This window comes from Vulpes vulpes, chromosome 9 (genome assembly GCF_048418805.1).
Source record: "Vulpes vulpes isolate BD-2025 chromosome 9, VulVul3, whole genome shotgun sequence".
In the NCBI taxonomy this organism is placed as follows: domain Eukaryota; kingdom Metazoa; phylum Chordata; class Mammalia; order Carnivora; family Canidae; genus Vulpes; species Vulpes vulpes.
This window is the reverse complement of record NC_132788.1, coordinates 105,075,116-105,192,670: the sequence shown is the minus strand read 5'-3', so window position 1 is coordinate 105,192,670 and position 117,555 is coordinate 105,075,116. Positions and strand designations below refer to the sequence as shown.

Here is a 117,555-nt window from a genome sequence, read left to right as displayed (position 1 = left end):
TCTCCGGGCCTGGCTGAGCCACCGTCAAAACAGGAAAAGGGAGAGGCCCTGGGGACAGCCAAGAACTGGGACAGGAACGGAGGAAGCTCACCCTGCAGGGACGCCTGTCTCTAGAAGGCCGAGCTGAGGTCCCTGGGACCTCAGCCCCAACCCCACGTTAGGGCGGGAGGGGAGGTTAAGCCCACCAGGTCTGAGAGGCAGCAGCATTTTCCAGTGATTTTCATACCCGGCCCCATGAGCCCTGGGAAACGAGGCCACCCCTCACCTGTGAGAGGGGGCTAATCAGAGTCCTTCCCACGCGAGGTTCTGAGGACAGATGGTGCATTTAGGGTTTAACACGCTGCCTGACGGTGAGCTTTCGAGAATAAGCCCTCCTTTGAGGGAAAGGAAGCTCGAATGACTTGGGTACATTTAAAGAGGTGCTGGGTCCCATGTAGGTCAGGGGGGCGGAAACATAGGTGGGACCCTGCAGCTCCGGTGGCAAAACCCAGCAAGTGCGCTCACCCCCCGCTGGGGGGGGTGTGTGTGGTGCGGGCGCGTGTGCCATGCACCCCTACTCCACGCTGTGGGCAGGGGTGCAAACCGGCAGCCGTTGAGCATTCGCTCCGGAAGCCGCCAATCACGCCCCGCTGCCCCTGGACAAATCTGGCGCCAGGATTTCATGCCACGCGGGTGAGCAGCGGCACAAGCTCAGGACCGCTGCCCGCTGTACATCAGCAGAGACCGGGAGTGACGGGAACTCCACTGTGACCGAGGCTTCGGTCATTCTGGTGTGGTGGCTACTGCGGTGCTTGCGGAGACCAGCCTCAGACAGAAAGTGACCGGACCAGAGTCACCGGGATTGAACAGTAGCCAGGATTGGAAGCCACATCGTGCTGAACCCCAGGGCCTTGCTCCTAACCACCGGGGCACGTGGCTCCGGCCTGCGTGGGGAGGCCAGGGGCAACACTGCCTTCCTGCAGCCCCAAGAGGCCTGGCAGAACGCTGGGGAGGGAGCTGGACAGACCTGGGACATTCCTAGGAATTAGCCTGACGTCTCCGGCATCCCTGCTCGGCGGCCCAGGGCCCGCGGAACGGGGTGGGGAGGTTGTTGGCCTCGTGTGCAGCCTCGGGCAGGACGGAAGCGCCGCAGCCTGCCCCCCAGCCGGATCCCTCAGTACAGGGATTCAAAAGTAGCGCCAGCTGCCAAATTCCATTTCCAGCAATGAAACTGTCCGTGAACTCAAAGAGCCTTCCCACGGCAGCGCGCCAGCAACGCGAGATAAAAATAAATGCCTAACAAAGTCGCTGGAAATAAGGGAAGCCCTAGAAACATCGCTGGAAAGCTGAAAAATAGGGCCCAGGTGCTGACACTGGCAACAAAAGGGTTCAGGATTCTGTGGCCACTAGGACAGAGCCCACCCGCTGAGAACCACCTAATCTGGGCCTGGTGAGGGGCTCCTGGGGTGGGGAGGGGGGGGGTGGAGCTGAGGCCAAATGCACCTGCAAGATTTGCCTGTAAAGCCGACTGCCCCCGGGGGGGCCCCCAGAACCCCTGCGCCAGCCTCAGGTCCCCAACCCAAGTCGTAAAACACAAGAATCAATCATGGAGAGGAGTCAGGAGGCCCGCAAGCGTCAGGAACCAGGTGCCTGGCACAGACCGTGGTAAGACCAGACGCTTAAAATGTGAAAGAAGGGGTCAAACCACAAGCAGATCCGCTGATCTGAAGAGGAAGCAGAGAGGAGCCGAATGGAGAGCCCGGGCCTGGGAGCCGAGCACTTCATGGGCTGGGGGGGGGGGGGGGGGGGGCAGAGCTGAAGGCAGAACCCGAAGCGAGCTGGAGGGACGGCCGCCCACGCAGACACGCAGAGAGCACCATGGGCTGAGGACTAAGGAGCCAGCTCCAAGGGGCAGGGGAAGGTTCCTGGAGGGAGGGACCTGGGAGACCAGAGGACGGCCCGGGGTGATCCCGCACTGACGAGGGGGGCTCTGGGACTCAGGGAGCAGGTGACAGACAATGCGAGCACCCAGGAGGTTCTGGCGATGGAGCCTGTTTATTGGGCAGGTGGGCGGGCGCCGCCCGTCACTCCTTGAGGGAGAAGTGCATCTTGTCGCTGATCATCTTGCGCTCGGGGTTGAGCCGCTTGAGGATCTGTGCGAGCACGTTCACGGTCTGCTCGCTGCTCAGCCCCGTCTTCTTGGTCTGGAACTTCTTCAGCAGGTCCTTGGTGGTCATGGGCTTCCGCGTCAGGTAGCGGCGCACCGCGTCCTCGGTCACCTGCACGTCTCTGTGGGGCCGAGCAGAGGGCGGCGTGGGCGGGCGTCCGCAGGCGGCCTCCCCACACCCCCGCCCCGCCCCTGCCATTCCCCCCACAACGTACCCGCTGCTGGGGGTCGACTTCCCCGACTGGGGCTGAGGGGTTGACTTCCCCGACAGGCTCTGGGGCCCCGGGTCCAGCCGCAGACGCTTGGCCACCGGCGTCTCATTGGTCCGCTTGCCTGGGGGAGCAGGAACAGGGCTGAGTCCTGTGCTCAAGGTCGGGGAGCCCAGGCGGAGGGGTGCCAGGATCCCAGTGCAGGGGGCCCAGGGGGCACATAGGCCTCGGCTCCCGAAGCAGAATGCGGGCCAAGGGTGGGAGAAGAGGAGGCGTGAGGCCGGGTCCCGCTCACCTTGCTCCAGCTTGCTGGCAGCGGCCCGCAGGGTGGAGGATGTGCTGCCACTCTCCGCGCTCGGGCTGCCCGGCCGGCTGTTGCCCCGAGAGCTGCCTCCCGACGGCCTCCGCTCCCGCTTGGGGGGTGTCTTCTTCTTCTGTGGAAATGGGGTCCCGGACGTGAGTCTACAGACAGCCCGCCGCCTGCCCCCTCCCGCCCCCGGGCCGGGCCTTACCGCCATGAAGAGGGCCGAGGACGCCTCGCTGTCAATGTCGCTCTCCTCCGAGCTGTCCGACTCGTCGCTGCTGTCTGCTGGGGGCCAGAGGAGAGGTGTGGCTGCCGGGGTGCCCGCCCGTGCCAGCCCCACCTCGGGTAAGGGGCTAGGGGGTGGGGGGTGGGGGGTGGGCTGGGATGCAGGGAGGGGACCCACCTTTCCTACGCTTCTTTTCCTGGGGCGTGGGCGCCTTCTTCTCCTCCTCCTCCTCCTTGTCCTCCTCGGGCGGCTTCTCCTCCTCGCTCTCCTCGCTGCTCTCGCTCTGCTCATCTACGCCCTTGGGGCCCTCCTCCTGCTGGACGACCTTGGGCTTGCCCTCCAGCTCCTCCTGGGAGCTGCTAGAAGACAGAACCAGAGGGTGAGGGCCGGCCTGGGCCATCCTGGCCCCGACCCCTCGGCCGCCTCCCGCCCGCCTTACCTCGAGCCGTCCGACATGTAGTCCACCTCCTGGCCCTCGAAATCCCCATCGTCGCTGTCCTCGAAGGCCTCATCGTCGGAGCCCTTCTTCTTTTTCTTCTTCTTGGTCCCCTTGGTGGGTGGGGCCTTCTTCTTGGCCTTGGGGGCTCTGCCCCCTGCAGAAGCAGAGGGGGACTCAGGCTGGTGCTCATCCTATTTGGTGTATCCGAGGAGGTCCGCCTACCTCGGGGGCCGAGGCCCCCAAGGACCCACCTCTCCCGAGCAAACCCGACCAATGCAAGTCTACACCCCTGACTCTCCCTCTCCGGTTCTCACACTCAGGAACGCCACCTCCTTCCCTGCATCCCCCAGGACCGGGTACCAACAATCAGAAACCAGCCGGTGGCCAGAATTATTTGAATTGGCCAACCTGAAGCTGTTGCACCCTCTGTCCCCCTGCATTGCACATCCCGTGGGAGCCCCAATAAAGGCCACAGCTGAGACCTTCCTGTAGCTTTCTGCCTCCTACCAACTCAGGTGCTTGCCCAGTGGCCTGTGTAGCCTGCTGAGCCCTGCTCTCATTCCCAGGGGGCTGTGACTAAGCTTCAGTGGCACTAACCTCCCTGGGCCATCACTCAGAAACCTTGACAAAGTACGACGCAAGCACAGATCACCAGGCTATGCGGATCACCCAGTCACCCCGGGGGCTCCACCGGCCTCACCTTCCTCACCACTGGCCTCGCTGTCGTCAGACGACATCTCCAGGTCATCCTCCAGGTCGTGGATGCGCAGCTCACTGGCTTTCTTTCGGCTGCGCTTCTCCTTTTCCTCGTCTTCCTCCTCCTGATCCTGATCCTTGAGCCGTCGCTGCTGCATGATGCTGAAGTGGTTCAGGACTTTGTTTCTCCTGTGGGCAGGGGAATGGGATGCAGTGGGAGGTGACAAGGGGCTAATTCCAGAAACTGGGCCTCCTAACTGCATCTACACCAGGTGCTCCCCAAAGGGGAACCATAGACACAACTTCGGTTGATATGAGGGATCACAACCCTGGCAAGTAACACCCTGAAATTACATGCAGAGAGCTGGATTTCTTTGACTCCTTTCAGTCCTATGTCCCTCAAGGAGAAGCTCTCAGTGGTTTGGTATCCCAGCATCTCTCAAGCTCAAGGCCTTTCCCAGGCAACAACAGAATCTGGCCACAATGTATTTACATCCATGTGTTTTTATGGTAGTTTATGGGTGCCTTTGTTTTTTGACAAATAATACTGCTGTTTCCATTTACCGTGATGGTAAAAGTTTTTAAAAATATGACTATCTAAAGAGAGTCTTAGGATTGTATCTAATAGCACAAGCAAAGTTCATCAGTGGCATGGGAAGGAGTAAAGGTCTTTGGTACGAGAATGTGAGTGGACTTAACACTACTGATTAGTACACTTAAAGTTGGCAAATTTTATTATGTGTTTTTTAGTTATTTTTAATTATTTTTAATTAAAACATGGAATGAAATACTGATAATATACTACAACACAGATGAACCTTGAAAACATGCTGAATGACATGCCAGTCACAAAAGGACCAATACTGCATGATCCCACTCGTATGAGGTCCCTTGAAGGGTCAACTCAGAGAAGGAAAGTGGAATGGTGGAAGCCAGGGTTGGAGAAAGGGGGCAAAGAATAACTTTCATGAGGACAGAGTTTCAGTTTGGGAAGATATGAAAGTTCTGGAGATGAATGGTGGTGAAGGTCGTACAACAATGTGAATGTACTTAATGCCACTGAACTGGATACTTAGGACGAAATGGCAACCTTTACATTACATACATTTTGCCTGTAGTTGATCCAGCCATAGCCCTCCTGCCTGGGGGATGCCAAGTGGGCCAGGGAGAGGCCCCTGCTCTGCTGATTCCGGCTCCATGACTCAGCTCACCTACCCCTCCCCAGCTCTCTCAGGGCCCTGTAGTCCCTGATGCTTCTGTGTCTGTCTCCCCCACTGAACTGGGAGCTCCCCCACGGCCTGGTGGAGTCTGGTTTGGTCACCACTGAGTACCCAGCTCCCTGCCAGGCAGAAAGCTATGATGATACACCCCACTTCCAAGTGTTTCAGCCCCCTTCTGGGAAGCTGGGAGAGGGCAATGTCTCCCTCCAGAGGGTCCTGCCTCCCTCCAGGCCTGCCTGGGCTCACTCACCTCTCCCACTCCTCCTCGGCCTCTTCAGCAGTGAGTGTGCGATGTCGGGCCAGCGGCGTGAAGTTATACCAGTTGTGCACTGGGAAGGCCTCAAAGGCCCCGTCAGGGCACTGAGTGAAGATATAGTAGGACGTGTTCTCTGTCACGCCTCCCTTCTTTATGCCCTTGAACCTGCAAAGAATCATGGTCACAGCCTGGCCCTCAGGACCAGCCCTCTGCCTGCCTGTGCCCCCTGGCCTGCCCCCTCTCCACAACTATCTGGGTTCTCTGAGCAAAATCCAGGGGCACCTGGGTGGCTCAGTTGGCTAAGTGTCTGACTTTAGCTCAGGTCATGATGTCGCAGTCCTGGGTTCCAACCCTGAGTCATTGGGCTCTGCCCTCAGCAGGGAGTCTGCTTGTCCTTATCCCTCTGCCCCTCCCCCACACATGCTCTCTCTCAAATAAATAAAATCCTTAAAAAAAAAAAAAAATCAAAAGTCAGGAGACCCTGGGCTGGCCCTTCAACTGTGTGAGCCTCAATTTCCATATCCGGAAAGCAGGGCCAGCGCTCCCCACCCCTCTGATCACTCTGAGAGCCCACTCAGGGCTCCCTTCATTATAAGTATCATGGTCCTTTCCGAAAGGACCACGGTACATCAGCTGTGAAGCAAGGGCCCTGCAGTCAGACCCCCGCGGATTTCCAGGTTCCTCCTGCTAGCCTCCTCCTGACCTCTCCCCTCACCCTTCTCTGCCCTAAAAGTCTGGATAATCTTACAGAATGCTCTTTCCTGCCTATTACCTTCAAGGCTCCCCTGGGCCCTGGCTCCCCACGGTCCAGCTGCATCATGGCATCCACTGTCTGGCACTACCCACCTGCCTTCTGTCACTGTCATGCCTGTGACAATCCCTAGCAGTCTGCGGGCCATCTCATGCTTCTGTGCATGTGGTTCTGCCTGCCTGGAGTGCCCTCCATCCACCTGACTTCCCAATTCTCACAACCCCCAGTCTCTAGGTGGCCCCTTGCTGTGTGTGATCAGGGCAGGCTCTCAGGCTTCCCAAACCCTGGCCCCTAGAGCTCCCGTATGAGCAGCAGCTTGGATCTTCAGAAATAAAACCCCATGAGAGACATGGGGGTTGCAACTGGACACCCAGTGGAGTTGGGACAGGAGGAGGATGCGGGAGGCACTCACCGCTGCCACTACTTACTTTCTGCCCGATTTGCCATTGACGCGGAGCAGCCAGGGCTGGTCCTCTGGCCGGAACTCCTTGAGGACGATGCCATATTTCTTCCTCCGAGCCTCCTCACGAAGCTTGCGGTTGAACTCGCTGCCCGCACCAGACTCAGGCATCTCCTCCTCTTGGTAAATCTTCTTGTTGCTCAGGTCTCGCTCCAGCCGGGCCTGGGGCAACAGGGCAGGGTGGGCAGGAAACAGACACTTTCAGCAGGGTGCCCGCCTTTGCTCAAGCTATGCCTGCCCCCCCAAGAACACCCTTGACTCCCGACCCAGGCTGAGCTGCAGACCTTCAGAGCCAACCTCCTGAACAAAAAAGGGACAGGACACTGGCTTTCTGTGCATCTGGGGGAAGGGATGTGGGTAAGCTTTGTACTAGCTCTATTTTGCAGCCTTTCAAAGTTTGAAATTACTTCTAAATCAATAGTTAAAGAAATAGATCATTTTGGTGACAGGACAAAAGCAAAAACCATGAAAACAACCTGCTTGGAACTGGTCACTCCTCCTCTGTCTCTGCATTTAGACACCATTAAAGGCTGTTTTCCAATCCGGATCTCCAGGCAATTCAGCAGCAGTTAAGATATTTTAAGATGCACACAGTTCTTACCCTAGAGCTTCCTCCTCCAGACAGTGGAGGTGAAGTGCCATACACACACGTGCCACACACACACACACACACACACACACACACACACACATACACACGGCTGTTTACTGCGCCACTGTCTGTTGCAGCAAAAGACTGGAAGTGAACCTAATACACAGCAGCAGGGGACTGGCTTAATACAGGGGGCCGCCTCCACATAATGGAAGACCAAACACAGGCAAAAGTATGTAACAACTGCCAAGACATATTAATCGAAAAAGGCCAGATGACTGAGGTCACTCCCCATTATCAAGAGATTTCTGATGGCTGGGAACAAAAGGATCCTCCAAACATCCGGAAGTGGGGGGGAAAGCAAAATTTTATTGGCATGCACATGCCCAACCATTTACAGATTGCAATGCCTTTACTGTGTAGGGGCGGGGTCGGAGGGCTGCTCCGGACACTGGCCAACAGAGCAAAGCATAATAATTAGCTGGTCTTTGAAGAAATAGTCTGCTGACCCCTGGTACAAAAGACAAGAATGAGAATGGTGGAAACCAGAAGCTAGAGGCCAACAGAACAAACCTTCGAAATAGGAGAAAGTGGCTACCAAGCTACCTGGGCTCCCTGGTCATGCTCCCCAGCCTGAGGCTAGAAGAAAGGCACCCCCGGGATGGGAGAAATCAGTGTACTTCCCACAGCTCCTCTTCAGGGAGCCAGCCCAGGGGGTACCTCATTACAAAAAGGGAGTAAACAGGCCTGATTCCCTGAAGGTGGGCACCCCAAAGGGCAGGGCCCCTGCCTGGCTTGTTCACCATTAGCCCAGGGGGTGCTCTCCAGGGACAGCTGCTGGAAAGAACGCATTTGGAAGGGGTTTCTGCCCACATGTTGTTCATGGGTGAGGAGCAGCTACTGGGGGAAGCGATGTCCCTTATGGTTTTAAGTACTTAGGTACTAGACCTGCCCCCTCCTTCGGGTAATGGTGACAACCCAGCAGGTTCATCTCTTCCCCAGAGAATGCAATCCCCTCCTAAGTGTGCCACTTAGGCAAGGAGAATTCTGGGGGCTGTATCTCTCTGTGACTAGGTTATAGAGAGCATGACCTCTGGGTGGTAAAAACAAGGAGTGATGAGTGATGTCCCCCCCCGTGATGATCAGGGAATGGGGTGTCACCCTCAAGTTACTAGTGGCTGGGAGGTCACACATCTCAAAAGGTGATAACCACTCAGGTGCTGCATGTCAAGGTGATGGGTGACGAGGGACAGGCTCCTCTGGTTTCTTGTGGATGAGGGAAAAGGGGCTCTCCCACTCAATGAGGGATGGTGGTAGTATGTTCCCAAGGTATTTACCAAGTTATTCCTCTTAGTGAGGAGTGTTTAAAGCTGGGACCCCCTGATGGGTGGGTATCTCCCTCTTGGATGATCAGTGATAAAGAATGCCCCACCCCTCCACCCCCAGAGTGATCAGGGATTTGGAAACACTGCACCCTCTCTGGGTAATTTAGGTGAGACCAGAGGTTGGGGGAGCATGTTAGTTTGTATATGAATGTGCATACGGCTGGAGATGCTGGGGGGCAGGCAGCCTACAAGGGAAGAGGGTGCCCTGAGCAAGCATCCACCTGCCCAATATCCAGAGGGACTAACGTCTCTCTCAAATAGCCTCACTTGCTCAACTAGATGAAGGGATGTTTAAAAACAGTCAAAAGACAGACCAGTGCTGAAAACAGGATGAGCAGCAGGAGCTGCTCAACTGAAGGAAGGCCTGAAGCTGCCAACTTTAGACCTGGGCCAACTCCTGTGCTGGGCTGGTCCAGTCTCTGTGGCTTCAAATGCTGCTCCCAATGTCCAGATGCTCCCTCCCAGTCTCCCAACTCATATGCTCCACTGTTTATCTACGGTCTCCTCCTGGATGTCTCATATAAGATGTTGAGAACTGAACTCCCAATACTCTGTCCATCCGGCCCTGTCACCCCTCAACATCCAATCATTAACAAATCATGTTGGCTCCACTTTAAAACACACTAAAATCCAATGACTTCTCATAACCGCTGTTTGCTCCATGCCCAGTCGTCACTCACCTGGACCACCGCCGACGCCTCCACCCCCACCCTGCAACACCCTTTGTCTGCCCCTGATCCTATAGCACCCGGACCAGTTTATAACTTCCCTGTTTAGAACCCTTTAAAGGTTTCTGCTATAGACTGAATGTTTGTGTTTTATCCCAAAATGCATACGATGAAACCTAACCCCCAGTGTGATGGTATGGGGAGGTGGGGCCTTGAGAAGGGGATCAGGTCTGAAGGGTGGGGTCCTTGTGAATGAGATGAGTGCCCTCTTAAGAGCTCTCTCACCCCCTCTGCCATGTGAGGACACAGTAAAAAGCCATCTACGAACCAGGAGGCAGGCCTTCACCAGACCAAACATCTGCTGGCGCCTTGCTCTCAGACCTCCCAGCCTTCAGAACCGTGAGAAATAAATGTGTGTTGTTTATAAGCCACCCGGTCTGGGGTATTCTGCTGTAGCAGCACCCATGGACAGAGACAGCTTCCAAAAACCATCTGCAGGCTGCAGCCCCCTCGGCCTTGCCCAGATGACTCTAGGCTGGAAATGCCCGTCAGGGGGCACAACTTCTAAATGCCGTCCTTTCATGAGGCCTCCTGTGGGGCCTGCCCAATCTTCCTCACAGGGATCCCTAGCAGCTCAGCCTGGGCCTCAGTACATCGTCTTATCCCCACTCGGGGAGCGGGGTCGAAGCCAAGCCTTAGTTTTACCACCGTAACTAAGCGCCTATTGCAGGATCAGGTTCTTACGCTCACTTCCAACGGGGACTTACCTGATTCCAGGTAGCAAAGTTGACTTTGTCAGCAGCATTGAAGGCCATGATGTTGTATTTTTTCGTTGTGTTTCTGGGGTGGGCAAGAAGAGACTGTTCTCAGTTCACCGTTCATTTAACAAACCCTCCCTTGGCTCAGCAACGCTGGGGACCCACAGAAGCCCTCAGGGGTTCCCGGTCTCCCGGTCTCTCCCGACCCCTCTGCTGAAGAAGAGCAGGAGGGGAGGCACAAAGGTCGGGGGATAATGGAGACCTCTGTCTTGGGGGCGGGGGTGGGGGCGGGGGAGGGCAGGCAGGGCATGTTTCCCAGAGGAGGAAGATCGTGGGGCGGGGTTTTATAGGACCGACAGGAGTCACAACGCCGGGGCAGAGGCCTTCCTGCCGAGAGAAGGCTAGGCCAGGAGGCTGCATCCGACGTACCGCCCACTAATGGGCTCATTCATTCATTCCCGTTGCAAACACGGGATGCACCTCGGCTCAACCCCAGCCCTGGGCCCAGGTCCCCGCTCCTCGGGAGGCGGCATCACAGGCGGCGCCAGGCTGGCTGGGAGCTCAGGAAGCGGGGAGAGGGCTGCGAGACTTACTTGGGAACTCGGACGACATACTCGGTGACGTTCTGGCTGCTGGGGCCCTGCGGGCAGAGAAGAAGGGGCGGTGGGTGAGGGGGGGGGGGCTGCAGAGGCGGCGCCGCCGCGACCCCCGAGCTCCCCGGTGTACTCACGAGGGCCGCCATGGGTGACGGTCGGGGGTTCGGGTCCGCTGCGGCCCGCGCCCCTCAGTCCCGGGGAAGCCGCCCGCGCGCCGTCGGGTCTCTGGCCCGGATCGAGGGGGCCGGTCTTCTCGGGGAACCGCTCCGGCCGCGTCTGCGCCTGCGCCTAACCTGGACGCGACACTCGGGCCGCGGCGCGACGGCAACCTCCTCCGCGTCACCTCGCTCCCCGAGTCCCACGGAGGGGACGGCCCAGACCGACCCCGACGCGGAAAACACCCGATCTGCCGCGGGAGCCGCGTCGCGCCTCTCTATATAGCGCGATTGATTTAATCAGCCCCGTGGCCACGCCTCCTCGTGACATCACATCCGGGGGCCGCGGGGCGTCCTGGGAGAGGAGGGAGGAACCCAGCCTCCCTCGCGAGCTCTCGGGCGCCTCGCGCATGCGCCACTGCACTCCGGAAGTGAGTCGGCGGAGGCCGCGTCACCATAGCGACCGGGGCCTCTGAGTCCGCGTCGAGCTGTTGGGGCGCCGCCAGCTGCGCCCCTTTGGGTTCATTTCCTCCTTCTGCCCCGGGGAGACCTCATCGTCTCGCCAAGTGATCGGGCCCTTGTGACGTAGAGCCGAGCCAGGAGGAGGAGTCAGGGCGCCCGGGTGGGGATGGGGCGCGACCACCCCAGGGCCGCTGGTGGGATGGGTCTGTGCAAGTCCAAGCTGCCCGAGGTGGGCAGGCCCCTGCGACCCCAGGAGAAGGGTAACGTCGCAGGGGCGGCTGGCTCACGGGGGGAGGAAGGAGGCCGTGAAGGGCACGAGGGAGGTGCAGGTACCCCACACCCAAGGCCGGTGTGCACACGCCCCGCCCCCGCCCACCCGCGGCAGTCACACAGCTGCACGTGCTCGAGGATCAGCCGCGCTTTGATCCGCTTGGGCACCTGCTGCGCGGGGTTCTGGGCACGCCGCGGCGAATATGTCACACTAGCTGCCGGGCCTCCAGGAGATGACAGTGTAGACAGGGAAGGAGACAGTCTCAGAAAAATGGTATCGGCGAGCAGGAGGGAGCAGGGCTGCCACGGGGAGAGAGGAGGTTTAAAGTTTACGTTGGGCCCTGTGGGGTGCCTGGGAATTCACTAAGCCAAGCGGGAGGGAAGTGAGACACGGAAATTGCATTATCGACAACTGCACCGCCTTAGAGACGCCTGGTAGCCACGCACCTTCGTTTGCTCATCACCCGCTACCGCAGGTCAGGGACCGTGGCAACTGGTAGAAACCCGGGGACCAGCAAGACAGAACTGGTCCTTGCCCTCCCGGAGCACAGAGTGTGGCTGGGGAGACGGACAAGAACAAGGAAACAGGCAAAATCCTAGCTGATGGTGGCTGCTGCAGTGGAGGAAATGTGGCCCTGGGACCGAATGATGGGGGGGAGGTCCGGAGGGGAAGCCTGATGGGCGGGCGGGCTGTGTCCTGAAGGCAGCGGAGCAGGGACCTGGCGTGCAGGGGGAGCAGCGGGAGAGGATGAGTTTGGCAAGTTCAAGGGACAGAAGAGGCCAGGGGGGCTGGACCAGAGGGAAGGAGGAGGAGGGCGTTGTGGGATGGCCCAGAGGGGGCACAAGTCTGAGCCTGTTTCCTCAGCTGTCAAACGGGACAGTCGAGTCATTGAGGTTCTTCAAGGAGATGCTGTGTGCAGAGGGCGTGGCCTGCTAGGGGTCAGCATCCTCTTTGCAGCCCCCCAAACCCGCCCCCCTAGCAGCACTAACCCGTGCCCTGTGTGGATATACCACTGGGCATGGATGCGCACCCCCCAGATGCCACCCTAGGGCAAAAATGGGTAATGCCAGGAGACCCGTGTCCTGCATCACTCACCTGAGGACACACACTAGGCTGTGGACACAGACACATCGGTGCGTGCTGGCCCCTGCCAGCACCAAACCCTCTCCCCACCTCTTCCCTGGGCTCCCACAGACATCCTCAAGTCTCCCCTGATCATCTTCGTGATGGGCGGCCCAGGTTGTGGCAAAGGGACACAATGCAAGAACATGGCGACCAAATACGGCTTCCGCCACGTGGGGCTGGGCCAGCTGCTGCGGCAGGAGGCCCGACGCAGCACCCAGCGGGGCCGGAAGATCTATGACATCATGCTGCAGGGGCTCCTGGTGCCCACGGTGAGAGCTCACAGGCACCGGGGCAGAGGGAAGAAGGGGGTACGTCAGGATGGGCTTCCCTGGAAGCAGAGAGGCCCAGAAGGCCGCCACTCCCACTGCTTTGCTGCCCTGAGCCTCTGTGTCCCCACCTGTCAAAGTGGAAGAGCAGCTGGACTCCCAGCAGGAGTCCGTAGTGAGGGTTGGCTGACCTCATTGCCATAAAGCACGTGGCAAAGTGCCTGCAACTTAACGAGCGCTCCGTAAAGTCAGTAGTTATTACTCTCATGACCTTGGGCATATGTCACTGGCCCCTTCTGTACCTGTTTCCTCCCCTGTACAAGGAAGGTCCCCCCCCCCCATACCTACCTGTAGGACTGTAGCGATGAGTAAATGAGACCTCGCAAGCCTGGCACACGGTAGCCGCTCTGCCCGGTAGACCGGCTCCACACAGCAGAGCAGCCTCGGCATCCTGGGCGCTGGGCAGGGCAGGTGCTCCCCTGGACTCACCTGAAGTCCAGACCCAGGAAGCGCACTTGACAAGGTGGCCATGTAGGTGAGGGACCCCCGGGGCACCAAACCCGCCACCCCTTTCCTTCCCAGGGCATCATCCTAGACCTGATCAGCAGCACCATGCTGTCTCACCCAGAGAGCCGAGGCTTCCTCATTGACGGCTTCCCGCGGGGGCTGAAGCAGGCCAAGGAGTTTGAGCGCCTTGTGAGTGACCCCAGGGTGTGCAAGTGTGCGGTGAGGCGTGAAGCCACTCCCCGCCTCCCTGCCTTGAATGGAGATCAGAAGGAGTGAGACTTGGGGGAGAGGAGATGGCAAAGGGGGAAATGGGGTTTTATATTTTCAAGGGACAGTCGGGAGGGAGATGGTTGGAAGCTTCTAGAACCTGGGTAGGTAGCTGGTGAGCTGCCGGGACAAAGTCCTATTAATATCTTCCTGCACATCAATTATTTGCCCACTGAAGAGCACGTGGGGTTAGTATCATCTCCGGGCCATTGACATGGAGTCTAGTTATCCGTTCATTTATTTATTCAACCACCTGTCCCCAGATCTTTCGAGAACAGGCTCTGTCCTTAGGATTCATGAGACCGACTCAGTCCCTGCTCTTAGGATGCCAGGCGCTGACCTATACGTGACTCGCTGGACAAAAGAGAGACATTTCAGGTCGCGGTGAATGCAGTAAGGAGGAGACAGAACGACATCCTGGAGGGACACAAGTGGGCTGTTCGGGGTGCGGGCCCAGGTGGCCTCCCCGAAGCCAGGACACTGGACAGCTGAGCTGTGCCAGGGAGGAGCCAGCTGCGTTTCTTCAGGTTCCTTCTGCATGCCAGCAGCGCTGACTTCGTGAAAAGGCCCATCCGCCCCCTTGAGCAGCCAGAAGACTGGAACGTCTGGAAATGGCCAAGCGGGAGAAGAGGCAACCTGTGGCAGGTTGTCAGCCTCCAGACTGTTCTGGAACTTGCTGGAATCAGTTGAAATGCCTTCGGAGAAGTCCAGGTGGGGATCCAACAGAGGTGGCCCAGGGCTGGGGCAGGGCAGCTGGATGGCGCAGCTTCCCTTGAAAATCGCCTGGCTTGGCAGCGCAGGGCCTGCATGTCCCCATGGCAACAGCAGCATGAATGCATCTTGAGCTTTTTACTGAGCCCAGCGCTGTTCTCGACCCTACTCGGATGAGCTCTGATCTTTCGGAACATTCCAGAGAAACGTTTCTTGCACCGTCACCATCCTGCTTTTTTTACAGAGGGATCGGGCAACTTGCCCCGGGTCACACAAGTTAGGTGGCGGGCACAGGCCTTCCTTAGGCCCCAGCAGTCAGTTCCGAGGCCTAGATTCTGACACGTCAGTGGGGGGCCCCTCTCCGCCTCACGGTGGTCCCCCCTTCACCTGCGGAGGGTTGCCTGCCGTCATGGAGGCCGAGCACCATCTGCCAGCTAGGGTCGTGCCGGCGTTGTGGATTTATGCTAAGGGGAGCAGAACCGGTGCTTTTCTCTTGTGCCCGTGCGGCTGCTAGAGGTGGAAAAAAGGAAATAAATGGGGCTCTGTGTGATGATGGTGGATTTTCTTTGTGGAGAATTTTCTAGATCTCTGCGAGCTGCCAGGCCCCTGTCAGCCTTTGAGGACCCTGGAGGCCCCTGCTCAGGTCCCCCCACCCCGACCCTGCTGGCCTTGAGCGTCTGTTTTGAGGGTCGCGTCGGTGCAGCGGGTCTGGCTTGAAGCGGGCGCCCCAGAAGTCTCTGCCTGCAAGGACACACTGCCTGGGGACCCTGCCCTTTGCTGCTGCTCTTCTCTCTGTGTACCTTCAAGACACCCCCAGGGGGCCTTTTAAGGGCCAAGGTGCTGAAATTCAGAGGAAGCCGCCCTGGGATGCTGTCTCGGACTCCTAGGGAGATCAGCGCCCCCATTTTACAGACAGGGAAATCGGGAGCCACAGAGGGAAGGTTACCCTTGGAGGTGGGCCAGCCTAGTGCAGACACTGGCTTTGGAGCCAGCGACACTGGTGTGCAGGTCACACTCGGTCACTTTCTCCCCGTCTGTGACTTGCACAAGGCTTGGCCTCCCAAGCCTCAGTGTCCTCCTCTGTGAATGTGGACAGAAATGCTACAGGCATCTCCTCGACGTGGGGACATGGGGAAGGAAGGCTGACTCCCGAGGCAGCGGCCCGTGTGTTTCCAAGACGGCACTAGTCACCCCTGCACCTGTCTGAAAACACAGCTCGGGAGCCGAGGCCCGGGGATGGGTGGCCTATGTCAAACGAGCCCACGGGGACTCCCTACCGGGGACGCCGAGGACAACCAGACAGCCACGTGCAGCTCCGATTATTAGAATCAGGTCGGACTTTGTTGCAGCGTCCCTGACCAGTGGCCCTGAAACTCCCATTTCTCTGCATCGATGTTTCTCCCAGAAGTGTCACCTGCGGGGAAACTCCCCTGTTCACGGAAGAAGACTTTAAAATAATGATGTATTTTTAAAAACTTGTTGTTAATTATAGCCTCACAGGAAATTGCCTTGTACCCTTCACCCAGGTCCCCAACCCCCCTACTGGTGACATCTTACTCCGCGGGTCGTCCAGGATCACAAGCGGGCTGTTGGCATCACGGCGTATTTTGATTTTACAGTTACCTCCAGAGCAAGCGGCGCTCTTTCCCTTTACCAAAGTGCTCCCATTGCCCCCCTCCCGGCCCCGCAGGAAGCAGAAAAAGGCACTTGGTGGAATGCGGTGTCTTAAGTGACAGCACGGGCAGTGGCGTACAGGCCCAGGATGTGCAAAGTCTGTGCAAGCTGACCCCACAAAGCCTTGTGCTCGGAAGCACAAGGGGACGAAGGCCCCCACGCGCGTCCCGTTCACTGTCCCTGCCGGGAAGGAGAGGTGTGTACGTGCTTGTGCACACAATCAGCACAATCTAAGGGATCCCCGTGTGCCCAGATCAAACTGTCATCAAGGTCTGGCCACACGTGCTCTATCTGCGCCCGAACGTCTTGCCGCAGTGGCCGGTCGATGGTGTCCTTTGAAGCAGGTTCCGGGGCCCATTCTGGGCGCTCCCTCACCCGGCCGCTCCCGACATGGCCAACGTTCCTGCCTCGAGACCATCTGATGCCCAGGCCACCTCTGAGTTTCCCCAGTGTCTGAAGAACGTCCCTTTGATTTCCGTGTGGTTAGATTTGCCAGCTGAAACGAGGCCCACACCTCGCTCGGTGTCTCCTAATCCAGGGCGGCGCGTCCACACTGCCTGCTTCCCTCCTACCTTGGACTCGCCGAAGAGTCTGGGTCCCTACCTCGCCTCTCTACCCCTCATTCGCTCTGCGCACGCAGAGTTAACTACCAACGTGCTCAGATTCGGGTTCTGTACGTTGTGTGTGTGTGTGTGTGTGTATTTCACCCAAAATATTTCAGTATATGTTTTCCAAAAGATGAAGATTTTTGTAAAGTCAAAACACTGCCACGATCACACGTTAATATCTTCCGCGTCCTCAAACGACTCGCCAATAGTCAGGTGTCCGTGAGCGTCTTCAACATCCTTTTCTTCTTAAGAGGAAGTGGTTGTAATGAGGATTTAGGGAAGGGTGACAGTGTGTAGTTGGCCCTACGTCTCACCTGCCGTGTCGTCAGCCAGGTGCTCCTTCCGTCTCGGCTGCTTCTGTTTCCCTTGCCACTGTGTTTCTTGAACAAGAAGCCGCGTCTTCGGGTCTCCTGAGTGGGCACAGCCTGGCTCTCGCTGGCTGCAAAGCGTTCGTCACCACGTTCCTCTCTCCAGTAGACATCGTCGCCACCGCTAGTGTGTCTGGAGCTTGCTTGGGACTCCGATGCCGCTTTGTCCGGCGTCCTCCATAGGCGTTGACGTGAACTTCTGTTGGGTGGCACGGGATGCCTTGCTGTCTCTTCGCCATGGGTGGATTATCTTTTTTTTTTTTTAAGATTTTATTTATTTATTCATGAGAGACACACAGAGAGAGACAGAGGCAGAGACACAGGCAGAGGGAGAAGCAGGCTCCACGCAGGGAGCCCGACGCGGGACTCGATCCCGGGACTCCGTGATCATGCCCTGAGCTGAAGGCAGGCGCTAAACCGCTGAGCCACCCAGGGATCCCCTGGATTATCTTTTACAAGTATCCGAGTGTGCTATTCAGGAGGAGTCAGGCCCCCGAACGTCCGTCCACCGGGACACGGGTGGTGGACTTGAGAAAGTGGGAAAACGGAGTATGTGTTGTGCATGCAGGGTCCTTTCTTCCGTCCAGTTGTGAGGATGCTGGGGCTGTGACATTTCTGCGCTCCTGTGACATTCAGGCTTTGGCTCCTCCCCCGCGTGGTGGTAGATGAATCAGGGCGGATTGGGCGTAGAGCACTGTGATTCAATACTTTATGTCTTGCATAATTTCCCAGGAGGCTCCCACATGCCCGACTGGCACCCTCTCGGCGAGGGGTCTGTAATGGGCGGAACTGTGTCCCCCAAGATGTGTACGTGGAAGCCCTCACCTCCAGGGCCTCCGAATGTGCCTGTATGTGGAGACAGGGTCTTTAAAGAGGTGAGCAAGTTAAAAGAGGTCCTTGGGGGAGAGGGGGCCCCTGACCCAATCTGACCGGTGTCCTTCCGAGAAGAGATTAGGACACGCACACACAGAGGGGACACGGGGCAGAGCCGGCATCGACCAGCCGAGGAGAGAAGCCTCAGAAGGAACTAGCCGTGTAGACGCCCTGATCTTGGTGTCCGGCCTCCAGGATGGTGAGAAAGTGGAGTTTGTAGGGGCCCCTGGGAGGCTCAGTCGGTGGAGCATCAGCCTTCAGCTCGGGTCGTGACCCCGGGGTCCTGGGATCGAGCCCCGCATCGGGCTCCCTGCTCGGCGGGGGGCCTGCTTCTCGCTCATTCTCTCTCTCTCCCTATCTCTGCTGCTAGCTCTGTCTCCCTCTCAAATAAATAAAATCTTTTTTAAAAAATGAAAGTAGAGGGATCCCTGGGTGGTGCAGCGGTTTGGCACCTGCCTTTGGCCCAGGGCGCGATCCTGGAGACCCGGGATCGAATCCCACGTCGGGCTCCCGGTGCATGGAGCCTGCTTCTCCCTCTGCCTATGTCTCTGCCTCTCTCTCTCTCCCTGTGTGACTATCATAAATAAAAATAAAAATAGAAAAAAAAAAGAAAGTAGAGTTTCTGTTGTTTGAGGCACGTGCACGTGGCGTTTTGTGGCAGGAGCCTCAACTGAGTACACCCGGTCAGACAGCGGGGGCCGCAAAGTGCCCCCTCCACCTCCCATCTCCTGGTTTTATTCGTGCTGATATTCAGGCTGATAGATATTGCCAGTTTGCGATTTTTCTCTTCTGGGCATTTTTTTCCCACACCGATTAGTGGGAATTCTTCCCTAAAGAAGAAATGTCTTTCCTCGTCAAGGGCTGTTGGGTTGTCCTGAAATACACTTCCTACCAGACAGGTGGGCTAGGCAGCTTCCCTTCCTCGAGGGCCATTTTTCAGACTAAGGCGTTGGTGTCCTAGGTCCTTCCAATGGTGACCATGAGGTTGGTCATTTTTGCCTTCATTCGTCTGGTTCTCTCTCATCAGAACTCCGTGGTCTTTGTTGTGGTCCTGCCAGCTGTCCCATCAGTGGCCAGGGTGGCACCTTTCTCACTGACACGTGTGTCCTCTGACACGGCCACACACCCCCCATGACCCCTATGCTCTCAGTTTCTGGCCCGACTTCCCACTTCCCACCCCTACCTTCCACATTTCCTGCTGAGCCCTCGAATTGGCGCTCCCTCGTAGGAGCCCTTTACAGTGGCGTCCGGCCTGGGGGCCAGGGGAATTCATTGTCACTGGGTTGTCACCATTTCCAAACCTTTCCAGTGGTCAGAGCTGTAAAACACGCACTTGTGCAGGGGGCGGAATCCCAAGATTGGGGCATCTGGGGGGCTCAGTGGCTGAGCATCTGCCTCCGGCTCAGGGTGTGACCCCGGGATCCTGGGATCGAGTCCCACGTCGGGCTCCCCTGCTGTGTCTCTGCCTCTCTCTGCGTCTCTCATGAATAAATAAATAAGATCTTTAAAGAAAAAAAAAAATCCCAAGTTCATCCTGATGTTTCCAGTTCACACTTAGCAGGACAATGCCACCTCCTCTTTCCCTAAAACATCAGACTCCTAAAACCATTAATGTAGTCATTTGCGTTATTCCATTAGATGCAAAATTGTTTCCAGGGAATATACCACTACTAACTAGTAAAAATAAAACGACTTGAAGGAAGTTTAAGATTTCTCTGTGGCTCTGACTTTCCTTACATTATTCCTCACTGTGGACGTACTTGGGGGAAAAAAAAAAAAACACCGAGTTGCCTGAAATAATTATTTTCTCTATGTAGTTATGCGTGACAATAACTCAGGTACATTTGTTTCGGTTTGGTTTTGGATATTTAGGGATTGCCTTGTTACGTTTAACTTTTGAATTTGCATGTTATTTGATGATCCCAAAGTCAGAGCCACATAAAAAGGTGTGCCGGAGTAAGAGCTTGTTTCCAACCACTCCTGTCCGCCCCTAATCCCCAATCGTGTCCTCCTTTCCCCGTAGGCAACTATTTTCATTAGTTTTTGGTTTGTCCTTCTGGTGTTTCTTTTTGCAGATATAAGGTGTGTGTGTGTATGTGTGTGTACGTGTGTGTGAGAGAGATTTTCCTCACACAAAAGCCGGCATTCTGCGTATACGTGTCTTCACTTTTTTGAGCTTTACAACATATCCCGCAGATCTCCTATGGGCATCGAGGATTTCCTTGTTTCCTTTCACGACTACTGTTCCATTGCGTGGCACTGCCGTCGTCTATCCAGCTGATACCCCGTTGACAATAACTTGCTGGACAACGTGTTGACAGGCAATAAGCTGTGTGCGGTCCTGTGGCGCTACGAGCAATGCCGCACTGAATAACCTCTGCATTCAGTTCAGATTTTTGCCAGTATCTTTACGATAGGTTCCTCCGAGTGGGCTTGCGAGATTAAACAGAAACCTGTCGATCAAAAAAAAAAAAAAGAAAGAAAGAAAGAAAGAAAGAAAGAAAGAAAGAAACCTGTCGATCAAAAAAAAAAAAAAAGAAACCTGTCAATCATTTTGCTGGCCGTCCCCACTCTTTTTTTGCATCGCCACCAGCGATAGATGAGAGTGTTTTCCTCACACCCACACCAGCAGAAGATGTTGCCAAAGTTTTGGATGTTTGCCACCCTGCTCAGGTGTGAAATAGCGTTTTGGGGTAGTTTGAAATGGGCATTTGTCTTGCTATGAGTGAGGTTGAGGGCCATTTTTACGTCTTTTGTGTGCTCTTTATAGTTTTAGGTTTATTTTTCTGACAGATTGTTGGTCTCTTCTTGATTTCTAGGAACTTTTGATATATTAGGGCTATTAGCCCTTTGTGGTATGGGTTGCAAATATTCCCCCCCACCCTTTGTCAGTTTATCTCTTGACTTTGCTTTATGGTATCTTTTTGGTCATGCAAAAGTCGTTTTTAAATTTTTAATCAAATTTATCAATATTTTGTTATTTTTTTCTGGATTTTAAGACCATTTCTAACCCCCCTCCCCCCAATCCTAGGCTTATCAGGGAAACCATTCATGGTTTATTTAGTACTTGTAGGACCTTATTTCTTGCATGTAGATCTCGGATCCATTTGGGACTTATCCTAGTTTTTAGAATGAGGTAAGGGTTCAGTTTGACCTTTTTCCAAATTGTGATCCAGTTATTCCAGGATCATTTAGTTGAAAGTTTGTCCTTTCTCCACTGATTTGGGATGCCACCCTCGCCATGTAACAAGTTTCCACATTCGCTTGGGTCAATTTCTGGACTCTACTCTGTTCCAGGGATATGTTTGTTCCCTTGCGCATTGCTGTTTTTGATATGGCAGCCTTCTTAGGTTTTATTTTTTATTTTTTTAAAAGATTTTGTTTATTCATGAGACACACACACACACAGGCAGAGACACAGGCAGAGGGAGAAGCAGGCTCCATGCAGGGAGCCCGATGTGGGACTCGATCCCAGGTCTCCAGTATCACGCCCTGGGCTGAAGGCAGGCACTCAGCCACTGAGCCACCCCGGCGTCCCATTCTTATTAGGTTTTAGTATGTTAGGGTTCAACACCTCCTCTCCCACCCCCACCATCCACTCTCTTTGCCTAGGTTCTCCTGGACATTCCCACTCGTTTGATTTTGCACACGAATGTTAGAGTCAACCAGTTCCACTAAGTAAGTTATCATGTTGAAATTATAAACTGATTTAAGAACTCTCACCTTTATGATGTGGTCTTCCTATCCAGGCACATTTATATCTTCCTTTTGTTCAAGTCTCCTTTGAATAACTTAGGAGTACTTTTACTCAAGTGTTCCTTAAAGATTGTCCTTAAGACTTTCCACATTTTTGGAAAAAGTTTTTCCTGAGCATATTATGTTTCATTTTATTGCTATAAGTGGGGCCTTCTTTTCTAACTGGTGACTTTTGTCTGGATGTAGGCTACTGACCTGTGTGTTAATGCTATATCCCGTTATTTTACCAAATTCTCTTAAGTCTACACTGGTTTATCTATTGGTTTTCTTGAGTTTTCCAGAAATATAACCACATATCTGCAAACAGACATGGTTTTACCTCCCTTCTTTCAAATTCAGGTTTCTCAAAGTGATTCATCTCATTGCCTTAGCTAATCTTCTTATACCTTACTATGTCACAGGAGCAGGAGTGGGGCAATTTTGTCTTGTCCCCAACTTCAGTGGGAAAGCAAATTTCCATTAAGATGTTGGCTGAAGATAATTATCAATTCTTAGCATCTTTTAAAAATCTAGAATGCATGCTACATTCTAATTGCCCTTTCTGTGTTTGTGAGGATACCGTATGCCTTTTTTCCTCAGATGTTAATACAATAAATTGTATTGAACCATCCTTGCTTTCCTGGAATGAAACTCACTTGGTGGTGGTAGTGGTTGTTTTTAATGCACCATTGGTGTCTATTTCAGGAGGAAATTCTGGAGGAACTAGTAGGAGGTAGAGCTCACAGTGGGCAGCCATGGAGTTCTAGGGATCTCCTGAGACCAGTCAGGGAGGGCAGAGCAATGGTACAGGTGAGCTGGAAACTCTTGTATCTTACCCAGTGCGAGTGAAGTATCTGGGCAACAGGAAGGCAAGTGAAGACTGCTTAAATCCATCTTAGAGGGAATATTTCAATCCAAATATCCATCAATCTAGAACTAAGTTCGGTACATCCATACAGCTGAATACTCAGGAACCTCCTTACGTGCCGATATGGAACCACCTCCAATTATACCAAGTGAATGAAGTCGAAGGCAAATCAGTATCTTCACCACTTGTAAAAAAAAAAAAAAAAAAGCAGGAAAAAGGACATTGGAGTCAATTCACTTCTATAGTATATGCCTAAAATAGCAGACTAACTCCAAGGAGGAGTGGCTTCCAGGGACGGTAAAACTGGGTGGCTGGGGATGGTGAGGGAGTCTTCACTCTTCCCTGTTAGTGGTGTTTACTTACGAGCTCTGCCAAGGTCCTACCTATCCCCGAAAATAAACACGTTAAAACACCAACTCAGAGCTAAAAAATAAGATGAACCCAGGGGGCCGCACAATCCTCCTAGACTCCTGATCTCAGCGTGGGGTTGGGGGGTGGCAGGGAGCCACCCTCTAGCCTCTTCCTCACCCAGCCTCCTTGGCGGATGCCTAGGTGGGCCGGGCCCCAGACATCGTCATCGTGTTTGATTGCTCCATGGATACAATGGTCCGGAGAGTGCTGCACCGGGGCCGGGTGGAGCACAGGGCAGATGACTGTGAGTCGGCCATCCGCCAGCGCCTAGAGACCTACTACATGCTGTGTGAGCCAGTCCTGACCTTCTATCAGCAGAAGAACCTGCTCTGTAATGTAGGTACTTCCTGCTTGCCCCTCATCACCTGCCACCAACTCCCCATGGGAACAAGACAAGGGTGATGGCTTGGCCTACATCCTGGACCTCTCTGGGCCTGTTTCCCTACTGTGTACACTGGGAAATTCCATTTCTTCCACTGGGCAGTATAGGCACAGGCTGTGGCCTTCCCGCTAGGACATTTAAGGTCTAAACAGAAGGACTGTCTCCCAAACTGCAACATTAAAAACATTTGACTACATCTACAAAACCTAAGATTAGGACAACTGGTTAAGCATGGCTCAGCTCAAGTGCAGGGATATACATCCTCCAGGGGGAAAGCAGGGGTATCCTAATTCTTAAAGTGACCCATCTATGAAAACCTCGGGCTTGTCCCCATCTCTGCCTGAAGGCAGGAGTGTGAAATGAAGCTAAAATGAGGGTGTCCTATGGAACAAGCTTTAACCGATCAATGAGTTTGGGATAGGAGGGCAGGAGCCACAGGGGTTGGGAGGCAATCCCCCACACCTCCCGCCCCCCTGTGGCCCGCTCCAAGGGACAGTATCTGCACAGCTGGTGTGGCTGAGTGGCCAGCCCTTAGTGACCTGTAATACTGTGCTGCAGCCTTCCTGACCCACTTCCCTCTTCCCTCACCTTGTGTGACCCTGCCACCGCACTTCCCAAATCTTTGTCCGCACTTAGTAAGAGGCCCGCAAACCTGCTTCCCCCGCGTTGGAGGGCTGGACAGTGTCCGGGCTGTGACTCAGAACTGACCTTCTGCTCCCCCTCCTCTAGATCTTGGCAGAAGAAGCTCCAGAAAACATTTTTGCCAAGTGCTGCTCTGTCGTTGAAAGCCTGCAGTGACGGGAGGGGCTGGGGACTCTGTCTCCCCCCCCATCCCAGAACACACATAGGGCTCAGAAGGGGGACAGGCTTGTGAGGTAAGGTATGTAGGATGGCAGGCCAGGCATTAATCTGAGCTGACTCTCCAGGAGACCCCAAACCGAGCCCCTTTCTGGGCCATGGCACAACAGGGGTGGGCTGAGTGGGGGCCACCACCCACAGGAGCAGGTTCCTACAAGGCTAGAGAAAGCCTGGTGGGGCAGGGGGCTCTGAGCTGTTCTGGGCTCCTGCTTGGTGCTGCTTCAAATCTGAGAGCCCAGGATTCTCAAGTTGAAACCTGATCTGCATTAGTATTCAACTATAAACCCCAAAAGAACACTCCAGCCATACAGTAGGCCTCGAGATGAGCCCCTGGGTTCACTGTCTCCTGTCCTCACCCCTGAGAGGCCGTGGCCTCCCACCAAGCACGGATCTGGTGCCATTTCTTACCAGGCCTGGTTTCCACCTCGGGGCACACGGACAGAACAGGCCCCAGCCAGGTGCGTACCAAGAGCAGTCTGACTCCCGTGAGGCACACGGAGCCAAGTGTTTGCTGTGGTGGCAGGCTGCGTCCATGGAAACACCTGTCCCCAGGGACTCTCCTGGGTGTCTTGCTCCCCATGTTCCCAGAGGAGAAACATGGGATGGGGTTAAGACTACTCCCCCTGGGCTCAACCTGCTATTCCCCTTTCTGCGAGGCAACACCAGAACAGTCTTTGGGGGGCCCATACCCCCCATTCTTATTGGCCAACCCCTGTTCCTCTTCAGCTTGTTTCCTCTACGAACACAACTGCGGCCAGCACGCAGTTTTTAGACAAAAAGCACTTTATTTAACCAAAAAAAAGGGGGGGGGGGGTTAGGAAAGCACAATGCGCCTGCAGAAAACTATTTTTTCTTATAATTCTTTTTCTTAAAAAAAAAAAAAAAAAGGAAGGAAGGAAAGAAAAAACACAACACAAAGCTTGTAATTTCCAATCACCATTATCAGGCTTTTACAACATCTATAAAGAACAAACAAACATCTGCTTCAAAACTCTACAGGGGGCAGGGGAGAGGAGAGAGGAGGGAGGGGGGAAGAGGAGGAGAGACTGAGAGAAAGAGAGAGAAAGAGACGGCACCCAGCAGACACGGGGAGGTTTTGTTATCATTTATTTGTGAAGTTAAAAACGAGCGATAAAAAGTAAAAACTGCCATACAATTTGTTGTTTTGTTCTCAATTTGTCCTCTTGAACAGTTGAAACCCAAGACCAGTCCCGGGAGTGGGGGGCAGGAGGGGCTGCAGGGGAGCCGAGCGAGGCAGGGGGGAGGAGGAGGAGAGAGGAGGAGCAGAGGCCGAGGGGCTCGACTGGGGGGGAGGGGGGCCTGCAATAGCAACACCTGGTCCAAGGAATGTTCCAACTCTAACTAAAAAAAAAAAAAAAAGAAATAGCAAGAGTGACTTTTTTTCCTTTTTAAAAGTTTATTTTAAAAACATGAAGAGGGCCAAGGGTGGTAGGAAGAAAATGAATTGCTTTCCCCAGAAAGAGGCAGTTTCAGGAAGGGATAGAGATTTTTATATATATATATATAATTTTATAGGTTTTGTCTGCTTTTTGTGTTTTTTATATTTTAAATTTTTTTTCTTTTTTGGCAGAGATTTAATTCTATCTTCTATGGCTGGCTCAACATGAAGGATCCCAATTTTGAAAGAAAAAAGCATGAGACACACAGAATGAGCGAGAGAGTGAGAGCCCAGCATCGCCCAGGCCGTGACCTCCAAGCCACTCAGCAAGGGCTTCCCCAGCACCTCCCACAGCAGCTATCGCTCTCTCGCCAAACAAACGAGGAAAAAAAAAAAAAAAACAAAAAAAAAAAACAAAAAAAAAGCCCCCAAACAGAACAAAATGGAAAAAAAAAAAAATAAAAGATTTTCACAGATGAAGAAGTTCACATTCATTCGATTCATTGAGCCTGCGGAGAGGGAAGAGATAGGAATCGGTCACTACGGGGAGGGGAGGAGGGGGCGGGAGACGGGGGACGGCGGCAAGGAGGGGGCCAGGAAGCCCCTCTCCTGAGCCTGTGGCGAGCTCAGGCTGCAACCATGTGTTTGTAACTGTCTAGTCAAATGCTCCGGGGACCTCGGCTGAAGTCAGACTGGCTCCTTGATGGAGGAGGAGGAGAAAGAGTGACGTGAAGACCAGGAGGAGAGAAGCAGGGCCACAGAGGCAGAGCGGAAGAGAGGGAGAGAAGCGCGCTCAGGGTCAGGGAGGGAGGAGGGGTGCCCTCTGTCTTCAGGAAGGCAGGTGCTCCGGCGCATCACAACATGACAATCTCAGAGATCACGGTGTCCCCACAACACCCCTGTGAGGTAGGTTGGAAGGTGGCGGCGATCGTCATGCCCACTTCACAGACAAAACCGGGACACAGAGGCAGGCGCGATAGCGGAGGAGGCGGAGCCCAGGAGGGGAGGGAGGGGCCCTGGGGCGGGTCCCCTTGGCGAGCTCCCCCAAGGCCCACCAGAGCCAGGGCCGACCCACGCTGGGGCCGCCTGCAACACATAGTCACTCGGACACGGGGAAAAGATTGTGGGGTTAAAAATAAAAGAATGCAAAGAACAAAACCCAAAAAAGTAATGCAGAGAGGGGAAAACACATCCGTTTTCTTCCCAAGTGGCCAGATTTTGAGTGAGCGAGTTAGCGGCCAGGATGGCGACCAACCGTCTGTGCTGCCGGCCTGCCCCCCACCCCCAGGACTACCCACCAGTTCAACAGTTCCACCTTGTATTTGTTTCGCGCTTTCCCCCAGCATCGCGACAGCGTGACACAGGAACAAGCGGGCCGGCGCGGGGAGGCCTCTTCGTTTAACCTCTGGACCCAGCGCACACTTCCCCAGCTCGCGGGGACTCCCGGAGACCTCTGGCCACACGGCCCCCGCTGCAGGCATCAAGGACACACCCCGCAGGGGAAGGGATTTCCGGCGCTCCCCACTAAGGCAGGATGGACGGTGGCCGGGGGTTGGAAGGAGAAAGGAGGAGGAGGGGGGTGGCAATTTCCACTTGCCTGCTGCTGTCCCTGCTGTGTGGGAGGAGGCTGCGGGCCGCCGGGACCTGGAGTCTGGCCGTAGTAAGCGGCCTGCTGTCTGTAATACTCGGCCCAGGCGGCACTGTAGTCTGGCTGCGAGCCCGGGGGTGCTCCCGGACCCCCTCCGGTGGCCACTTGAGCTGCAGAGGGGCAGAGGGTGAGCGAGTGCAGCTGGGGGCTCGAGGGCCCAGCCCTGCCCCTACCGCGTGACCCCAGCGGCTCACCCTGCTTCTTGTAGTACTCCTCCCAGGCCTTCGTGTAGTCCTGCTGTGGGGGTGCTCCGGGCTGCTGGGGCTGCTGGCCTGAAGGGGGGAGGCATCAGGAGGTCAGAGGACGGCACAGGGAGGCGGCTGCCTCTCAGCAGCCTCTGGCAGACCAGAGCCCCGGCACTGGCCCGCACCCACTCATTGGATCTTTTTTCTTTTTTAAAAGATTTTATTTGACATATAGAAAAAGAAAGAGAGCTCACACACACACGCAAGTAGGGGGAGCGGCAGGCAGAGGGAGAAGCAGGCTCCCCGATGTGTAGCTTTGATACCAGGACCCTGGGATCACAACCCAAACTTCAGACGCTTAACTGACTGAGCCACCCAGGTGCCCCACACTCACCGATCTTTTTGTAATACTCTTCCCAAGCCTTCGTGTAGTCTGATTGGCCGGCAGGTGGGGGCTGAGGGGGCTCGCCCTGGGCAGGGGGTGCCGCAGGGGCTGGTGCAGGGCCCGGCACGGGGCCTGGGGGCTGCTGGTAGTAGTGTGAGTAGTAGGCGGCCCAGGCAGCGTTGGGGTCTGCAGCGGCTGCAGCTTTATCTGTAGGAGGGCAGGGGGCTGAAGGGCAGAACAGGGAGCCGGCCCTGCCCTCCCCACGGGGGCACCCAAGCCCTGTCCTGACCCTCAGCCAGGCAGCCTTACTTACTTGGGTCATGAGGAGCAGGTGGTTGCCACTGGGGATAGGTATTGCCCCAGCCCTGGGGTGGGTACTGGTGAGGAGGGGGGCCCCCCGCACTGCAGGACAAGAAAGGGAGGACAAGTGAGCCGGGGCTGCCCCTTCACAGGGGCAGGGAAGGCTAGTAGGAAGGGGCCCAGGCCAGCCCCCTGCTTGTACTCAGCCACAGGCCCTTTGCCCAGAAAAAAGTGAGAAGAACACAAACTCCATTGGCTTAAGGATGTGAGAGTCCCCCCAAATTCAACATACATGAGTTTGCTTATCAGGTGGAGAGACTAGAGTCAACACGTGTGACATCTTTTACAAATATGCATGAAACAGGAGGCTGGGCTGGATTGCCTCTTGGACCAGTGCAATCAGCACTTCTTGGTGGTGAATGAAAATGGGACCCGCTGCTCTTCTTGCCAGCACGGCAATCCCCATGTCCCAAATCCCAGGAAGCTGAGAGGAATACTCACTGTGGGGGAGCCCCAGGTGGCCCCTGATTGAAAGGCCCGGGGTTAAATGGCCCCATGGGGCCTGCAGGGCCTGGTCCCCCTGGGCCTGGTCCAACCGGGCAGAGGGGACCCTGGAGGAAGCAGAAGCAGACAAATTTAGTTCAGGAGTGGGAGGAGACAGGAGATGGGTCTAGGCTCCTAAAACCCTTCCCTGAGCCCACCTCAATCTTTTCCTCAATGAGCTGCTTGGCGTGGTCAATCTGCTGGGGTGAGCCCCGGATGATGAATAATTTGAAGTTGGGGTCCCCGTTGGGCGGCAGCTGCCGGGAGATCTCCACGAAGGCGCCTGTCTGCTGGTTTATGGCTTTCACATTCTCACCACCTATAGGAAGCCACAAGCAGTGAAGGGAAGGCAGGAGGAGTGGGCGGGTGAGGAGCAGTACGCACGCAGGGCCTACTCACCTCGGCCGATGACCAGCCCACACTTGTGGGTGGGGATGGAGAAGGTCATCTCTCCCCCAGGAGGGCCCCAGTTGCCCTGGCCCCTTCCTCGTCCCCGACCCCCCGGGGGCATGCCAGGACCCCCTGGAGGGCCTGGAGGACCACTCTGCAAGACAGGGAGGAAATGGAGTGTGAACACAGAAAGCTAGCCTGGCTCCTGGACTTCTCTAATAGGGAAGAGCCAGTCCCCTCTGTCCTCACCGGCAGCTCGCAGCATACCCCGAAGCCACCTACCCTGAGGCTCTGGAGGAGATCATTGATGATCCGAGCAGCATGCTCACACCGATCTGGGGGCCCCATTATGTGAGCTATCTTCTCAGGACCTGTCCCATCATCTGAAGCCAGCAACCAGAGAACAGAAAGAGGAGTTTTAAAGAAAAGCACAACACCAAACCCCCATAACACCGCCTCTGCGAGGTAGACACCATGCCAAGCCAGGTGTCAGAAATATCTCCGGCTCAAAGTGCCGCTCATCATCACACTCCATGTATTGAGTGGTGGTGGTGGGGGGGTGCGGGGGGGGGGGGGTGCGGGGAGGCCCGTGTTTCCAGAGAAGAAAACTCGACCAGCTAGGGCAAGGTGGCACCCCCGGAACAGATGCATTTTATGAAACTAAGGACGACAATAAACCTCAGAAAGGTCCTTCTTCCCCATGGGCCTGCCACTTCCGAGACCCTCACTGAGGCCTGGCAGTAGCCCAGAGTTGGGACAGAGTGATTTGATCCAGTCCAGGGTGCCCCATCAGGATGGGCCATTTGGTGGGGGAAACAGAACAGATTTGATGACAGGAAGAGCTTTCCTTTAAAGTCAGGAAGTCTGCCCTCCACCACCTCTCACATTTGGCTTTCCCCTCGGGGAGGGAAACAAGGCCCATTCTGCTGGCTAGGAGTAACGATGGCACCACAAAGAGGCTCAACGGGCTCACCACGGTGCCAGGCTATCTGCAGTGGACCCTCAGTCATCCTGAGGACAGAAGTGTAGACACAGCCACCCCCCCGCCCCAGCTAGTCTTTTCGGCCAGGCCCCTGACCTTGCTTAAACTGTATCCGCACACCAGCGTCATTCTGGATCTTCTTGATCATCTCTCCGCTCCGGCCAATGACCACCCCGACAGAATGCCTGGGCACTGGCACCTGACGGAGGGACGGATGTGGGGGGTGGTCAGCCGAGTCCTGTCCCTGTGGCTCTGGTGCCCTCTGCCCACCAGAGCGGGAGTCACGCCCAGTCCATGGCACTCCACTACTGCGGGAGGCCCACACTCACATCAATGCCCCCGCCAATCCGGGATCCATACTCGTTCCGGTCCCCAAAGCCACCCTGGTCACGCTCCCGCAGGATGTCCATCACCATCTCACAGGCTTGCTGCAAACACACAGGGCACGCCCTCCAACACCATTCCCCTAGCCTCCCATGACCCAAGGCCTCATGGACCTACGCTGAGCCCACCCAGGGCCTGCTAAAATTTTGACCTGCCGTCCCGAGAGGGAGGGATGGCCAGCATCCCCATTTTCCAGATAAAAAAACGAAAGATCAAAACTTAGGTCTCTTTCCCATGTCCAGTGCTGGGAGAGCTCAGAATGAGAGTGAGAGTCCTGCACAGACTTCAAATCAGTGCTCTTGAAAACCTCTCCCCTTTCCCTCAAATGTCCAGCTCTGTCCGCTGCTCACTTCCCCTAGATACCCCGTCACCCCCAGCGTTCTCACCTGCACTTTGTAAGGATCCCCGATGATGCGGAGAGGCTTGTCCACATTCGTATTCTGGGAGCCATCCTGAATTAAAATCATCTTCACTCCAGCTCGCTCCTTTACAATCAATGCGGACAGTCAGTGTCGGGCTTTCAAAGAACTTTCTGGGGCTAGTGCACGCGGGGGGGGGGGGGGGGGGGGGGGCAGGTGTGATCGCAAAGGGTAAGAGGCTCTGGCACAGCAGTCGGTGGGGTGTGCACACACACAGATGCACGAAGGAGACTTTCTGGGGACCGGAGGAGCTTCTGTCCTCCATCCCACCCCTCACCTGCAGCTGTTTAATTGTCTCCCCGCCTTTGCCGATGACCAGGCCGGCCTTCCCTGCGGGGATCATGATCTCCTGCACAGTGCCATTCTGGCCCCCATTGGCATTGTCGTGGAACTGTCCTGGGGGGCCCCCACGACCCCGAGAGACAATGTCATCCAGCATCATCTTTGCTTTCCTGGGAAGGGGAAGAGCGAGTTCAAACACTTGAAAGAGTACAGGTCTGACAGCCCCATCCAGCTCAGAGGAAAGAAGGTGACTCCAACATGCGCGTGTGACAGATGACGAGGAAGAGGGTCCGTCCCTGGGGATGGGGCTATTCAGGTGGTTTTCCCAGATCTTCGGAGTCAGGGCAATCAAAGCATCAGTACAGCCCCCTGGAGAGGACAAGGGTTGAGGGACACGGGGGAGTTGCCCCCAACTTTCCAAAGGATGGAAAGAGCTTCTGCTGGCTCCCCTCATCACAATGACAGGCTCCACCAGGGACTTACTGGACAGATTCTGGGGCTCCCGTCAAGGACACGCTGCGCTCGGGCAGGCCACCGCTGTCTGTAGAGGAGAGAGAGGGTCGATGCCTCCCCAGGTCCGTTTGTTGACACTGGAGAAAGGCTTTCCATGGAGACGGGGAAACTTGCACAACAACGGCTATATCTGCCACCATTAGCAGCCCGACATATCACGGCTAACACCTGGGAAGCTGCGAGACCAAGGCTGGGAAGCCTAAAGGCCAGTCAAGGAGGTGGAACTTTTGGGCAAAAAGAGGAACTGGAAGGTAAGTTCCCAAACCTAGTCCATTCCTGCCATCACCGACGATCACACACATCCTCTCCATGGTCTACAGACCCCACTGTGTTAGAACAAGTCCCCAGAAACCCCTGGATGACAGACACGTGCAGCTGAGTAGCCAGACTCGGATTCAAACCTGGACCTGGTCTCAAAGCCACTCCTTTGAATGCATCTCCCTGCCTCACACATTCCCACTGGTTTCCCAGTAGGTGTTTACCTCAGATAGGGACTCAACAGTTTAGAGCAAGATCTAGAACAAAATTTTGGATACTCAACCTTCAATCTTCCACCTTGGCCTCCCTGCCAACTGTAAAGTGCTACACTGCAGGGCACCACGCTGTACTAGTTAAGATCCTGTCCTGAGCCTGGCACGTAGAAAGCACTCCATAAACACCAATCTATCTCACTTCTATCCAGTCAGGTGATTGTTTTAAAAAAGTGCAAGGAACCCAGCCCGGCCCTGTGACCATTTTGACACAAATCTGGCTCTCATACCTGGAGAGATCTGGACTTTGCAGCCTGAATCCTGCTGGATTTTGTTAATCTGTTCACCTCCTCTGCCAATGACTAGATGGAGAAAAAGGGAAAAAGCAGAGATTGATGAGGGCACCCCAGCACTAAAAAGACTATGTAGCAGCAGGCAGGGGTTCCTGGCTCTGCTGAGAGCTCCACCAGGCCCCCAGCCCAAAGACGACAGGTGAGAGGAAAGTACAGGAGGCCCTCTCACACCAAAAGCTTCTGGGCCAGCAGGGGCTCCCAAGACACTGTCCCTGAGAGGCAGGAAAATGGGCACCCCACAGTGACCCACACTCACTTAGTCCCACCATGCCGTCTGGGACCCTATACTCTTCTGTCATTGAAGTCCTATAAGAAAAAACAACAAAAGCCAGTCTCAGGTGAGAAGAAAGAGACAGAAGGGTCTCTAGAAAAGACCCCTTGAAGCCACCGCTCCTCACCTGTGGGGTCTTTGGCGCTACTGGCCTCTGCTCCTACTTCCCACCACATCTGGACCAAGACCCCACAGGACTAAGCAGAGTCTGACAAGAGCACACAGCTTCCTGTCCCCAAGGCAAGCCACTCAACCTCTCAAGGCCCATTTCCCCATTTAGGCCACAGGACACTTGGCTGGGGTCACTGTGCCCCCAAACTAGTGCTGCCCCACTGACTCAGGGCAAGAGCAAATGCTTGGACGCTTAGACAGAATTCTGACAGTCGTTTCAGGTCTCTTCAGAAAAAAATAAAATAAAATAAAAGGGTTGGTATCTTTTCCCTATCCTCTCCCTAAAAAATCAATTTCATCATATTTCATATACACAGAAAAAGAAATAACACGGTCCTTCAGGAAACATTCTACATCAGATTCACTGAAGTCACCGGGGGTGAGGTGGGGTGGAGGGGGTGGGGGTGGTGCGCAAATAGGAAAAAACCACAGGCCCCACCAGCTCTTGGGGAACAAGCATTTGCAGAAGGCAGAGGAGAAACCCATAGCTGGTCCTCAGGCCTCCTGCTAAGTGTCCCACCACAGCACAGGCAGCAATAGGGCACAAAGACTGCCCCTATACTTCCTGGGCTTCTCTGGGGCCAAGGAAGCAGCCACAGACACAGCTCTCCTAAGTCAGCAAGAAAGGCCAGCGATAGCTGACAGACAAGGAAATATGCGCTCTCCAAATCACAGCTTACCTGGGGGGAGGATGGATGGGTCCAAGTTGAGAACTGATGGCTGCAGAGAGAAAATTCAAAGCAATGATTGGCTTGGCTCCTGTTTGGGCCCCTGAACACTACTGGCCCCCAAGTACTCCTGTCCGCACGAGGAGTGGCTAGCACTTACTACAGGCTGAGCCTTCCTGAGCACATCTCACATCAGCACACGCACCAACCATCTCTGCCTCAATCTCCAGGGGCTCTGAGACCCCTAGAGCTCACAGACCCCAGATGATAAGCACCTAGAGCCTCCATGGACAGGTGCCACCTCCTCAGAGTTTCTAGCTCCCAAATCCTAAAAACCTTTAAAGACCCTGAAGCTGCCCTCTGCCTGCATCATCCAATGGACTTACAGTCTCCCTGGGAAGCCAGTTTCTTGCTCTCCGGTTGGTCTGTGAAAGAGAGAGGATGTCAGATGCTACACCCACCCACCCACAGCTGCCTCAAATCTGATGCTGGTGCCACATGGCCTGGCAAACAGCCTCCCTCCCCCACCCCCCACACCAAAGCCAAGACAGGAGAGTAGCAGGGACCAACCAGGACGGAGGCCAGACTTCCACCAGTCCTACCATCAGCACTTAGAGTAAAAAAAAAAGTCCTTTATAACAGGAACAATGATGGCAGCACTCAAGTCCACGGGCAGGGAGGGACGGCGGGGGGGAAAGTCCGGTTTTGGCTGATCCCCCACGCTGATCATTTTGGCTACTGTGGGTAGCGCTGCACGCCCTAGGGCCAGCCAAGCTGCACTAATGTGGGGCTTGGATAAAACCATGAGCATTTCCCAAGCCAACCAGAAGGGGAGGAACAATCTTGACAACTTACAACTTGGACCCGGTCACAATCAATCTGCTCCTCTCAGCCACCTGATACCCCAGGATGGCAGCCCGAACAAGAAGAATGAACAAAGCTGGGGCTGCTGAGGTTTTAAAAGACCAAATGGCAGTGGGCTTCCCCCGACTCTGCATCACGTTCAGACAAAGGCACCTCGCTCTACCCCCGGCCTTCCTCCCAGCAGGTAGGTAGTTACCTCCATCTTCTAACTGCCTCTTCTGGCCCCCAAAACCAAAATCAGGAGTGCTGTTGTTCACTGTGGTAGCAGCGTCGCCTCCAATTTTGGCTGCGATCTAGAAACAAAATCGTAAGCACAGAAGGTTACCACCACAATGAACTGGTGCTCAGACGAACTTCTCAGAACCTACCCGAGGGCCTCAGCATACAAGAGTCATCCAGGAATTTCAAAATTCCCTTTCTAGATGGGATTCGTGCCCTCGTCGTGTGCAACTGCTCTGCTCTCGGGAGGACCCTCAGGTTGCCTCCACGAGGGAAGCAGAAGTGTGACTGTGGCCCAGCTCTCCTGGGATGGTGGAGACCACAACTTTCCTTGATCTGTCTCCCCCTCAAAATCTTTGCGTTCGTTGAACAGCTTTTAGAGAAGCGTCTGCTTAAAGGCATTTAAAATCTTCATTCCACCAAATCCAAAGACCCTTTCTGAAAACACACATTACACGCCAGACACGTGAGGAATGACTTCAAATAATCCCAATGCAACAAAATTTAAGACCAGAGTCCACGTGTGAAACTATCACACTGTGGTTTTCCAAAGAAACACAAACCAGAAGTTAAGGATCTTATCTTCCCACCTCTCTTAATTTTTTCTTTTCTTTTTCTTTTTTTTTTTTCTTTAAACACTTTGGGCCAAAGCTCTCAGGATGAGGCTTTTCCCCAGCCCAACAAAGAGCATCAGCTCGCCTAGTGACGACCGCTTCTCCCTCAAGGCAGTTTGGTGGGCAACAAGACCAAGTGCACAGCAGAGGCTGATCCCGCGCCCCAGGTGAGAAAGCCATAGACCACACTGGGCGGGGAATAGGGCGTTCACCTAACGGGACCTCCCACTCTGCCCCGGAGGCACTGGAACCACCCCGGGAAAGCCTCCGACGGGAACGCACTCAGTCGGCTCCCGGCCCGTCCGCTGCCCGGGAGGACAGCAAAGTTCTCCGGTTCTCCAGGCCTCCTCCCCTCCAGGGCGTGCGGAGGCCGCAGATGGAGCTGGGGAGGTCAGTCACAGCAGCATGTGACACCTCCATGTTACCATCACGCCTCAAAACACAGTAGTGGGACCCTCCCCTCCTTCCCAGACAGACAGACCACGCTTCCAAGCCACCGGAAGCATCAGAAAGGAGCCAGACCCGGTGCCCAGCCTCCCCGTTTCGCCCAAGTGCTCGGCCACTCTGGTGGCAAGGGGCCCCCTTCCCAGGCTCGGGAGGAAGGGCTGTTTCATCCCCAAGTCCTTTCTTCCCGGGGAACGGGCGAAGACGCGGCTGGGCCGGAGGCAAACAGCTCTCTGCCCCGCTGGGGAGGCGAGCGCCAAGCAAGACCCTCCCCGCCGAAGCCGGGCACTCCGCGTCCGGGACAGGAAAGCGTGCCCTCGGGCGTCCTAAGTGGGCCCCCCAGAGTGAGTCCCAGCCCTCCGGGGCCCCCTCGCACGCCCCTTCCCCCTGCAGGGGGTCACCCGCCGGGGGCCCACCGGGGACACCCTGGAAGGCCCAAGCCCCCGCCCACCGCCCCCACGTGACCCCGCCGCGGCCTCGGCCCCCCCCCCCGCGACCCCGCGCGCGCGCGTGACCCCGCCCCCTCCCCCGCCCGCGCGCGCCCCTCAGGCCCGCGGCCTCCTCACCTGGCGGGCCCGCTGCACGGCGTCGGCGAAGGCGTCCTTGCGGATCCCCGGGCCTCCCCCGCCGGGCGGCTGGGAGGGACCCCCGGCCGACCCCCCGCCCGGGCCGCCGCCGCCGGGGCCGCCGCCGCCCCGGTCCCCCGCGCCCGGCGGGCCCGGCGGAGGGCCTCCCCCGGCGCCCCCGGCGCCCCCGGCTCCCCCGCCGCCGCCAGCGGGCGGCGGCGGCCCGGGCGGGGGTCCTCCCGTGCTGTAGTCCGACATGGCGCGGCGGGGCCGGGCCTGGCGCGGAGGCTGAAGCTGAGGAGGAGGCGGCGGCGGCGGCGGCTCAACGCGGGAACAAGGCCTCGCTCCACACGGCCGCGGAGCACTCTGGGAACCCAGCGGCTGGGAAGACGACGAGGGGGGAGAGGGACGCCCCCTCCCGCCGCCGGCGTGACGGACGGCGCAGCCAGGCCAATGGGAGGCGGCCGCCTCTCCGGGAACACCAATCGCGGGCTCCGGACGCGGGCAGCCAATCGGAGGGCCGCGAGGGGCAGTGGGCGGGAGGCGCCGCGTGACCGACAGCTCTCGGAGGCAGTGGGCTGCGCGCTGCCGGTGCCGGGCGGGCAAATCGAGGCGACCCGAGAGGGCAGGAGGCCCAATGGAGCGGGGGTCCAGAACTACGGGGCGACTTCAGGACCGGATTGACGGCTCCAGGGAGTCAAGTGGACAGGAAGGAGGGGCCTGGCGAAAGGCTCCTTTGAACAGGCTGGGCGGGCGCCAGGTGAGATAATCGTGCACGCGAGCCAATGAGTCCGCGCGGGGGGCGGTTCTTGTGAAGATTGGCAGTCGGCTTAGCCCAATCCCTGACGAGCCCTGGGTGACGCGCTCAGGTTTGGACGGGATTGCTTCCCCTGTTAACCAGAATCCTTTTCCAGCCTTGATCTCTAGGCCAATGGCCGGGCGGTGGGGGCGGGTGCAAGGTGACGGACAGCGCGCCGGACAAATGGCGGTGGAGGAAGTCTAGGGGCCCTGTTTTGGTGGGAGCCAGTGGAAGCGGAGCTGCATTGGGGCGGAGCCGGCCGCCGGACGACGAGAGGGGATTAGCCGTCGTGGGAGTGAGTGGCAGTCGACGTGGGCAGCGCCGACCGGCTGCCCGGAATTCGGGCCTGACGTCTGGGTTAGCGCCCCAGGAGCCTGGCGGGGTAGGCCGAGCACATGGCCTGCTCGAGGCCTTGGAGGTCGGATGCTCCCGGGGGTGGGGTGGCCCAGGAGCAGGGGGGGACCCACGGATCCCCTGCACCCGCGCTCTTCTCCACCCAGGATTCTAGAGCCGCCACTTCCCTTCCAGGACTCACGGGACCAGTTCCTCTCCAGAATGCAAGGGTCTAGGGCCGTCGGTTCTCGCCTAGGACCCTAATTCCACACCCCACACCCGTTTCACATAAGGCCGGGGATGGGGGTGGGGGGGATCAGAGCCTCAAGCTCCGATCCTAGGCCCTCAGTTTCTCTCCTGAACCCAGGCGTCTTACGGGTTTACAGTTCCTATTCAGGTCCAAGGGGCTCAAGGGTCCCCCTTTCCGGGACCCAGGGATTCCCAGGTACCCCGCTTCCATTTTTGGGACCCAGGTATCTGAGGCGCCCTGCTGGGTCTTAGGCCCTGGGTGTTCCAGGTCCCCAACTCACCTCCTGAAACCAGGGATTCCTGGTGCCTTCCTAGACCCAGAGAGTCCAGATACCGGGCTCCGTGCTTGGATGCAGGTATCCCAGACACATCCAGCAGAAACTGTCTCTTTATTTCAGGTTCTCTCCACATCCACCATTTCACCCTGAAGCTGGATGTGACAAGCCACAGCGAGCCAAACTGGAGTCCACACTAGTCTCTGGCTGCACCCTCAGGAAGGATCCCCAGGGATCTTCTGACCCAGGCCTCCAGACTGCTTCTCCTGACAAAAACTGCCCCCTGGGTCTAAGCCTGGTGGGCTCTTTGGGCCAGGGGACCCTGGATCCTCCTGTCCATTTCTGCCCAGGGTGTGTCGACTAGCCACAGCCTATACGCCCAGGGTTTTCTTCATGGCTTCGTACACCACGTAGCTGATGCCACCTGCTGGTAACACCTTCAGTAAGGTGGGAGTCATGCCTCGGTACAGCCCCGGCCAACCTTGCTGGGCCAGGATCCCCCGGAAGACTCCACACATGGTGGGGTTCGAACCCTCCACAGTGTCTGTGGGAACAGGGGCAAGCTCAGGGCTTCTGCCAGAGGATGATCGGGCCTCCGGGGAGGGGGGCTGGAATATTGGGGGTTGGGTGAAGCCCGGGGCCAGGGTCTGGGGGGTCATTTGGGAAGGTGTTTGGAGACTTGTAGAGGATATTGGTCAGTTTGGGGAGAGTGAGATCATCTCAGGCAGGAGTTTTCAGGATTTGTTTTTGGGAACATCTTAGAAAACAAGCTTATAATGGAGAAGGACCTTCTAAGATCTGCTAGAGATTTGAGGAGTGTGCTAAGGGGGAGGGGGGAGTTGGGGATATTTTCAAGATTAGGGTAGTGGACCAAGAACTTGTTTGGATGTTTGTGGATTGCTGTAGGGGGTGAGAGTCCATTTGGGGAGTACCCAGGGTAGTGGGGGAAGTGGTTATGATGTTAAGACATCTAAGGATCAGATTTAGGAATTTTAGGAATTTTGACTTTTGGAGTCAAATATGGGCTGGGTCTGATTTGGAGAAGCTGGGAGAACATTTGGGGAATCTATATCACCACTGAGGTCAGTGTGGGGCCCTAAGTCCTATTTGGGGATGCTTATGGGGATCAGTTAGGAGATATTCATTTCAGTGGTTTGTAGGGTTAATTTGGGGGCTGGTGTCAGATTTGGGGGTGATTCTTGATGGGTCTAGAGGGTAGCAGAAGCTTCCAGGATCAGATGTGGAACATTTGGGAGTGAGTTTTGGGGGATGAGAAAGTTCAGAGTCAGGGTTGAGGGAGAGGGGCACACACGATGGCCAGTGGGGCTAGCCTGACCTTGGGCCTGCATCCTGGTGCGCACCAGGGTCAGTGGGTAACTGGCCATCTGTCCACAGGTCGTGGACAGCGTCACAGATGACAGACTAACCAGGCCACTGGGATCCTCCATGTCCCTCCCTGATTTCAACCAGAAGCACCTGAGCATCTGCAAGACAAGGGGGTCAGGAGGAAGTTCACTGTGTGCCTGTGTTCACAGCACTCCTGGCACCCCTCCATGGGCCCCACACCTCATAGACGGCCAGGTCAGTGCAGGCATAGGGGATGATGCCAAGCATGTTGGGTAGGTAGCCGCGGTATAGGGCGCGGGTGCCCTCCCGCTCCAGGATCTGCCTGGCACAGTCCAGCAGCCCCTTGTACTGGCCCGTCCGGCGAAGGGTCAGCCGCGTCTTCAGCACCTGTGGAGGATGAGGAGGGAGTGGCTCATCTGATCCAATGCTCTCATCGACCTTCAGCAGCAACCATCGTCTCCATCCTACCACTGAGGAAACTGAAGCTCAAGAGAGTACACAGAGCTGAGTTCCAAACCCAGAGCCGTCTGATCCCTTGGCCTGTCTGTGCTCCCAACCCAGGGTTCAGCAGCAGAGGCCAAGAGGATAAGGGAAATGACATGGACTGACTGGAGTCACAGCTTATACCTAACAGCAGCCAGACACAATGCCGTGGGAGTGCAGACCCCAGGTGGCCAGATTTGCCAATCTTCCAAGAGAAGCCAGACAACGTGATTTGTATGAAATGCTCCAAAATCAAAATATTGGCAACTCTACAGTTGCCCAAAAGACCAAACCCCAAGTGCAGTAGGCAAAATTCTAAGGTGGTCCCTAAGATTACCACCTCTGATATATATGCTCCATATAATGCCTGCCGGACCTTGAGAGTGTGCTGTGAATGAATGAATGAGTGAATGTGATTGGGTGTCACTCCCCTCATTGAGTTACATGACATGATGGTGAAGGGCTTTTGCAGATGTAATGGAGGTCTTGAAGCAGCTGATTTTAAGTGAAGCAAGACCACTCATCCCTGGTGGGCCTGACCAAATCAGGTGAGCCCTTTAAAAGAGTCTCTTGCCAGAGACCAGAGAAATCAGAGCGATTGGGAATGTCCAGGACATTTTTCATTTGCTCTTAAACAAGCAGACCGTTGGGGAGAAGACCACGTGGTAGGGACAGTGGATAGCCTTCTTGGTACTGATGGCTTCTTGGTGCTGAGGACCTCCATCCGTTGTAGGAGGTTTCACAAGAAACTGAATCCTGTGAACAACCAAGGAACAACCCAGGCCTCAGGTGGGCTCACTGTAGCCCAGCCAACACCTTGATTTCGGCCTGATGAAACCCTGACCAGAGGACCCGACCAGCCAGTGCCCAGACGTGACCCACAAATGAGATAATAAATCTATCATTTTAAAAGCTCCTGAGTCTCTGGCAATTTGTTACGCAGCAGTAGAACACAGATATACTTACGAAGAAATTTAACTGGTCAAGGGCAAGCGTTCTATGAGAAAAACTTTAAACAAACATTGAAGTACAAAAGGGGAGACTTGAATAAATGGAAATGTTCTGGGCAGCCCGGGTGGCTCAGCGGCTTAGCGCCGCCTTCAGCCCAGGGCGTGATCCTGGAGACCTGGGATCGAGTCCCGCATCAGGCTCCCTGCATGGAGCCTGCTTCTCCTTCTGCCTCTGTCTCTGCCTCTCTCTCTGTCTCATGAATAAATAAATAAAATCTAAAAAAGAAAATAGACGGCAGGACTCTCTAAGCTTATTTATAAGTTGAATACCATCCCAGTTAAACAAAACCAATAGGTGACCTTGTTTTCTGAGTTAGATAAGTTGCTTTTCAAGTTTATATGGGAAACCACCAGGGGGATAACCTGGAAAGCCAATAAAGAAGATGGGGGGAAGAGGGAGATGAGAAAGCCTAAGATCAAGCCTCAAAAATTAAAGACAGAGCAAAACTACAGTGGCACCCGCTGGCTGAATCCGAAGAGCGTGCGACTCTTGATCTGGAGGTCATGAGTTCGAGCCCCACGTTGGGTATAGAGATCACTATAAATTGATACAATTTTTTAAAAAAGATAAAACTAGGCAGTAAAAGGATCAGGGGTGGCCAGGGATTCAGGGGGGAAGCGAGAAGGGGTGAAGAGGTGGAGCACAGGATTTTTAGGGCAGTGAAACTACCCTGTCTGACACCCAGATGGCGGACACCTGTCCGTGCACATCTGTACAAACCGCAGATTGTACAACCCAAAGAGTGCCCCTGAGGGCAACTCTGGGCTTTAATAATAATGTATTGATATATATATTGGCTCATCCGTTGCAACAAATGGACCACCCCATGCAAGATCTTAATAGCAGAGACTTTGTATATGTGGGAAGAGGTGTATGGGAACTCTGTACCTCCTGCTCCGTATTTCTGTAAATCTAAAACTGCTGTGCACAATAAAATCTGTTACCTCCCTCCCTCCCTCCCCCCCCCCCCCAAAAAAAAAACAAGGAAAAAGAGACATTCGTGCATGGACAGACACATCAGAGCAAAGAGAGAAAGCCCAACTGTACATGGGAGTTTAGTAAATTATAAATTACACAGGTCTTCTGGATCCTTGAGGGGGAAAGGATGGTTGAGCTGACTGGGGAGCCATCTGGAATATACGAGTTTGCCACACACCTCTCACATGAAGGGGAAGACGAGGGGGAGGAGGGAAGAAGACAGGAAGGAGGGGGAAGTAGTAGCAGGTGGTAGCTAACTTTCACCTTGTTTCATCCTTGGGGGGAGAGCAGAGGTTCTCTTACCTCCATGGGGTTGATGAGTGTCTGGGAGGTGGCCACGGCTAGGGAGCCAGCTAGGAGACGTTCCTGGAAGGGTGGGGACCCATGCACTCCGCAGAAGTAATTCTTACACTGCGGCAGGAGAGAGGAGCAGGAGAGAGCCGCTAACCCCCTCCCTCGCTGAAACCCACCCTGAGTCTTGGGTAAGGATCTGGGCTTGCAAGCAGGGGTGTAGGAGAGGGTTTGGGGTTAAAGGGCAGGGCTGGGCAAAGCGGGCCTTCCCCCCCACACACACTTCATTGCGCCCCTCTCTCCCCGACCTGTTCAAAGACGGAGAACTTGATGGCATACTCGGGGGCAATCTTGAGGACGTTGATGCCATTGCCCCGCCACAGGGAGTGGAAGCCCCCCTCCTGGACCATGCTTCGGAGTCCTCCCAGCAGGTTCATGAAGTTCGTCTTGGAGGAGTAGACCTGGGGGTAGGGAGGCCACCGGCCCTGTGAGGAGCCTCCCACCCGATCCCCACCTCCAACCCAGCCCCGAGTCCAACCCCATCCTGTCCCCAGCCACCCAACCCCATTCCTCCCCAGCTAGTGCTGTAACCCAATGCAGACCCACATGCCCGCCTCCTCCCTCATCTTCCTCTCCTTGGCTGTTCTAGTTCGCCTTCAAAGCCACCCAAAGACCCCATCCTCAGTTCCCTTATCCCTGACCCCACCCTGTCCCTGCTACTGTTCTCTCAGCTCCGGCAACTCAAGTTCATGCTCCATCCTCATTGGCTCCAGCGCCAGCCCCAGCTTCAACTCCCACATTTACCTCCATTCAGCCTCCTCCTGACTCCAACCCATGCCCCAGCCCCACCCTCAAACCTGTTTCCAATTGCACCCTCACCCCTATCCTGTCCCCCAATCAGCTCCACCTCCATCCGGCCGGCCCCACCCTAAAGGCTCCAGGGCCTTGGTCCCCACCCCCCCCCACCCCCCCGCTGCGCACCTGCATATACACCTTGGCTCGATCTAGAGGGGCCGTCCCAGTGCGGGACACCGCCCCAGCCATGGCTCCTGAGAGCAGAAACTTCCACAAGGCCCCCTCGTTGTCCACTTCTAGGACGTCCACGGGGACCATCAGCTGCTCTCCTGTGTCCAGCACCTGCAGGGCAGACCCAGCTCCCACCCATACTGAGCCAGGCTGCAGCTCCTTCCCTGCAACCCCAGAAGCCCCTCCTAGTGTGAAAGGCCCACCCTGGTCCCCACTGCTTCCAGATGGAATTCCGGGTCCTCTTGGAGGGGAGTGGGGCAGGCAGAGGCAGGCAGCGTGGCCTTCTACCCCGGCAGTCAGGCTGCAGGTGCCGAAGACCTGCAGTTCTCAAACTCACCTGCTGTGATGGCAGATGCTCCAGGTCGTTTTCACGCACGTGCCCAAACACGTACCCATACACGTGTGTACAGCCCAAGTTCCGGGAGGGGGCTGGAGGTGGGGTCGGAGGTGGGGCTTCGGTGAGTAAGGCCTTGACCCTCTTAAACAGGGTCTGGACACTGGAGCAAGGCTTCTGAGCTTCCTCAGGCTGGGCTCCCATGGCAGCTGGAGGGTTAGGACACCTAGGTTCAAATCCCTGGCGACAGGTTTGCCCATCCAGCAACCATGTGGGAGGGGTCACCTTGTAAATTTGGGAACCAGGCCATGATGAGGTCACAGAGGCCCTTGTGACCTCACTGGATATGGTGCACAGAGTAAGCCTGTCCATATCCAAATTCCTCTAAACTCATGAACTCGCTTATGTCAAGTGGCAAAGGGAAAAGCAAATTTGCCGAAGGAATTAAGGTCACTCACCAGCAGATGGGGAGATGGAGAGATTATTCTGGACTAATTGTGGGCCCGGTCTAACCTCGTAAGTCCTTAAACAGTGAGGAGGGGAGCAGAACGGGGTTAAAAGGATCAACTTGAGAAAGACCCGACTGACCATTGCAGGCTTTGCAGATGAGGAAGGAACCGCCAGCCATGGGGTGCAGGCTGACCCTCAAAGCTGCAAAAGGCCAGGAGGCAGATTCTTCCCTGGAGCCTCCAGAAGGAGCTTGATTTTAACCCAGGGGGATTCGTGTCAGGCTTCTGACCGCTGGAATAATACATTTGTGTTGCTTTAAACCACCACGTTCGTGGTCGTTTGTTACAGCAGCCGGAGGAAACTAATGCGCTGTGTTTCGTTATCATGGCAACAGGAGATAGAAGTGAGGGAGAATGGGAAGGTTCTGGAGCTCTGGGAAGGAGAGACACAGTGGGTCCCCGAAGTGAGAGAGGCCTGGGTTTGGAGGCAGCCTGGGTTTGAATCCCATCTAGGACAACTCTTGCTGTGTGACCTGGGGGTACTCGCTTTACCTCTCTGAGCTTCGGTTTCCCCCACGTGTAAATTGGAAGTGGCGATAAACTCTTACCACGAAGGGTCAATAGGTTGCAGTGAGTATTGAGAGCACTTCCATCCTCCCATGCGGTTTGGTTCCAAAATGTTGATGCCATCCATGATTCTTCTCTTGCTCTCATGCCCACGCTCTGTCATCACATCCTGGCTTAACCTTGAACATATCGCAGAATCTGGCGGCTGCTTACCGTGTCCGGGGCCTCCAGCCTGGTCCAGCCCCATGATGGATTACCCGGACCGGTGCAGTAGCCTCCACTCTGGGCCCTCCCACTCTTGCCCCCGTCTGTGCTCCCCAGAGTGACCACCAGAGGGCCCCCGTGAGCACCTCAGTCAGACCCCGCCCTCCTCTGCCCACAGTCCTCCAGGGCCCTTATTTCCCTGGGGTGGAAGCCCAAGTCCTCCCCATCGCCCCCAAGGCCCTGCACGACCTACCCAGTTCCCTTCCTGCCCTCCCCTCCTGCCTTTCTCCCCCTTGCCCATTCTGCTCCAGCCACACGGGCCTCCTCCCTGTACCTCCAATGCACCAGGCACAGTGCTGCCCCAGCACCCTTGCACTGGCTGTTCCCTCTGCCTAGAATGCTGCTTTCCTAGACATCGCCATGGCTCCCTCCCTCACTGTCTTTACATCGTTATGCAAATATCATCCTCTCCCTGATGCTTCCTCCATCCACTGGATTTAAAACATAAACTCAAAAAATAAATAAATAAATAAACTCTGGGTGGGGGCTGCAGGGGCCTGGGTGGCTCAGATGCTTAAGCATGTGCTTTAGGCTCAGGTCGTGATCTCCAGGTCCTGGGATGGAGCCCCACATCGAGCTCCCGGCTCAGCGGGGAGTCTGCTTCTCCCTCTCCCTCCGCCCCTCCGTCCCACTCATTCTCTCTCTCTCTCTCTCTTGTCTCAAATGAATCCATACAATCTTAAAAATAAAATCAAATAAATAAAATGTAAATTCTGCTCTGCAGTATCTCATAGCCTCCTTCCTCACCACTTTATTTTTATCCATAGCGCCTTTGCTTTCTATCCAGCTACACATTCACTCACGTGTGTTATTTATTGTTTGTCGCTCCCCGCTGGAATGTGGGGTTTATGAGAGCAAAGACGGTGGGGTGTTGCACTCCCTTCTGAATCCCATGTCCAAAACCGGGTCTGGCACAAACTAAGTGTCCGGTAAATAGAAGATGAGTAAGTGAAGGCGATAACACAACAAAAGGCTTAGCCCAGAGCCAGCGTGTGGACTACTTACTCCATAAACGTGAGTCCTTTTCCCTTTAAAGATGTCAGTGATAACATCCCTTATTTTGTGGGTGGAGAGACTCAGAAAGAGAAAAGCAGTCTGTGTGATATCACATGTCAGTTAGCAGGGCCTCCTCAGGCCCCAACGGTGTAAAGGGATCTAAGAACGTGGACAAGAAAATAGTTGTTAACTGGCCCGATTAAATCAAATCAACCTGGTAACACTCGATGCTGGTATGACTGAAGTAAGATTAGTAACGCGGATTCCTTGTTGGTCGCTGCGTATATCGCACACGATTTCCCTGGTGGCATGACCCTGAAATAGTCACATCTTTTGACTCAGCAATCCCACTTCTGGTAATTGATCCTCAGGACATAATTTACAGGAAGTAAAAATACAAAATATTTAGCGTGCCACATGTGAGGGGGTGGAAAATCGTATCTATGTATGCGTGTGTGTACCAGTTAGCTAATGCCGCACAACAAATTACCCCAACGGTAGGATCTTAAGACATAAACAAGATGGTAACTGCAGGGTCTTTTGTGCTCTCATCTTGGGAGTCATACAGTCACTTCTGGCGGATACTCTTGGTCAGTCAGACCCACCCTGGTACAATGAGAGAATGTGAATACTGGGAGGGAGAGACCCTCGGGGAACATCTTGGAGGGTGACTGTCATGGTCCACGCAGGAAAAAGTTTGGTCATCTGAAGACAAGCAGAAATTGGGTCTGATTCAGAAATCATCTGAAGACTGATTGGGTCTACAAGCTGAGGAGTGCCGAGTGCCAGCGACTGCCAAAAGCTGGAAGAGGCAGGAAGGATCCTCCCCTAGAATCTTTGGAGGGACCATGTCTCTGATGACACTTTGACTTCAGACTTCTAGACTTTGGAACTGACAGACAATAAATTCCTGTTGTTTTTGTATTTACCATAGCCAAAGATGGAAGCAACCCACGTGTCCATCGACGGATGAATAAATGAACAAAATTTGGGCCATCGACACACTGGGATATTATTCAGCCTTAGAAAGGAAGGACATCCTGCCACCTGCCCCCATGTGGATGGACCCTGAAGACACGGGCTCAGGGAGGGGACCCAGACCCAGAAGGTCACCTCCTGCATGACCGCCCTCCCAGGAGGTCCCCAGAGGAGGCCCGTGCACAGAGACAAAGAGGAGGTGGTGGGAGCCAGGGGTTGGGCAGGGGGCAGGGGGTCAGTGCTTCTTGGGGACGGGTCTCCATATGGGGAGATGGAAGGTTCTGGAGACGGATGGTGGGTGGGTGCAGGACAGTGTGTGCTTTGTGCTGCTGGACTGTGCATTTAGAAATGGATAAGATGGTGAATTTTATGTGGTGTATAGTTTACCACAATAAAAAAATATATCAATCCAAAAACGGTATCATTTTAAGCCTCCGGGTTGTGGTCATTCATTACACCAGCCCTGGGAAGCAAATACCCTTATGTCAATAGAATACAGGAAAAAATAAAAAGGGCCTATGGATGTGGGCTTTCCCCTGGGCCTGCTTCACTTCCTGGTCTCCTGGGACTCAGTGCAACGGAGGATGGTCCATGTCCCTCCCCTGTGTGGCATTTGAGGTGGTCCCACATCAACCCATCCCCTTTCAGTAAAAACCACAATGAAAGAGCTTAGAAAGTGTATTCCTTTTGTTCTTTTCCTTTGAAATAACACACGCAGGCGGGAGATGGGACACGGTGGAGCAGGGGGGGAGGGCGGTGAGGGGAGGTGGAAGCCATGGGGGGGTCCTCCAGCCCCCCCAAACAACCCAGTTCCTCTTTTGAAGTTCTTTAGTGGGGTTCCCCAAGGACTTGGGAGGAGTAAAGGGAGGGGTCCCCCAATGATGCTAAGCTCAGAATCCAACTATAAAGTGCAGAATGTACAGGGGAGTCGGGGGGGCTGGGGGGCTTGGGTTATCTGCGGGGAGGAATGTCTGATGCTCTCTGGTAGAAAAATAGACCTGGAGTGAGTCCGGGGGATTTGGTTTGTTTGTTTTGCATAATTGGATGCTGGGCTCCAATTGTCTGTGTAGACTTGCTTCTGGCTGGGGTGTATTTGGGGGAGTCCCCTTAATGTGCCCCCGGCTTCAGACTGCCCCCTGCCAGCCCCCCAAAAAGCACGACTGGAGGTTATCATCAGCCTGAAGGTGGGAAGGGAATGGAAGATACCACAGAGCATTGTGGGGGGAGGGGCAGTTTGCCCATAGGGCCAGAGGCGTGTCCATACTGGGCAGGTGGCAGGGGTGTCCAGCTTCTGTCTAGGGCATGGGAGGGGCATCTCCTTCCCCGGCTGTCGGCTTCTAGCTGCGTCAGGACTTTGGACAAGTCCCACGGGTTTTCTGGAAGCAGGAGGCCAGGACCTAGGCTTCCTTCCCACAGGCTCCTTGGGCCCTGGGCTCTAGGGTGCATCTGGGCCAGGGGCACAGGGGACCCAGGATGCTGTGATTGGCCTATTGGGATCTATCTAGACTTGGAGTCTGAGGCATTCAGGATCCAGTGCCTGGGAGGATTCCGGTCAGAATCCAGGGGTTAAGGGGCTGGGATCCAGTGCTTGGAAGGGTGGGGGTCTACCTCCTATGGGTGAGGTTTCAGCATCCAGTGCCTGCGGTGGAAGGATCTGGGGTCCAACAGCCACAGTCGCCAGGACCCACTCACTCCTTTGTTGGGCTCTCGTATTGTGATTTTAGGAGCCAGGGTCCGGCTGGTCAGGGCTTGGGAATCCGAGATCCGGTGGTTGGGGGTTGAGGGTGTAGTGGTTGAAATGTAGGGAATCCAGTAGTCAAAGCAGAGGGATCCAGGACTCAGTGTCAAGGTAAAGGAATTCAGGAATCCAGTGGTTGGGGTGAGGGGAGCTGGGATCCAGTGGCTGGGGCCCCGGGATCTAGGCATTGCATTGTCAGGATCCGGTGGCTGAGGCTTCTTGATATCCAGAATCCAGTGGCCGAGCTTAGAGATCCAGGGCTGGAGGAAGCATGAGGATCTGGGATCCGCCAGTGGTTTTGGGAAACTAGGACCCAGTGCTGGATCTGGGGCCTGAGTGTTTAGGCATGGTGATGGGTACTCACGGTGATGGGTACTCCTGTGGTTGGGTTATCAGGATCCATTAGTTGGGTTGTGGGGGATCCCGTGGTTAAGTCACGGAGGTCCAGGACCCCGCATGTGGGGGGCCAGCCGTTGTAATGTGGGGGTGCAGGACCCAGTGAATAAAGTGTGGGGATCCTGTGATTTGGTGTGCGGGGGCCCTGGGGTCCATTGGCTGGGCCATCAGTCTCCAGTGGCCAAGGTGTGGGGGATGTCATGATTGGGGTGAGGGAACTGGGGTGGGTCAGGCTCTGGGTCCCTCACCTGGACGTGACCCCCAAGGCCTGCTTCATGTTCTCGTAGACCACATAGGAGATGCTCACAGCCGGGATAACTTTCATGAAGTTGGGGGCAATGCCCCGGTAGAGGCCCCACACGCCCTCCTGGGACAGGATGTGACGGAGCAGACCCAGCATGGAGAGCTGGGGGGCGCCCTCGATGGAGGCTGGGAGGGGTGGGGAGGCCAGGTAAGGCCAAAGGGCCCCTCTCACTTCCCCTCCCACTCCCGAGGGCTGGGCCTGTGGCCATTGCAGCAGGAGGGAAGGAAGGTGAGGTTACCAGCGGGACCTACCACTCAGAGTCGGGACTTCTAGTGGCTCTGGAAATGACTGCTCACCTTTTCACCCCAATCTTGAGGGCCCAAGTTTGGGGACGGTGAGAAACAGAGAAGGTATATGTATGTGTGTGGTGGGAGAGGGCACAGGCATTTCCTCTGCCTGGAACTCATTTCCCTGCCTTTTCTCCCAGCTAACACTTCCTCTGCCTTCCAACCTTCCAACCAGGCTCCTCGGGGGAGCCCTCCTTGTACCCAGGTCTAAGTCTGGCTCTTTGTCTTCTCCTTCATTCAACCCTAAATGCATCCTTAATTGTGGAATGGTTTATTCAGCATCCTGCTTCTCTCCAGCCTGTAAGCTCTTTGCGGGCGAGAACCCAGGTTTATGCACTGATAGGCCCCCAGAGAAAATCACAGAACACAAATGCTAAAATTCCCAAGGAAATTCCCAAAACAGATTCAGGAATGTGTGTGTGTGTGTGTGTGTGTGTGTGTGTGTGTGTGTGTATGGGGGTGGGGGTGGGGGGAGGACCCATAAGAGAAACCTACAGGGGAAAATAAAAAAAACCCTCACCAGCCTGGCCCCACCCCCCCTTGGCCAGATCTTCACCTTCCCTCACTGTAACCCTTGCAAATCGGAGCTCAACTTAGCACCTCTCCCAGCTAGGGGGGCTAGGGCACCCTCGCAATATTCCCTGCATCTGCTCTCCTCGTTCAGATAAAGGGCTCCTGTCCCAGTGTCACAAATGGGTACACTGATACCCAGAGAAAGGCAGGGACTTTAGCGAAGGCCATCCAGATCCAGGAGGGTCCCAGTTTGGGACACCGCCTACCCAGGAGGAGGAGCTGGGGATGGGGACCTGGGGCCCAAGTCGTGATGCTCTCTCTCCCTGCCCCATCCTCCCGCCCAGGCCTCACCTTGGGCCTGCATGCGGGTCCGGACCAGGGCCAGGGGGTAACTGGCTATCTGGCCACAGGTGCTGGAGATGGTGCCACAGGCCAGGAGCACGAGGATGCCTGGGTCGGCCGAGTCGCGGCTATACTGCTGGAGCCACCGGTTCTTCAGGGTCTGGCAGGGATGAAGAAGGGAGTAGAGTGGGTTGGACTGGAACCAGGTAACACACTACGAGCCTGGCTTCAGAGGCCCTGCTGGCTGGGGTCCCCTGACAGCTTGGCGTCCCCTGACGGCTGGTACTAGCTGAGTGTGGTACCTCCTAGGTGCCCACGCACAAACACTGTACCTGCGTCCTGTCACTCGGTCCTTACCTTGACCCTCTATGGATGTGGAAAGACCACCTCCTGCCCCACTGTCCGTGCCCTGGTCCCTGGAACCTGGGAATATGGTACCTCATGTGGCAAAAGGGACTTTGCGGAGGAGATTAAGTTAAGGACCTTGAGCTGGGGCATGATCCTAGAATATCCAGGGAAGTCCAATGTCACCACGAGGTTTCTAAGAGTCAGAGGAGAGAAGCAGAGGTGGAGTGGGCAGGTTGGAAGATCTATGCTGCTGGCTCTGAAGATGGACGAAGGCCCTACCAGCCAAGCAATACAGGCAGCTGCTAGAGAAGGGGAAAGGCAAGGAGACAGATTCTCCCCTGAAGCCTCCAGAAGAAATGCAGGCCTGCCATCGGCTTGATTTTAGCCCCATGAGACCGATCGTGGACTTTCGACTTTCAAAACTGTGAGATAATGATTCTGTGCTGTTCTAAAAGCATTAAGTTTGCAGTCATTTGTTACAGCAGCCGTAGGAGACTGACACGCTCTCCAACGTGGACGCCCTTCCTTACCCCTTGCCATTTCACCTCAGATCTGCGGACTCCTCAATCAATCAAAAAAAAAAAAAAAAAAAAAAAAAGATCTGCGGACTCCCAAAGGCCAGCAAACACAGTTCTGCCTGAGGACTCCTGCTGGACCCGGGGAAGGCTGCTCTGGGCACCCAGGCCTCGTCAGGAAGTGCTGGCGAAGCAGCACCCCCAGCAAAGCTCGCTTCAGACAACTGACGTGGTGTATCAATACCCCAGCTCCCTCGCCGTGCTGGTGGGGCATGTTCTATGCTGCCTCCAGAGGCCCCTCCCGACACCAGGATTGAACCCCACCTGCTGACCATGATACCCTGCTTGATAACACGCCCTTCTGGGTTCAGTGGCATCCCCCCCCAAAAAAAAAAGATGTGCTGGAGTCCTCACCCCCCAGGATCTCAGATCGTGACCTTATTTGCAAATAGTCTTTGCAGGTGTGTGAGTTAGGATGAGGCCATCCTGGAGTAATCAGATATGACTGAGGTCCTCATAAGGAGAGGGGACACAGGGATAGAGACACACAGCAGAGGAGACCAACCCCTTACGAAGCCTCTCTGCTTGCTCTGGGACTGGGATGGCTCCTAGGTTCCATTTCCTAAGTCAGTTCTAACTCCCTTGGTAACAGCTGCCGGGAACTGTGTGGGCCGGGACTCCGGGCTGGGATAGATTCATGATGTCTGCTCTGGGCAAGGAGCGGGCGCGATGGAAGCAAAAGAGTTCACCCCTCCTGCCTTTGCAATTCTAACAGCCCTCTTTTGGGGCTGCAGCAGGCATTTGCCAAATAGGTGTTTAATGAGTTTTTAAGAGCTGTTCTGTTGAAAAGACGTTCTGATGACTGTATAAGTATGGCCAACACCAGGCTAAAAAAAACCCCAGTGAGATCACTTTTCTGCAGACTTCTCTGAGCCTTTATGGGACTAACATAGATTTTGAAACTCAAGAGGGCACAGGGTTTCTCAAATGACCCAGGCCTCCCAGCTCCCTTTTCTGGTGAAGAATGGATCAAATACAGCTATGTCTTATTTCTGTACACAGTCCCCAGTGGCTTTGTATTGCACTCTGGAAAAACCAGCCGCGTCACTGAGCTCTTGGGGACTCTTCAGTTCCTTCCAGCCAACTCAAGACTTCCACTCCTCCAACAGGTCAAAGCCAGTCCTGCTTCCAGACCTGCGTTCTCCGCCTGGGTCACATCCCCTTGCTCACCGCCTCTCAGAGGCCTGCCTAGACCCCCTCCAGCCAACTGTGACTTTCAATTACACATCCTGTTTTCTCATCTTCTGAGAACTTAGCAGGATCTGAAACTACTTGTTGGCTCCTAGACTGACTTCCTGGCTCTTGGAGTGGATGCCCCAGGAAAGCAAGGGTTGTGTTGTTCTTACTTAACGCCATCTCTGCAGCAACCAGCACAGCACCCGGTCCGCTAGGGTGCTCAGGAAATAGTTGCTGAGTGAGCGCATGAAGGAATGAACAAGTGAGTGAATGAGTGGTGGCCTTGTCTCAGGTGGCCGCAGTGGTGCTGGCTGCTGGGAAAGTCAGGTACGGATGGTGGGTGTGGAGTGTTGTGGATGAGGACCGGCTCCAGAACTTGGCAAGGCCCAGCACAAAATAAAAATAACATGAGATCTCTTGTCTGAAGATGATCAGAATTTCAAGACAGCAACAGCAAGGGAATTAAACCAAGAGGCGGGCCCCTCTGAGCATGGGGCCCTTGGTGACTGCACTGGCTACCTGTCCGTGAAGCTGGCCCTATGCTGGACACAGAGACTTTGGGGGCAGCCTGGGGACATCTGGGGCTGTGCTGCTTGGAAGAGCCTGGCGATCCTACCAGGAAAAGATAAAAGTCATGACCCCTGGAAGAGAAAGAGCAACCCCTCCTCGTTCCTGCCTCTCTCCACAAAGGCCCTGAGATGCTGGCCATAGAAACGCTGCTGTCTCTATGAAATGGGCAGGCCCTGATGAAGACATTGGCTGGTTTGGGGACACGGGCATCTTTGAAGCTCACATTCACTTTCTCCCATGATTCTGTGAGCCACAGTGGTCCCTGACCTTCTCGAGTCCTGAGGCCCAAGAAGCGTGAACTGCACATGGAAATGGGAAGAATTCTCGCGGTGGTAAATGTGGAAGAGTCGGGGGGTTCGATGGATGAAGGGGTTCCCCAGGATCTCATGGTGCTTCTCCACCCCTAGCTGTGAGGTCGACTAAGTCAGCCCTATGGGGAAGGGGTGTCCCGCAGGCCAATCCCAGAGGGCGGGAGAAAGGAGGGAGGGGCGGGCTGCCCACCGACCTCATAGACGGCCAGGTCGATGCCCGCGTAGGGGATGATGCCCAGCACGTTGGGCAGGTAGCCTCGGTAGAAGGCGCGGGGCCCCTCCCGCTCCAGGATCTGCCACGCACAGTCCAGCAGCCCCTTGTACTGGCCGGTCCGGCGCAGGGTCAGCCGCGTCTTCAGCACCTGGGGAGGACCCGGTTATCCCTGGGAAAACTGCTTCCAGAAACACCATGTCCAGGAGTGAAGACACCTAGAAATAGCTACTCCGAGAAGGCTCTACCCTGGCAATAACTGAATTTAACAAACCACTTAACTCTAGATTCTTCTGCTACCCCGAATCTCCATATCTTGAAATGGTTACACTTCTCAGAGTCGCATATGGTGGCCACTGCTGTCTCCCAATATCTGGTTCCCTTCTCCCCTTAAAAATAGAAACTATCATTTTCAGCAAGCACATGGCCACTAGAAATAAAGGCTACATTTCTCATTCTCTAGATATATGGCCACGTGACTAAGTCTTAGCTAATGAAACAGGAGAACAGGCACGTGTGACTCTCAGAAAGTATCTTCGAGGTGTTCCTTCCTTTGTCTATTCTTCCTTGTTTTTTATTTTATTTTATTTTATTTTATTTTATTTTATTTTATTTTATTTTTTGTCTATTCTTCCTTATTGACTGGACCATGGACGTGATGACTGGAGCACACGCAGCCGTTCTGGTCCATGAGGTGGATGCTACATTCTCAAGTGCTGGAATAAGATAGAGGGAAGGAACCTTGGTCCCTAACACTTTGAAGCCACCCTACCTGCCCTGAACTGCTTACCTCAGACTTCCTTTGTGTGATTTGAGTTTTCCATCACTCAGAATCCTGACACACTGCACAACCTGAAACCTGAAATGATTTCCCTGGGAACAAACAGCCTGGAAATCAGTATCCTTAGAAGAGGCATGTCCATAAATGGTTTGCCCCCCACAGTTGATGCCTAAATAGTTATGACCAACACCATCATCCCTAGAAGTCACCTCTCAAATGTGCATGTGCACTCCGACTACACGTGAAACAGCATTTTTCTAATAAGCCACAGTCCAAATCGGGGAGAGACAGTTATGATCCCAATGTCTGTCACACCATGGAGTGATGTGGTTATTGCAAACCCCCCACTCTGCAATGGGGCCTTGTCCAGAGTCCCTCCTTCTCACCTCCATGGGGTAAATGATGGTTTGGGCCGTGGCACCAGCTAGGGAGCCAGCCACAAAGCGCTCCTGCACGTGCAGGGTCTCCTGCTGCCCCCGAATGGCCCGTTTGATCTGAAAGTGGGAGACACAGAGGTGGGCAGGACCTCAGGTCCTCCTGCTGTGAGCACCACACAGGGAAGCAGATGCCCACTCCCAGAGTCCTGCAGACATCCCCTGCCCCCAAGGCCATCCCACCAGCCCTCACGGCTAGCTCACCTCTCCCCCACCTGCCCCCACCTGCTCCCACCTGCTCATAGGCCATGAACTTGATAGCCGACTCAGGTGCAATCTTGAGCACGTTAATCCCATTGCCACGCCACAGGGAGCACATGCCCCCCTCTCGGATCATGCTCTTTAGGCCTCCCAGGATGTTTAGCTTGTTGGTCTTGGATGCATGGACCTGCATGGGGAGATAAGGTGGTTTTAGGGTCCCCTTCTGGGGCCCAGGCCTGGGAGAGGGGGTGGGTCTTTCCCGGGCCCCTCACCTGCATGAAGACCTTGAGGCGGTCCAGAGGGGCTGTGCCCGTCCGCGACACAGCACCTGCCACTGCGCCCGCCACCAGCTGCTTCCACCACATGCCAGTTAGCTTCTCCTGCTCCGAAAACTCATCAGGGACAGTCAGGCACTCACCAATGTCCAAGACCTAAGGATGCAGGGACTGGGGTGTCACATAATGATAGGGGCAGAGAGATGCACCTCAGCCCTAAATGGGACTATCTCCCTCAGGAATCCCAAGATACCCAGGGCATCCACCAATGATGGCTCTCACTTGGAGAGCCCAGGAGATCCCTCTTGGACTCCTACCAGATCCCAGAAAAACATGCAACCTGACTCCCACATAAGATCCCAATATCCCTCCTGGGCACCTCCACCAAATCCCACCAGAGGAGCCTGCCCGAGCATCTACCATATAAAGATTCCTTCCAGAGCCAATCAGATCCCTTTGAGGGATCCCACCCAAGGGCCTCCCACATAAGGATTCTAGAAGATCCATCCAGGGCCACACAAGATCTAATCAGGGATCTGCCATATAAAGATATCGGTGGATCCTTTCCTCTGGGCCTCAGCAGATCCCACAGGAATCTGCTCCCAGGGATCATCCCTCCTCTAGAATTCATCTATAGACTTCTCAACCAAGCCCTTCATGGATCCCCAGGGCAGGAATCTTTGAATCTCCCAAGAGGATCTCAACAGATCCCACAGGTGGATTTCCCTCCAGATGCCATCAGATGCTACTGGAAGCATCACTCAGAGATTCCCACCCAGAAGCTGGGGATCTAGAGCACCTCCTCCCCCAACTTCCAGTGGATCTCAGTGGATCTTCCAAAGAACATGGCTTTTATGAGTTCCTTCAGCAGCAGACCATTTACTGAGGCAAAAAGAAGTCAGCAGAAGGGGAACCGTGAGTGGAGGCTGGAGGCTGGGTGCCCCATCTAGTGAGCTCCCCCTCCCCTGTGCTCCCACCTCCCACTGTCTGTGCCCAGCACCCCAAAGTCAGGTCTGAGGGCTCCAACCAGATCACAGACCTCCCCCAATGGGTCCCCAGTCCCCTGATCCCCGATCAGAGGAAGAGTGGACAACAGTCTCATCCCTTGGCTGTTCCCAGCGGCTCTTCCTTCTCAGGAGTTCTGACCCAGCCCCTCCATGCCGGGGAAACCAGAGCAAGGCCCAGCCACCAAGCTAGGAAAGCTGCCCCCACCTCACCGTAGAATGCTTCCAGAAATAGACTACATCCTCCACATTCTCCAGTGAATGCAACAGGAAGTGGTCACGCCATTCCTGCCAGTCTATGGTCATCGTGCCGTCACGGTCCATGCTGGGGGTACAGGGCAAGATGGGGACAGAATCAGTGCTGGGACTGGGAGGGGGGTTGCTGGAGTGAGGTTCAGCTGGTTGCCGGGGGGGGGGGGGGGGGCACTGATTTCCTGTGTGCTGAGAGCTTGTCATTTCACAAAAGGGAAAACTGAGGCTCAGAGAAGTGAAGCATCCGGCCCAGGATTTCCCTGACTCCCAAGCCCACCTCTTGGCTCTACCTGTCCTGGGATTGGGTCTGGGGCCTAGAGGCTCAAGGTGACCAAGGGGGTCCCGGGGACCCAAGTTACCTGGGATTCTGGATCCCCCAAGCTATTCACCTGTGCAGAATTTTCTCTGCTTGCTCCAGCGAGATGGAAATGCCTAGAGCTCGGAAACTCTGCTGGATCTCAGACACATCGATATGACCTGGGGAGGGGGCCAGAAAAGAGTGTGCGTGGGGGGGACCCTGGAACCCAGGTGCGGTATACCTCAGACTGGGACTGGTCTAGAAAGACTGGGGGACCCAGGAACCCAGGAACCCAGGGTGAGATATGCAGCAGGGTTGGGGGGGGGTGTCACTGACCCACTGGGATCAGAGAGATGGAACTGGGCCATGTTGTGGGGGGGGGGTTTCTCTGCTCCATGAATGAATGAAAAAATGAATCTAGGGATAATTATAGGGGTCCTTATGCCATAGGAGACTGAGGGGCAATATTAGGGACCCAGAAGAGGTTATGGAGGGGGTGTCTATGACTCATAGGGAATCCAGATGCAATATGGGGCATCTCTGGCCCTTAGAAACTTAAAAGTAATGATAGGGGTCGCATCCCAGAAGGGAAAGGAGGTGGGATGGGCCCATGAGCCCAACCACCTAGCTGGGGGGTGAGGAGAGCTCCCAAAATAGCCTGTGAGTCATCAGGGAGAAGTGGCCCTCCCCCCTCTTCCCAGCGCTGGCAGTTCTAACCCCACTGGTGCCTCCAGGGCCCCCGCAGCCCATCCCCGGGCCTTACCATCCTGATTCCGGTCCAGACTGTGGAACAGAAGCAGCAGGCGCTGTTCCCGCTCCTGCAGGTAGCGGCTAAACTCCTCCAGGTCGAGCCCACCACCTGGGTCAGCGTCGCCCTCAGAGGAGATGCCCTGGCAGGAGGGGAAGGGATGAGAGTGCTCCAGGAGGCTGCTCCCCATCCGCAGGGGGGCACAACAAACTTATGGCCCAGGAACTCAGCGCTCCCCCCGCCCCACCAGCCCCTTTAAAAGGACAGGAGCCGGGGATGTTACCCCTCGGTCCTCCAGCTCACTTCTCAGCAACATGCCCAAGGCCACAATAGGTCTGCAGGGTGGAAAGCAGTTGCCCAGTTTTCCTGGCAAGCAGACTGAGGCTCTCCAAGGTCGAGTGACTTTTTCAAGGTTACAGAACTGGGAAGTGGTGGGTAGCCTCGGGCTCTTGTCTCCGAAAGCCTATCCTCCCAGCTATCTCTTAAAAAAAAACCCTGTCCATATGGCAGTTTTGGGAGCTCCGGGGAGAGACAGCTCTGGGCAATGTGGGGCAATGAGCGGTCCAAGCTAAGCACCCACCCGGCTTCCGTTTTCCCACCTGGAGTGTGGGAGGTTGTACTGGAGGTCTCAGGGTGCTGTGGAGAGAGACACTCCAGTGGCATCTGGGGCTACAGGTGTAGGGGACACCTGCACAGGCCTAGGGGCAGGTTCCTGCTTTGCTACATCCCCAGCCGGGGGTGGCCTGGGCAGGACAGTCCCTGCTGGGGCAGCCTGGGGCATTAAGCCAGCAAAGGGGAGGCCTGGGGAATGTAAACCTCGAGAGGCGAGAGGCGGGGGCAGCTCCCTGGGAGGGCGGTGGGTGCCCAGAGCAGGGCAGAGAGGATGGGAAGGGTGTGTCTCCTGAGGCGGGCGCAGGGCACGTCTTGGGATGGGCAAAGAGTTCAGAGGAGGGTGTGTCCGGGCAGTGGGCAGGGAGGCGGGCAGGCGTCCCCCCCCCTCGAGGCACCGGCGAGGGGGGTGGGGACCGGGTGCTGGCAGCTGAACCGCAGGCCTGGGGCCTCGGCGGCTCTGTCTTGGGCGAACCCGTTAGGCCCGGACACGCTGGGCAGGGGGAAGGGGCCCGGGCGCCCAGGCTGGGCACCGCACTGGAGCGCAGCCACCCGCAGAGGCTGGCGGCGGCGCGCTCCATCCAGGGGATCGGGTTGCCCGGCGCCCGCAGGGCCAGGCTGGGGTCCCCGCGGGGGTACCTGTTGGGTGTCGCGGTCCGGGTCGCCCCCGCCCAGCCGGGCCAGTCCCTGGCGCAACTCGCGCACGTCCACGCGGCCATCCTTGTTACTGTCCAGCTCCTCGAAGAGGCGACCCCAGCGCTGCCGCCGCTCCGCGTCGCCCGGGCCCCCCCGCATGGCGCCCGCCCGGGGGGGGAGGGGAGGCCCGGCGGCGGCGGCCTCGGCGGGGGCTTCGCGGCTCCCCCTCCCCCCCGGGGCCCCGCGGGGCCAGCTCCGCGGCCACGGCCACCGCAGCCTCGGCGCTGCCCGCCTGGCTCCGGCACTTGCAGGAGGCGGTGACTGCTGGCCGTCGCCGCGCGCGCCAGAACTTGCGTCTCCTCCCCCGACCCGCTTCGGGGGGGAGGGGGCCGGAGGCGGAGCTGCGGGGTGCGGGGCGAGACGCCGGGGATGCTCTGGTGTTGCCCAGCCCGGGAAGCACGGGGGTCCATTCTGGGGAGAGGGGCTGGAGAGATCAATGGGGTCAATCCTGCTTTCAGAGTTCCGCCTTGTGTGCCTCAGTTTACCCTCTTCCCGAGCGGGCCCAGCAGAGAGATATCAGGGATTTGGTTTCGTAATCCCTTTCCACTTGACCTCCCTCCCCTCTTTAGGCAATAAAGTCCTCGTTTTCCCCAGACTTGCGGAAGAGCCAACCCTGCGCCTTCCAGCCCTCCATCTGCCCGCCCGCTCACTTCACATTCCCCGCTCGGTCACAGAAACCGAAGATCGAGCAGCGGTGCTTTCTCGCTGGAACCCGACATCCCGCCCGCGAGCCTTGCGTTTCGGTCCCACTCAGACTGCGAAACGGAAGATCAACCTGCGGCGCGGCTGCAAGGTCGGCTTCCTATTGGCCGGAGCTGCCGGAGCACCGCCCCCCCGCCCCACCTGGGCGGGGCTTCCGCGTCCACCGGGTGCTGCCTCGAGCCCCCGCAGCCTCGGGCCGGCCCGGCCGCCTTAAAGAGGCCGCAGCCGGATCCAGTCGCCGTGCGAACTGCTCTCTCCAGACCAACCTGGGGATGGACCTCAGTGTCCCAGGCACGAGTGCGGAGGAAGAGCGGGGAGCCGAGCGCTGGAGGCGGGGCACCCGCCTGTCGCGCTCGCTGCACCTGCCGAAAGTCCCGCCCACTCCTTTCGGGCGCAGTTTCTGGAGTCACCGTTAGGGGGAGGGGCGGCCAGACCACTGGGCGAAAAGTACTAACAATAGCTAACATTGATTCACGGCGTTGCACAACCCAGGCCTTTTACTCCCCCCTCGCGTCGTCCTCGCCGAAACCCTATAAGGTAGGTGGGACTGGCTTTCCCACTTCACACAGGAACAGAAGGTTAAACTGCTCCCCCGAGGCCACATGCCCAGAAAGGGGCAAAGCGGGGATATAACCAGACCTGGAATTCTGACCCACCGCTCTATCCTCTAAAAGTGATAATTTCCCCTTAACCCTTCCTCTTCACCCCAGAGTTCCCGGGGTGGGGGGTGGTCTTATTACCACCGTCCTTTATCGGAAGGGACGGCCCTAGGGGCACATTTAGCTCTGCCCAGACAGGTGTGCTCAAACGCACCTGTGGGTCCCAGACCAAAGGGCCCCTTTGGAGGAGGGTCCCCTCACAGGTGTTTTCTTCACAGGGGGGTCCTTGCGGGTGCCCTACAACGTGGGGAATACAAATTGTTTTCCCAGAGAAATGCCTGGGAATGCCTCAGATACATCCCTGACAGGTGGGCCTCAATACACACGAGCCTCTGTCCTGCTGCCCCCCCCACCCCCCTGAAGCTCCAGTGCGCTTCAATATGTGTGCCTCATGCAGATGTTCTCAGGTCTTTTTTTTTTTTTTCATTTGATCTCAATTCTATGCAGATGTTCCTCATACCAGGCTTTTGCCTTCATTTCACAGGTGTGTTTCTCAACAGAAACCCACCCAGGAATGCATTATATAGCTCCCCCCGGCCTCCCCCCATAGGTATGCTGTAGTTAAGTACACACCTGTATGGGCACAACTGCATATACCTGGGTCCTATGAGGTGTACTGAAATGCAGTTGTGTCTTGTATGGGTCTTTCCAATACATTTCCCCACAGGGATTCCTCATACTAGTGTTGCTCGTCTCATGGGCGAGCCATGCAGATGCGTTTCCGAGACAAACGTATCCTACATCAGCGTGTCTCGGTTAGGGGTTTGCTATAATGCAGGTGTGCTCTAAACAGCTGTCTTCTACACAGGTATGTTTCCGTTCAGCTGTACTCCAAATAGGTGTGATTCAATGCAGATGTCTCCCATAGGGGTTCTTCTCATATATCCACGCAAATGTCTTCCCTACAGGTTGGCTCCTAGGCAGGTGTGTCCCACACAGGTGTGTTTTTATTAGGGCCCACCCATTCAGGCCTGCCCCAGACAGGAGTGCCTCATGCACCAGTGTCTCCACGCCCGGTAATGCCTCCACACTAACGCGATCCTACAGATATGCCCGCAATATAGGTGGAAGGGCCGTCGTACACCTGCGCGCTTCCGCGCCTTTTTACTCTTCCGTATTATAGAATTGGGTTCCCGTTACAGGTGCGTCCCTGGCGCGGTCCCACCTCCGCTTGGCTCCGCCCTCCCATCGAGGCTCAGGTGCACAAGCCGGAAGTGCGCTCCCCTCCCAGGTGAGTGACTAAACTTTCCGGGTCACGTGAGCGGGCGGGGCTGGAGGAGCCCGAGCTACCGACGGACGCACCGAGGGTTCGAGCCAGGGACCCGGACCGGGAACCTGAGCCAGGTCGGAGACGCCTGGGCCAGGTAGGGAGGTAGGACGCGCGGCTTGGCCTGCCTCCCCCTCCCCCCTCCGGCCCCCTTCCCTTTCCCCAGCCCAGGAACGCGCCGCCTCGAGTTAATCTTTAATCTCTGACCTCTGGCGGCGGGGGCGGGGCGGGACTCCTGGGTGCCCGGGGCGGGTCATCCCTCCCCTCGGCCTGCGCCAGGGTCCGGGCCCGTCCCCCACGCCCCGGCCTTTCTCTTTCTGCCGCCCCAGGTGCCGGGTCGCGGGGACCCCCGGCCCGAGATGCGGTAGAAGCAGCGCGCCCGCGAAGCCCGGTCCCCGGTGCCACCAGCCCGTCGCCCGGCCCATGGCGAGCCCCGGCCTGGGGCTGCTCCTGGCGCTCGGCCTGCCGCTGCTGCCGGCCCGCTGGGGCCGGGCCTGGGGGCAAAGTAGGTACCGGCGGGGGGCGCGCGGGGGTTACCTGGGCCCTGGAGAGGTCAAGAACGCGGAGCGGTCACCGGATACCTTGAGAGGAGGCTACAGGGTCGGGCAGGGGTAGGGATTTCCTTGCACGATTGGAGTTGGTGTAGAATTCCTGAGTTCCCGGGGAAGGTGGAATTGTGAGCCAGGGACAGGAGCCCGTGTACCTGAGTCTCCCTGTGCTGGAGGTGTTTTTGGCGGATGGGAGCCAGGAGGAGGCCTGCCTGGGTTGACCAGACTGGCCATAGGTGTGGACCCAGCCTTTCAGTCCTATTTCAGTTTCGGGAGCCTGGGGGGAGATGTGAGTCAGACACTCCAGGGAAACGCAGGATCCACCCAGATCCTTAAGGGCCAACGGAGGGCTGGAGGGGTGGGGGGTGGGGGAGGGCAGGGTCTGACGTTCAGACACCGTCCATTACAGCAGACCCCAACTCAGCACAAACTGCAAACTACTGGTGGCTGATTACTCACTGCTGGGCTTTGTGGAGTTTGGGGGTGGCTAGAGGAGCAGAAACAACCAGGCCGGCCCCTGCATGCAGGGTACCCACAGTCTCTACCAGAACGGAAGACGGAGAAAGGCAGGGTCCTAACTGAGGGATGCCCAAGGGAGGTGCAGTCATGCCAAGATGGGAAGGCTAGATAAGGATTAACTTATCCTCTCTACCCACCCCTTCCCCACAGCGCTGGACCCCCAGGTAAATGAGAACAGCACCATTACACCCTCTGCCCCCGGCTCTGGCTCCAATGGGGCCCTGGTGAGTTGGGGTTATATGTAGGAGGAGGGTCACAGGGATTTATTCAGGTGTCCCACACGTAGCAGGTGAAAGGGCCCAGACTCCCAGAGGTGGCAGGTGCTTGGGAGGGAGATCCCAGGCGTGGCAGGGGGGAGCCTGGGAGCCCCAGATGTGATTGATGGGAATCGGGGGTCCTGGGTGGAGGATCCACATCACCAAAAGTGGGGGGCTTTGGCAGGGGGGTGGGTGGGTGGAGAGATTAGGAGCCCTGGATGCTTCTCAGGTGAGGGTGGACAACCTGTCCCCTCTCCTGCAGTCTCAGGAGGCCATCACTGCCATCATTGTGGTCTTCTCCCTCCTGGCCGCCGTGCTTCTGGCCGTGGGGCTGGTGCTGCTGCTGCGAAAACTGCGTGAGAAGCGGCAGACACAGGGCACCTACCGGCCCAGCAGCGAGGAGCAGGTGGGTGCCCGTGTGCCGCCGCCCCCCAACCTCAAGCTGCCGCCCGAGGAGCGGCTCATCTGAATGCTGGGGCCTGCTGTAGCCGCCACCACTGCCCAGGACCGCCCGGTGCTCGCTCACACACAGCAGCCGCCACCGAGACAACAGCCTCTGATGGTTCAGGAGGACTTGGGGGGCCATGGGGCACCTGCCTGGCGGGCTCGGTGAAGCATGCCACCTCTGCTTGACTCTGCCTGCAGTTAGGGGTGCCGGGGCTGGGGGCCCGCCTCCGCGCTTGCTGCACCGTCTTCGCTCGGCTGTTTGTCCTGCTGCCGCACAGGCCCGACAAATCCTCTCCTTTCCTTTCAGTTCAACCATGCAGCCGAGGCCCGGGCTCCCCAGGACTCCAAGGAGACAGTGCGGGGCTGCCTGCCCATCTAGGTCCCCTTTTCTATCCATCTCCCTTGCTGTGTGACCTTAGGGGAAGGCTGAGCCCTCTCTGGGCAACCAAACTTACCCAGTGCTTAAGAGTAGAAGGGAAGAAGGTGCTTTAAAGACAGTCCCTGAGGGCTAGGGAGAGTGTGCTGCTCACATTTTATATATTTACATATATTCAGTAGTGAGGGATATTAAAACTTGTTGTTGTTTTTTGAGCTGATGGGGGCAGGAATTAGTCTAGATGGGAGGAACACACTCAGGACTCATAGGCTGTTGAGAGATGAATTGTAAGGTTGCAAGGATCCGAGGGCTGGGAGGGCTTCCTGGAAGGGAGGGGCTTTCAGCTGCACCTTCCAGCCAACTGGAGGCTGCTCCAGGAGGAAGGTAGTGGATGGGCTGTGTTTCTGAGCAGAGAGAGGGCCCCCGGATAAACTCACCAGGAAAACCAGTTTTGGGTTCTTGTGGTTTTATTGAAGGAAGGACGGGGGTCTCCTCCAGGACCCTGATTCTTAACCTTCAAAACACTTTTTAAGCTCAGCAACTCTGGGCCCGCTCCTAGCCTGGGGCCCCTGCCAGTCGTTGGCAGGTGCAGCAGGGGATCTGAGGGCTCCCGGCGCCCCCTCCGGGAGCTGGGGGTGAACGGGTTCTGCCAGCAGGACCTCAGAAGGCTGGGATCTGGGATTCTCTGGGGAACCGGTATCTGAGGAAGAATCAAGGGGTTGGAAGGTCCGGGTAATATCCACGTTGGGCTTTGTGGGGACCAGAAGTTGGGGGCTTTCTGGAGGGCTGGACTGGGTGGGTTCTGTGGAGAGCTGGGAGCAGGGGCTGTCCTGGGCTCTGGGATCTTCGACTTCCTTGGGGGAAGGGGAGAGATGTAGGATTAGGAGATGGGACTCAGGGTCTCCTTGGCTGCATGTGTCCACAGGACCTGATGAGGACTGGGATGGAAGTATGATTTCTTGGCTGGCCTCCAAGGGTGGCTGGGAAGTAGGGTCCTCTGAGGAGATCATGGCATCTAAAGGCTGGAGGGTGTGCAGAGATGGCAGGTCAGCAGACAGGGACAGGGGCTGAGGCTCTGGTGGTTTCTCATCCTCTGGTTGCCATCTTGGTCCTCCTGGTATGTCAGGCTGGGTAGGGGTAGGGAGATGGGCAAGTTGCTGGCCTTCGATGCTGGAGGGGCTGGATGGGCTAGTGGGGGAGGACTAGGAGGCTCTCACCAGGCTGAAGCAGCTGTCCGAGTCCCCTCTGTGGCAGCAGTCCAAGCTCTGACTGGGCCGTAGGCTGCTCGTCCTGCTGGCTCCCGTGCTCAGACTGTCCAGAATCTCGCTCAGCAAATCCAGTTCTTCTCCAGACCCCAGGAAACTGCTGTCCAGAGCCTCCTCTGCCCATGGGTCCTGGGCATCCTCAGGGCTCAGAGCAGGTGCCCTGGGTAAGGATGGGCCGCCTCACATGTCTGCTCAAGACTCCCCAGTTTTGACTGGACGGTTCTTGAGTTTAGAGACCACCCTCCCCATCAGTCTTGGCCTCCCACTCCCAATAAGGCTCCCTCCCCAGCCATTGAGCCTTACCTCTCCCCCAGGGATTGGAGAGGTCTCTCCTCCAGCCGCAGCCTCCTGCTGGGGCGAATGGGCCGGTTCTGCAAAAGACAGATTCTCGGAGGGCAGGGCCTCAGGAAATACCCAAGCAGGTTTCTGGGGGAGGGTGAGTGTTAAGTGGGCACCGGATATTGGGGTAGGTGAACTGTGAGGTGTTTGAATGAAGACAGAATGGGAGGAGGCCTAGGTGGTAATTCCAGGTGAGAGCATTTGTGGTGGTGGTCGGGCAGGCAGGCAGACCTACCTTTCCAAAGTGCTGGGTGATAGGCAGGCGCTGCTGCAGGCGATCTGAGCGGCTGGTGAAGGACGGGGCTCTCAAGGAACCCCCCCTTTGCAGGCCAGAGTCCCCATCCTAGGAAGAGGGTGAGTGAGCCAGGAGCCCCTTCTTCCACTGCCCCGGCCACTGGCCACTGGCCTTACCTTGTACATCAGAAGGCTCTGCATACCCTTCAAGCCGCTCTTGGCCTGCGGAGGAGCCAAAAGAATTAGACTCCACAGTGACTTGACCCTGAGCATTTGAGAGCTCAGCTCTCCATCATAGGACAACTGTCTTGCCATCTGTTCACGTTTGGGCCTCACAGAAAGTCACAATTCTCCACTTGCCACCTGAGAAGTCCATGCAAACTCACCGCTTGCCTAATACAGAGGGAGTATTCCTAGGGGACGTAACCGCTGAATGAAATGGGGAGGGGCAAAAATGGAATGTTGTAAAAATGTATCAGCATTCAAAAGCCAAGCAAGGAATAAATCCTAAGGGACAACTCGAGTAAATCCTAAGGGACACCTCGAAGCTGCAGAAGTTGGCCACAGGAAACTTCTGGGCTTGAGAGAAGAGAAACAAGGACAGAGGCTGGGACTGTCGTCGTGTCTGAGGACAAAGGATGTTCACCAATGAATCTAGGTTGTCAATTTTAAATAGGGAACCAATGATCCTGACAAAAATGAGTAGGTACGCGGGAGAATAAAAGCAGGAAGACTTGTTAACAGTTTAACTGCTGGTCCAGTTCTGATTAAAAAAAAAAAAAGTGCACTTTAAATGTGGGGTTAACATGTCATGTCCCCATGAGGGGTTGAAAGGTGCCTTGTCCCCTTGTCTTTGTCACCCCAGTAAGTGGCCTGTCTAGTGTAGCCTCACCGAGCGGTACATGTTTTTGACGGCTGGTTGGGTCTTGGCCTTGACTGAATGCAGGAGGGCACCGCCGCCTTTCTGGGGAGAGAGAATGGGAGGAGAGAGACTTGGTCCCTTGGGGTTCCCCCAGACTCCATCTCCCCCCCTTCAGCTGTGTGGTGCAGGACAAGGCCCCCTCCCTCACCAGGTCTCGATTTCTTGACTTCTGTCTCTAAGTGAGCATAATGATGACGCTCCCTGGGGACCGTTAGGAGGCTAAGTTAATCCAATAATAAACACTAAGCAAGTGTTCGGTGTTCCTACCTTTAGGTTGTCTGCCCAGAGCTGGTAGGAGCGAAGAGCACCTGCAAGGAGGAGAGGTGGTCATGGCTGGTGGGCTCAGGCTGCGGTGCTGGTGGGGCGGGGGGGGGAGGGCCCTCCGGGCTAGGCACAGAGCTCACCTGAGGACGCCTCACTGCAGGTGATCTCCTGCTCAAAGAGATCTGTGAAGCCCTCTCCTGTGTTCAGCTTCTCCAGTCGCCCTTCGATGAACTGGGGGCGCGGTAAGGGTCAGAAAGGGCTGCCACCCACACATCTGAATTGAGGACTCAGGGTTCTGCTGGCCCTACAGACTCAGAAGCCATCCCTGGCCCCTCCGGGGGCTCACCCCTGGGACCCAGGAGTCTGGAGCCACCTGAGGCAGCCAGAAGTCCAACCCTCTCCCCGCCTCCCCGGTCAGGACCTGGCGAGGACCAGACTCCGCCCCTCAGAAGGACCCGGAAGTCGGACTGACACTCCTGGACCGGCCCCTCTCGTTTCAGTGATCCTGGAAGGAGTCGACCTCACCTTCAGGGACCCGAGAACCCATCCCCGCACAGATGGGCCCTAGAGTCCAGCCCACCTCCCGAGAACCCAGGAGTCCGGCTGCACCTCTCCCCACGCGTCCCTGTGACCCAAGAGCCCCCGCCCCCCTCCTCCCCAGCAAGAGGAGTGAGCGCTCGGGACGCGCCCCATTTAGAGTCCGGCACGCACACCCACCCCCGCCCCGGACGCGCCACCCTTAGGGACCCAGAGATTTGATCCCACCCCAATCTCCCCAGGGACCTGGGGGGGGGTAGATCTCATCCCCCCAGGAGTCAGGGGCTCCCATCTTTAGGGACACAGGCGTTCAGTCATGCTGCCTCCACCCGGGGACCTTGAAGGGTGGGACCCCGAGGGGCCCACTCTAGTCTCGCCCAATGGGACCCAGGCGGCTGCCTGTCTAGCTCTGGCTCGCCTCCAAGGACCCAGAATTTTCCGCCCTAGCCGCGCCTCCCAGCCCCGGCTCCGCCCCCAGGGCTCTGGCGCACCTGTTTAAAAAGCTGCAGGTGCACAGCCCGCCTGTGGAAGGCCTGGAGGGGCGCTCCGGGCTTCTGGGCCAAGAAGGCTTCTTCACTGAAGGTCACAGGCTGGCCCTAGAAGAAAGACTCGCGATCTGATCTTCCGTGGCTCTCCTGGAGCCCACCTGTCTCCATCATTTTACCCATATGTCTATGTAGCAGACGTTGACTGAGTGCCTACTGTGTGTCTGATCTTGTGCAGGGTCTGGGGGGGGGGGGCCGCAGGGAGGTCTTGGCTTTAACCCTTTGAGGAGGAGGAGGGCGGGACCTGATTCTGGTGCTCACAGGTGACTTCTGGCCGCTGTGGGGAGGACAGATTGTAGTGGGCGAGGGTGGGAGCCCATGAGAGACGACTGAAGGAGATGAAGGCGCTAATCCAGGCAAGCAGTAATGGGGCCCAGCCCCGGGAGGAGACGGGAAAGGGGAGATATTGGCAGATTCGGAATGTGTTGTAAAGGCAGAGCCAACAGAAATGTCCAATGCTCGAATTGTAGACCCCTGCTCCCAAGTTTTTATAAAATAGTTGTGAAAACGGTGGTGGGAAGGCTTGAGAATGGGCAGATCCTGACGTTCTGGCTTCAACACTCACCCCGCTGTGGGACTTCTCCAAGCCTTGGTTCCTCATATGTAAAATGAGACCATAATGGTATCTATTTCATAATAGTGTTGTGAGCATTACGTGACATAATAGTGACAGTAAAACCTAGTATTTGTCAAGCGCTCACGATGTGCTAGGCATTCCCCAAACATTTTGCATGTGACCCTTTTGTGCGAGTACTAGGGGGATCCCATTTTACAGATGAGCAAACAGAGGCACGGAGTAAGCGCTCCATAAAGGCTAGGTATGGTCACCATCACCGTCATCATCATCATTATTGTTACTATTATGAATCCTTCAGTGGCCCACGAGGCCTCTCCCCTGGCCTCCCCGCTGCTCACCGGGCTGCAGAGGAGCGCATCGCGGTACCCCCCGAAGAGCAGGGCCTGGGCTTTGAGGAAGAGACGGGACACCCCTTCCCCCGGCGCCAGCGCAACCTTCCGTAGTCGCAGTCTGAGCAGGGACACCTGGGGAACCAGCGGAGGCTGTGAGCCCTGAGCCAGGGGGTGTGGGGCCTCAGCGGCCGCGACGCGACAGGAACACAAAAGGGGTGACACTGACCACGTCTGGGGGCAACGCTTGCACGTCGTCGAAGGGCGTCTCCAGGATATTGGAGTCCACGTTCATCACCACGACTTCCTCCAGGGCTTTCTCTCGCACTCTCTGCGTTGGGGAGCGGAGGTGGGGGCGGCCGCTCAGAGCCCGAGGATCCCTGGCGGGGGCGCTTATTTAGGGGTGCAGGAGGGGGATCCCGGCCGGCGCTGCAACCACTCACCTCGGCGAGACTGGAGTGCACTCCGATGAGGTAGGGCATGGGCGCACTGCGGACGACCGAGGGCACAGGGTCATGCAGGCACCGCCCCAGCGTCCCCAGAATCCCAGGTCCCTTCCCCAGTCCCCGTCCCTCACCAGCAGTAGTCCAGCAGGTGCGGCGGCAGCGTGGGGATCAGCACGTGCTCCCAGTGCATAGGGTACAGGAGGGCGCAGGACGCGTGGACGCACGATGTCAGCTGCGGATACGCGGGGGAGCCGTGGGGTCAAGGCCTGGACCCTCCCCCCATCTCCAGTTTCAAGGACCCTCTTTCGGATGGTGGCTCTCCCGGCTCCATTTCCCACGTCCCCAATCTCCTGTCCCCATTTCCCCCTCCTCGCCCCTTCCCCACGCACTGCTGGGTAAGAGGCGAAAATCCAAATCCCGTTAGGAATCCTGTGGACACCAAGAATTCGGCAAATGACAGTGTTTGGAGCTGGTGGAGCCAGTACTCCGCAGGGCAGAGGCCCTTAGGGGGCGGAGCTAATATGCAGCCCTCCCGAGCGCTCCCCAGGAGGCGGGGCCAGGACTCGGCGCCCTGGGTCCCGCCCCTGGGGATGGAGCCGGCGTAGGTCCCGCACTCCCGACCCCCCAGACCCCAGGCCTCCTCCTAGCGATGCAACTAGGATTTGCTCCCCAGGCTCGCAGCCCCCAGAGGGGCGGAGCCAGTCTCGTTTCGGCCCCTAGTGGGCGGGGTCTGGACCGAGCCCTGCAGGAGAGGGGCCTACAGCCCCGCCCACTCTGAGACCCCCAGAAGGGCCCAGCCAGGGTTAGGGACCCAGCCAGGACTTTGCCCCAAGTCCCGCCCAGGGGAATTAGAGCTCGGGATCCGCCCCGTCGCCCCGCCCCAGGAGGGCTGGCCCCCGCCTCACGGTGCTCAGCTTGCTGGAGAAGAGGAGGACCCTTCTCTCCGCCAGGAGCGCGGCGAACAGCCCCACGATGTTCTCGTCGGTCACCGCCACCACCAGCTCCGTCAGGTTCCTCTGAGGACCGGAGAGAAGCGCTGGGCGCGAGGGACCGCAGGATTCGACAGCCCCCCTCTGGGTTTGGAAATCTCTCCGCGCCCCCCAGGACCCCCTCCCACGCGTCCACTCACGTTCTCAGGAATGGATGGCAGGCGGCCCGAGTCGGGAGCTACGAAGCAGGAAAGCTGGAGGGGTGGGGGGGAGCGATGGGTGGGGGCATCGATCAGCCGGGGGGGGGGGGTCGGCCTCCCCTGGGTGCCCAATCTAACCGGGTCCCCAGTTCTGCTCACCGGCCTGCTGTTCCCAGGGGCAGGGGGCGGGATGCTTTGTGCGCTGGAGAGTGTCACTCCGCTGCCCTGGGAGAGAGTGTAGCTGTGTGGTCAGGGCTGGGGTGCAGCCTCTCTGTCCACCCAAGGGGGGACACCCAGGGGTTGAGGGCTACTCACCAGCTCTATGGAGGCTTGAGTCCCAGGCAGGGGCTGCTGCAGCAGGTTTAGAAGAAGTTCCTCGACCTCAGAGACCTGGGTAGGAGTGGGGTGTCTGAGCCAGAAGGGATTCTGGGGGCCTTGGGGCCAGGGGAGGTGGTGGTGCTGAGTGGTCTGGGAGGAGCTGAGGGTCTTAGGTTCTGAGCCTGGCTGGGGGCTTGGGAGGGTAAGGCTGGGGCTCCCACAGGAATAGGAAGGGGGGCTGGTCTCACTTGATCCTGGGCCAGGAGGTCGCCCACTGTGTTCAGCAGCTTGTAGAACACCTCAAACCAAGGCAGGTGGCTGTGGAGAGAAGACATAGGTTCTACAAAGTACCCCTAGGCCGAGGCCCTTCCCAGCCCCACCCCAGAGCCCCATACCCCATACCTGAGGATGCAGAGGCAACTGTGGGCACCAGCCCGTAGGTGGCAGAAACCAAATCTGCGGGTGCCGCTCAGGTCAGTGAGGGCGAAGGTGAAATGCTGGACAGCCGGGCTGGGAGGCTCCCTGCAGTTGGGAAAGGCTCTTAGAGACCTGAAGGTCCCAGCTTTCTGATCCATGCCCGCCCCCCCCTCAGCACTCCTAGTATTGTGTCCACCAGTCTGTGGTTCTGGGTGTTTAGGTTCTCAGTTGTCAGGGTCCCTGGGTGTTTGAATCCTGGGGGTCCCTGAGAGGTCTGAGTCCTTGGGGCCTTGAGTGTCTGTTTCCCTCCGTACCTTTCCACATCAAAAGGGAAGCAGAATTTAGGCACCATCTGCATAGCTTCCTGGAGATGGAGAGAAGCACACGCTGCTTGACCACCCAGGCTGGGCCACAACCCTGGCCAAGACTGTCTCTTCCCCTGGGGGGACTGACCCTGGCTCCAGGGGAGCAAAGAGCCAGCCTGCATACCTGGTCCCTGAAGTCTGGGGGGAACTGCCGCAGGATGGGGGGATCTGCGGGAGAGCAGGCTTCTAAGTCCAGGGTCCCAGATCCATCCTCGTGTCCCCGTTCCCACCTGATACCCCCAACTCACCTTCCTGCAGGGAGGCAGGGCAGGCTGCTTCAAAGAACCAATCAAACATGGCAGGTGGACCCCCTCTGTGGGACAGGACATGTGGGACATGGCTTAGTGGGTCCAGGGGCTTGCTTCTGTGTATGTGGTCGTGTCTGCTGCTCTGTATGTGTGTGACAGGTGCAACTGTGTGTGTGTGACCTAAATGATTTGTAGCAGTGCATAGGTCGTGTGATGCTGTGCGAACACTAGTGTTGACTGTATGTGCATGACAGAGGTATGGAGGAGAGTGAGAATGCGACCGTGTGTGTGCATGTGACTTGTGTGTACACACAGATATGCATGTGTACCTGATTACGAGCGTGTGACTTGTATTTATGTGTTGCATGACTTGTGTGAGCAGGACTTAGGTGAATGTGCAGCATGTGTGTGTGTGCATGTGTTCATGACTTGTGTGAGCATGCAGATGTGTATGTGTGAGCAGGACTTATGTGACCATGCAGAGGTGTGTGTGTGTGTGTGTGTGTGTGTGTGTGACTCTACCCTGAGTCTGCCTGACTGTCCACTGTAGGTGTCAGGGGGGGAGTGTGAGTGTGTGCGACCAAGCCTGTGTGAGGATGAACGACATCCACAGTCTCCTGCGTGCCCGTGAGCGTGGCTGGGTAAATGTGTGTGGATTCCTGTGGTCGTGAGAGCAAGAGCCCCTGCCTGTGTGTCTGTGTGTGGGACTTCATGGTGCCCCAGGGGCTGACCCCAGATTTCTCATCAGAGGAAGGAGGGCAGCATGCCCTGGTACTTCTGGGACCCCTGGATTCTCAGCCATCCTCCCTTGTCCCCGCCCACCCCTCCACCACCACCCCCCCCTGCCAGAGGATGCTGGGACGTGGACTCAGGGAGAGGGACAATGAGACCTGAAGAGAGACACAGGGCAGGATGGGGACTGGCTGCAGACATGTACAGTCCCCGATGCGGGAACCCCCGGCACTTCACCCTCATGCTCACATGGTCCCACACGAGCACCGGGCACACGGACCCACACAACCTGTCTCACCACCCCGTCCCCCGCTGATCCCCCCCAAGCCATGTTCCCCATCTCTCTGGCACACCAAGGGGTGCCCACTCAGAGTTACAAACTTAGTCACACAGAGCCGGAAGGAGAAAGAGAAAGAGGGAAGAGGAGCTGCGAGTGGCCCGAGTGTGCCTGAGAGTCCAGTTCACACCGCGGGCCTGCTGAGAGGCCGGCCCCAGTCCCGGCCACCTGTCCCCCCCGGGGCCTGCCCCAGCCCAGCACCCCTCGGCCCCAGCCCAGGCCTGCCCTGGGAATCCTGGTCCAGAGAGCGGGGGAGGGCGCAGCTCTTACTCGGCTTTGGATCCCATGGTCCCTGCAGGGCCGCCGCTGGCGGTGGGGCCCTTGCCCCAGGGGTCCCCGGGGCCTGTGCTTGCGCAGGGCTGGGCCCCGAGCCCGCTCGGCTTCCTGTGTGGCCGAGAGAGGAAGTTTGACGGGTGACGTCCCAGGAGGGAGGCCCCCGCCCCCACCCCTGTGAGAGACCCAGGCGTCCTGCCTCCTAGCCTTCTGAGGATGGGTGGGATGGGCGGCGGGCTCAGAGGCTAGACCCCCGGCACCGTCCTGCCACGCCAGGGCACCTCTGGGGCCCTGTCATCACACCCAAGCCCCCTTGTCTCTGGGGCAGCCGAAGATTCAGAATTTGCCTAAAATGCCTCCTCTGCACAACTTGTCCTTCCTTTGGTCCCTCTGTAGGGGCCATTCCCTGTAGGGCCACCAGAGGGAGCCAGGCTGGACAGTGGACGCCGGGGAGCCAGGGAGGTGGGCAGATAGCAGTCCGTACACAGGAACAGACAGACAGACAGACAGACACATACAGAGCCAGGAAGTGACTGACACAGACAAACAGGCCTGCATAGTCACAGCACACAGAGCAGAGTCTGTCTGGACCCGACGCGATGAATGCAGAGGGACAGCACACATGCGGAGGGAGCGGTCGTCGCCCAGCCTCTGTGTGATAGACACAGAGGTCACACGCCGGTGCAGCCAGCGGGCAGCTCCAGACAGAGACAACAGACCACAGCTGTGCACCACAGAGATCAGATCTGGGCGAGAGACAGGAGCGCCTAGGGCACGGATGTAGGTAGAGCAGTGACAAAGAGGCGGACATGGTCAGGACCCGGCCACAGGCCAGAGTCAGAACCAGTCACACGCCATTGCACACATGGAGAGGGACTTGTCCAGACACACCAGAGCAGAGTTGCAGTCTCAGGAAGAGACAGAATGCAAGTGGACAGAGGGGCACATTGTCCCTGTGAAGCACAGGGACGCACGTGCAGGCACAGAGGCAGAGCACAGTACAGGTCCCCATGGTCACGCACCTACACACAAAATCCCACAGACGCGCTTAGGAGTCAAAATTCGACAGAGTCTGCAAGGCTTCTTGGCCTCCTGAAAGATGCTGAGAGCGTCTGTGTGGATGTAGATGTGCATGTGCCAGAATCCTCATGTCTGGCTTGTCCCAGGGTATCTGGAGGTGAATGTGGGTGTGTCTGTGTGGCTGTGGGATTTGTGTCTAGTCCATCGGATCATGTAGAGATGCAGGTGACTGGGGATTCTCATTCTGCACGTGTCTGTTGTGACCACAGGTGCAAGGTATTTCCACGCCAAGGAGTGGGGGGGGGGGGGGGTGAGCAGGTGCACAAACATGTGAACAGACACACACACACATCCCTCTAAAGCCTCCAGCCAAGACACAGGTGGATGAGGCTGAGAGAGCCCGGTGTCCCTTTTTTTTCTCCAGGGAGGCTGGACCACAGCCAGGCCTGGGGACGATGGCACATCGGCCTTCCCCCTCTCTCTTCTCACACTCTTAGACCTTGCTAGACACCGAATGAATTTGTGTCCTTCCCCAAATTCACAGATTGAGTCCCACCCCCCAAGGTGATGGTATTAGGAGGTGGGGCCAATTGACTAGGCCATGAGGGTAGAGCCCTCACCCATGGGATGAGTGCCCTTATAAGACCCCAGAAAGCTCCCCGCCCCTTCTGGCACATGAGGACACAGTGAGAAGACGGCTGTCTCTGTGAACCAGGGAGTGGGTCCTCACCAGACATGGGATCTGTTGGTGCCTTGATCTTGGTCTTGCGGTCTTGAGAACTCTGAGAAGTAAATGTGTGTTGTTTGTAAGCCACCCAGCCTGTGGCGTTCTGGTGTAGCGGCCCTGACGGACTGAGGCCTGGAGTCCGCAGAGATGTCCTGAGTCCTCCTTCGTTTCTGAAATCCACTCCAATTCAGAACAAATGCCCAATGGCATACCGAGGAGGTGGGGCTAAGAAAAAAAAGAATCGATGTCTCTGATGTGTGATCTCAGGGCATGATTCTCTGTACAGCCTGGTTTCTGCATCTGTACCGTAGGTGGATACGGTGCCTGTCTCGCAGATCCCGTGAGCTCCACGAGAGAGTTCATGTAAAATGTTTAGTATGAGGCCTGAATCGAACTTGTGATATGTTCTATCTGGTATTGTGGAAGCAAGTACCAGATACTGGTATCTGGTTACGGACTTCGTTCTTAACATCTGTGTGGCCTCAGGCAAGTTGACCCCTTCTCCCCACTTGTCTATATACCCTGGCCTAAGCCTAGAACTCTCTCTTCTACTGACGAAGCCTAGAACTCTCTCTCTTCTGATGAAGTTACTGACTTCCTTCTTTAACGTCTGTGTGGCCTCAGGCAAGTCATCTGACCTCTCAGTATTAATTATCTATCGCTGTGTAACAAATGGCCCTAGAGTTAGTGGCATAAGAGAACACACATTTGTCATCTGACAGTTTCTGTGGGGGCCAGGACTCCGGGCACAGCTTATTGGGGTCCTCGATGGCAAGGTCGCTTAGCTGTAGTGAGGTGTCCATCAGGCTGTGGTCTCATCTGTAGGACCAACCGGAGGAGGGGTCTGCTCTGAAGCTCACCATATGGCTGTTGGCAGGACTGGGTTCACTGGGGATTGTTGAACTGAAGGTCTCAGGTCCCTGCTGGCTGCTGGCTGGGCTCGGTTCTTTGCCACGTGGACCTTACTGTCATGTGCTTGCTTCACCACAGCAAGAGGGCTAGAAGGCCAGAGAGCCCATCGTGTTGGAAGTGACGGTCTTTTGTCACTTCCAATGACAGAGGTGTTTTGTCAACACCTCTGACCTACCCCGTGGGTCAGAAGCCATCACCAGGTCCAGCCCCCAGTCAATGAGAGGGGATCACACAAGGGCATGGGAAGGGGAGATGGGCCTCTCGGGAGGCCATCTGAAAAGCCGCCTTCTGTACTTTCTGGGCTTTCATTTTTCTCACTGTAAAATGAGGAAATCAGAACATCTATGGTGCACGTGCTCATTTGTGCAACAAAGAATTACGGAAGGCCTGTGTTGAATCGGCTGTTCCGGGGCACGTGGTGGCCCAGGTAGACAAGATTCCTGTCCTCGTGAAGCGTACGCGCCAGTGGGGACGCAAGAGGACAGACAAAAGAAACACGTGTACAGATAGACAAGATCATTGGAGTTAGCAAGAGGTGCCATCAGAGAAATGAAACAAGAGAGTGGACGGGGAGGGGCTGGGTGCTAATTCGTATTTGCCGGGGCGGGTTGCTCCGAGGTAGTGACATTTGAAGGAACTGAAGCCCGCAGACCAGAAGTGGCCGGTCGTGAGTGAGCACCTCTGGGAAAAAAAAGGAGCGGAATGGCTGGTACAGTGTTGGCTCAAGCTTGATTTGATTGAGCACCAAAAAGGTCACTGCAGTCTCAGCTTAATGAGCGACGGGGGAGGGTGATAGGGATGTAGTCAGTAGTGGGTGGAGACCAAGGTGAGAGTTGGGGTTTCAGTCTGAGTGTAGGGAGAGCTGTGGGCAGGTTTGAGCCGGGGAGGGACAGGCTCTTATTTGCATATACAGGCTCCTCTCTGGCTGATGTGGAAGGGGGACTGACTTCAGGGTGGCTGGGGTGGTGGCAGGGGGGCCAGGGCAGCGATGGGTGGGAGGAGGTTTCGGGATGTGGAACAGTGGTGGCTTAGGCCAGGTTACAGACAAGTGGGGAGAAGGGGTCAAATTTGGGGCACAGAGACAACTAGACTCAGCAAAAGATAGGAAGAGGGTAGGGTGCTGGGCATGGGAAACAAAGAATCAAGGCTGACTCCTCGCTTTGGGGTTTGAGCAACTGGATGGTGCCCATTACTGGAGAAGGGGATGTTTGGGGAGTAGGAGTTCTTTTGCTGCCACCTAAGGTTTGTGATGATAAAGGAGCCAAGTTCACTGCCCGGTCATCCCAACTTTCTGCCCCACCACTCAGCACTGTGCTGTGCCTGCCCAGCCGGGGGGTGCTGGGGTCTGGGGATCCACGCTGTCTTCCCTATACTTCTTCCTCCTGGCTGCGGAGAGGGGACCCAGTCAGGGGTCCACAAGGCCGGCCTGGGTCTGGTGGCCCAGCAGAGTGTGGTGGAGATAGCTGAGTGGCTCTCAACCTCTCTCCTCCTGCCTTCTCCTCCTGCTGGTTCGCCTTCCTGTGGGATTGCAGAAGTGAAAAATATGAAAAAAAAAAAAAAATTTCCCAGACTTCTTTCCAGCTCTGGTTCTGGATGCAGATGAGGTTCTACCAACTTAGAAAAGCTCGCAAGATTTGGAAGGCAGAGTGAGTGTGTGTGCGTGTGTGCCTGTACCTATTTCCAGGTTTTGTGGGTGTCGGGAGGTGTGCTTGGATTCTGTAAATCTGGTGGCAGCCTCTCGATTCTCCACCTTTCTCACGGAGCAGAGGAAGCAGTTCCCTGGTGGCTCAGCTCTGTGATGTTCCAGCCTGTTCGAGGGCTGCTCAGAATGTGGTCTCATAGGCAGCATCACCACCATCACCTGGGAGCTTGTTAAAAATGCAAAGTCTGGGGGTGCTCGGGTGGCTGAGTGGGGGGAGCACACAACTCTTGATTCTGGGGTGGTGGGTGTGAGCCCTGAGTTGGGTATAGAGATAACTTAAAAACTTAAAAATAATAATTCTTCTCCTTCTTCTTCTTCTTCTTCTTCTTCTTCTTCTTCTTCTTCTTCTTCTTCTTCTTCTTCTTCTTCTTCTCCTCCTCCTCCTCCTCCTTCTCCTTCTTCTCCTTCTTCTTTCTTTAGATTTTATTTATTTATTCATGAGAGACCCCGAGAGAGGGGGAGAGACACAGGCAGAGGGAGAAGCAGGCTCCCTGTGGGGAGCCCGATGTGGGACTCGATCCCAGGACCCTGGGGTCATGACCTGACCCAAAGGCAGACGCTCAACCACTGAGCCACCCAGGTGCCCCCCAAATAAAATATTTTTAAAAATGTGAAGACTTGGGCCTCACCCCCCGCCCAAACCTACTAAACCAGGAACTCTATGGTAGAACCCAGGAAGCTGTGCTGTAGCCAAGTTTTCCTGGAGATTTTTTTTTTTTTACTTATTATTTTTTTTTAATGTAAGCCCTACATTTAACCTGGGGCTCGAGGTGACGACCCTGACAACCCTGAGCCAGCCAGGTGCCGCTTCTTGGTGAGCCTTTTGCATGCTAAAGTTTAAGAAATAAGCCCACTCGTCAGTCCCTCCAACAATGCTATAAGCCCCTAAATACTCCTATTAAATCCTTCTCTGCTGAATATGCCTACCACGGCCCTTACGCTGAGCTCTGGCTGATAAAGGGGAGTCAGTGTTCTAGACTTATCATGTCAGGGCTTGAGCCCCAGCTCACCACGTAATAGCCAGTGGACTTTGGGCAACAGCCTCCGTGTGGCAGGCTGCGATTTCCAAAGCCGGTCACGGGCGATAGCTCCCATCCCACATGCCCTTCTGGAATCTCACCTCTACCCTTAAGAGGTGGGGTGTACATCCCATCCCCTTGAACCTGGGTAGTAGACCTTTGTGACCCTGTCGACTAGGAGTCCAGAGGACACTCACGCTGTCACTTCTGAAGCTAGGGCAGAAAAAGGCCTCGCTTTCCTGGGATGGTGGCTCACGGGGAACCCGGCACCCTGCTGTGAGGATGCCCCAGCAGGCCTTGGGGGAGAACCGATGCCCTCCTACTACCTGCCCCTTCTGAACAAATCCAGGCTCAGAGATGGCAAGTGGCTTACTTAACCCCACACAGATCCTTAGTGGTCTAGCCCACTCTGTGGGACTCTGAAATCTCTGCCTGGCTCCCCACCGCCCCCAGATCAGAGGCTCCTTCTTCCCCACCCTGTTGCATCCCATAAGACTCACTTCCTGACCCTCCCACAGGGAGATGAAAAAGGCTCCGGGCAGAAACAGGGCAGGACAATAGTTTATTTATTGCAGGTGAAGCAGAAGGGAGGGGGGTGGGGAGGCCTTTGGCTCACATGCTCAGGGCCTGCTCTGTCCGTGGCAGCTCGCAGCCCTCCACCACTGGGGGGGGGGGGGGAGTGGGCGGGAACCGAGGTTGGGAGAGCAGAGGGGAGGGAGTTGGGGGGTGGTGGGAGGAAAGAGGAAGGCGGGGAGGGCGCTCAGGGGAGGGGAGGTGGGGCTGCCAGTGTCAAGGGTGAGGCCAGGAGGTGGAGGCTCGGGGGCAAGCTGGGACCCGAGGTCTGGGGGCGCAGTGGGGTTCGTGGGGGAGGCCAACGGTCGGAGTGAGTTACAGGTGGGGCTTGCCGGGTCCCTGGTGAAGCGGGGCTCACGGGTCAAAGGTCAGCTAGCTCCCCGGACCGCCACCCCCAGCGTGAGTGGGAAGCCAGGCTCCTGGGCTCACAGCCCTAGGCCACCTCCTCCTCGGCCTCCTCCTCGAACTCGCCCTCCTCGGCCGTGGCGTCCTGGTACTGCTGGTACTCGGACACCAGGTCGTTCATGTTGCTCTCGGCCTCGGTGAACTCCATCTCGTCCATGCCCTCGCCCGTGTACCAGTGCAGGAAGGCCTTGCGCCGGAACATGGCCGTGAACTGCTCCGAGATGCGCTTGAACAGCTCCTGGATGGCCGTGCTGTTGCCGATGAAGGTGGCGGCCATCTTCAGGCCGCGGGGCGGGATGTCGCACACGGCCGTCTTGACGTTGTTGGGGATCCACTCGACGAAGTAGCTGCTGTTCTTGCTCTGCACGCTCAGCATCTGCTCGTCCACCTCCTTCATGGACATGCGGCCGCGGAAGACGGCGGCCACCGTCAGGTAGCGGCCGTGGCGCGGGTCGCACGCGGCCATCATGTTCTTGGCGTCGAACATCTGCTGGGTGAGCTCGGGCACCGTGAGCGCCCGGTACTGCTGGCTGCCGCGGCTGGTGAGCGGGGCGAAGCCGGGCATGAAGAAGTGCAGGCGCGGGAAGGGCACCATGTTCACGGCCAGCTTGCGCAGGTCGGCGTTGAGCTGGCCCGGGAAGCGCAGGCAGGTGGTGACCCCGCTCATGGTGGCCGACACCAGGTGGTTGAGGTCGCCGTAGGTGGGGGTGGTCAGCTTCAGGGTGCGGAAGCAGATGTCGTACAGGGCCTCGTTGTCGATGCAGTAGGTCTCGTCCGTGTTCTCCACCAGCTGGTGCACCGACAGGGTGGCGTTGTAGGGCTCCACCACCGTGTCCGACACCTTGGGCGACGGCACCACGCTGAAGGTGTTCATGATCCTGTCCGGGAACTCCTCGCGGATCTTGCTGATGAGCAGCGTGCCCATGCCCGAGCCCGTGCCGCCGCCCAGCGAGTGCGTCAGCTGGAAGCCCTGCAGGCAGTCACAGCTCTCGGCCTCCTTCCGCACCACGTCCAGGACCGCGTCCACCAGCTCGGCGCCCTCCGTGTAGTGGCCCTTGGCCCAGTTGTTGCCGGCTCCCGACTGGCCTGCGGAGGGGGGAGAGGGGAGAGGGGAGGAGAGCTCGACCTCAACGCCACCCAGGCCTTCCTAGCACTTGAATAAGGACATTTTTTTTTGTTTTTAAAGATTTATTTATTTATTCATTCATTCAGAGACAGCGAGAGAGAGGCAGAGACGCAGGCAGAGGGAGAAGCAGGCCCCATGCAGGGAGCCCGACGTGGGACTCCAGGATCACACCCCAGGCTGCAGGCGGCGCTAAACCGCTGCACCACCGGGGCTGCCCCTGTGTTTATTAGTCTCATGGTTAATCCTTCCCTCTGCTTCCACGCCTGCCCCTCTTCAGCCAGCAGCCAGGGGGATTCTGTTAGAACCCGAATGGATTCCTGCCCCACTTTGGCTCAAAACCATCCCACGTTGGCTCAAAACCCAGCTCTGTCTATAACAAGAGCCCACGTCCGTCCCTCAGCCGGCAAGGCCCTGCAGGACCTGCCACTTCCCCTCCCTGCCGTCGTTGCCTCCTCTCTCTCTCTCTCTCTCTCTCTCTCTCTCTCTCTCTCTCCCTTCTCGCTCACTCTGCTCCAGCCACAGGGTCCTCCTTGCCGTTCCTCCAACACACCACCCACAGTCCTGCCCCAGGGCCTTTGCACACACATTCCCTCTGGCTGAAATGCTCTTCCCTGCAGATACCCACGCCGCTCTCTCTCCTCCTCCAGCGCTCTGTCACCCTCAGTGAGGGTCTCCCTTACCACCCTATATACAACTGCAACCCCTCCCATTTTTTAGTCCTCTTCCCTGTTTTATTTTTTTTTCCCTCAAAGTACTGACAAACCTGTGCTGTCCTATTAATCATGTTTATTGCCTGTAATGTCACAGGGAAGTGTGAGCTCCGGGAGGACAAGGATTAGTGGTATGGGCTGGTATTTTCATGAAAAGGTAACATTTCTTTTCATCCCCTCCTCTGACTCCACCCTGGTCTGACCTCATCAACCCTGCGCTGGACTGGTTCCCACCTTCATCTCCACCCTACACCCCCAAAGTCTGTTCTCCAAGCCACCAGAGGGCGCCCATGAGTCAGGCCCTGCCCGTGTCTACCGGCAACGCTCTGGGGCTCCCACCTCCCTCAAGGTACAAGCCCAAGTCCCCGGGCAGCCCACAGGGCCCTGAGCGACCTGCTCCCAGCCTGTCACCTACCTGCACTTGCCTCCTCCCTCTCTCCAGCTTGCTCACCCTGCTCTAGCCACACAGGCCTCCTTGTTGTTCCTCCAGCTCACCAGGCCTGATGCCGCCCCAGGATCTTTACACCTGCTCTTCATTCTGCCTGGGATGCCCTTTCCCCCAGATAGTCACATGGTTGACTCTTCCTTCAGGTCTCTGTGCCAGGTCACAGCCTCAGAGAAAACAGGATGGCCAGGCAATCTGGCTCCCGACTCCACACTTTTACTACTGCCTCCCCTCCCCTCTCTCCTGGAACCCAGAGAATCCCGTGGTCCCGATGCAGCCCTCCATGGGAACCCCTCGCACCCTGTGGCCAACATTATTTAGTCCCACCACAGCCGGATCCACACAGGAGGATCATTATCTTGCTGAATCATCCCACAGACCAGAGAGGGGGAGTCGCTTGTCCAAGGTCACACAGCTTGTCTTGTCAATATCTAGACTTCAGCCTCGACAAACCACCCTGCTCTGAGGAAGAGAGGTGCCGGGGGTGCTGGGGGAGAGGGTGGGGCCTGGGGCCTGAGGCCAAGTCGGGGTGTGCAGCCAGCCTGACCTGGGAGGCACCAGGGAAGGTTTCAGAGAAGGATCTTCACAGAGTGTGCGTGCGCCTCGAATCTGAGGGCCACAAATGTGTCTGTGGTCTTCATGTGCTGTTCCCTCTCTCTTGCACATCTTTCCTCCCTTCAGTGTCTGGGTCAGCCTGTGTCCCACTCTTATTTTAGGCTGGAGGTATTAATGATGGCAGTGAAAACCTCAAATGCTTATTTACCTTTTGCTCTCCACTCAGCATTGTTCTAAGTGCTCTGCGCATATTAACGGCTTTCAGCCTCCCATCCTGACAGGTAGGTCTTTTTGTTTTAAAGATGTGGAGACTGGGGCACAGAGAGATTCAAGAGCCCCTCTTAAGTCACCCAGCTGGCTCAATCGGTGGCTGAATTTTATTTATTTATCTCCTCTCTTGCCCGTCTCCCTCCACTGGGAAGTTGGCTCCGGTAGGGTAGAGAGTTTTGTCTGCTTTGTTCATCTGGGGGTCACAGCGGGACCTGGTATGCTGTAGGTGCTCAATAAGTTATTTGTTGGATGCATGAAATGGCAGAGCTGGCATTTTCACCCAGGCAGCCTGGCTCCAGTCCACACTGTTAAATTAAAATGCTACCTCCTCCAGGAAGCCTTCTCTACACCCTCCCCCATATCAGATGCCTGTCCTGGGCTCCCGCAGTGACCTGTGTGTCACGCGTCACAGCCCTGACTGCCCTGTCGGCCTGCCCCACTGGGCCGTGGGGCCCTGCGATTAGCACCGACGTCTCCCATGCTATGTGAAGAATTTCCACTAAGCATTTGGAAGTGAAAGGAACAGGGGGGCTTCCCATGCCTAGAACTCACCAAACACAAAGTTGTCAGGCCGGAAGATCTGGCCGAAGGGCCCGGAGCGAACAGAGTCCATGGTGCCAGGCTCCAGGTCCACCAGCACGGCTCTGGGAACATAATTTCCTCCTGCAGGGAAGCAGATGGAGGGCAGCTGGGGTGGCGGAGTGCCGGGCACCAGCATCCTGTCCCCTCCCAACCTCCCCACCCGCCACCCCCGCAGGTGCCCCCTGAGCCCTACCTGTGGCCTCGTTGTAGTACACGTTGATTCTCTCCAGCTGCAGATCACTGTCCCCGTGGTATGTGCCCGTGGGGTCGATGCCATGTTCATCACTGATCACCTCCCAAAACTAGAGGGATGGTGGTGGTGAGGACAGAGCGAGGGGAAGCAGGCGGCCGGGCCTGTCCCTGCCTCTCTGGGCCCACGAACCTCCAACCACCTCCCTAGCTGCCACCTGTCCCCCCTGGCAAGGTGAAGAGGGGACCCAGAGGCCTGGGGGAGGCAGGGATGAGGCAGCAAGAAGGGAGAGGTGGGGGCGGGGAGGAGCAGAGTCACCACCTCAGCCCAGCCTGCTGGTGTCAGCTCGCCCAGGCTGCGGCCGCGGGGAGGGGCAGGGTCTCTTTGTGCGCGTGGGGCGGACAGCGGGCCAGCTGTGAAGCCAGCTGTTGCCAGCGCACAGAAGGCTGGGCCCCACCCCCACCGCCCTCTTTGTTCCCAGCCTGGCCCTGCCCCCGCCCCCCCCCCCCGGCCCCGGGGGTGCCGGCCTCCCGGGGACCCCAGCCCTGCGGGAGGCCCCCGGTGGGGGGCTCTGCGGGGCTCGTGGCCCGGCCCCCGCGCACCTTGGCTCCGATCTGGTTGCCGCACTGGCCGGCCTGCAGGTGCACGATCTCCCGCATGGCGGTGGCGCTGGGGGCGGACGCGGCGGCGGCGGCGCGGATGGGAGCTGGGAGCTGGGAGCTGGGAGCTGGGAGCTGGGAGCTGGGAGCTGCGGGGCGCCCGGCGGGCGATGCTGCTGCTGCTGCGGCGGCGGCGGCGGCGGCGGAGCTCGGGCCCTGCGCCCCCGGGGCGCCTCTATATGAGCGGGCGGGGCCGCGTCACGGCCGGTCACCGGGCCGCTCCGCCCCCTGGTCCCGCCCCGGGACGCAGGGATGTCCCTCCCCCGCGGCCCCCAGGCCTCCGCGGGCACCGGCTGGGGCGCGCCGGCCCCGTGCGCCCCCACCGCGGCCCCAAGCCCCGCCGCACCTCGTCTCCCCCCGCGCGGAGAGCGGCCTCCCCCCCACCCTCCTCCCGCCCCGGCCGGCCCTGCCTCAGTTTCTCATCCGTCGCCGGCCGGCCCGTTCCGCTTAGGTCTTGTTTGCCAGAACCCTTGCGTCTACCGAGAGGACTCCCGGGGCGAGCTGGGGGGGGGGGGGCTCCCGAGCTGCTGGGTCCGTCTGCAGGGGAGGGCGGGGGTCGCTCCCTGGAGGATTGGTCTTGAAGCTGCATTTTAAATAACGCCAAGATTTTTCTTGCACGTTTGGCTGCGGATGCTTGTGGGAGCTGATGGGGGTTGTAAGCAACGGTGCGCTGGCCCTGGACACCTCCCTTGGGCCTTGGGTCCTCCGTGGCAGGTGGGGTCAGCTCCAGCCTTGCCTGCGGTTGAACATCAAGGAGTAAGACTCCTTCCTAGCTGGGTTACTCTTGGGGTGGACAGTGAGCCCCTGGGGGCTGCCTTGCCTCCCCACCACCCACAGGCGCCTCTCTGCTCCCCTATTGTCACCCATTTCAAGCCCTCGCCCTACCTTTGCATTTCTTGTTAGCTCTGTGACCTTGCCCAGGCCACTTTGTGTTTGGCTGAATTTCCTTATCAGCAAGATGAAGCAGTCAAGAATGCTCGACCTCTAGGGCCACTGGGAGGGTCCGATGAGATGGCTCAGTTAACAACAAGCCGGCCCCAGATTTCTCTGCACAGAGTAAATAGTAAATTGTAGCTATTGGTATTACAGTCATTATCAGGGGCTGGACGAGAGACTTCCCTGCTGACCCTCAAGTGAAGGCCAGACCTCCTGGGGCCCTCCCAGAAAGCCTCCTCCTCTGCCTCCTCCACATTCCTGTGGTTTCCAGCTATTGGGAGGGTGGGGACGGGCTTAGTCATGTTGGCTGTGTGGTTGGGACCTCAGGCTGGCCCCTGGCTTCTGGTTTTGACCCGGTGGGGTGGTTCTCAACGGGGAGTGATTCTGGCCTCCCAGGGGACACTTGGCAATGTCATGCCCGGATAGGGTGTGTGTGTGCTGCTGGCATCTAGTGGGTGAATGTTGCCAAACATTCTACAGGCCACAGGACAATCCCTCCGCGGCCCCAAGAATGATACGGCACCAAATGGCAGTAGTGCTGAGGTCTGGGAAACCTTGTGAATTGGGAAAAAAAAGATAATTAGACTCTCTAGCCCACACTAATAGATTTCTGATGGGTTAGACAGCTGTTATTTATTTGTTGGGAATTTTTTTTTAAGATTTTATTTATTTATTCATGAGACAGAGAGAGAGAGAGAGGCAGAGACACAGGCAGAGGGAGAGGCAGGCTCCATGCAGGGAGCCCGATGTGGGACTTGATCCTGGGTCTCCAGGATCATGCCCTGAGCCAACAGCAACGCTAAACCACTGAGCCACCCAGATTGCCCTAGACAACTGTTATATGGTATAAACCAGGGTGGCCCCCAGTGTCTGTGAGTCACTTCCTCTTATCTGTCCCACTCAGATGTGCATTTATTTATTTATTTATTTATTTTTATAATTTTTCTTCTTTCTTTTTTTAAAATTAATTAATTAATTAATTAGACTCTCTAGCCCACACTAATAGATTTCTGATGGGTTAGACAGCTGTTATTTATTTGTTGGGAATTTTTTTTTAAGATTTTATTTATTTATTCATGAGACAGAGAGAGAGAGAGAGGCAGAGACACAGGAGGAGGGAGAAGCAGGCTCCATGCCGGGAGCCCGAAGTGGGACTCGATCCTGGGACTCCAGGATTGCACCCTGGGCCAAAGGCAGGCGCTAAACCGCTGAGCCACCCAGGGATCCCCCCAGATGTGTATTTAAACACGTGCACCATCCTTGGACTGTAGTAGGTCAGATGGTTACGAGGACAGTGTGGCTTGGGGGGGTCAGTGGGATCCTGTAACCCAGGGGTCTCAGCTGGGAGGGGGGTGACGTGCCCTCCAGGGGATGCTTCACAATGTCTGGAGACATTTCTGTTTGTTACAACCTGGGGGTGCCACTGGCACCTAGTGGGTGGAGCCCAGCTCAACACCATACAACACAAAGACTTCTCTAAACCCCAAATGTCAATAAGGCCAAAGTGGAGAAACCCTAATTTAGACTTTTGAGGTTATGATCCAATGTGTTGTTAACAAAATGATCCCTGAGACATGCAGGTTCACTGGCCCATTTTAATATGTGTCAAAATTCATAAACTCCATGTCGGCATTTCTTAATTTTTTCTTAACATATCAAGTGTCATAAGAAAAAAAATATATATATATACAAATGGAAGTGGCCTTGTTGGGAGGGACTGATGTGGGGCTCAGCCCCAGAAAGATGCAGTTTCCTATGTCGCCCCACCAGGGGAGGGAAGATCTAGGTTATGGACTGAGCCCCAGAGAGCAGGCCTTCCTGGATTAGCTCACCTGGGAAGGGACAATCTCTAGAGACTACAGGCCCTATTGTGCCCTCTGCCTCCCTCTGCATCAGGGCATCCCTTGGGTTTCCCAGAGGTCTTCAGGAGAGCAGAAGGAGGGCAGGTGGGGAGAGTATGGAGAGCAGGGGTGGCCTCTTAGCACCTGGAACTGCTGGACCTGGCAATGCCAGAGAGGTAAAGAGGGCAGAGATATAGAAAGCCTGCAAGGGTGAAGGGATGAGGGGGCTAGGGTGGGCTGATGTCATCTGTACCCCAAGGCTGCCCCTCCCCACTCTGGTCTCTCTCAGGCTTCCTTCCCGGGAGGTAAAAAGTGCCGGGTGTACCATGGTTTCAAGGCCAGCAGACCCTCCCAAGCAGGTGGCATGGCATCACCTACCACCCAGAAAGCCCTCAAGGCTCCCTGTGGGCATCTGGAGGCCAGATCAACCTGGGTGATGCCAAGAGTCCCAGGATCTGGAGAGAGCCAGTGAATAGAGCCTGGGACAAGAAAAGGGGCTGGATGGTGGGCCTTTAAGAACCAGGTTTTCAGGCTCCAGGTGCCAGCCTGCCCACAGAGCTGGGCAGCATCTTGAAGCCCCAGGAGCGGGTCTGCAGAGGGACTCCACTCCGGGGCTGCATTTTTGCATCCACCTGCCTGTCTGCCCCTGGGAGCCTCACACCATGGCTATCTTGCCAGTTTTGTACGGACATGGATTTCTGCATCTAAAGAGGTGATCGCCTCTGGCCCCCCGAAACCATCACTCTAGGAGAGCTCTGCTATTAACTGCACGCTAGTGTTGGGAGAAATGTAGGACGCTGGAGAGAGGGTTTCCCATACAGTCGGGTGTGACCCTGTGGGGAGCCTGCTGCTGTGGCCCAGTCCTCCCACCCTCTTGTTCACATCACATCACCAACTGAACCAGGTTGGCCTGGTCAGGGAGCCCTCAAAGAGCAGAGACAGGCCTCCCGGTTTTGAAATGGAAAACAGAAAACAAAACAAAAACAATCCCATTTTTATTTTTATTTTATTTATTTTATTTTATTTTATATTTTATTTTTTAACAATCCTATTTTAAAATGTCAGGTTAGGGACGCCGGGGTGGCTCAGTGGTTGAGCATCTGCCTTTGGCTCAGGGTGTGATCACCCCAGGTCCTGGGATCGAGTCCCATATCGGGCTCCCTGCTTCTCCTTCTGTCTATGTCTTTGCCTCTCTCTGTGTGTCTCTCACGAATAAATAAATAAAATATTTTGAAAAAACCCACGCCGCCAGGTTAATTTACTTCCTTGGAAGGAGCAGGAACAACAGGGAAGTGGCTGGTGGGGATTTCAGGGAGACGTTGGGCATCAGCACTCGGGCGAGGTGGAGAATTGGTGGAGACCCAGAACATTCTGCGCACTAAACTGACCACCCTTTCTGAGGTCTGCAAAACCAGGGAAAGGCCTGCCTTCTAGTCGTGTTGACCTGTGTGCCGTGTGGGGCCCACCCTGCCACCCCACCTGTGATCCTCGAGGCATTGCCGACATGCACCCCAACCCCCAGTCCACCTGGGGGGGGGATGGAGTCTGTCTTGCCTACTATGAATGAGAGCAGTTTAACCCAGACCCCGTTCAAAGTGCTTCGAGCGTGTCAGCTCGTTTATGTTTGATGAGCTCATGAAAACGTAACCCTAGGGGGGCAGGTGCGGTTTGCCTGCCTATTTTACAGGTGAGGAAACAGAGGCCCCAGGAGGTTCAGTATCTCACACACAGTTGAGGCCGGGAATCCAGTTCCAAAGCCCCTGATCTTTTATTGCTACAGGAGGCGGTAGTTAGTTTGCTACTTGATCTTTAAAAAAAAAAATAAGGGCTGGCAGTTGAATGGCTGTCTTTCAGGAGCGAGATGTTGCGGTGTGAGCCGTGTGACTGTGACGTGCTCCTTGGCCTGGCCTCTGTTTGTGTCATTATGTCTGCCTACCACGTTGCCCGAGTGCTCTGGGCTGACACCCATGTGTGCGATCTGATGCCACCACCCAAGGGCTTGCTTGGTCCCCTGGGCCCGTAGGTCATTGACTCCTTTCCAGAAGCTCCCTCCTCCCCTGCCCCTCCTGTCGCGTCAACCCCCCAGACCTGAGAGCTCCACCTCCGCTGGGTCTGATTTCCCTTCCCCCTGCCCCTGGCAGAGTCCAGCTGCCCGCAGGAACCCAGCCTGGCACGGGTCCTCTCCAGCTGCAGGGTGGGGGAGAGAGAGAGTTCTGGAAGTTGCTGTTCCAGAGCAGGGATGCTGAATGAGCCTTAAGAGGAGATAGGCCCTCCCCCCATTCTTGCCCTCCCAACGCCAGGGGCCCACACAAGCTCTGTGCCTGGCACCGCTGGCACCCAGCGTGCGGGAGGGGGTGGGGAGACAACAGAGCATTCTCTGGCCTCGCCCGGTGTGTGGCCTGCCTCCCTCTAACACTCGCCACCAGATACACCGTGGAGTCCATCCCGACAGAGGCGCGCTCAGGATACAAGGATTTTCTGGGAGGTGGGCGGGGGAGGGAGACACACGGGTTGACATCAGATGAGGCTGGGGTGCAGTGGGGGTGCTTCCTGGCTTCCCCTTGTTGCCCGCCCACTTATCTGGCACCGAGGACATCTTCGGGGTGCCTTGTGCAGGTGTTGTTGGTGATGTAGCTGCTCTTGTAGCTGAAGGAAGCCTTGTTGGGCAGGAAGTGGGGCCTTAAGTGACCCTTAAGTGGGTCATCTAGGGGATGGTGGTCAGATCCGCAGGCCATGCCAGCGAATAGGAAGGTGCCCAGATGCCTGGGGACCATGGCCACAGGGGTGCTGCTCAGGAAGGCTGGCGAGCTCAGTTGCAGGTCCTGGACCCAGAGCATCTGTCCCAGGCTGATCGGTGAGCCACACTAGACGGGGGGGAAGGCTCACCGCCGGGGCTGGAGGGCAGGGGTGCAACAGGAGTGGGAACTCCCCAACCCTGTGTCTCCCCACTTCACGTGGGAAGGAGGGGCTGGTTTCCCACGAACTCAGGCAGAAGGGCAGGGCTTCTCACTTCGTCACACACACAAAAATGGGCCACCTTACCCACCCCTGGGCCTGAAACAGGTAGGATTTCCTATTTCACCAAGGCAAGGGGCGGGACACCCCTCTACGTTATGTCAGAGGGGCAGGAGTCCCGCATCCAAGACGGAGCGGAACCTGCTGCTGCATCAGGAGAAATGCACAGACTCTCTCCCGAATGCCTGAGCATGGTGGGCCTCCCCGTGCTTCCTTTCCTTCTCTGCGTAAGGCAGAGAGGCAGGCGTCCCTGCTGTGTCGACAGAGGGGGAGCCTTGCCTCTTTCTCGAGGAAAGTTCTATGCCACGGAGCAGCGAGACTTTCCATGTCATTAGGAAAAGAGTTGGTAGCTCTTCCTGCCTTTGACTGATGCTTTGCCAGAAAAAGGGGTGCAGTTCGCCCATGGCATGTCACCACTGCATGGGGGGACAGTGGCCAGCCCCTCACCATGAAGAGGGAGATTAGGAAGCCCATGATGATGAATGCTGAGTCCTCGAGGATGCAGTGGGCCACCCCGGGGGGGATCTGACAGGGGTGTCACTGCAAGAGAAGCCCTGGATGTTGGGTACTCACAAACCACTCTCGCTCAGCCCACTGGGGACGCTGACTCCCAGGGGTGGAGAAGACCCCACTTATGGACAGGTGGCCTGAGGCCTACTCTCCTGAGGCCTTCTGGCTGGTCTGTCCTCCCTGCTTCTCCACAGCCTGGATGTGGTGGGAGGACGGGGACGGCTCTGTACAGAAGACGGTCTGGACACTAGGCCGGAGGAGGACAGAGCCCCAGGGACCCATGCGTGGGTGGGGTCCTGTGCGGGACGTGGGTTAGGGTTTCGAATAATGAGGGCACAAGGCTGGGAGGGCTCACTTGCTGTATGCGTTTGCATCCTGACGTACGGATCTACGTGCGTATGTGTATTGTGTGTCTTTGCATCTGTGAAGATGCGTGTGCGCTCATGGACATCTGTGTCACCTGCTACATGACTACGTCTCTGCGGGTATGTTTCCTGGTGTATGTGTATTTCTGTGTAGCTGTTGGTCTGGCTGTGAATCCTCTTGTGTGTCTTTCTTGGTGCATGCGAGTCTCTGTCTTGGCCTGTACGGGGCCCTGTGTTTTGGAGGTGTGTTTGTGTGGATGCGGTGTGTTTTGGTATGTGCGCCTGTGTGCTTGGGGATGTCGATGAATGTGGATCTATGGATCTTGGTGTGTGCACATATCATGCACCGTGCATATGTGTTGTGTGAATTAGGTGTTTGTGGTGCACATGGGTATGTCTGGGTGTGTGCACGCTCTTGTCTGTGATCTGTGTGTGTTCATGGAAGTGTGTGTGTATGGTCGAGCCTATATCTACGGCTCTGTAGCTGAGCTGGGAGATACTGGTGTGAATGTTGTATGTGAGCGGGGTCTGGGGTCCCTCACCTGACACCACATCCTGAAGTCTGGCAGGGCTGGGGGTCCTGTCTCTGACTCTCTGTCAGGCCCATCCACTTACCCCCAGGTAGTGGCCTACCCCCAGGCCTGCCACCCTGCTCTCCTGATGTCCCCCGAAGTCTGGTGGGACTAGGTAGTTGGAACGCGGCCTCCCACAGCCCCAGCTCCCTTCCTGGGCTGAGAGGACACAAAGCTAGTGTCCCGGCTGCCCTCTCCTTTCTGGTGAGAGGGCTTTGGTCACCAGCTCTACCCACTGGGGAGTTGGGGGAGGAGGGCTAGCATATGCCAGCCATACACCTAGACCCCAGGCAAGCCCAGGCCATAGACATACATCCACACACAGAGTCTGACATGCAGAATTACACAACCACACAGTCTGACCCAGACACACAGATTCAGATATACACACGCAGACACACAATGCAACAATATATCCACAATACGCATAGGCCCATATAGACCCAGACACACACCAGGCTATACAAATGCCATCAGATCCCCCCCAGCCCAGTTGCATAAGTCACTGGCTCCCATAAACCAAGTGCAGTCATAGGAGTCACCCACATTCAACACGCCTCTCCAAGCTAATACAACACAAAGCACAACCACACAATAACATAACACACAACACGGGGACCCAAAGGCACACACATATAGCACAGAGGCAGGTACACACAGATAAGCTCTACACCCAGACCTCAGTGCAGTCAGAGCCAGATGTAGAAATGGAGCAGATGTACATGTGCGAGAGATCTGCACGTCTGAGCACACATACATGGGATCAGACACTCACATGGATATAAGCACAACACAGACCAATCTTAGAGAAACAGCCCCAGAGACTCACCTACAACACACACACAGGGGCGCCTGGGTGCCTCAGTGGCTAAGTGTCTGCCTTTGGCTCAGGTCGTGGTCCCAGGGGCCTGGGATTGAGTCCCCCATTGGAGCAGGGAGACTGATTCTCCCCAGACATTCCAGAAATACACCAGTGAACACACGGATGTCTGGGGCAAGGCCAAGATCGGATGCGGTAAATTGATCGACTGTGGAGTGACAGGTTGGGCGCACCCATGGGGACTGGAATTAGGGCTCTTGAGCTGGACTGGGCCTGGACAGTGAACAGCACTGTGGGCAGGGGTGGGGTCCCACTGAAGGGAGGTACTTAGATGGCCAGGGGGGTAGGGCCTTCCAGAGCAAGGGCAGGGCTGGGGAAACTGAGAGCCTTCTTGCTCCAGTAGGGAGGAGCACCGCCCATCCCACACTAGGCAGCTTTAGGGTGGGGTCTTGATAGTGTGTGTGGGGCCCGCAAGATCTTAGGCAGGATGGAATTTGACAAAATGCTGGCCAGGCCGCAGGGTCCCCAGGGAAGTTAGACTAGGGATGGGGATGGTTCGAAGGCTTAGCCTGGGAAGGGGGCGCAGGGTTCTCAGGAAATGGGAGAGGATTTTAGATAGGAAATAGAAGGGCGGGGCCTAGGAAGAGGGTGGTGCTGGACTGAGAGAGGTAAATAGGGGAGGCAGGACAGTGGGCAGGGCCGGGGAGGCCGGTGGCGGGGAAGGCGGCCCATCCTGGGAAAGTGACAGGGAGGTGGGCGGGGCTGGGGGTGGGTGGGCGGGACCCGGGAGCGTGAGAGTTAGGGAAGTGGGCGGGGCCTGAGAATGACAGCGAAGTGGGCGGGGCCTAGGGAAATGACAGGAATAACAGGCGGGGCTTGGGGAGGGGGCAAAGCCGGCCGAGGAAGTGGGCGGGACTTGCCGAGTGGGTGATGCCTGGAAGGCTGACGGCTGGGAAATGGGCGGGGCCTGGGGAGATGACGGACAGTAGGTGGGACTGGGGGGGCAAGGCCTGGAGGGCTGAGAGCTGGGGAAGTGGGCGGGGCCTGGGGAGTTGACGGACAGTAGGTGGGACTGGGGGGGCAAGGCCTGGAGGGCTGAAGGCTGGGAAGTGGGCGGGGCCTGGGGAGATGACGGACAGTAGGTGGGACTGGGGGGGCGAGGCCTGGAGGGCTGAGAGCAGGGAAGTGGGCGGGGCCTGGGGAGATGACGGACAGTAGGTGGGACTGGGGGGGCGAGGCCTGGAGGGCTGAGAGCTGGGAAGTGGGCGGGGCCTGGGGAGATGACGGACAGTAGGTGGGACGGGGCTTGGGGGAGGGCTCGGACCTGGAAGGGGCGGGCTCACGGCCCTTAGGGTCAGAGTCCCGTCCGAGTTGGTTGGGAATCCTCGTGCGCCCGCGGTCTCCGCCCTGGGCATCCCGGAACGCGGTGGCTTTCGGGCTGAGAGCCCCGCGGGGCGGGCGGGCGCCCCTCCGGGTGTCCCTCGGTACCGCGGAGCGGGCCGCGTGGAGGGGGCGGCGGGGGGGTCCTCCGTCCCGCTCCGGCTTCCCGGCTCCGGGCCCGCGTTCAAGGCCTGCCTGCCGCGCCCCCGGCCGCCCGTCTCCCCGCTCGGTCGTCGCCACGCTCTTTCCTCACCGGCCTTTGCATTTGAGGCCAAAGACCTAGAAGCAGGTTCTTCTCGAGTCTAGACCCCAGCCCACGCCCCCTCCTTGCCGCCCGGGTTGAGGCTCCTGGTCCACCAGGGGTCGCCCGCTCCCTGCACTGGGTGCCGCTGCCAAGAGCCGGGACCTAGAGGAAGTGAAGGACACGTCCCCGCTAGAGGGGGGATTGGGGCGGTTTGAAGGATGGGACCTGGGTTCCTTTGGTTATGTTCCCTTCTCTTGCATATCGCAGAGAGTTTGAGTGTCTTTGAGGCTGTTTATGTGTTAGTGGGTAGGTGTGACCACAGCCACGGGTGTGTCCTTGTGTGTGCCTGTGGTCTCACTTTGGTGGCTGCTCTTGGGTGTCTGTGATTACGTGTCCAGGTATTGTGTCTCAGTGTGGGTATGTGTGTGTATGTCCATATGGCGTGTCTCGATTTGTGCGTCTTGGTTTGTATGATTGTGTATGGCTTGAATGGAGGTGTCTCTTGTCCCCGAATGTCTATCCGCCTTGTGGCAGGCTGCCTTCCTGGGCGAGCTGGAGAGTCCCTCCAGGTGGTGGCCCTGCTGGGACTTCCTTCCTGGGGCAGGAGGCCTTGCTTCCCAGCAGAATGATCTGGCTTCTTCTGCCAGGCGCCTCTGAGGGGTCCTAGGGGTTGGCCCTGGTCTGCCCGGGTCTTCCCCATCCCTGTGTCCTTCTACTGCCCTTCGCAGGGAAACACCATTTCCTGCCTTTGATGTCATTAGTACTAAATTTTCCCTTCTTCAGCTCAGGCTGCTGGTTTCTTTCTATGTGTGTGCACACCTGACCACAATTCCGTACTTAACATAAAAAAACCAAAACAAAGCAAAACAGTAGCACATGGAAAATGCAAGTGGGCAAAAGCATGTACAGTGAGAGAGCCACATTGCTCACCTCTGAATCCTCTGTTGTTTTTTTTTTATATACCTTCTAGAAATTTGCTGTGCACATACATCTCTGCTGTAAAACAAAACACGTATTCAGTACATAGCATCCTGCAGCTTACTTAACCCTTAGAGATCTTTATCGAGCCCCAAGGAGATGACTCAACCTTCACAGTTTGGTTACCAAACTTATTCTGGCCATTTCTTTTTCAATGACTGCTTTGGCTATTTGCATTCTGCACACTTTTGCAACAGACATTCCTGCCTGTCTGTCTTTCCGTCCAGATCTCTGCCGGAGTTTTTGGATCCTGGTGGCGTGTTCACACGGTCAACTCCTGCATAGACTCCCAAGGAGAACCAGACTGTCGGCAATGATGGCTAACGCTATAGAGCACCTACGGCATGCCAGGTGCTGTTCTGGCTCCCTATCCTGGACAATAATCCTCCGAGGTGGTCACTGCTGCTAACCACACTTCTTAGTTGGGAAAACCAAGGCACAGATAAGGGAGAGAATTTGCTCAAGATCCTACAGCTAGCAAGAGGCAGAGCTGGGGTTTGAAGCTGGACAGTTAGGATCTTGTGCTAGTGCTGTTTCTCAATGACATGGGACTCCCCCAACACACACACCCTTCCTCATTCCTGAACATGTGACATTGCATTGGAAACACACAATTCCAGACTAGCTGGTTGTGTACCCCAACTCCACAAAGCTTAATTGTTTTGGACGACCAGGCCTCGCAGTGCTTACACAACACCACAGGTCCACACAACGTGCAGGGCCCTATGTTTTCCTGGCTCACCCAGGGCTGAGGAGACTGGAACCCAGCTTTTCCAGAGACTTGGCTAACTTGTACAATACGGTTCCCCCTTCTGTGTCTCTTTCCCCCTTCGACACATGTTAACATTGTTGTGGCTCAAGACCACCTCTATTCGATTTCCGTCTTTCCTTCCTTTTTTTTCTTCTTTTCTCATTTATACACCCCCGTTGGGTCCCTCGCTCACTTGCTTGTTCTCTCGCTTGTGTACTTACTCAGCAAACATCACTAAGGTTTTCTGTTAGGCTTTGCCTCTGCCCTGGGGAAGATAGAGGATGGAGGCCAGCCAGAAGTTCACCCTGGGGGGGAGGCCAGGGCTCCGGAGCAATGTGGGACCCAGGGAAAAGGAGATGGATTTTGCTAGGAAAAATCAAAGCACACCTCCTGGAAGGAGGTACCTTCACTGGGCCTCACAAGGGGGAAGAGAAGGTGCCCCTCCCTCTAACTACTTCCTGCCCAGTCCCTACAGCTGGTAAGGGTGAGGATTCGGGTCCTACCCTTAGAGGTGAGGAAAGCGGCCCACGCCCACCTGGGGGGAGACGGCTGAACATAGAGGTGCAACTCCACTGAACGTGGGGTGCTAGCAGGGTGATGCTGAGAGCCTCGTGATGCACAGGGCTGCCTGGCTCAGATGTCCCGACCACAGCAGCACGTCATGGCACTCCCTGGCTGTGGCCTGAGCCTTCCCCGAGCTGCCAGGCCTTGTTTCCCGTCCCTGAGGGGGAGTTTAGAGAAGTCTGCCAAGCTCCTTGGTGTAAAGAGTTTGGAACAGTCACCGTGAGTCACTGAGGCTAAGTGATTTCAACTCTTCGTGTCTGCATCCATCTATTGGGGATGAAATTGTGCTGGGCTTGCGGAAGATCCAGAGATCATAGGATGCCAGTAAATGTTACTGAACATTTACTGCGTGCCTGGCACACCTCACGACAAGCTCTCCGCCACCCTTTGAGACCTACTATTATTCCCACTTCACATAGATGAAAAATGAGGCTCAGCCTGCCCAAGATCTCAGGCAAGACATTTGGGAGCTGAAGTTCAAGATCTTAGAGCAGAGGCAGCAACTTTTTTTTTTCTTTTCTTTCTTTATTTTTTTTTTAAAGATTTTATTTATTTATTCATGAGAGACACACAGAGAGAGAGGCAGAGACACAGGCAGAGGGAGAAGAAGGCTCCATGCAGGGAGCCCGATCCTGGGTCTCCAGGACCGCTAAGCCACCAGGGCTGCCCTTTTTTTTTTTCTTCTGAAATGGACTAGAGAGAGTAAATACCTGGGCCTTTGTGGGCCAGTCTCATGCAACACTCAACTCTGCCATCGTCCCCCCGCAGAAACGGCCACAGAAACCATGCAAATGAATGAGCACGGCCGTGTGCCTGTAGGGCTTTATTTGTGGACACCAAAATTTGAATTTCATATCACCACACATGCCACACATTCTTCTTTTGACTTTTCCCAGTCACTTAAAAACAGAAACAAAAAAATGTGTAGTCGGTAGACTGTACTCTGTGGACCTCTGGAGCCTGTGCTGGGAACTGTCATGCTGTACTCCAGTCATTCGTTCCGTGAGTATTACTGAGGCTGGCCGTTTCCTGGGCACTGGCAGAAGGGCCACAGGGCAGATGGAGATGGCACTCTTTAGGAGATCACAGCCTCCTGGGCAGAACAAGCAAGGAAGCAAACCAACCAGGATACTCCAGATAGTGGATATGCTACTAAGGAAATCCCCACGGGGTGATATAACCATATAACCGGACCCAGGGCAGGACATTTGCATTTGGGACCTCGGAGAAAGGCACCCTCAGCGGAGGCAATCCCTGGCTGCTGTGGGGGCAGAGCTTCGTAATAAACAGGCTGTGGTCCAAGGCCCTGTGAGCTTCTTGGAGGGGCGATGCCATCGGGAGAGGACCTTTTGGCCTCAGTATTGGTAAATCTGTCTCCCTGGTTGGTCAGATTCCCAGGGGTCTTTTACTGTCCCATCTCCCCAGTCCTGGGTGCTGAGTGGGGGCGAGGGCTGAGGTGGGGAAATTTCAGCTCCTGCGTTCACGGTCACAGGTTTGTTTACCACTCTGGTTTCCGGCCCGATTCTTCTGCCCTCAGCTGTCCTTTCTGCTCTCTGGGGGGGTGGGGGTGGTGGGGGTGGTGGTGGTGGAGGGAAGCAACAATAGAAACAGGCTGTCTTTCTGCCCTGCTGGGGAGAAAAGCCGGTGTCTCTTTTGGGAATCTACTTGTGGCAAACTCCTCGATTTTAGCTGCCACCCACCACATTCTCTTTTCCAGTCGGCGGTGGGTCACCCACTGCCGAGCAGCCTTGGGGGCTGGTGAGGGTGGAATTCCGCTACGGAGATTATATTTGGCTTCCCACCGGGCTGGCTAACAATTTTGGTTCGGTTTTCAAAACAATCGCTTAGCTGTCATGGGAGTGGGGTTTCAGGAAAGAGTGATGCAAGTAGAGCCCGGTGCTTGGCTCATCCTCTCTGCCCAGAGTGACGTCGGAACCGAAAGTGCCACAGAACATTCCAGCCAGAGGGATGGCAGGTGCGAAGGAAAGACCCTGGTACAATGCGGTGGCATCTCTAACTTAGGCGAGCACCAGAGTCATCTGGAGGGCTCATCCACACACTGATTCCTGGGCTTCTGCTCCCAGAGTGTCAATAGGCCTAGTTTGTGGTGCTAGAATTTGCATAACTAACGAATCCCCAGGTGCTGCTGCTACCACTTGTTAGCTGGTTCTGCGTCACATCTTATGAACCGCTCAGATACCGGAAGCTTTTAGCACCTGTGCACCAACACCAGCCAGCATCACCACTCTTTTCTTACCCTAATTCCCCAAGGAGGCCCAATACAACAAAATAGAAAGCAAGGGAGCCATCCCATACCTTTATGGGTGAACCCAAAACCCCCCCTGCATTTCCCCGAGGCCTTTGCAGCCCTGCGATCCCTTGCTCGCTGGCCAGGGGCAAGGGAGCCCTGGAGAGGGTAGAAGAGCCAGTGTCCACCCGGCGGGTCCCCGCAGAGCAGGGCTACTTGAGGAGGCCAGGGCTTTTCCAGGGCTGCCCATCTCTCAAGACACAATCGCTTCCTCTTTTGGATCCGAGTTTTCGCCCCTGCTCTGCGCCTCCTCCCACCCCGCCTCCACCAGCAGAGAGTGAACGGGAAATTTGAGTTTCCTCTGCTTTAGCCAAGACTGTCCCTTCCCTACAAGGGGGATTTCTCTACCTGGACTCTCCAGCCTTCTGCTTGTGGGGTCCAGAAGGGGCCCCTGACGGGAAGCGTCCAGATGGGTGGGTGGAGGCAAGCCTGGGAAGACCCCAGGGCTCCTGGGGAAGGTGAGGGAAGGTGGGGGGAGGGCTGAGCCTGCCACTCAGGGTTCCACTGGGGGAGCTTATGCTCTAGGGAAGGGGGCTGAGGCCTGGCTGTTCCTTGCCCCTTCTGCAGATACGCTGGAATTAGGGGAGTGCTGGGGGAGCCCTAGTGCGGGGTTGGGGAGGGCGGCTAGAGTGGCAAGAAGGAAGGGAAAGAGGGGGAGACTAAGAAACTAAATCAGAGTCAGAGACATAGAGAGACAGGGAGAGATACAGAGAGACAGAGACAGACGCACAGAAATACCGAGGCCGAGGGGCACCTGGGTGGCTCAGTGGTTGAGCATCTGCCTTTGGCTCAGGGCGTGATCCAGGGTCCTGGGATTGAGTCGCACATCGGGGCCCCCGCAGGGAGCCTGCTTCTCCCTCTGCCTCTGCCTCTCTCTGTGTCTCTCATGAATACGTAAATAAAACCTCAAAGAAAAAAAAGTAATACCAAGGCCAAGAGATGGAAAGGTTCTCTGAGACCTCCTCCAGCGACAGTCCACAGAGTCGGGGGACAGATTAAGAGCGAGAAGGGCCCAGAGACCAGAGGCCATGCGGGTTACACAGGGACCCCCAGAGCGACATAACCCGGGGGCGGAGAGGCATAACCCAGGAGACACAGGAGGGACAGAGCTAGGGACAAAGAGGAAACGGCGGGGCGGGCGGAGCAGGGCGCCCAGGGAGGTGGAAAGTGGAGAGATTCAGAGAAGAGAAAGTTTAGGGAAACTTCAAGCGGAAGGCGGAGAGGGCCGGGCGCAGGGATCCCCACGCGCCCCGCCCCGGAAAACGCGGCTTCCGGAGCTGCTATAAAGCGCGGGGCCCCGGGCCGGGCTGCAGCCGCCCGCCGCCGGCCATGCGCCCCCGCAGCGACGCCGCCCCGGACCCCGAGGCCCCGCGGCCGCCCGCGCCCCCCGGCCGCGCCTGCAGCCCGCTGCCCTGGGCGCTGAGCGCCGCGATGCTGCTGCTCGCCGGCACCTGCGCCGCCTGCGCGCTCCGCGCCTGGGTGGTCCCCGGGCCCCGGCTCCCCGCGCTCCCCGCGCTCCCCGCGCTCCCCGCGCCCCTGCCGGACGCCGGCGCCCGCCTCCCCGACTCCCCGCAGGTGAGAGGCGCCCGGAGCCCCTTCTCCCCCTCGAGAGCACCCCTTCTCTATTGAGGGCCTCGGGGCGGGGCCCCCCCGTGAGACTCCCCTGCGCATCCCGGGCCCCGCAGCGTATCCCGCTCCATCGCGGACCGGCGCCTCTTCTTTATCCCCGAGCCGCGGCGGGAGCTCGCGCTTCTTTGCAAACTGCCGGAGATCAGTTGGCCCTGGGCTCCCGGGGTCTCCCCCTCTCCCTCCCGAGGGCGCCTGGAGGGAACCTCCCCTCTTTCGTCTGCGGAATCACGAGGTTCCGTCCTTGTTCCTGCCCCAGGGCTGGGGCAGGGCGAGCCACCCGCGCCGGCAGTGCGCGTACGCTTGTGCCTTCGTTGGAGCGCGGGGGAGGGCTCAAGGCCCGCCAGACCCCGGGGACCCCCACTTTCCGGGGGGCTGCGGCGACGCCACGGGGGCCTCCATCCACTTTCCGCCTGTCCTCTCTCCGCAGGCCGTGTTCGCGCAGCTGGTGGCCCGAGATGGTGAGTGTCCCGCGGTCACTCCGCCTGGGCGCACGCGGCGGGGCTGGCGGGCGGGGGTGGCCGCAGGCGGAGGAGCCCCGGGACAGGGAGGCCTCCGCGCCCTCCATCTCGTCCTCTTCCGTTCCTCTCCAAAAGCTGTCCCCTCGCCTCTTTAAGCCCGCTCTGCCTTGCTGGTCTTCCCATGGCCCTCTCAGGGTGTCGGCTTTTCCTCCTCTGACCCCCAAATATACGTGTCTCAGGCTCCCCCCCTCACCCACCTGGGGCTTGATCCCACAGATCCCACCTGCCCCTGTCTCTCCGGCTGGGCTCTGGGAGGTGCGGCGGGGGGGGGGGGGCCCTCCTCCCACCCCCCGTTGCCGGTTTTGGAGACCTCCTGCTAACTCCTTTCCTCTTCCAGACTCCTCCTCCCCACCCCTGCCCCTCTGTCTTCTCCCCCTTCCTGAGACTCTCTTTCCTCCCTCTGTGTCCCCTCTGGGCTCCCTCTGGGCTTTGCCACCTCCCCCAGTCCCCTCGCGTCTCTCGCCTCTCGCCAGGCTCCTTCCTTCCCTCCCTCCTGAGCTCTCCCCAGTCTGACTGCCCCTCCCATCTTTTGGCATTGTACCCCCTCCCAGTGCTTCCTTCTACTTTCCTCACCCTGGCTCCCCATGCCCTCCTCCCTCCCCTTACCCCCCTACCCTCCACACACCCTCCATCTCTACCCCCCACCCTAACCCTGAACCCCCACCCCCTACCCCTCCACCTCTACCCCACCCCCAGCCCTGAACCCTCCACCCCCTCACCCCCCTACCCCTCCACCCCCATGCCCACCCCTTTGCACTTTCTCCTCCGTGGAAGTCCTGTCCTCCCTCCTTCCCTTGCATCGCCAACCTCACCTCCCTCTTCCTTCTGAGACCTCTGTCCCTCTCCAGCTCAGAGCCCCAGCACCCCTCCCCTGGGCTGCACCCTGGCTCCACAGCCCAGCTCAAGGAACCTCCCTCTCTTCTTCCTCCCTCAGTACAGCTGAAGGAAGGACCCCTGCGCTGGTACAGTGACCCGGGCCTGGCAGGTGTATTCCTGGGGCCGGGACTGAGTTATGACCAGCGCACTCGGGAGCTGATGGTGGCGGAACCAGGGCTCTACTATGTTTTCTTGCACCTGAAGCTGCAGCGGGTAATGTCCAGCACGGGCTCTGGCTCTGTCTCTGCTGCCCTGCACCTGCAGCCACTTGGCACCGAGGCTGCAGCCCTGGACCTGACCTTGGACCTGCCTCCACCATCCTCGGAGGCCCATGACTCAGCAGCTGGTTTCCGGGGCAGCCTGCTGCACCTGGACGCAGGCCAGCGCCTCCGTGTTCACTTGCGAGCTGAGGCAGGGGCCCACCCTGCCTGGCAGCTGGCACAAGGTGCCACGATCTTGGGCCTCTTCAGAGTGGCCACCAAAGTCCCCACTGGACTCCCCTCGTCATGGCCCATGGACACGGGGCCTGGGTCCCCGCCCCTGGATGGAGAATGAATGCTGCCTTCTTTTATTGGGGCTCTTGGTGATGCCTCGCTACTCTACCTCACCTGGCTTGGCAGGGGTCCCCGCTGCTGATCCCCTCCTCGAGGACTCTCCAAGTCACTCTCCCATTCCTGCCCCCAGTTGAACTTTGGGTATTTATTCTGAGCCTGAGCTCAACAGTGTACTTTATATTAATCCATTCAATGTATATTTATTGAACATCTGCTGTATGTAAGGCCCGCTACAGGGCTGGAGAAACATCAGCAAACAAAACAGATAAAAAAAAAACTTTATTTATGTTAATATGTGAGAAATAAAGACTCATCCCCAGACCTGCTATGGCATTCAAGGCGCTAGTCTTCAGGGGTCTGTGTGACTATGCTGTGTGAGCATCATTCATGAAAGTTGTTTTGAGCATCTCCTGTGTGTCAGGCACTGTTTTAGGTGTTGAAGACACAGCTGTGAACAAGACAGGTAGCCCAGCGTTTTGCCAAGCTGGCAGTCAGGTATGCCTGCTTGACACTAGGACTATGATTGTGCGTGACCCTGTGTGACCGGACCACATGGGAGACTGTGAGATGGTGTGTGGTACTGGATTATACGATACTTAGAAACTTCCTGACTACAAAGTATTGAGCCTCTGCTGTATGCCAGACAGCGTGAGTTATCTCATTTGAGACCTAACTACCCTATGCTTCGGGGACTTCATTCCGGTTTTGTTCTTCTCTATGCTGGTGACGACCTGTTTGTATCTGCGTGGCGGAAGTACTGTGTAACGCCGTCCTGCAGGACCTTGCTTGCCAACTCTGTTCAGTGACCTCATGCTGGGAACTTAAAATCGTCCAGGGGCATCTGCAAATGTTCTGGGTTGACTTCATGTATTGTGTGTAGATCATTTATTTAAGACAGCGATGGGGAAATTGTGGATTAAACATGTAGATTAAACTTGAAAGTGTGTCTTGTCTTGAGCTGTTATGTTGTGAATAGCACAGGAGAAATTGAGGAAGTATTTGTCTTGTGTTTTCAGACCGTTATCTGATTTAGCAAAGAAGTTGCTCAATGTGACTGACAAGCAAGTGAAGTGAGGACATCTATGTTGTTCCAGGTCCTTTAGCCTTTGAAGGAATAGACCAACCTATACTCACTTGTCACTGCGAGCCACAGGTGGCTATGGGTACAAGCGTAGGGAAAATCAAAGACTGCATTATATAAAAATTGACTATGGAATTTGCAACGGAGAGTATTTTATTTATTTATTTATTTTTATTATTATTTTTTTAATGGAGAGTATTTTAAAGGGGCACCTGGGTGGCTCAGTCGGTTAAGCAACTGACTCTTAATTTCATCTCAAGTCATGATCTCAGAGTTGTAGGATCTGCGTGTCAGCTGCACACTCAGTGGCGAATCTGCTTGGGATTCTCTCTCTCCCTCTGCCCCTCCCCCTGCTCCTGTGCTCTCTCTCTCTCTCTCAAATAACTAAAAAATTCTTTTTTAATTTTTAAAATTAATTTTATTTTTTTTATTTTTTAAAGATTTTAATTTATTTATTCATGAGAGACATAGAGAGAGAGGCAGAGACACAAGCAGAGGAAGAAGCAGGCTCCATGCAGGGAACAGGACATGGGACTCCAGCCTGGGTCTCCAGGATCCTGCCCTGGGCTGAAGGTGGCGCTAAACCGCTGAGCCATCGGGGCTGCCCTTAAATTAATTTTAATTTTAATTTTTAAAAAGATTTTATTTACTTATTCATGAGAGACACAGAGAGAGGCAGAGACACAGGCAGAGGGAGAAGCAGACTCCCTGCAGGGCGCCTGTTGTGGGACTTGATCCCAGGACCCTGGGATCATGACCTAGGCCAAAGGCAGATGTTCAACCACTGAGCCACCTGGGTGCCCCTAAATAATTCTTTTTTTAAAAAAGGAGAGTATTTTTTTTTAATTTTATTTATTTATTCATGAGAGACACACAGAGAGAGAGAGAGAGGCACAGACACAGGCAGAGGAGGAAGCAGGCTCCATGCTGGGAGCCTGACGTGGGACTCGATCCCGGGTCTCCAGGATCACACCCTGGGTTGAAGGTGGTGTTAAACCGGGCTGCCCAAGGAGAGTATTTTATATATTTTTTGTAGATATGTGCTGCACATTTTTGCCAACAAAATTTATAATAAATGCACATACTCATTTTTCCCCCTCTGGAGAGCTGGTTGTTAGGCATTTGCTAGTATACCGCTGTCTCCAGACCCAGCCAGATCCCCCAGCACCATAATTTTCCTACCATGCAGATCTGCTGGCTAGTCCATATAAAACAGCTGGATCTTGGCTTCTTGCATAGGACAAAAGGGGGTGGAGTGGGCAGAGAAGTCTCCACAGAGCAGGTGACCTAGATGGGCCTTAGGAGGATGGATGGGAACGAGGGAGGCAGAGGTAGGAGAGTGGCCTACACTGGCCAGACAGGAGGATGTGGGATGCGCAGTGAAGATGCAGATGTGGAAGTGAACGCCATTTGCCTGATCCATCTCTACCCATTCTCTTTTTTATTTAATTTACATATATATTTATGCAAATTAAATTTTTTTTTATTGGAATTCGATTTGCCAACATATAGTATAACACCCAGTAGATCTCTACCCATTCTCAAAGAGTCCCTCTTGAATGGGCCGAACTGGCATTGAGCTGACACTATGAGTGTCACCCTTATTGGGAATTAAATTATTGAGCTAGGGGCACCCGGCTGGTTCAGTTAGAAGAGCATGAAAGCCTTGATCTCGGGGTTGTATGTTCAAACCCCACGTTGGGTGTAGGTGAGATTATTAAAAAAAAAAAGTGAACTTAAAAAAAACAAACCTAAGATAAATAAACTAATTCCGTACAAGCTGATTGTTCCATGAAAAGGAAGTATGTGCAAAGTGACAAATCCTACAGAGCTGTAAGATGGAAGAAAAAGGCCCACAAGTCCAGCTTGATGAAAAATGGCTTATTAAGGGGACTTACAGACATAAGCCTGTTTTGAGTGGCTCCAAGAGGAACAGGTCCCTGAAACCCCTACCTCCTGTCAGACCTGCTAGAGGCTAGGAGTCCGTGGGGAGGAGCACTCAGGAGGAGAATGTCTGAGAATGAGTGTGTCACAGTCAATCTCCAGAGTAGATCAAGAACCCAAGTTAGGGCAGCCCCGGTGGCGCAGCGGTTTGGCGCCGCCTGCAGCCTGGGGTGTGATCCTGGAGACCCGGGATCGAGTCCCAGGTCGGGCTCCCTGCGTGGAGCCTGCTTCTCCCTCTGTCTGTGTCTCTGCCTCTCTCTCTCTCGGTGTCTATGAATGGATAAATAAAATCTTAAAAAAAAAAAAAAAAAAAAAAAGAACCCAAGTTACTCAAGGATGTGGTTAAATAAAAGGGAAAGGATGTGTGTGGGGGCGCTGTGCTCAAGAAGGCTTCAGGTCAGAGCGGTCATCATGGCCATTTGTCCAAGATGGTTTTAGTCTGGTTCACAAATTGGCAAATGACTGTTACTCCCTGCCCCCAGTGCTAGAAGCTTCCTCGGGATGTGTGGGATGGCCCTTGCCATCCGAAACCTTGCACTTGGTTCTCCTTCAGGGTTGGAGGGGAAAAGCTGCTTCTTAGAACTCTTGGTCCAGGGACCAGCATCAGATCTGATTGGTCCACGATAGGCTCCCCTGGTTGTTGCTTATTTTGACTACCACTGGGTGATGCCAATCCTCTGATTGGGCCAGGGTGGACACATGACTCAAGCTGGTCCAATCAGATCTCCTCCACAGGAACAGGGGCAGGCCTGGCTCTACCAACCCTACTAGTCAGGAGAAGCTGTGAGAGAAGCATGGAGAGAACCGTGTGCAGAGAGCGAGAGAGAGAGAGAGAGAGAGAGAGAGAGAGAGAGAGAGAGAGAGGAGGGGAGAAGACGTGTGGGGATTCACAGATGAGACCACAGAGCCCTAAAGAGACAGAAGAGCTCCCTAGGTTTCCTACTTGCCTCCTCCTGGTGAAGGGGGATGCCCTAGTGCATTAGTTTCCTAGAGTTGCTCTAACAAAGTACCTTAGGGGCACCTGGGTAGCTCAGTAGGTTGGGCCACCTACTCTTGGTCTCAGCTCAGGTGTTGATCTCAGGGTGGTGAGTTCAAGCTCCGCCTTGGGCCCCACCTTGGGCGTGGAGCCTATCTAAATCAAAAACAAAGTACCGTATACTGGGTGGCTTAGAACCTCAGATAACTGTCTGCCAGGCCTGGAGGCCGGAAGTTCAAAATCAAGGTGTTGGCAGGGCCACACTCTCTCCAAACGCTCGAGGGAAGAATCCTTCCCTCCCTCTTCCAGCTTCTGGTGGATGGTGTTCCTTTCCTAGCTTCTGCATTACCCTCATCTCTGCCTTCCTTGTGGCATGGCTGTTTTCCTTCCGTGTGTCTCATTTGTTTCTTTTCTCCTCTTTCTCTAAGGACATTGCTCATATGGATGTAGGGCTCACGCTAGTCCTGTATAACATCATCTTAGCTACTTACATCTGCAAAGACCCTATTTCCAAATAAGGCTATATTCCGAGGTTCCAGGAAGGGCATGAAGATTTTTTTTTTTTTTTTTTGGCCTGGCTGGGTGGGTGGGGGGGGGGGACACTATTCAACCCAGTACATTTAGTATCTACTCTTGAGGGCCGTGAGTGTCCTTCCATGAATTTCCTTTTGGGATGGGTTCTGTTCCATGCTGCTCGAGGATGCAGGCCCTCAAGGCTGTCAGTGACTTTCTTGGTAGTTTTAGGATCTGAGAGTCTGTCCTGCTTCTTGGATTATTTGGGTTTGGGAGTGGCCCACAGCAAGGATACTTGGGCCCTATAATGTTGTAGGATATTACGAAGACCCAAGGTATACGGATAGGATTCTACAACAGTGACAAGAACTATAGATGACATTTATTAATGCTTACTGGTCCCAAGTACTAACTAATTGCCTTGCACAGACTTCAACAAGAAGGTATGATTTTATTTTCATTCCCATTTTACAGGCAAAGAAACTAAGGCCCAGGGACTTTAGCCCAAGGTCACACAGCCAATAACAGAGTGGTCGACACTGTGTTTGTAGAGCCAGTCTTCCTGCAACCCTGGTCACTTCCAAGCGACCTCATAGAAAGGAGCTGATTGGGCCAGGGTGAAAAGTTTTGGCTGCATTGTGCGCCCTCCAGATTCATATGAGGAAGCCCTAACCCCCAGGACCTCAGAATGTGACTGTATTTGAAGACAGAGTCTTTACAGAAGTAATTGTGTTAAAGTGAGGTCATTAGGCTGGGCCCTAATCCTATACAATTGGCGTCCTTGTAAGAAGGGAAATTTGGAGATAGATGTGTGTGCACGCACACACAGAAAATGCCATGTGATCATAAAGATGGGTATCTAAGAACCAAGGAATATCAGACCTGGAACAGACCTCTCCCTTGCAGCCTCAGAAAGAACCAATCTTGACAACACTGATTTTGGACTTCTGGCCTCCAAAACTGTGAGAGAATAATCATCTTGTTTAAGGAACCCAGTCTGTGGTACTTTGTTATGACAGTCCTAGACCAGTACAGATGGTTATAGGAATTGATGCATTTAATACACACTTGTGCACAGTGCCAGGCTCTCAGCAAGCACTCAGGACAGTTCATACCCACACACGCTTAGACTTCTATAGTGTCCTATGGACATGTGACAAAGACACAGCAATTCACAGAAGGGTTACAATGACACATCTGTGATGTCATAAAGACACTCTTGCCATGATGGGAATTACAAAGGCAATTTTGGAAACATGTAGTGTTATAAAGACAATCATAATTCATAATCCTGAATCTACAACCATAAAATCCTCCAAAAGAAAAATGTCCCCGGCTCCTTTAGCAGCCCAAATGGGCTGAACCCATGTGAAGGTGTTTATGGTTTGTATTCATTCCTTAGCTCGGATATGCACATAATAGGGATGTTGATATGCTTGATTATTGGATGCTGTCCCAGAAGCCCCCAGTGGGGAGTAATAAATGTGTAATCTAGTATGAGTACCATTTAATACATATATATGATGCGATATATAGAGGTGATAGATATGGTACATGAGTCTGCTTTATTATCCACACAAAATAATTAACATTTTTTTTTACCTTTTATATATTTATTTGACAGAGAGAGAAAGAGCACAAGCAGGGTGAGCGGCAGGCAGAGAGAGAGGGAGAAGCAGACTCCCCGATGGGCAGGGAGCCGGAGGCAGGGCTCCATCCTAGGACCCTGAGATCATGACATGAGATGAAGGCAGACGCTTAACCGACTGAGCCACCCAGGCACCCCAAAACACTTAACTTCTGTCTCTTCTGATCACCAAATCTGTGGAGCTATTTCCTGACACCAATAAGCAATTCTGAGCCACCAGCAAGGTGTCCAAGAATCCAACTCAACTCTGACACTATCTACCCAGAGATAGCATCAGATCCCATAGTTATTTTTTTTAAAGATTTTATTTATTTATTCATGACAGACACACACACACACAAACAGAGAGAGAGAGAGAGAGAGAGAGAGAGGCAGAGACACAGGCAGAGGGAGAAGCAGGCTCCATGCAGGGAGCCTGACGTGGGACTTGATCCCGGGTCTCCAGGGTCACACCCCAGGCCAAAGGCAGCACTAAACCACAGGGCCACCGGGTCTGCCCAGATCCCATAGTTAAATGCTCAGTTCCCACAAGACTGTCTCCTCCATTCCCCACTTCAAGTGCCAGTCACAAATCTCAGTTGTTACCTGCACTTCTGACAAACCAGCTCTAGGTTGTGGGTTGGAATGATTTCTTCCTTGGGTTTGATTAATTTGCTAGAGCCACTCACAGAATTCGGAGAAACCAATTTATGGTAAGGATGCAGAATAGCACCAGATAAAGAGGCCTGGAAAGACCCTGACTGCAGGAGCTTCTGTCCCTGTGGAGCTGGGATGTGTCACCCTCCTTGTTTGGTTGTGTTCACCAACCTGGAAACTCCCCGAAACCTCTACTGTTGGGATGTTATGGACGCTTCCTCACGTAGGCATGATCAACCATAAACTCTGTTTCTAAGCCTCTCTTCCCTGTCCGGAAGATGGGTGTGGGGCCAAAAATTACAAGTTTCTAATCATGGCTTCGTCTTTTTGGTGACCAGCCCTCACCCAGGAATCATCCAGGAACCCACCCAGAGTCGCCTCTTTAGAACAAAAGATGCTCCTAGTGTTCTTATCATTTAGGAATTTGCTAGGGTTTAGGAGCCTGTGTTGGGCATGAGGTCAAAGACATATATATCATATTATCAGTGTCAGTTCTGGATTCCAAAACGTATTTGGTGTCTAGGGTTTGGGATCAGGGACTGTGGGATTGTATGAGGGACTGGGTTGTGAATCGAGACCGTTTTTCAAGAAGTGGGATGTTACAAAGTGTGATGGCTCACTCACACCACCGCAGTGTGAGTACTCCTTGGAGAGGGAAATTTCTTATCTGAGCTTTCTCAGACTTTTCTTTCTTTCTTTTTTTTTTTTTCCTCAGACTTTTCAAGCCAGATTACCAATTTCTCTATGGAGACCCGAAGCTGTTTCTTGTCCCTCTCTTGCATTCCACAGGCTCTGGCTCAGTGTGTCTAGGAAACTCCTACTACCCAGGATGAGAATGAGTCAGGCCACTGAATAGAGATCTCACACCCCACCCCACTCCAGAAGTGCTGTCCGATGAGTCTCCAGTGGTGGAAGCAAAGTGGAATAGCCCGAAGCCTTGCGCCACTTTCTCATGTGCCTATGTGTGGGCGCTGGGAGCAGTATGGTGAGGAATGACTGGAGACATGGGTCTGCAGGGCATTTTTAAAATGGCATTAAGAATACTTAATGTAAGATCTACCCTCTCATGGGTAGATGACATTTTAAGTGCACAACACAGTATTTTTAAAAATGTTTTATTTATTTGAGAGAGAAAGAGAGAGAGAGAGCATGTGCAAGCAGGGACAGGAGGCTCATGGAATTACTCAGCTGAGAGGATGTTTGGGATGGAGTAATAGATTTGAAGATGGAGAGGCAATTTATATATACAAGAGATAGACAATAAAAAGAACAGGAGTTGGCTAAGCATTGAATATGGGTGAGACAGAGGAGATAGAGAAACCAAGACTTTTGACTCATGCAACTGGATAGATAGAAGCACTTAGGAATTTGGAGACCCTGGAAGCTCATGGGTCACTTTGGGATGTGTGAAATTTCCAGGTGCCTCTGAAGAGGCCATGTGGGAGTATTGAGTTGATCCTGTGGCCATGCAAGCTCTATGGCTGGGATGGAATTGTAAGAGTTGTTGGTATATTTATAAAAGGATGTTTGGGGAGAGGATGGGATTTCTTAGAATAACATGCGAAGAGGCAGCAGAAAAGAGGGTCTAAGATCAAGTGCTGAGGAAATTCAATATATAATGGTTCAGTAGGAAGTCAGGTGCACCCAAAAGCCTAAGAAGGAACAGCCAAACAGGAAGGAGGAAAATTAAGATCCCAAGGAATCCGTTTCAAAGAGGAAGTAGTGGTCAATGATATATGATACTGCTGAGAGTCAGTTAAGATGGGAATCAAAAATATTCACAAGATTTTGGATCATCAGAATCATGAATGGTTAACTATTTTCAGGGGCATGAATGAGTCAAGTTGCATCAGAATGGCCTGAGAAATTAGTGACAAGTGGAGACTCTGAGATTGCCTCTGCAGGTAGCTTCTTTATAAAATTATTTGGAAATAATTTTGAATCTCAAGAAAAGTGACATGAATAAAAAGGGTACAAAGAACACTCATACATCCTTTATTCGAAGGCAACATTTTGTCTCATTTGCTTTACCATTCGCCATTTGCTCTCCCCATGCCCTTGTATGGGAGTACAAATTACAAGTTATTTATTTAAGATGAGTCAGACAAGATCAGGATTATTAAGAAACAAAACCGGAGGAAACCCAAACCTCAAAGACTGGGCAGTTCTAGGAAATTCCAAATGTGGTGTGAGTAGATTCAAGAAATAGGAAGTTTTGGGGGTATTTATCAAGGTGATTACTTAGAAAGAAACATAAAAGGGTGGGACGGTGGGCCAAATGGGGGGAAGAGGAGTGGGAGATACAGGCTTCCAGTTATGGAATGAACAAATTGTCGGAATGGAAGGCACAGCATTAGGAATGTAGTCAATGGTATTGTAACGACGCTGTATGGTGACAGGTGATGGCTACACTTGTGCTGAGCGGAGCATAATGTATAGGCTTGTTGAATCACTGCTGTACATCTGGAACCCACATAACGCTGTCAACTATACTCAAGAAAGAGAGAAGGAGAAAAAGAGGGAAAGAAAGAAGGAAAGAAAGAAAGCATGCAGACAGATGGACAGACAGATGGACATGGGAGCTAGCTGAGTTAGCTTTACCCTCTCTTCTGGTCCACATACTGAACAAACCCAATGGTATAGTTTGCCCTTGGGCTAAATCAGGGAATGTAATATATTGAGATACCAGCCTTCCTCTCCTGAGTCAAGTTATAGTAAACAGAATAGGCAGGAGAATTGAAACTCTCTCTATTTTTTTTTAAGTTTATTTATTTTTTTTAGGTAATCATTACTCCCCCCACCCCCCAAAGGCCTCAAATTCATGACTCTGAGATCAAGAGTCACATGTTCCACCGATTGAGCCAGCTGGATGCCGCAGGGAGAATTGGAATTTTCAGACTCGCAGCGAAGGCTCACCAGGCACAGGACCGAAATCCAAACCATGAGAGAGACATCTCGAACTCCACATCAGCAGGAAATAATCAACATCTAAAGAAGCGATTGAGTGTCTGCCTTTGGTTCAAGGCGTGATCCTGGAGTACTGGGATCGAGTCCCACGTTGGGCTCCCTGCGTGGAGCCTGCGTCTCCCTCTACCTATGTCTCTGTCTCTCTGTGTGTCTTTCATGAATAAATAAATAAAATCTTTTTTAAAAATGCAGAAGCAGATCTGGGATGCCTGGGTGGCTCAGTGGTTGAGCATCTGTCTTTGGCTCAGGGTGTGATCCGGGGTTCCAGGATTGAGTCCCACATCGGGCTCCCTGCGAGGAACCTGCTTCTCCCTCTACCTGTGTCTCTGTCTTCTCTATGTGTCTCTTATGAATAAATAAATAAAATCTAAAAAAAAAAAAAAAAAAAAAAGAAGAAGAAGAATAGAACAAACAAAAGACTCCGGAGTAAGTCTGAATCATTTCCCTAGAAAGGCCTTAACAAATTTTAGATTAATTATATTTAAATACATGGATAATAAAATCTATATGAACATGAACACTCCCTCAAACTTGAGTAAAACCCTCCATTATCAAACTTTCAGAGAGATATTAAAGCTTAAAGATTAAATATCGTTGCTGAATAAAGTTCAAAGTCATTAGAGTGCAAAGAATTGATTTAGCAGAATGAGATTAGACAACACTTTTTCATTTGCTCATTTGTTTATTCAACAAATATTTACTGGAGGTATTTAATGTGGCAGCATGTTTCTAAGGGCTGGGGATACAAGGTAAGGAAGAGGGTCTTGGGCTCTGCTTATATTCTAGATTGGGGATCAGCAAGCTGTATAGCCCATCACGTTTTTCCAAGTGACGTCTTATTGCAACATGGCCATGATGATTTGTTTATGTACTGTCTGTAGTTGATTTTGTGTTGCAGGTAGTGGAGATGAGTAGCTGTGACAGAGACCATTTGGCCCATGAAGCCTAGAATATTTACTCTCTGGATCTTTATGGAAAATAAAGTCTCCCTCCTAGATTATCCCTAAACGTAATAACTAAAGATGGTATAAATGCTATATTAGTCAGGGTTCTCCAGGGAAACAGAACCAATAAGATGTACATATATGTGCAGAGAGATTTATTTTGAGGAATTGGCTAACACAATTGTGGGATCTTGCAAGTCTGATCTACAGGGGAGATCGGCAGGCCGGAGGCCAAGGGAAGAGTTGAAGTTGCAGTCTTGAATCTGGAGGCATTCCTGAGGCACAATTCCCTCTTCCTCCAGGGGACCAGGTCTTTCTCTCTTAAGACCTTCCAGGTCTTTCTCTCTTAAGACCTTCAACTGATTGGATAAGACCCACCCACATTATTAATACGCTTTAATCAAAGTCTGCTACTAATTTTTGTTTTTGAAAAAAAAAGTATCTTTATTATAAGGAAAATACACAGCAGAACAGAGCTGGAGAGTGGTGTGGGTAGAAGATCTAGAAAAACTTAATCACGAAACAAGCTGCTCAGTTACCAAACAAGCTGTTCAAACATGGCTTCCTGCTGTGAGGGAGAGTGATTTAGCCCTTATCTTTCCCACCTTTCCTGATTCAAAAAAATCTGCTCTTAGGGCTGGGCCCAGGGAGCCCCATTTTCCAATCTGTTCTCTTCCTGGAGTTTGGGAAAGGTTATCTAGTTCTCAGGCTTTCAAGATACAGAAAACAATATGGAGAAGGAAAGGATGTTCTAGCCCTTTGGTCCAGTGTTATCCCCCGCCCTATCCCTCAGTATTTGTTGATGCCAAAGAGATGAACCTCATGGAATTGGGGTAACTTAGGCAGCAGCACACTAAGCAATGAGGTTGTGTTGATGGGGAAGTGAGTAGCATCATACTTGGTGTAGAAGCTGGCCAGGAGGTAGAGTACAATAGGAGAGATGCTGAGGAATTTGCAGGAAGAGATAAATTGGAGCCTGTAGTCCATCTGTTCCCAGTGGGTCAATGGCCGAGCCTTTCCTTGGTCAGGGGTCTCAAAGGGTGTCCCTTTCACTGTATGTAAGAAGACATACGTAGCCAAGTTATGGAGGACGTTGTTCAGGGTCCAGACAACAGGTCTGCTGAAGAAGGGGATGCTTCACGTCCTACCAAGATGATGTAGGCCAGCCAGATGCCCCGGCTATTCATCACTCGAGTGTTGGGGTTTACTTCGCTGTGTGTCACCCCCACGTTCATCCTGCTGACTTCACAAGCTGGTCAGACTTGAGGCACGGCATTCACTCCCACCTCTCTGCTACTAATTTAAGTATTATTCATCTTAAAAAAATACCTTTATATCAGCATTTAGACTTATGTGTGACCATATATCTGTGTCCTGTGATCTAGCCAAGTTGACATTTAAAATTAACCATTACAAATGTTTTGAAAGAAATATGTGGGAGATGTTCTAAAGAGTGAAGGAGGTCTATTTTTAAGGGTGGTCACAGCTATTTTCTCTTAGAAGGCAATACGTGTGCTGAGATTTGAGTGACGACAAAAACCCAGCCGTGGGACTACCTGGGGGAAAGGCATTTCACACAGAAGACACAGCACGCCCTGAGGTGAGAACATTCCAGGTGTGTTTGGGCCCTGGGAGACCAGTGTGGTTAGAGGGGAGTCATGAGGTGGACAGCGGTAGGGAATAAGGTTAGAGGAATCATGAAGGCCTCATGTGCAGAGATAGAGGTTTGGACACTTTTCTGCCTTCAGTGTTAAGTCAGTGTTTGAAAAATTTAAGCTGAGGCTGTGGTGTGGAAATTGGAAGCAGAAATGTAACTGGGAAGCTGTGGAGGCTTCTAGAAGAAAGATCTGATTGGCTCAGGTGGGGGAGGAGGCAATTGTGGGGCTAGATAGAGCAGAGAAACATGGGCTGCACTGACTGGGATTTGGTGCTATTTCAATGACCTCAAGTGGCTTTCTATTAACCACAACCAAAAACCCCCAGCTGCTCACATCAGCTCATCGGATCTTGCCCAATGTGCTCCTGTCACTTCCCCCATCTCACCTTCTCCCATCTGCCCGCTCTCTCTGTTCCAGCCCCAAGGGGCCTCCTAGCTGTTGCTATGCATGCCAGACACAGTCCTGGCTCAGGACCTTGCCTCTGGCTGTTCCTTCTGCCTGGAAAGCTCCTCTCCCAGATCTTCCCATGTAGATCCTTTTTTGTCATTTAGTGCTCAGCTCCAAAGCCATCTCCTTACCTGACACTCCACTAAAAAGAGCACCCCCGCCAATTCACTATTTATTACTGACCCTGTCTTATTTTGTTTTCAGTGTGTACCAGTTACCCAGTGATGCATAATAATAAATGCCCCAAACTTAGTGGCACAAAACAATGACCATTTTATTATACTCACGGCTTCAGTGGGTCAGGAATCAGGGCAGAGTGTAGTAAAAATGACTTATTTTCTACTCTGCAATGCCTAGGGCTCAAATGGGGAGATTTAAATGGTTGACGAGTTGAATAACCAGAGCCTGGAATCATCTGGAAGCTTGTTCACTCAGCTCATTCAGGACTATCAAGTTATGCATGTACCCTTGTGTTTTCTATGTGGCTTGGGCTTCTCACAGCACAGCAGCCTCACACGAGAGCTGGATTCCAAGAGGCAGGGAGTGGAGGCTGCCAGGATAGTTCAACATTGTATCTGAGAGTCACTTTTGTCATCTGCCATTCTTTCCTCAGGGCCACCCAAGTTTAAGGAGGCAGAGAAAGTGACTTTGGAGGGGCAAGTTCCAATTGCAGAGAGGTCCCCTGGGATGGGAGATGTTAGGACAGTCATCTTGGGAACATACTGTCTGCCATACCGCTTTGGTGATGCATCTTTGTTATTTTTTTTTTAAGATTTTATTTATTTGAGTGAGCAAGAGAATGTGCACACGTGTGCACAAGCAGGAGAGACAGAGGGAGAACCAGACTCCCCGCTAAGCAGAGAGTCTGATGTGGGGCTTGATCCCACCACCCCAGGATCACGACCCGAGCCTAAGGCAGACACCCAACCGACTGAGCCACCCAGGTGCCCCGATAATGTATCTTTAGTAACCAGAGAAAGCATTCTTGTTCCACCAAGTGGTAGAGTCTGATATGTAGGATGAGATGCAGACAAGAGACCCATCTTTGACTTGCCAAAGTGTAAGCTCCATGATAGCAAGAGTTTCTGCTCACTGAAATTCACTGATGAATCCCAGGCATTGAGAACAGTGCCTGATATATTGGGTGCTCAACAAATGTGAGTGGGAAAGGAGGAAACATAAAACACTGAGCATTTCAGGGCACTACCAAAGCAAACAAGAGGCTTGGCTTTGTAGGATCCAGAGAGGTCCTACAATCTTAGGAATTCTCCCCAAGATGGAACAGGAAGTGTGCAGTGGGTGCATTCATAGGGAACGTCTGAGGGCCTCAAAATCCCTAGCAGGGCTGACTGGTGATGGCATCTCTCTCTTGCAGCCAGTCCAGAAGGACTGGAAGACATGACTCGTTCTTCAAATGTGAAGACAGCAAATGCAAAACTTTAAGGAATACGAAAAAAATCAAGGGGCTGAGACACTGCCAAAGAAATACCATAATGTTTCAGTAATCAAATCCAAATACATATGGTGAAGGAGAATAAGAGGGTAGAGTTTTTTATGTAATTGAAGTTGTTAAGCTGTCATCAGATTAAAACAGACTGTTATATAAACACACACACACAAACACCCCCCCCCCCAAATCCCAGACTGTTAGATGTTTTATGTAAGACTCATTATAACCACAGAGCAAAAACTGATAGATACAAAAAGATAAAGAGAAAAGAATCAAAGCATATCACTATGGAAAATCAACAAACCAAAAAAGGCAGCAAGAAAGGAAGAAAGGAGCTACAAAACAGCCAGAAAACAGTTAATAAGATGACAACAGTATGTCTTTATCTATCAATAGTTACTTTAACTGTGAATGGATTAAATTCTCCAAGCAAGGGGAGGAGGGCGGGGGGTGGGGGTGAATGGGTGACGGGCACTGAGGGGGGCACTTGACGGGATGAGCACTGGGTGTTATTCTGTATGTTGGTAAATTGAACACCAATAAAAAATAAATTTATTATAAAAAAATAAATTCTTCAAGCAAAAGACATAGAATAGGGGCACCTGGCTGGTTCAATTGTAGAGCATGTGACTCTTGATCTCAGGGTGGTGAGTTCAAGCCCCATGTTGGGCGTGGAGCCTAGGTTTTTTTTTTTTTTTTTTAAGTAAAAAAAGGTCATAGAGTGGGTGAATGGATAAATAAACAAACCAACAAGATACAACTATATGTTGCCTACAAGAGACACATATCAGCTTCAAGAATACACAAAGGCTCCAAGTTAAGGGACCAAAGAATATATTTCATGCCGATGGAAACCAAAAGATAGCAGGGCAACTATACTTTTATCAGACAAAATGTACTTTAAATAAAAACTATAACAAGAAAAAAAAAACTATAACAAGAGACAGCGGTTTAGTGCTGCCTGCAGCCCAGGGCGTGATCCTGGAGACCTGGGATCGAGTCCCACATCAGGATCCTGCATGGAGCCTGCTTCTCCTTCCTCTTGTGTCTCTGCCTCTCTCTCTCTCTGTGTCTATCATAAATAAATAAATCTTAAAAAAATAAAAAAGAGTCAAAGGAGGTCCTATAACAATGCACATATAACATTCAACACTGGAACACCAAAATATGTTATGCAAATATCAGAAAATCTGAAGGGAAAAAGAAACAGTAACACAACAACTTCAACGGTGGGTAGATTAGCCAGGCAGAAAATCAATAAGGAAACACCGGACTTGACCTGTACTCTACGTTGAATAGACTAAACAGGCTCTATGGGACAGTTCATCCAACACCAGCAGAGTACACATCCTTAAGTACACATGGGATGTTCTTCAGGATAGATCATGTGTTAGGTGACAAAACAAGTCTTAACCAAATTTAAGAAGACTGGAATCCTATCAAGTATCTTCTCTAACCACAGTAATATGAAAACCAGAAATCAATAACAGAAGGAAAATGGAAAACGTTCACGAAGGTATGGAAATTAATCAACACGCTCCTGAACAATCGATGGGGCAAGGAAGAAATCTAAAGGGAAATTAAAACATATCACAAAACAAACGAAGATGGAAATGTCATATGCCAAAACTTATGGGGATGCTGCAAAGCGGTTGTATAATTAAATAGGTTAGAAGAAATGGATAAATTTCTAGAAATGGACAGTCTACTGAGATTA

At 55.1% G+C, this 117,555-nt stretch overlaps 9 protein-coding genes and 1 pseudogene across 19 annotated transcripts; 3 read left to right on the top strand and 7 right to left on the bottom strand.

The window, feature by feature from the left end:
* Positions 1-2,015: 2,015 nt before the first annotated feature.
* GTF2F1 (general transcription factor IIF subunit 1) lies at positions 2,016-11,281 on the bottom strand. 4 transcript variants are annotated; one of them, XM_072721646.1, is made up of 12 exons: positions 10,841-11,281; positions 10,704-10,750; positions 10,120-10,192; positions 6,676-6,869; positions 5,491-5,661; positions 4,025-4,209; positions 3,325-3,478; positions 3,063-3,244; positions 2,868-2,941; positions 2,651-2,789; positions 2,362-2,479; positions 2,016-2,268 (listed from the first exon to the last, which is right to left on the bottom strand). In XM_072721646.1, the coding sequence occupies exons 1-12, from the start codon at positions 10,850-10,852 to the stop codon at positions 2,064-2,066; spliced, it is 1,554 nt and encodes a 517-aa protein (XP_072577747.1). In that variant the 5' UTR covers positions 10,853-11,281; the 3' UTR covers positions 2,016-2,063. The 4 variants fall into 4 exon arrangements, with proteins under 4 accessions (XP_072577747.1, XP_072577746.1, XP_072577748.1 ...); XM_072721645.1 differs by having other exon boundaries at positions 2,868-2,944; positions 10,841-11,265; XM_072721647.1 differs by having other exon boundaries at positions 2,868-2,944; positions 3,063-3,241; positions 10,841-11,259.
* Positions 11,282-11,326: 45 nt separating this feature from the next.
* Positions 11,327-15,020, top strand: LOC112911845 (adenylate kinase isoenzyme 1). Of its 2 annotated transcripts, none has more exons than XM_072721650.1 (3): positions 11,327-12,988; positions 13,568-13,681; positions 14,084-15,020. In XM_072721650.1, exons 1-3 carry the CDS (start codon positions 12,821-12,823, stop codon positions 14,096-14,098), a joined length of 297 nt encoding a protein of 98 aa, XP_072577751.1. In that variant the 5' UTR covers positions 11,327-12,820; the 3' UTR covers positions 14,099-15,020. The 2 variants fall into 2 exon arrangements, with proteins under 2 accessions (XP_072577751.1, XP_072577750.1); XM_072721649.1 differs by having other exon boundaries at positions 12,723-12,988; positions 14,023-14,217.
* Positions 15,021-25,337: 10,317 nt separating this feature from the next.
* KHSRP (KH-type splicing regulatory protein) lies at positions 25,338-36,858 on the bottom strand. 2 transcript variants are annotated; one of them, XM_072721640.1, is made up of 20 exons: positions 36,318-36,683; positions 34,671-34,767; positions 33,997-34,035; positions 33,623-33,662; positions 32,757-32,806; positions 32,438-32,509; positions 31,648-31,705; positions 31,160-31,334; positions 30,850-30,948; positions 30,409-30,507; positions 30,176-30,278; positions 29,380-29,480; positions 29,107-29,251; positions 28,866-29,026; positions 28,666-28,775; positions 28,178-28,266; positions 27,874-28,071; positions 27,489-27,566; positions 27,244-27,404; positions 25,338-26,155 (listed from the first exon to the last, which is right to left on the bottom strand). In XM_072721640.1, exons 1-20 carry the CDS (start codon positions 36,573-36,575, stop codon positions 26,147-26,149), a joined length of 2,142 nt encoding a protein of 713 aa, XP_072577741.1. In that variant the 5' UTR covers positions 36,576-36,683; the 3' UTR covers positions 25,338-26,146. The 2 variants fall into 2 exon arrangements, with proteins under 2 accessions (XP_072577741.1, XP_072577742.1); XM_072721641.1 differs by lacking the exon at positions 25,338-26,155 and having other exon boundaries at positions 26,220-27,404; positions 36,318-36,858.
* Positions 36,859-38,344: 1,486 nt separating this feature from the next.
* Positions 38,345-45,601, bottom strand: SLC25A41 (solute carrier family 25 member 41). 2 transcript variants are annotated; one of them, XM_072721644.1, is made up of 9 exons: positions 45,527-45,601; positions 44,501-44,638; positions 43,447-43,652; positions 43,065-43,220; positions 42,392-42,544; positions 42,096-42,203; positions 39,540-39,707; positions 39,310-39,457; positions 38,345-38,517 (listed from the first exon to the last, which is right to left on the bottom strand). In XM_072721644.1, the coding sequence occupies exons 2-9, from the start codon at positions 44,604-44,606 to the stop codon at positions 38,345-38,347; spliced, it is 1,218 nt and encodes a 405-aa protein (XP_072577745.1). In that variant the 5' UTR covers positions 44,607-44,638; positions 45,527-45,601. The 2 variants fall into 2 exon arrangements, with proteins under 2 accessions (XP_072577745.1, XP_025844318.2); XM_025988533.2 differs by lacking the exons at positions 44,501-44,638; positions 45,527-45,601 and having other exon boundaries at positions 43,447-44,290.
* A 1,758-nt stretch (positions 45,602-47,359) lies between these two features.
* On the bottom strand, positions 47,360-59,003 carry SLC25A23 (solute carrier family 25 member 23). 3 transcript variants are annotated; one of them, XM_025988531.2, is made up of 11 exons: positions 58,710-59,003; positions 57,477-57,603; positions 56,805-56,892; positions 56,377-56,488; positions 55,157-55,315; positions 54,919-55,071; positions 54,636-54,743; positions 53,452-53,619; positions 50,287-50,437; positions 49,080-49,260; positions 47,360-48,695 (listed from the first exon to the last, which is right to left on the bottom strand). In XM_025988531.2, exons 1-11 carry the CDS (start codon positions 58,863-58,865, stop codon positions 48,557-48,559), a joined length of 1,542 nt encoding a protein of 513 aa, XP_025844316.2. In that variant the 5' UTR covers positions 58,866-59,003; the 3' UTR covers positions 47,360-48,556. The 3 variants fall into 3 exon arrangements, with proteins under 3 accessions (XP_025844316.2, XP_025844317.2, XP_072577744.1); XM_025988532.2 differs by lacking the exon at positions 54,636-54,743 and having other exon boundaries at positions 48,266-48,695; XM_072721643.1 differs by lacking the exons at positions 47,360-48,695; positions 49,080-49,260 and adding an exon at positions 49,678-49,913.
* A 443-nt stretch (positions 59,004-59,446) lies between these two features.
* On the top strand, positions 59,447-66,128 carry CRB3 (crumbs cell polarity complex component 3). 3 transcript variants are annotated; one of them, XM_025988505.2, is made up of 6 exons: positions 59,447-60,005; positions 61,270-61,358; positions 61,724-61,899; positions 62,612-62,685; positions 62,981-63,124; positions 63,473-66,128. In XM_025988505.2, exons 3-6 carry the CDS (start codon positions 61,818-61,820, stop codon positions 63,542-63,544), a joined length of 372 nt encoding a protein of 123 aa, XP_025844290.1. In that variant the 5' UTR covers positions 59,447-60,005; positions 61,270-61,358; positions 61,724-61,817; the 3' UTR covers positions 63,545-66,128. The 3 variants fall into 3 exon arrangements, with proteins under 3 accessions (XP_025844290.1, XP_025844291.1, XP_025844292.1); XM_025988506.2 differs by lacking the exons at positions 59,447-60,005; positions 61,270-61,358 and adding an exon at positions 61,369-61,499 and having other exon boundaries at positions 63,473-63,756; XM_025988507.2 differs by lacking the exons at positions 59,447-60,005; positions 61,270-61,358 and adding an exon at positions 61,373-61,491.
* DENND1C (DENN domain containing 1C) lies at positions 63,991-72,918 on the bottom strand. The gene is made up of 23 exons (XM_072721642.1): positions 72,816-72,918; positions 71,477-71,541; positions 71,353-71,396; positions 71,178-71,227; positions 70,849-70,968; positions 70,695-70,764; positions 70,444-70,518; positions 70,288-70,353; positions 70,129-70,182; positions 69,905-70,015; positions 69,131-69,231; positions 68,997-69,042; positions 68,783-68,884; positions 68,563-68,688; positions 67,594-67,698; positions 66,706-66,796; positions 66,569-66,609; positions 66,272-66,343; positions 65,557-65,601; positions 65,381-65,488; positions 65,110-65,177; positions 64,759-64,966; positions 63,991-64,668 (listed from the first exon to the last, which is right to left on the bottom strand). The coding sequence occupies exons 1-23, from the start codon at positions 72,830-72,832 to the stop codon at positions 64,051-64,053; spliced, it is 2,403 nt and encodes an 800-aa protein (XP_072577743.1). The 5' UTR covers positions 72,833-72,918; the 3' UTR covers positions 63,991-64,050.
* A 5,823-nt stretch (positions 72,919-78,741) lies between these two features.
* TUBB4A (tubulin beta 4A class IVa) lies at positions 78,742-84,889 on the bottom strand. Its single transcript, XM_072721639.1, has 6 exons — positions 84,599-84,889; positions 84,124-84,449; positions 83,657-83,888; positions 83,058-83,166; positions 82,835-82,945; positions 78,742-80,262 (listed from the first exon to the last, which is right to left on the bottom strand). The coding sequence occupies exons 2-6, from the start codon at positions 84,300-84,302 to the stop codon at positions 79,205-79,207; spliced, it is 1,689 nt and encodes a 562-aa protein (XP_072577740.1). The 5' UTR covers positions 84,303-84,449; positions 84,599-84,889; the 3' UTR covers positions 78,742-79,204.
* Positions 84,890-99,314: 14,425 nt separating this feature from the next.
* TNFSF9 (TNF superfamily member 9) lies at positions 99,315-102,515 on the top strand. Its single transcript, XM_072721638.1, has 3 exons — positions 99,315-99,572; positions 100,054-100,084; positions 101,079-102,515. The coding sequence occupies exons 1-3, from the start codon at positions 99,327-99,329 to the stop codon at positions 101,573-101,575; spliced, it is 774 nt and encodes a 257-aa protein (XP_072577739.1). The 5' UTR covers positions 99,315-99,326; the 3' UTR covers positions 101,576-102,515.
* A 10,557-nt stretch (positions 102,516-113,072) lies between these two features.
* On the bottom strand, positions 113,073-113,518 carry LOC112911819 (ORM1-like protein 2 pseudogene; annotated as a pseudogene).
* Between the last annotated feature and the right edge of the window lie 4,037 nt (positions 113,519-117,555).

What these genes read in the sequence shown, in the direction of transcription:
- GTF2F1 (XM_072721645.1), bottom strand. An exon ending in GCCGAGGAGGAGTGGGAGAG is followed by an intron (nt 4,210 to 5,490) that starts GTGAGTGAGCCC and finishes CCCTGCCCACAG; the next exon opens with GAGAAACAAAGTCCTGAACC. An exon ending in TGCCAGCAAGCTGGAGCAAG is followed by an intron (nt 2,480 to 2,650) that starts GTGAGCGGGACC and finishes CTGCTCCCCCAG; the next exon opens with GCAAGCGGACCAATGAGACG.
- LOC112911845 (XM_072721649.1), top strand. Translation starts at nt 12,821, where the DNA reads ATGGGCGGCCCAGGTTGTGGCAAAGGGACACAATGCAAGAACATGGCG. An exon ending in AGGGGCTCCTGGTGCCCACG is followed by an intron (nt 12,989 to 13,567) that starts GTGAGAGCTCAC and finishes TTTCCTTCCCAG; the next exon opens with GGCATCATCCTAGACCTGAT. An exon ending in CCAAGGAGTTTGAGCGCCTT is followed by an intron (nt 13,682 to 14,022) that starts GTGAGTGACCCC and finishes ACCTGTCCCCAG; the next exon opens with ATCTTTCGAGAACAGGCTCT.
- KHSRP (XM_072721641.1), bottom strand. Translation starts at nt 36,575, where the DNA reads ATGTCGGACTACAGCACGGGAGGACCCCCGCCCGGGCCGCCGCCGCCC. An exon ending in AGACGGCATGGTGGGACTAA is followed by an intron (nt 32,510 to 32,756) that starts GTGAGTGTGGGT and finishes TTCTCCATCTAG; the next exon opens with TCATTGGCAGAGGAGGTGAA. An exon ending in CAAAGTCCAGATCTCTCCAG is followed by an intron (nt 31,706 to 32,437) that starts GTATGAGAGCCA and finishes TCTCCTCTACAG; the next exon opens with ACAGCGGTGGCCTGCCCGAG.
- SLC25A41 (XM_025988533.2), bottom strand. Translation starts at nt 43,815, where the DNA reads ATGGACAGGCTTACTCTGTGCACCATATCCAGTGAGGTCACAAGGGCC. An exon ending in AGTTCTCCGTCTTTGAACAG is followed by an intron (nt 42,204 to 42,391) that starts GTCGGGGAGAGA and finishes CTCCTGCCGCAG; the next exon opens with TGTAAGAATTACTTCTGCGG. An exon ending in CTGACCTGGCCGTCTATGAG is followed by an intron (nt 39,458 to 39,539) that starts GTGTGGGGCCCA and finishes CTTGTCTTGCAG; the next exon opens with ATGCTCAGGTGCTTCTGGTT.
- SLC25A23 (XM_025988531.2), bottom strand. Translation starts at nt 58,865, where the DNA reads ATGCGGGGGGGCCCGGGCGACGCGGAGCGGCGGCAGCGCTGGGGTCGC. An exon ending in CGGACCGCGACACCCAACAG is followed by an intron (nt 57,604 to 58,709) that starts GTACCCCCGCGG and finishes CCCTCCTGCCAG; the next exon opens with GGCATCTCCTCTGAGGGCGA. An exon ending in GCAGAGAAAATTCTGCACAG is followed by an intron (nt 56,489 to 56,804) that starts GTGAATAGCTTG and finishes CTGTACCCCCAG; the next exon opens with CATGGACCGTGACGGCACGA.
- CRB3 (XM_025988505.2), top strand. Translation starts at nt 61,818, where the DNA reads ATGGCGAGCCCCGGCCTGGGGCTGCTCCTGGCGCTCGGCCTGCCGCTG. An exon ending in CTGGCTCCAATGGGGCCCTG is followed by an intron (nt 62,686 to 62,980) that starts GTGAGTTGGGGT and finishes CCTCTCCTGCAG; the next exon opens with TCTCAGGAGGCCATCACTGC. An exon ending in GGCCCAGCAGCGAGGAGCAG is followed by an intron (nt 63,125 to 63,472) that starts GTGGGTGCCCGT and finishes CTTTCCTTTCAG; the next exon opens with TTCAACCATGCAGCCGAGGC.
- DENND1C (XM_072721642.1), bottom strand. An exon ending in AAGCGTTGCCCCCAGACGTG is followed by an intron (nt 68,689 to 68,782) that starts GTCAGTGTCACC and finishes CTGGTTCCCCAG; the next exon opens with GTGTCCCTGCTCAGACTGCG. An exon ending in ATGCGCTCCTCTGCAGCCCG is followed by an intron (nt 67,699 to 68,562) that starts GTGAGCAGCGGG and finishes TCTTTCTTCTAG; the next exon opens with GGCCAGCCTGTGACCTTCAG.
- TUBB4A (XM_072721639.1), bottom strand. Translation starts at nt 84,302, where the DNA reads ATGCAGCTTCAAGACCAATCCTCCAGGGAGCGACCCCCGCCCTCCCCT. An exon ending in GCGACGGATGAGAAACTGAG is followed by an intron (nt 83,889 to 84,123) that starts GCAGGGCCGGCC and finishes CCGCTCATATAG; the next exon opens with AGGCGCCCCGGGGGCGCAGG. An exon ending in GCAACCAGATCGGAGCCAAG is followed by an intron (nt 83,167 to 83,656) that starts GTGCGCGGGGGC and finishes CCATCCCTCTAG; the next exon opens with TTTTGGGAGGTGATCAGTGA.
- TNFSF9 (XM_072721638.1), top strand. Translation starts at nt 99,327, where the DNA reads ATGCGCCCCCGCAGCGACGCCGCCCCGGACCCCGAGGCCCCGCGGCCG. An exon ending in GCCTCCCCGACTCCCCGCAG is followed by an intron (nt 99,573 to 100,053) that starts GTGAGAGGCGCC and finishes CTCTCTCCGCAG; the next exon opens with GCCGTGTTCGCGCAGCTGGT. An exon ending in GCAGCTGGTGGCCCGAGATG is followed by an intron (nt 100,085 to 101,078) that starts GTGAGTGTCCCG and finishes TTCCTCCCTCAG; the next exon opens with TACAGCTGAAGGAAGGACCC.